Here is a 144179-nt window from a genome sequence, read left to right as displayed (position 1 = left end):
CATTACATCTTCAAGGCTTTCAGGACCTTTTCTTTCTTCACTCAACCACTCTTCATGACTCTCTCCCTTCACAAACCGCCCCAACCAAAACATCCTGCATCTGCCACTTTAACATCAAATACATTTAACAGTCCTTCAAAATACTCACTCCATCTCCTCCTCATTTCATTACCTTTTATCACTTCCCCTTTTTGCCTCCTTCACTGATGTTCCCATTCGTTCTCTTATCTTTCACACATTAGTTACCTCCTTTCAAAACACTTTACTCTCTCCCTACAGTTTACTGATACTTGCTCACCTTAACTCTCATTTGCCCTCTTTTTCAGCCATTGCACCTTCCGCCTGACCTCCTGATGGTTTCTCTTATACATGTTTACTCTTTTCCTGCAAGTACTGCCCAAATGCCTCTTTTCTGTTTCACCAGCAACTTTAGTAGTTCTTCATACCACCACTCGTTATCCTTACTAATCTGCCAATCTCTCACCTTTTGCATGCCACATGCATCTCTTGCACATGCCTTTACTGCTCCTCAAGATACCTCCCATTCCTCATCTACTCCATTTGCTTCATTTACTCTCTCCTCTTGGCATTGTACACTCAGTCTCTCCTGTTATTCTTTCACACAAGTGTCCTTTCCAAGTTCACATACTCTCACCACTCCCTTATCCCTGACATTGTTTCTTCTGTTTCAAAATCCTCTACAAATCTCCACCCTCATCTCTGCAAGACATCCCACCATCTGCCCCTTTCAGCACATTTACACCCAAATGTCTCTCTTTTACATGCCTTTTAGTAAATATATGATCCAGTAATGCCCATTGACCATCTCTCATACTCATATACTTGTATATATCTCTCTTTTTAATCCAAGGAGTCCCAATTACCAGTCTATCTTCAGCACATAACCCTACTAGCTCTTCACCATTTCCATTCATAATACTGAATACCCCATGTGCACCAATTATACCTTCAGCTGCCACATTACATACTTCCGCGTTTAAATCACTTGTCACTAATACCCGGTCTTATGCACCAAAACTCACTCAGCTGCTCTTAGATTCTTTATTTATTTTTTATTTTGCTTTGTCGCTGTCTCCCGCATTTGCGAGGTAGCGCAAGGAAACAGACAAAAGAAATGGCCCAACCCACCCCCATACACATGTATATACATACACGTCCCCACATGCAAATATACATACCCATACATCTTAATGTACACATATATATACACACACAGACATATACATATATACTCATGCACACAATTCACACTGTCTGCCTTTATTCATTCCCATCGCCACCTCGCCACACATGGAATAACATCCCCCTCCCCCCTCATGTGTGCGAGGTAGCGCTAGGAAAAGACAACAAAGGCCCCATTCGTTCACACTCAGTCTCCAGTTGCCATGCAATAATGCCCGAAACCACAGCTCCCTTTCCACATCCAGGCCCCACAGAACTTTCCATGGTTTGCCCCAGACGCTTCACATGCCCTGATTCAATCCATTGACAGCACGTCGACCCCGGTACCACATCGATCCAATTCACTCTATTCCTTGCCCGCCTTTCACCCTCCTGCATGTTCAGGCCCCGATCACTCAAAATCTTTTTCACTCCATCTTTCCACCTCCAATTTGGTCTCCCTCTTCTCCTCGTTCCCTCCACCTCCGACACATATATCCTCTTGGTCAATCTTTCCTCACTCATTCTCTCCATGTGCCCAAACCATTTCAAAACACCCTCTTCTGCTCTCTCAACCACGTTCTTTTTATTTCCACACATCTCTCTTACCCTTACGTTACTTACTTGATCAAACCACCTCACACCACACATTGTTCTCAAACATCTCATTTCCAGCACATCCATCCTCCTGCGCACAACTCTATCCATAGCCCACGCCTCGCAACCATACAACATTGTTGGAACCACTATTCCTTCAAACATACCCATTTTTGCTTTCCGAGATAATGTTCTTGACTTCCACACATTCTTCAAGGCTCCCAGGATTTTCGCCCCCTCCCCCACCCTATGATTCACTTCCACTTCCATGGTTCCATCCGCTGCCAGATACACTCCCAGATATCTAAAGCACTTTACTTCCACCAGTTTTTCTCCATTCAAACTTACCTCCCAGTTGACTTGACCCTCAACCCTACTGTACCTAATAACCTTGCTCTTATTCACATTTACTCTTAACTTTCTTCTTTCACACACTTTACCAAACTCAGTCACCAGCTTCTGCAGTTTCTCACATGAATCAGCCACCAGCGCTGTATCATCAGTGAACAACAACTGACTCACTTCCCAAGCTCTCTCATCCCCAACAGACTGCATACTTGCCCCTTTTTCCAAAACTCTTGCATTCACCTCCCTAACAACCCCATCCATAAACAAATTAAACAACCATGGAGACATCACACACCCCTGCCGCAAACCTACATTCACTGAGAACCAATCACTTTCCTCTCTTCCTACTCGTACACATGCCTTACATCCTCGATAAAAACTTTTCACTGCTTCTAACAACTTGCCTCTCACACCATATATTCTTAGTACCTTCCACAGAGCATCTCTATCAACTCTATCATATGCCTTCTCCAGATCCATAAATGCTACATACAAATCCATTTGCTTTTCTAAGTATTTCTCACATACATTCTTCAAAGCAAACACCTGATCCACACATCCTCTACCACTTCTGAAACCACACTGCTCTTCCCCAATCTGATGCTCTGTACATGCCTTCACCCTCTCAATCAATACCCTCCCGTATAATTTCCCAGGAATACTCAACAAACTTATACCTCTGTAATTTGAGCACTCACTCTTATCCCCTTTGCCTTTGTACAATGGCTTTATGCACGCATTCTGCCAATCCTCAGGCACCTCACCATGGATCATACATACATTAAATAACCTTACCAACCAGTCAACAATACAGTCACCCCCTTTTTTAATAAATTCCAATGCAATACCATCCAATACCATCCAAACCTGCTTAGATTCTTGCCTCTTATAATCTTTCTTCTCATGGTTAGATGCATAAGCACACATCTCTCACCATCCACTTTTGGTTTTATCCACATCAAACAAACTTATACTTCCTTACACTCAATCATATACTTCCACAACTCTTGATTCATGAGTAGTGCTACTACATCCTTATCTCTTGTCCTCTCACCAACCCCTTACTTTACTCCCAAGACATTTGCAAACCATTCTTCCCCTTTACCCTTGAGCTCCGTTTCAGTCAGAGCCAGAGCATCCAGGTTTTTTCCTCAAACATACTACCTTTCTTTCCTCTCTTCTCATCTAGGTTACATCCACACACATTCAGATGCCCCAGTTTGAGCTTTTGAGGAGGATGAGCACTCCCCACCTGGCTTCTATTTTCTCTTTAGAAATTGAAATGCAAAAAGGCAATAGTTACAAGCCCCCGCTCCTGCCTTCTTTGACATGCAAGGAATATGGAGGTAGAATTTTAACTAGTTTTTCATAAGTGAGCTCAGAATATTTAGTATTGTTCAGTGATATATAGTGCTCTGAATCTTGCTTTGTTATTGTATTCTCAAGACATGCCACTAGTACTACCAGGGTAACAAAAAAAATGGAATATATGGTGACTTTTGCAATGTTTTGCAGGAAGGTGTTTGTTTGTTGACTGTGTTTGCTATATTTGCTGAGTATGTTTAACTGTCTTGCTGTATGCAACCAATACAGTGGAATGAGGATGAGATGAATGTTGTTGATAAACTTTAATACTTAAGAATGAGATACTTCTTGGCCTCTTAGTGAAGATACTTAAGATTTTCAAAGGTTTTCTTGATTTCATGTAGTGTTTTAATTACATATGCCCTCAGTTTCCTAGAACTTAGCAGTCCTCACACATACCTGTTATTTATTAAAATAGAAATAATGCTTTACATGTGGCAGTATCGTAACCAGTGAGGTTGGGAAGTGCTGCTACAATGATAGGTTTGAAATTAGGAAAAGTTTTAAATTTCGGTTCTTCAAGGGGACATTCTAGTTTTCTACAGTATCTAAGTCTCACCCCGTCTTCTCATGGTGACCATGTTATTACACTCTTAGGGTTGGAAATGAAGGGTGAGGCATGCCGAACTCCATCAGGGCAATAGTAGTTGTAGTAGTAGTAGTAATTTTCAATTTTAGATAAAGACAAGCACATGAGGTGTGCCAAGGATTTTAGTGTTTTGGACTATTTGGGAGCCCCTTTTGCTTCTGGGAAACGTTGCGCAGGAGTTGTCCTCTGCCAGTGGCCTATCAAGGGTGAGGCACAAAAGGCCAAGAAGCAACGTTAAAGTCTACCAGTTGTGCCGAGGAGTTAAAGGGACAAGCGATTGAGGATGATGGCACTAAATGTAAACAGGATGACTGATGAGAGTCATAGGAGAGAGCTTATGGAGAATTTTAGAAATTATAATTTGGATGTGTTGGGAGTGGGAAAACCCATATTCTTAGGCAGGGTGTATGGAGTGAAAATAGAAGTAATGAATACAAGTTATGGGAGGGCATAGGAGTGTAATGGACTGTAATGAATGAAAATTATCAGGGACAAAGGAAAGAAGGATGTGCAATTCTGCTATCACTGAGAGTGTGGGAGGGTGCTTCAGAGCATGGATAGAATGGGTCAAGAATGGTGTGTGTGAAAGGAAAGATTGGTATCGTGAAGTATCCATGGGTATGCATCAGGGAATATGAAGACTGTGAAATAAGGATGAAAAGCACTTTTGGAGAAATTTGAGAATGAGATAAAGATGGTTGTAATGAGTGATATGAGTGTGATGGTAGGATGAGATGAATTTGGCAAGATGGTAGGTAAATGGGGAGTGAATGAGAATGGAAGTTATCTTATTCATGTCTGTGCTGAGGGGGTTTATTTCATGCAAACATTTTTTTCAAGATGATCCATAGGTATATGTGGATGAGAAATGATGGAAGAGAAGAGCAAAAGGATCAGATTGACTATGTTGCAGTGGATGAAAGATCTAGATGTGAGAGGATTCAATGGAGACTGACCATTTCACTGTTCTTGTGGGTGAGGATTAGGGAAAAGTGGAGGTATAGGGTATGGAAGAATTGCAGACAAGACGAATCGGAAAGAATGCAAGGAGGAGTATCGAAGGAGGATGACCGAAAGTTTAGATGGAAGTTTGATGAATTGAGGGATGCAGTCATGTGTAAATAAAATGTTTGTGATGTTTAGGGAAAGACTATTGAAGGATGTAGAATTAGTAAGTGGATACAAGGTCATGAGATATAGGAATAGAAAGTGAAACTCATAGTGGATGAAAGAGATTAGAAATGCTATGGAAGGGAAAAGAGGCATGTGGTAAATTGCTTGAAAGGGATTTAACAGTAGAAGTTCAGTACAGGAGGAAGGAAGAATATAAAATTTGTAGGCAGAATGTTAAGAATCTGGTAGAGGAAAGGAAGGAAAGAGCAGATGAAGATTTCAGAAGAAAGTTGAGTGTAAAGTGTAGGGAAAATAAGATATTGCACTGGAAGGAGGTGGAAAAGGAAAGAGGTGGATTTAAGAGTGTAAATAATGTGAGAAGTAAGGAAGAGGAGTTGCTGAATCAAAAGGAGGAAGTGAAAGGAAGATAGAAAGAGTATTTTCAAGAACTGATGAATGTGGGAAAAGGCGAGGCAGCAATTGTTACATGCATGGGTATGGAGAATGGAAGGAAAGGTATAAAGTGCAATGGCCTGTAGCAAAAGGGAGGTAAAATGGGCAAAAATGAGGCTATGTAATTAGTATGGAAACAGAAAGTTGTGCCTAGGGACTAGATGAAAGCTATTATTGTTTCACTATTCAAAGGAAAAAGTGCTAAGGATGTATGTAGCAATTATAGGGGAATAAGTCTATTATTGCGTGGCAGCTGGAGACTGAGTGTGAACGAATGGGGCCTTTGTTGTCTTTTCCTAGTGCTACCTCGCACACATGAGGGGGGAGGGGGATGGTATTCCATGTGTGGCGAGGTGGCGATGGGAATGAATAGGGGCAGACAGTGTGAATTGTGTGCATGGGTATATATGTATGTGTCTGTGTGTGTATATATATGTGTACATTGAGATGTATAGGTATGTATATTTGCATGTGTGGGCGTGTGTGTGTGTGTGTACATTGTGTATGGGGGTGGGTTGGGCCATTTCTTTCATCTGTTTCCTTGCGCTACCTCACAAACGCGGGAGACAGCGACAAAGCAAAATAAATAAAATAAAAAAAGTCTCTTAAGTATACCAGGAAAAGTGTATGCAAGAGTGTTGATAGAAAGAGTGATGGAATGTAGAATAAGTGAAGAGTAAGGGGATTTTTGAAGAGGTAGGGGATGTGTGAATCAGATTTTTGTGGTGGAGATGACTGTGGAAAAATGTTTAGTGAAAGGAGAGAAGTTGTATGCAGCTCTTATGGATCTGGAGAAAGCATATGACAAGAGTCCAGTGGAATGCTCAATGGGATGTGTTAAGGTTATAGGGTAGGAGGTGTTGTATGGTGTGAAAGCCTTCTGTGGAGTAGCAAATGCGTGTTTAAGAGTGGATGAAGAGTTGAGTGAAAGTTTTGGTATACAAGTGGGTGGGAGGCAGGGCTGTATGATGTCACCATGGCTTTTTGATATATATTTGGATGGAGGGATAAAAGGGATGAAAGAAAAGTAGGAAAAGGGGGTGCAGAGATGGATTGTGGCAGTGGGATATAGTAGCAAGCTTGTTCGCGGATGTTATGGTGTTTGCTAGGAGTGAAGAGGCATTGCAGAAGATTGTAAGTGTGTTTTATTATGTGTGTGTGTAACCATAAGCGATTAAAAGTAAATGCAAGTATCTGTTTATCTATCTATATCACTGATGCCCTTTCCCTCTGGGAATTCGTATCAAGGGGTGGCCACGGCAAAAGAGTCGTCGCTTATCACTGTCCTTTTATGCCTCCCTTGCATACACCATTCTTCCACCGCTTCTCTCTCTCCAGTATTCCTCCACCCTATTTGCCCATGTCAGGTGGTCTTTCTCTCATGCCAACCCACTTAATTGTGCTATCATACACTCCTTGTAAACTCCCAGTTATACATTCTTTCCACATGCCTAAGCCATCCCAGAGTATTACGTTTCACCTATTCTACAACTCCACAATTCATTTCCCAGCTCCACAATTCATTTCCTTTGCATTCCTTGCCATACCACATCTTTCATGCACCCCTTCATTTCTTTCTTCATTTCATCTAGTCACCACATGCTCTTTTCAAATATCTCATTTCCACAGCCTGGATTCTTGACCTCTGTGACTTATTGCACGTTCATGTTTTGGTTGCATAGGCTAGGGTTAGGAGGATCCTCTCTTCTCTTCTATATTTATGCCTCTACCCTTAATTATTCTATTAAGGGACCAAGTGACTCTTCTGCTCTGTACTGCTCTCCCTTATCTCTCCTTCCATATTACCACACTTGCCCAAGACAGCTCCTAGATATGTAAATTCTCTCACTTCCTCCAGTTTTTTCCCCTCATATTCAAAGCACAATTTAGTACACTTTCTTCTTTCACTCTGTATGGCTTTACAAAATCTATACTTTCACTGTTTCCTTTCAAACATCATTACTTTATTTTACTTGCATTTACCTTCAATTGCCTATGCTTGCACACATCATAAAACACACTTAAACCTTCTGCAACTCTTCACTCTCAGCAAACAATGTAGTATCATCCACAAACAGGCTTGCCACTAGCCACCATATCTCATTGCCACACTTCATCTCTGCACCCGTTTTCCCTAGTTTTGCTTTCACCCCTCTAATCATTCCATCCAAATATATTAAAAAGCCATACCTCACACCTACATGCATCACAAAACTTTTGCTCAACTCTCCATCCACTCTTACACATGCATTTGCTCATCTACAGAAGGCTTTCACACCATCTAACAGTTGTTTCCCTTTACCATATATCCTTAGCACATCCCATAAGCATTCCACACGCCTCTGTCATACACTTTCTCCAGATCCATGCTAAATTATATGTAAGATGCATCCACTCTATCTGGGGATAGGGGTGAAAGAATACTTCCCACGCATTCCTCACGTGTCGTAGAAGGCAACTAGAGGGGACGGGAGCGGGGGGCCAGAAATCCTCCCCTCCTTGTATTTTAACTTTCTAAAAAATGGGAAACAGAAGGAGTCACGCGGGGAGTGCTCATCCTCCTCGTAGACTCAGATTGGGGTGTCTAGATGTGTGTGGATGTAACCAAGATGTGAAAAAAGGAGAGATAGGTAGTATGTTTGAGGAAAGGAACCTGGATGTTTTGGCTCTGAGTGAAACGAAGCTTAAGGGTAAAGGGGAAGAGTTGTTTGGGAATGTCTTGGGAGTAAAGTCAGGGGTTAGTGAGAGGACAAGAGCAAGGGAAGGAGTAGCAGTACTCCTGAACAGGAGTTGTGGGAGTATGTGATAGAATGTAAGAAAGTAAATTCTCGATTAATATGGGTAAAACTGAAAGTTGATGGAGAGAGATGGGTGATTATTGGTGCATATGCACCTGGGCATGAGAAGAAAGATCATGAGAGGCAAGTGTTTTGGGAGCAGCTGAATGAGTGTGTTAGTGGTTTTGATGCACAAGACCGGGTTATAGTGATGGGTGATTTGAATGCAAAGGTGAGTAATGTTTCAGTTGAGGGAATAATTGGTATACATGGGGTGTTCAGTGTTGTAAATGGAAATGGTGAAGAGCTTGTAGATTCATGTGCTTTAAAAGGACTGGTGATTGGGAATACCTGGTTTAAAAAGCGAGATATACATAAGTATACATATGTAAGTAGGAGAGATGGCCAGAGAGCCTTATTAGATTACGTGTTAATTGACAGGCACGCGAAAGAGAGACTTTTGGATGTAAATGTGCTGAGAGGTGCAACTGGAGGGATGTCTGATCATTATCTTGTGGAGGCTAAGGTGAAGATTTGTATGAGTTTTCAGAAAAGAAGAGTCAATGTTGGGGTGAAGAGGGTGGTGAGAGTAAGTGAGCTTGGGAAGGAGACTTGTGTGAGGAAGTACCAGGAGAGACTGAGTACAGAATGGAAAAAGGTGAGAACAATGGAAGTAAGGGGAGTGGGGGAGGAATGGGATGTATTTAGGGAATCAGTGATGGATTGCGCAAAAGATGCTTGTGGCATGAGAAGCGTGGGAGGTGGGTTGATTAGAAAGGGTAGTGAGTGGTGGGATGAAGAAGTAAGATTATTAATGAAAGAGAAGAGAGAGGCATTTGGATGATTTTTGCAGGGAAAAAATGCAATTGAGTGGGAGATGTATAAAAGAAAGAGACAGGAGGTCAAGAGAAAGGTGCAAGAGGTGAAAAAGAGGGCAAATGAGAGTTGGGGTGAGAGAGTATCATTAAATTTTAGGGAGAATAAAAAGATGTTCTGGAAGGAGGTAAATAAAGTGCGTAAGACAAGGGAGGAAATGGGAACTTCAGTGAAGGGCGCTAATGGGGAGGTGATAACAAGTAGTGGTGATGCGAGAAGGAAATGGAGTGAATATTTTGAAGGTTTGTTGAATGTGTTTGATGATAGAGTGGCAGATATACGGTGTTTTGGTCGAGGTGGTGTGCAAAGTGAGAGGGTTAGGTAAAATGATTTGGTAAACAGAGAAGAGGTAGTAAAAGCTTTGCGGAAGATGAAAGCCGGCAAGGCAGCAGGTTTAGATGGTATTGCAGTGGAATCTAATAAAAAAGGGGGTGACTGTATTGTTGACTGGTTGGTAAGGTTATTTAATGTATGTATGACTCACGGTGAGGTGCCTGAGGATTGGCGGAATGCGTGCATAGTGCCATTGTACAAAGGCAAAGGGGATAAGAGTGAGTGCTCAAATTACAGAGGTATAAGTTTGTTGAGTATTCCTGGTCAATTATATGGGAGGGTATTGATTGAGAGGGTGAAGGCATGTACAGAGCATCAGATTGGGGAAGAGCAGTGTGGTTTCCGAAGTGGTAGAGGATGTGTGGATCAGGTGTTTGCTTTGAAGAATGTATGTGAGAAATACTTAGAAAAGCAAATGGATTTGTATGTAGCATTTATGGATCTGGAGAAGGCATCTGATAGAGTTGACAGAGATGCTCTGTGGAAGGTATTAAGAATGTATGGTGTGGGAGGCAAGTTGTTAGAAGCAGTGAAAAGTTTTTATCGAGGATGTAAGGCATGTGTACGTGTAGGAAGAGAGGAAACTGATTGGTTCTCAGTGAATGTAGGTTTGTGGCAGGGGCGTGTGATGTCTCCATGGTTGTTTAATTTGTTTATGGATGGGGTTGTTAGGGAGGTGAATGCAAGAGTTTTGGTAAGAGGGGCAAGTATGAAGTCAGTTGTGGATGAGAGAGCTTGGGAAGTGAGTCAGTTGTTGTTCGCTGATGATACAGCGCTGGTGGCTGATTCATGTGAGAAACTGCAGAAGCTGGTGACTGAGTTTGGTAAAGTGTGTGAAAGAAGAAAGTTAAGAGTAAATGTGAATAAGAGCAAGGTTATTAGGTACAGTAGGGTTGAGGGTCAAGTCAATTGGGAGGTAAGTTTGAATGGAGAAAAACTGGAGGAAGTAAAGTGCTTTAGATATCTGGGAGTGGATCTGGCAGTGGATGGAACCATGGAAGTGGAAGTGAATCATAGGGTGGGGGAGGGGGCGAAAATCCTGGGAGCCTTGAAGAATGTATGGAAGTCGAGAACATTATCTCGGAAAGCAAAAATGTGTATGTTTGAAGGAATAGTGGCTCCAACAATGTTGTATGGTTGCGAGGCGTGGGCTATGGATAGAGTTGTGCGCAGGAGGGTGGATGTGCTGGAAATGAGGACAATGTGTGGTGTGAGGTGGTTTGATCGAGTAAGTAATGTAAGGGTAAGAGAGATGTGTGGCAATAAAAAGAGCGTGGTTGAGAGAGCAGAAGAGGGTGTTTTGAAATGGTTTGGGCACATGGAGAGAATGAGTGAGGAAAGATTGACCAAGAGGATATATGTGTCGGAGGTGGGGGGAACGACGAGAAGTGGGAGACCAATTTGGAGGTGGAAAGATGGAGTGAAAAAGATTTTGAGTGATCGGGGCCTGAACATGCAGGAGGGTGAAAGGCGGGCAAGGAATAGAGTGAATTGGATCAATGTGGTGTACCGGGGTTGACGTGCTGTCAGTGGATTGAATCAGGGCATGTGAAGCGTCTGGGGCAAACCATGGAAAGTTCTGTGGGGCCTGGATGTGGAAAGGGAGCTGTGGTTTCAGGCATTATTGCATGACAGCTAGAGACTGAGTGTGAACGAATGGGGCCTTTGTTGTCTTTTCCTAGTGCTACCTCACACACACATGAGGGGGGAGGGGGATGGTATTCCATGTGTGGCGAGGTGGCAATGGGAATGAATAAAGGGAGACAGTGTGAATTGTGTGCATGGGTATCTATGTATGTGTCTGTGTGTGTATATATATGTGTACATTGAGATGTATAGGTATGTATATTTGCATGTGTGGATGTGTATGTATATACATGTGTATGGGGGTGGGTTGGGCCATTTCTTTCGTCTGTTTCCTTGCGCTACCTCGCAAACGCGGGAGACAGCGACAAAGCAAAATAAAAAAAAGAAAATAAAAAGCATCCACTCTATCACACTTTCTCTATACTTCAGCATTTCAGCTGTAATCCATCCACTTCAGGTGCCTTTCCTACCTTTAGCCTCATTATCGCCCTTCTTACCTCCCATTTTGCTATAGGCCCTTTGCACTTGTATCCTCTTCCTTCCATCTTCCCTTCTCCCACATTCATCAGTTCTTCAAAATACTCTCCATCATCCTCTCACTTCCTCCTTTTGATTCAGCATCTCCCCTTCCTTACTTCTCACATTAACATTTCCATTCTTACATCCACCTCCTTCCTTTTTCACCTCCTTCCAGTATGGTTTCTTATTATCCCAAAACTTTTCACTTAACTTCCAAAATCTTCATCTACTCTTTCCTGGCTTTCATCTATCAGCTTCTTGACATTCTGCTTACATATTTTGTGAAAGTAAAGTAATTGTTTTTTATGGGAGACAGAGTGAGAGTATAGATTTTGCAGAACAATATAGATTGACAAGAAAGTGAACAAAACTTTGTTTTGGATATGGGGGAGAAAGCCTAGAACAGGAGAGAGAATTTAGATATTCAGGAGCTGTGTTTGGTAAGTCTGATGATATGGAAGGAGAGGTAAGGAGGGAGCAGTATAGGGTAGATGAGTCACTGGGTCCCTTTATAGAATAATGAAGGGTAGGGCTGCAAGTATGGAAGTACGGAGAGGATTAAGGGACAGCAAAGTCCTCCCAACCCTGACTTGTGCATCCAAAACATGGACATGGAATGAATCACAGAAGTCAAGAATCCAGGCTCTTGAAATGAGGAGCTATTTGAAAGTAGCATCTAGTAAGACTAAATAGCTTGAAGAAGGAAATGGGATATGTGGGAGATTTGTAATGGCAGAGGATGCAAAGTGAATGAATTGTAGAGCAATAGAGTGGGTGATGCATAATTTTTTGAGATGGTTTGGACATATGGAAAGAGTGCAAGATGGGGAGTTCACAAGGAGATTATATGATGGTACAATTAAAGGGGCTGGTGTTAGGGAATTCCACCTTTGACATGGGAAAGTAGAGTAGAGGAATACTGGAGGGAGAGAAATGGTCGAAGAATGTATGGAATGATGTAAGCAAGGGAGGCATGTAAGGACAGGGATAAGCGAAGGCTACTTTACTGCTGCCACCCTCTTGGTGGAAGTTCTCAGAGAAACAGGCTTCAGAGATAAAGGTGGATAGATAGAAGTAATGCTCCAAATCATGCTTTCCCACCAGGGATAAGCGAAGGCTCCTTTACCGCTGCCACCCTCTTGGTGGAAGTTCTCAGAGAAACGGGCTTCAGAGATAAAGATGGATAGATAGAAGTAATGCCCCAAATCATGCTTTCCCACTCTAAATCACTTTTAGGAAGAGTGGAGCCCCTTGATTTATTTTTTCTCAAAGCTATGAGTTAATGCTGTGGTACTCCTAAAATGTAATTTTTTAAGTTACAAGTTTAATTACACAACAGAGCTAGCCTTTAATACTGAGTGGCATTGTTTTTCAAAGGTTATGTAGCTTTTAAAGAATAGAATATAAGTTTCATAGCAAGATTTAGTATGCTATACCCTATTGATTGGTACTAGATATGATGAGAGACCTATGCATATCCAGAAAAATGTAGGGATTATTAACACAAATATAGATAAAGCACATCAAGACTTACCAGAAATTTATGAGAGCCTTACCAAAATTCATCTTGCAGCTGATTTTTACCTGTGCCTTATTCTTGTTATTATTTAAAAAGAAAGTTAAGTCATTGCTATGGTTGCCACATTGTTTATGTTCTTGAAGACAAGAATTTTCCTTCTTACCTAACTGGGTGGTGTCACATATGATGCTGGTGTATTTGACTATGATATTGAACTTTAAGGTATACTTTGTCTGCTGGGGTAATTTAGGTGAATTATCACAGATTCTGATGAAATATACAATTTTGTATTTTAAAGATTGAAATATTCTAATTTCAGCAGAGTGACTCTCATGATTTAATATGTAGTGGAATCTGTTTATGTCTTCATAAACATAAGCCAGTCCTGGTAATTTGTGTGTTTAGCTATGCACTGGAAGTGATTTTACGGTAGCTGTATAATGTTAGAGAACAGAATAAATATTGAACATGATGTGGAGCATTAGAACAAAAAAAATATATTGTATAATATTAGATGAGGCAAAAGCAATAGTGGTTTTTATTATCTGAGGAAGTTTGGGGCTATTTGATGTAGAAATAGGAAAAATAGAGTTCTAAAAGAAGAGCAGACCATATGGAAGCCTTAGTAATTCAAGTTTATCAACATTTTTGATATCTGGTCAAAATACACCTGACAAACCAAAATTGAGCATTGCACCATTTGCTGATGAATTTCAGCCAACAGACAACAGCTAAGTGGCTATTTGTGTCATCTTAACCTCAGCACAGGATGTCATTTCCTGCCAGCTCCATTAGTACATATTTGGACGATTTTTGCAGGGGAATAGTGCAAATGACTGGGAGATGTACAAAAGAAAGAGGCAGGTGGTCAAGAGAAAGGTGCAAGAGGTGAAAATGAGGGCAAACGAGAGTTGGGAAGAGAGAGTATTGTTAGATTTTAGGAAGAATGAAAAGATGTTTTGGAAGGAGGTAAACATAGCCATGAATACTGAGTGGCATTGATTTGCAAAGGTAATGTAGCTTTTAAAGAATAGAACGTAAGTTGCTTAGCAGGATTTAATATGCTATACCTTATTCTTTGGTACTATATATGATGACAGACCTCTGCATATCCAGGAAAATGTAGGGGTTATTAACAAATATAGATAGAGCACATCAAGACTTACCAAAAATTTATGAGAACCTTACCAAATTTCACCTTGCAGCTAATTTTTACCATTGCCTTATTCCTGTTATTATTTGAAAAGAAAGTTAAGTCATTGCTATGGTTGCCACATTATGTTCATGAAGACAAGAATTTTCCTTCTTACCTAACTGGGTGGTATCACATATAATGCTGGTGTATTTGATTATGATATTGAACTTTAAGATATATATTGGCTGCTGGGGTAATTTAGGTGAATTATCACAGATTCTGATGAAATATACGATTTTGTATTTTAAAGTTTGGAATATTCTAATTTCAGCAGAGTGACTCACATGGTTTAATATGTAGTGAAATTCGTTTATTTTCTTTTTATTTTGCTTTGTCGCTGTCTCCTGCGTTAGCGAGGTAGTGCAAGGAAACAGATGAAAGAATGACCCAACCCACCCACATAAACATTTATATACATACACGTCCACACACGCAAATATACACATCTATACATCTCAATGTCCACATATATATACACACACAGACATATACATATATACACATGCACATAATTCATACTGTCTGCCTTTATTTATTCCCATTGCCACCTCAGCCACACATGGAGTAACAACCCCCTCTCCCCTCATGTGTGCGAGGTAGCGCTAGGAAAAGACAACAAAGGCTCCATTCTTTCACACTCAGTCTCTAGCTGTCATGTAATAATGCACCGAAAACACAGCTCCCTTTCCACATCCAGGCCCCACAGAACTTTCCATTGTTTACCCCAGACGCTTCACATGCCCTGGTTCAATCCATTGACAGCACGTCGACCCCGGTATACCACATCGTTCCTACGTGTTCAGGCCCCAATCAATCAAAATCTTTTTCACTCCATCTTTCCACCTCCAATTTGGTCTCCCATTTCTCGTTCCCTCCACCTCTGACACATATATCCTCTTTGTCAACCTTTCCTCACTCATTCTCTCCATGTGACCAAACCATTTCAAAGCACCCTCTTCTGCTCTTTCAACCACACTCTTTTTATTTCCACACATCTCTCTTACCCTTACGTTACTTACTCGATCAAACCACCTCACACCACATATTGTTCTCAAACATCTCATTTCCAGCACATCCATCCTCCTGCGCACAACTCTATCCATAGCCCACGCCTCGCAACCATACAACATTGTTGGAACCACTGTTCCTTCAAACATACCCATTTTTGCTTTCCGAGATGATGTTCTTGACTTCCAAACATTCTTCAAGGCTCCCAGAATTTTCACCCCCTCCCCCACCCTATGACTCCCTTCTGCTTCCATGATTCCATCCGCTGCCAGATCCACTCCCAGGTATCTAAAACACTTTACTTCCTCCAGTTTTTCTCCATTCAAACTTACCTCCCAATTGACTTGACCCTCAACCCTATTGTACCTAATAACCTTGCTCTTATTCACATTTACTCTTAACTTTCTTCTTTCACACACTTTACCAAACTCAGTCACCAGCTTCTGCAGTTTCTCACATGAATCAGCCACCAGCGCTGTATCATCAGCGAACAACAACTGACTCGCTTCCCAAGCTCTCTCATCCCCAACAGACTGCATACTTGCCTCTCTTTCCAAAACTCTTGCATTCACCTCCCTAACAACCCCATCCATAAACAAATTGAACAACCATAGAGACATCACACACCCCTGCCACAAACCTACATTCACTGAGAACCAATCACTTTCCTCTCTTCCTACACGTACGCATGCCTTACATCCTCGATAAAAACTTTTCACTGCTTCTAACAACTGCTTCTTAAAACCTTCCACAGAGCATCTCTATCAACTCTATCATATGCCTTCTCCAGATCTGTAAATGCTACATCCAAACCATTTGCTTTTCTAAGTATTTCTCACATACATTCTTCAAAGCAAACACCTGATCCACACATTCTCTACCACGTCTGAAACCACACTGCTCTTCCCCAATCTGATGCTCTATACATGCCTTCACCCTCTCAATCAATAACCTCTCATATAATTTCCCAGGAATACTCAACAAACTTATACCTCTATAATTTGAGCACTCTTTCTTATCCTCTTTGCCTTTGTACAATGGCACTATGCAAGCATTCCACCAATCCTCAGGCACCTCACCATGAATCATACATACATTAAATAACCTTACCAACCAGTCAACAATACAGTCACCCCCTTTTTTAATATATTCCACTGCAATACCATCCAAACCTGCTGCCTTGCTGGCTTTCGTCTTCTGCAAAGCTTTTACTACCTTTTCTCTGTTTACCAAATCATTTTCCCTAACCCTCTCACTTTGCACACCACCTCGACCAAAGCACGCTATATCTGTCACTCTATCATCAAACACATTCAACAAACCTCAAAATACTCACTCCATCTCCTTCTCACATCACCACTACTTGTTACCACCTCCCCATTAGCCCCCTTCACTGAAGTTCCCATTTGCTCCCTTGTGTTACGCACTTTATTTACCTCCTTCCAAAACATCTTTTTATTCTTCTTAAAATTTAATGATACTCTCTCACCCCAACTCTCATTTGCCCTCTTTTTCACCTCTTGCACCTTTCTCTTGACCTGCTGCCTCTTTCTTTATACATCTCCCACTCATTTGCATTTTTTCTCTGCAAAAATTGTCCAAATACCTCTCTCTTCTCTTTGACTAATAATCTTACTTCTTCATCCCACCCTCCCACATAATTTACTAGGAATACTCAACAAACTTATACCTCTATAATTTGAGCACTCACTCTTATCCCCTTTGCCTTTGTACAATGGCACTATGCAAGCATTCCGCCAATCCTCAGGCACCTCACCATGAATCATACATACATTAAATAACCTTACCAACCAGTCAACAATACAGTCACCCCCTTTTTTAGTAAATTCCACTGCAATACCATCCAAACCTGCTGCCTTGCCGGCTTTCATCTTCCGCAAAGCTTTTACTACCTCTTCTCTGTTTACCAAATCATTTTCCCTAACCCTCTCACTCTGCACACCACCTCGACCAAAACACCGTATATCTGCCACTCTATCATCAAACACATTCAACAAACCTTCAAAATACTCACTCCATCTCCTTCTCACATCACCACTACTTGTTATCACCTCCCCATTATCCCCCCCTCACTGAAGTTCCCATTTGCTCCCTTGTCTTACACACTTTATTTACCTCCTTCCAGAACATCTTTTTATTCTCCCTAAAATTTAATGATACTCTCTCACCCCAACTCTCATTTGCCCTCTTTTTCACCTCTTGCACCTTTCTCTTGACCTCCTGCCTCTTTCTTATATACATCTCCCACTCAATTGCATTTTTTCCCTGCAAAAATCGTCCAAATGCCTCTCTTTTCTCTTTGACTAATAATCTTACTTCATCCCACCACTCACTACCCTTTCTAATCAACCCACCTCTCATACTTCTCATGCCACAAGCATCTTTTGCACAAGCCATCACTGCTTCCCTAAATACATCCCATTCCTCCCCCCACTCCCCTCCCCCACTCCCCTTACCTCCTTTGTTCTCACCTTTTTCCAATCTGTACTCAGTCTCTCCTGGTACTTCCTCAGACAAGTCTCCTTCCCAAGCTCACTTACTCTCACCACTCTCTTCACCCCAACATTTTCTCTTCTTTTCTGAAAACCCCTACAAATCTTCACCTTTGCCTCCACAAGATAATGATCAGACATCCCTCCAGTTGCACCTCTCAGCACATTAACGTCCAAAAGTCTCTCTTTCGCGCGCCTATCAATTAACACGTAATCCAGTAACGCTCTCTGGCCATCTCTCCTACTTACATACGTATACTTATGTATATCTCACTTTTTAAACCAGGTATTCTCAATCACCAGTCCTTTTTCAGCACATAAATGTACAAGCTCTTTACCGTTTCCATTTACAACACTGAACACCCCATGTATACCAATTATTCCCTCAACTGCCACATTACTCACCTTTGCATTCAAATCACCCATCATTATAACCCAGTCTTGTGCATCAAAACCACTAACACACTCATTCAGCTGCTCCCAAAACACTTGCCTCCCATGATCTTTCTTTTCATGCCCAGGTGCATATGCACCAGTAATCACCCATCTCTCTCCATCAACTTTCAGTTTTGCCCATATTAATCTGAATTTACTCCCTTACACTCTATCACATACTCCCACAACTCCTGTTTTAGGAGTAGTGGCTACTCCTTCCCTTGCTCTTGTCCTCTCACTAACCCCTGACTTTACTCCCAAGACATTCCCAAAGCACTCTTCCCCTTTACCCTTGAGCTTCGTTTCACTCAGAGCCAAAACATCCAGGCTCCTTTCCTCAAACATACTACCTATCTCTCCTTATTTCTCACCTTGGTTACATCCACACACATTTAGACACCCCAATCTGAGCCTTCGAGGAGGATGAGCACTCCCCGCGAGACTCCTTCTTCTGTTTCCCCTTTTAGAAAGTTAAAATACAAGGAGGGGAGGGTTTCTGGCCCCCCCGCTCCCCTCCCCTTTAGTCGCCTTCTACGACACGTGAGGAATGCATGGGAAGTATTCTTTCTCCCCTCAACATGAGCTAGTCCTGGTAATTTATGTGTTTTGGTATGCTGTGGAAGTGTTTTGGATAAGGATTACTGTACAGTATTGCAATATTTGATTTTATGGTAGCAGTATAATGTTATATTTATTATTCACTATTTTACTTTGTCGCTGTCTCCCTCATTAGCGAGGTAGTGCAAGGAAACAGACGAAAGAATGGCCCATCCCACCCACATACACATGTATATACATACACGTCCACACATGCAAATACACATACCTATACATCTCAGCATATACATATATATAGACACACAGACTTATACATATATACACATGTACATAATTCATACTGCCTGCCTTTATTCATTCCCATCGCCACCCCGCCACACATGAAATAAAAACACCCTTCCCATTTGCTCCCTTGTCTTACGCACTTTATTTACCTCCTTCCAGAACATCTTTTTATTCTCCCTAAAATTCAATGATACTCTCTCACCCCAACTCTCATTTGCCCTCTTTTTCACCTCTTGCACCTTTCTCTTGACCTCTTGCCTCTTTCTTTTATACATCTCCCACTCATTTGCATTATTTCCCTGCAAAAATCATCCAAATGCCTCTCTTTTCTCTTTCACTAATAATCTTACTTCTTCATCCTACCACTCACTACCCTTTCTGATCTGCCCACCTCCCACGCTTCTCATGCCACAAGCATCTTTTGCGCAAGCCATCACTGCTTCCCTAAATACATCCCATTCCTCCCCCACTCCCCTTACCTCTTATGCTCTCACCTTTTTCCATTCTGTACTTATATCTCCTGGTACTTCCTCAGACAAGTCTCCTTCCTGAGCTCACTTACTCTCATGACTCTCTTCACCCCAACATTCTCTCTTCTTTTCTGAAAACCTCTAGAAATCTTCACCTTTACCCCCACAAGATAATGATCAGACATCCCTCCAGTTGCACCTCTCAGCACATTAACATCCAAAAGTCTCTCTTTCGCGCGCCTGTCGATTAACACGTAATCCAATAACGCTCTCTGGCCATCTCTCCTATTTACATATGTATACTTATGTATATCACTCTTTTTAAACAAGTATTCCCAATCACCAGTCCTTTTTCAGCACATAAATCTACAAGCTCTTCACCATTTCCATTTACAACACTGAACACCCCATGTATACCAATTATTCCCTGAACTGCCACAGTAGTCACCTTTACATTCAAATCACCCATCACATTAACCCGGTCTCGTGCATCTAAATCACTAACACACTCATTCAGCTGCTCCCAAAACACTTGTCTCTCATGATCTTTCTTCTCTTGCCCAGGTGCACATGCACAATAATCACCAATAATTGCAGTGGAATTTATTAAAAAAGGGGGTGACTGTATTGTGGACTGGTTGGTAAGGTTATTTAATGTATGTATGACTCATGGTGAGGTGCCTGAGGATTGGCGGAATGCGTGCATAGTGCCATTGTACAAAGGCAAAGGGGATAAGAGTGAGTGCTCAAATTACAGAGGTATAAGTTTGTTGAGTATTCCTGGTAAATTATATGGGAGGGTATTGATTGAGAGGGTGAAGGCATGTACAGAGCATCAGATTGGGGAAGAGCAGTGTGGTTTCAGAAGTGGTAGAGGATGTGTGGATCAGGTGTTTGCTTTGAAGAATGTATGTGAGAAATACTTAGAAAAGCAAATGGATTTGTATGTAGCATTTATGGATCTGGAGAAGGCATATGATAGAGTTGATAGAGATGCTCTGTGGAAGGTATTAAGAATATATGGTGTGGGAGGAAAGTTGTTAGAAGCAGTGAAAAGTTTTTATCGAGGATGTAAGGCATGTGTACGTGTAGGAAGAGAGGAAAGTGATTGGTTCTCAGTGAATGTAGGTTTGCGGCAGGGGTGTGTGATGTCTCCATGGTTGTTTAATTTGTTTATGGATGGGGTTGTTAGGGAGGTAAATGCAAGAGTTTTGGAAAGAGGGGCAAGTATGAAGTCTGTTGGGGATGAGAGAGCTTGGGAAGTGAGTCAGTTGATGTTCGCTGATGATACAGCGCTGGTGGCTGATTCATGTGAGAAACTGCAGAAGCTGGTGACTGAGTTTGGTAAAGTGTGTGGAAGAAGAAAGTTAAGAGTAAATGTGAATAAGAGCAAGGTTATTAGGTACAGTAGGGTTGAGGGTCAAGTCAATTGGGAGGTGAGTTTGAATGGAGAAAAACTGGAGGAAGTGAAGTGTTTTAGATATCTGGGAGTGGATCTGGCAGCGGATGGAACCATGGAAGCGGAAGTGGATCATAGGGTGGGGGAGGGGGCGAAAATTCTGGGGGCCTTGAAGAATGTGTGGAAGTCGAGAACATTATCTCGGAAAGCAAAAATGGGTATGTTTGAAGGAATAGTGGTTCCAACAATGTTGTATGGTTGCGAGGCGTGGGCTATGGATAGAGTTGTGCGCAGGAGGATGGATGTGCTGGAAATGAGATGTTTGAGGACAATGTGTGGTGTGAGGTGGTTTGATCGAGTGAGTAACGTAAGGGTAAGAGAGATGTGTGGACATAAAAAGAGCGTGGTTGAGAGAGCAGAAGAGGGTGTTTTGAAGTGGTTTGGGCACATGGAGAGAATGAGTGAGGAAAGATTGACCAAGAGGATATATGTGTCGGAGGTGGAGGGAACGAGGAGAAGAGGGAGACCAAGTTGGAGGTGGAAAGATGGAGTGAAAAAGATTTTGTGTGCTCGGGGCCTGAACATGCAGGGGGGTGAAAGGAGGGCAAGGAATAGAGTGAATTGGAGCGATGTGGTATACCGGGGTTGACGTGCTGTCAGTGGATTGAATCAAGGCATGTGAAGCGTCTGGGGTAAACCATGGAAAGCTGTGTAGGTATGTATATTTGCGTGTGTGGACGTATGTATATACATGTGTATGGGGGGGGGGTTGGGCCATTTCTTTCGTCTGTTTCCTTGCGCTACCTCGCAAACGCGGGAGACAGCGACAAAGTATAATAAAAAAAAATAATATAATATAATATGATATAATAATAATATAATAGTAAGGTTATAATATGATATAATGATATATAATATAATATAATAATAGTATAATGTTAGAGAACAGAATAAATATTGAACATGATGGAGCATTAGAACAAAACAAAATATATTGTATCATATTAGATGAGGCAAACGCAATAGTGGTTTTATTTATCAGGGGAAGTTTGGGGCTATTTAATGTAGTAATAGGAAAAATAGAGTTCTAAAAGAACAGCAGACCATATGGAAGCCTTAGTAATACAAGTACATCAACATTTTTGATATCTGGTCAGAATACACCAGACAAACCAATATTGAGCATTGCACCAACTGCTGATAAATTTCGGTCAACAGACAACAGCTAAGTGGCTATTTGTGTCTTCTTAACCTCAGCACAGGATGTTATTTCCTGCCAGCCCCATTAGTACATATTTGGACGATTTTTGCAGGGGAATAGTGCAAATGACTGGGAGATGTATAAAAGAAAGAGGCAGGTGGTTAAGAGAAAGGTGCAAGAGGTGAAAATGAGGGCAAATGAGAGTTGGGAAAAGAGAGTATCGTTGGATTTTAGGAAGAATGAAAAGATGTTTTGGAAGGAGATAAACATAGCCATGAATACTGAGTGGCATTGATTTGCAAAGGTAATGTAGCTCTTAAAGAATGGAATATTAAGTAGCCTAGCAATATTTAGTATGCTATACCTTATTCTTTGGTACTAGATATGATGACAGACCTCTGCATATCCAGGAAAATGTAGGGGGTTATTAACACAAATATAGATAGAGCACATTAAGACTTACCAGAAATTTATGAGAACCTTACCAAACTTCACCTTGCAGCTAAATTTTACCATTGCCTTATTCTTGTTATTATTTGAAAAGAAAGTTAAGTCATTGCTATGGTTGTCACATTGTTTATGTTCATGAAGACAAGAATTTTCCTTCTTACCTGACTGGGTGGTGTCACATATAATGCTGGTGTATTTTATTATGATATCAAACTTTAAGGTATATATATATTGGCTGCTGGAGTAATTTAGGTGAATTATCACAGATTCTGATAAAATATACAATTTTGTATTTTAAAGATTGAAATATTCTAATTTCAGCAGAGTGACTCATATAGTTTAATATGCAGTGGAATCCATTTATGTCTTCATAAACATGAGCCAGTCCTGGTAATTTATGTGTTTAGGTATGCACTGGAAGTGTCTTGGATAAAGATTACAGTACAGTATTGCAATATTTGATTTTACGGTAGCAGTATAATGTTAGAGAACAGAATAGGATATTGAACATGATGTGGAGCATTAGAAGAAAATATATTGTGTCATATTAGATGAGGCAAAAGCAATAGTGGTTTTCATTAGCAGGGGAAGCTTAGGGCTATTTGATGTAGAAATAGGAAAAATAGAGTTCTAAAAGAACAGCAGACCATATGGAAGCCTTAGTAATCCAAGTTTATCAACAATTTTGATATCTGGTCAAAATACACCTGACAAACCAAAATTGATCATTGCACTGCTGATGAATTTCAGTCAACAGACAACAGCTAAGTGGCTATTTGTGTCATCCCAACCTCACCACAGGATGTTGTTTTCTGCCAGCCCCATCAGTACATATTTGGACAATTTTTGCAGGGGAATAGTGCAAATGACTGGGAGATGTATAAAAGAAAGAGGCAGGAGGTCAAGAGAAAGGTGCAAGAGGTGAAAAAGATGGCAAATGAGAGCTGGGAAGAGAGAGCATCGTTAAATTTTAGGGAGAATGAAAAGATGTTTTGGAAGGAGGTAAATAAAGTGTGTAAAACAAGAGAGGAAATGGAAACATCGGCGAAGGGGGTTAAAGGGGAGGTAATAACGAGTAATGGTGAAGTGAGAAGGAAGTGGAGTGAGTATTTTGAAGGTTTGTTGAATGTGTGTTTGATGATAGAGTGACATATATAGGGTGTTTTGGTCGCAGTGATGTGTGAAGAGAGAGGGTCAGGGAAAATGGTTTGGTAAACAGAGAAGAGATAGTAAAAGCTTTAAGGAAGATGAAAGCCGGCAAAACGGCGGGTTTGGGTGGTATTGCAGTGGAATATATTTAAAAATGGGGGTGACTGTGTTGTTGATTGGTTGGTGAGGATATTCTTTGTATGTATGGTTCATGGTGAAGTGCCTGAGGATTGGCAGAATGCATGCGTAGTGCCATTTTACAAAGGCAAAGGAGTATGCCTGGGAAATTATATGGAAGGGTATTGATTGAGAGGGTGAAGGCATGTACAGAGCATCAGATTGGGGAAGAGCAGTGTGGTTTCAGAAGTGGTAGAGGATGTGTGGATCAGGTATTTGCTTTGAAGAATGTATGTGAGAAATACTTAGAAAAACAGATGGCTTTGTATGTAGCATTTATGGATCTGGAGAAGGCATATGATAAGAGTTGATAGAGATGCTCTGTGGAAGGTATTAAGAGTATATGGGGTGGGAGGTAAGTTGCTAGAAGCATTTAAAGTTTTTATCAAGGATGTAAGGCATGTGTACGTGTAGGAATAGAGGAAAGTGATTGATTTCCGGTGAATGTCGGTTTGCGGCAGAGGTGCGTGATGTCTCCATGGTTGATTAATTTGTTTATGGATGCGGTTGTGAATGCAAGAATTTTGGGGAGAGGGGCAAGTATACTGTCTGTTGTGGATGAGAGGGCTTGGAAAGTGAGTCAGTAGTTATTCGCAGATGATACAGCGCTGGTGGCTGATTCATGTGAGAAACTGCAGAGGCTGGTGACCGAGTTTGGTAAAGTGTGTGAAAGAAGAAAGCTGAGAATAAATGTGAATAAGAGCAAGGTTATTAGGTACAGTAGGGTTAAGTGACAGGTCAGTTGTGAGGTAAGTTTGAATGGACAAAAACTGGAGGAAGTGAAGTGTTTTAGATATCTGGGAATGGACTTAGCAGTGGATGGAACTAGGGAAGCGGAAGTGAGTCACAGGGTGGGTGGGTGGGGGGGGGTTAAGGCTCAGGGAGTGTTGAAGAATTTGTGGAATGCGAAAACGTTATCTCGGAGAGCAAAATTGGGTATGTTTGAAGGAATAGTGGTTTCAACATTGCTGTATGGTTGCGAGGCATATTTTAAAGACAGGGCTGTGCAGAGGAGGGTGGATGTGTTGGAAATGAGACATTTGAGGACAATATGTAGTGTGAGTTGGTTTGATTGAGTAAGTAATGAAAGGTTAAGAGAGATGTGTGGTAGTAAAAAGAGTGTAGTTGAGAGAGCAGAAGAATGTGTATTGAAATGATTTGGTGACATGGAGAGAATGAGTGAGGAAAGATTGACAAAGAGGGTACATGTGTCAGAGGTGGAGGGAAGGAGGAGAAGTTGGAGACCAAATTGGAGGTGGAAGAATGGAGTGAAAAAGATTTTGAATGATAGGGTCCTGAACATACAGGAGAGTGAAAGGTGTGCAAGGAATAGAGTGAATTGGAACAATGTGGTATACCAGGGTTGACGTGGTGTCAATTGATTGAACCAGGGCATGTGAAGCGTCTGGGATAAGCCATGGAAAGTTTTGCGGGGCCTGGCTGTGGAGAGGGAGCTGTGGTTTTCGGTGCATTACACATGACAGCTAGAGACTGTGTGAATGAATGTGGCCTTTGCTGTCTTTTCCTAGCACCGTCTCGCAGGGTGGTGGGGTGGCGACGGAAATGGATGAAGGCAGCAGGTACGAATAAGTACATGTGTATATATTTATATGTCTTTGTGTCTATATGTATGTATACGTTGAAATGTATAGGTATGTATATGTGCGTGTGTAGGTGTTTATGAGTATACGTGTGTGTGGGTGGGTTGTGCCATTCTTTTGTCTGTTATCTTGCGCTACCTCACTAATGTGGGAGACACCGACAAAGTATAACATAATACCATATATGTTTGGCTGCTAAATAAGGTTAGGTGAGGTTTTATAGCTTATCTCAATTTTTTTTTTTACAGGTATGTAATCTTCTTTACTTAGCTTATTATTTTTACTAATATTTCAGCAGTGAAAAGTTTTTATCGAGGATGTAAGGCATGTGTATGTGTAGGGAGAGAGGAAAGTGATTGGTTCTCAGTGAATGTAGGTTTGCGGCAGTGGTGTGTGATGTCTCCATGGCTGTTTAATTTGTTTATGGATGGGGTTGTTAGGGAGGTGAATGCAAGAGTTTTGGAAAGAGGGGCAAGTATGCAGTCTGTTGTGGATGAGAGAGCTTGGGAAGTGAGTCAGTTGTTGTTCGCTGATGATACAGTGCTGTTGGCTGATTCGTATGAGAAAATGCAGAAGCTGGTGACTGAGTTTGGTAAAGTGTGTGAAAGAAGAAAGCTGAGAGTAAATGTGAATAAGAGCAAGGTTATTAGGTACAGTTGGGTTGAGGGTCAAGTCAATTGGGAGGTAAGTTTGAATGGAGAAAAACTGGAGGAAGTAAAGTGTTTTAGGTATCTGGGAGTGGATCTGGCAGCGGATGGAACTATGGTAGCGAAGTGAATCTTAGGGTGGGGGAGGGGGCGAAAATTCTTGGAGCGTTGAAGAATGTGTGGAAGTCGAGAACTTTATCTCGGAAAGCAAAAATGGGTATGTTTGAAGGAATAGTGTTTCCAACAATGTTGTATGATTGCGAGGCGTGGGCTATGGATAGAGTTGTGCGCAGGAGGGTGGATGTGCTGGAAATGAGGTGTTTGAGGACAATATGTGGTGTGAGGTGGTTTGATCGAGTAAGTAAGGTAAAGGTAAGAGAGACGTGTGGAAATAAAAAGAGTGTGGTTGAGAGAGCAGAAGAGGGTGTTTTGAAATGGTTTGGTCACATGGAGAGAATGAGTGAGGAAAGATTGACCAAGAGGATATATGTGTCGGAGGTGGAGGGAATGAGGAGAAGTGGGAGACCAAATTTTAGGTGGAAAGATGGAGTGAAAAAGATTTTGAGTGATCGGGGCCTGAACATGCAGGAGAGTGAAAGGCGTGCAAGGAATAGAGTGAATTGGAACGATGTAGTATACTGGGGTCGACGTTCTGTCAGTGGATTGAACCAGGGCATGTGAAGCGTCTGGGGTAAACCATGGAAAGTTCTGTGGGTCCTGGATGTGGAAAGGGAGCTGTGGTTTCGGTGCATTATTACATGACAGCTAGAGACTGAGTGTGAACGAATGGGGCCTTTGTTGTCTTTTCCTAGCGCTACCTCGCACACATGAGGGGGGAGGGGGTTGTTATTTCATGTATGGCGAGGTGGCGATGGGAATGAATAAAGGCAGAAAGTATGAATTGTGTACATTTGTATATATGTATATGTCTGTGTGTGTATATATATGTATACATTGAGATGTATAGGTATGTATATTTGTGTGTGTGGACGTGTATGTATATACATGTGTATGTGGGTGGGTTGGGCCATTCTTTCGTCTGTTTCCTTGCGCTACCTCACTAACGTGGGAGACAGCGACAAAGCAAAATAGATAAATAAAATAAATATTTCATAACCCTCACCATTATCATCTTCTTTGATACTTGTGAATGAATTATGATACTCCAAATCATGCACTGCAATTTTTACTTCACTCTCTAAATGTATCTCTAGTCCTGTAGTGCAAAAGTGTTGCTTACTTTCCATAGGTTTTTTAACGTGTAACTTAACTGATTATTGTACTAGTTTGTAAAACCATGTTGCAAATGACCTTAATAATCTCATATTATGTAGATACTGTAATTGTAGGAGTGAGGTAGATTCCAGCTGCTAATCAAGTTTTGGTAAGGTTTTCATAGCATGTGTTTCACTGGTATTTACATTAGTCAGAACCATGTTTTCCCTTTTGTTATTTATTATCATACGTGTATATGTATATAATTATAGAATTAAACATAATGCTTCACACATACACTGGACCTTCTGATTATTCTCAAAACATTGCACTGAATTGAAGGTCACTCAATACCCAAACTTACTTTGATGTGTATCTCATCTGATGATATACTTTTTTCTCAGATGAATAAATCAGTAGCAGGGAGGGCTTAAAGAGCATGGAAAATATGAGGTTAAAAAACAAAGCTTTGGTGCATTACACACTGCTAGAGAATGGATGCTAGTGGATGAGGCCTTTCTTTCTTTGTTACTGGCACTATCTTGCTGATGTGGGAAACAGCGATCAAGTTTGAATAAAATAAGTTTGTGAAATATATTTAGGTATCCACTGAACCATTGAAACTTTCTCTCAACTACTACTGTCATCCTTAACTTGCCTTACAGCTTAACTCCATATATGTGAAATATGTGAACCCACAATATCAAACATTTGAAGACACTAATGTTTTCTGTTCAGAAATATACACAGGGCTGTGAAGATCAGACAAAATGTGGAATTATTAAAGTAACTGAAACAGTTCTGTAAATCAGCTGAACATAGTAAAACCTCACCAGACTTCCCATAGCTGCCATCCATATTGGAGAGATGAGATATTTGATTTTTTGCCCAGGCACTATCTAGTAATCAAATAACATTCATTAGGTTGTATTCCTTTCTAAATGGTGCAACTGATATCCCTGTTTTAACTAGAGTTTGATATTGCTCCCTTGAATCTGATTGTAATTTGTACTTGAACAATTGTATGATACTTTAACCTTGTGGTTGAATGACAGTTACAGATAGGTTGTAAGTAGAGTCCAATCACATTTTCCTTCATCAGGTATGATTTAGTGTGGCCAGAACACTTGTTAAGAATTATCAAGATTTTTACCTTTTGGGTCCAGTCCTACAAACTTGAAATGAGCTCTACCTTCAGACACAAAATCATTCTTGAACCAGTGTAGGGTAAGTTTTTATCCATCCTTTTTTTTTTTGCTTGGTAGATTATTAAAAGTTTTGACACTGGATTATTATATAAGTTATATAAGTTTGGAACAGCTAAGGACAGTCAACTTGTTTTTCATTCCAATAGGAACCCTTCCTCAGTTGTTAGGGTTTCCTGTTCGTAAAGTGCCAATATAGGTTTCATTAGCATCATAAACCAGCCCCAAACTTTAATTTCATTTATCTGGTAACTTGGCAAACTTGTCAAGGTTCTTGATAGACACTGCTTTATTTGCAGTGTGGCTCTGCATTTTCCACCACACAAAGCATGCACCTTGGGCAAGATGTATGAAGTGGAAATGAAAATGATGAATGCAATTTGTGGGAGAGTATGGAAGGTGTGATATGGATGGGAATTAGTGAAACTTTTTAAAGGAATGAAAATTATCAGGGAAGAGGTAAAGAAGGATGAATAATTGTGCAATCATTGAGTACATGAGGGTGTTACAGAGCATGGATGGAATGGATCTTTACCATTGTGGGTGAAAGACAAAAGTGGAATTGCAAAGTATGCCAGCGAGTGTATGTGACTGTGGATGTGAAGACTGCGTAAGGTAAGGATGAAATGGAGCATTTTTGGAGAAATTTGAATGACTGTATAAGTGGATTTGAGAAAGAGAGAAAGGTGGTTGCAATGGGTAATATGAATGTGAAGATGGAATTTGATGAAACTGATGAGATAGATGGTAAATAAGGAGTGCCTGGAGTAGATGAGAATGGCAGTTATCTTGTAGATGTCAGTGCTGAGAGGTGTTTATCCCCTACAGAAACTTTTTTTCTGCACAAGATTATCCATAGATATATATGGATGAGAGATGATCTAAGAAAAGAACAGAAGGATTTGATTGGCTGTGTTGCAGTGGATGAAAGGTTGTGCTGGAGACTAGAGTTTTGAGGACACTTTGGAGATTCAGATCATTTTGCAGTTCTTGTGGGGATTAGAATCAGGGAGAGATGGAGTTATGGTGCAAGGAAGAATACAGAAGTAAAAGTGTTGGCATGTAAGAAGACAGAAGTAAAAGTGTTGGCATGTGAGAAGACGAATCAAAAAGATTGCAAGGAAATGTATGAAAGAAGGGTGACAGAAATTTTAGATGAAGGCGCAATAGATTTAGGGATGCAATCATGTTTGAATGAGGTATTTAAGATGTTTAGAGAAAAACTGATAAAGGCATACAAGGTTGTGAGACATAAGAATAAACACAGAACTGCATGGTGGCCAGATGAGGTTATAAATGCTGTGGAAGAGAAAATAAGAACATATAGTACATTGCTTGAAAGGAATGTATCAATTGAAGTTCAGCAAAGGAGGAGGGACGAATATAATCTAATATACTATGATATGATATAATATGTGGACTCCTGTGGTGTAGTGGGTAGCATTCCTGACCGTGACACATTCATGGGCTGCCCAGGGTCAAGTGCATAAGTTCAAATCCTGGTTACGGTAGTTGGGCCACAGTCAACCCTGCTGTTCATTCACCCCGAGGGGCTGGTCAGTAAAATGGGTACCTGGCTCAGGCTAGGGTATATATGTATATAGTGTTAATGGGATGGCCTTGATTAGGGCCTCAGCTGCCTGTGCCATCTCAACTAACATAAAAAAAGATAGTAGAATGTTAAGAAGCTGATAGAGGAGAGCAAAGGAAGAGTAGATGAAGATTTTTGAAGAAAGTTGAGTAAAATGTTTTGGGAGAATAAGAAATTGCACTGGAAGAAAAAGGAAAGAGGTGGATATAAAAATGGATATGGAAATGTGAGAAGTAAGGAAGGGCAGTTGCTGGATCAAAGGAATTGAAGGGATGAAGGAAAACAGTTTTGAAGACCTGATTAATGTGGGAGAAGGTGAGGCATCCGTTGATACATACACACATGGGTATGGAGGATGGAAGGAAAAGAATACAAGTGCTGGGGCCTGTAGCAAGATGGAAAGTAAAAAATACAATGATGACTTTGAAGTAGGAAAGGCACCAGGAGTAGATGGAATTACAGTTGAAATGTTGAAGTATGGAAGAGAAAGTGTGATTGAGCAGAAGGTTGTGCCTGAGGATTGAGTGAAAGTTATTATTGATCCTTTATTCAAAGGAAAAGATGCCAAGGGTGTTATATGTATTGATTTATTATATTTGATCACCATCTCCCATGTCACCGAAGTAGTGCAAGGAAACAGACGAGGAATAACTCATCCCTCCCACATACACCCTTTATAAACATAAATGCCCATTCGTGCACACATATAAACATAAATGCCCATGCATGCACACATACATACATATACATTTCAACACATACATGTATATACACAGACCTATACATATATAAACATGTACATATTCATACTTGCTGCCTTTATCCATTCCTGTTGCCCCCCCACCACACATGAAATAGCACACACACACACACACACACACACACACACACACACACACACACACACACACCACCAGCAAGGTAGTGCCAGGAAAAGACAAAAAAGGCCACATTTTTTCACGTACAGTCTCTAGCTGTCATGTGTAATGCGCTGAAACCATAGCTCCCTTTCCACATCCAGGCCCCACAGATCTTTCCATGGTTTCCCAAGAAGCTTCACATGCCCTGGTTCAATCCATTGACAGCACGTTGACCCTGGTATACCATATTGTTCCAGTTCACTCTATTCCTTGCATACCTTTAACCCTCCTGTATGTTCAGGCCCCTATTGCTCAAATCTTGTTCACTCCATCCTTCCACCTCCAATTTGGCCTCCTGCTTCTTGTTCCCTCCACCTCTGATACATATATCCTCTTTGTCACTCCACACCTCACTCCACATATTGTCCTCAAACATTTCATTTCCAACACATCCACCCTCCTCCACACAACCCTATCTATAGCCCATGCTTCACAACCATATGGTATTGTTGGAGCCACTATTCCTTCAAACATACCCATTTTTCCTCTCTGAGATAAAGTTCTCACCTTCCACACATTCTTCAACGCTCCCAAACCTTCGCCCCCTCCTCCACCCTGTGACTCACTTCCGCTTCCATGGTTTCATCCGCTGCTGAAGTCCACACCCTGATATCTGAAATACTTCACTTCCTCCGTTTTTTCTCCATTCAAACATACCTCCCAGTTAACTTGTCCATCAACCCTACTAAACCTAATAACCTTGCTCTTATTCACATTTACTCACAGCTTTTTTCTTTCTTTACACTTTACCAAACTCAGTCACCAGCTTCTGCAGTTTCTCACATGAATCTTCCGCTGGCACTGTATCATCAGCGAACAACAACTAACTCACTTTCCAAGCCCTCTCATCCATAACAGACTGCATACTTGCCTCTCTCTCCAAAACTCTTGCATTCACCTCCCTAACCACCCCTTCCATAAACAAATTAAACAACCTTTGAGACATCGTGCACCCCTGCCTCAAACCGACATTCACTAGAAACCAATCACTTTCCTTTCTTCCTACTCGTATACATACCTTACATCCTTGGTAAAAACTTTTCACTGCTTGTAACTTACCTCCCACACCATATACTCCTAAAACCTTCCACAAAGCATCTCTATCAATCCTATCAAATGCATTCTCCAGATCTATAAATGCTACATACCATTCCATCTGTTTTTCTAAGTATTTCTCGCATACATTCTTCAAAGCAAACACCTGATCCACACATCCTCTACCTCTTCTGAATCCACACTGCACTTCCCCAGTCTGATGCTTTGTACATGCCTCCTGCATGTTCAGGCCCTGATCGCTCAAAATATTTTTCACTCCATCCTTCCACCTCCAATTTGGTGTCCCACTTCTCCTCGTTTCGTCCACCTCAGACACATATATACTCTTTGTCAATCTTTTCTCACTCATTCTCTCCATGTGACCTAATCATTTCAATGCACCCTCTTCTATTCTCTTAAGACACACAATTTTTATTACCACACATCTCTCTTACCCTTTCATTACCTACTCGATCAAACCACCTCACACCACATATCGTCCTCAAACATCTCGTTTTCAACACATCCAGCCTCCTACGCAGAACTCTATTTATAGCCTACGCCTTGCAACCATAAAACATTGTTGGAACCACTATTCCTTCTAACATACCCATTTTTGCTTTCCGATATAATGTTCTCATCTTCCACACATTTATCAATGCTCCTGCTCCCAGAACTTTCACTCCCTCCCCCACCCTGTGACTCAGTTCCGCTTCCATGGTTCCATTTGCTGCCAAATCCACTCCCAGATATCTAAAACTCTTCACTTCCCCCACTATTTCTCCATTCAAACTCACCTCCCAATTGACTTGTCCCTCAACCCTACTGAACCTAATACCCTTGCTGTTATTCACATTTACTCTCAGCTTTCTTCTTTCACACACTTTACCAAACTCAGTCACCAGCTTCTGCAGTTTCTCACACGAATCAGCCACCAGCGCTGTATCATCAGCAAAGAACAACTGACTTTCCAAGCCCCTCTCATAATTTGTTTATGGATGGGGTTGTTAAGGAGGTCAATGCAAGAGTTTTTGGAGAGAGGGGCAAGTATGCCGTCTGTTGTGGATGAGAGGGCTTAGGAAGTGAGTCAGTTGTTGTTCGTTGATGATACAGCGCTGGTGGCTGATTCGGGTGAGAAACTGCAGGAGCTGGTGACTGAGTTTCGTAAACTATGTGAGAGAAGAAAGCTGGGAATAAATGTGAATAAGAGAAAGGTTATTAGGTACATGAGGACTGAGGGACAAGTCAATTGGGAGGTAAGTTTGAATGGAGAAAAGCTGGAGAAAGTGAAGTGTTTTAGATATCTGGGAGTGGATTTAGCAGTGGATGGAACCATGAAAGCAGAAGTGAGTCACAAGGGTGGGGGAAGGGGGCGAAAGTTCTGGGAGCGTTAAAGAATGCGTGGAAGGCGAGAACGTTTTCTCAGAAAGCAAAAATGGGTATGTTTGAAGGAATAGTGGTTCCAACAATGTTATATGGTTGTGAGGCTTGGGCTATAGATAGGGTTATGCCGAGGAGGAGGGATGTGTTGGAAATGAGATGTTTGAGGACAATATTTGGTGTGTGGTGGTTTGATCGAGTAAGTAATGTAAGGGTAAGAGAAATGTGTGGTAATAAAAGGAGTGTGGTGGAGAGAGCAGAAGAGGGTGTATTAAAATAGTTTGGTCACATCGAGAGAATGAGTGAGGGAAGATTGACAAAGAGGATATATGTGTCAGAGGTGGAGGGAATGAGGAGAAGTGGGAGACCAAATTGGAGGTGGAAGGATGGAGTGAAAAAGATTCTGAGCGATCGGGGCCTGAACATGCAGGAGGGTGAAAGGCGTGCAAGGAATAGAGTTAATTGGAACGATGTGGTATACCGGGGTCGATGTACTGTCGGTGGATTGAACCGGGGCATATGAAGCGTCTGGGATAAACCATGGAAATGCAAATGGATTTGTATGTAGCATTTATGGATCTGGAGAAGGCATATGATAGAGTTGATAGAGATGCTCTGTGGAAAGTATTAAGAATATATGGTGTGGGAGGCAAGTTGTTAGAAGAAGTGAAAAGGTTTTATCAAGGATGTAAGACATGTGTACGTGTAGTAAGAGAGGAAGTGATTGGTTCACAGTGAATTTTGGTTTGCGGCAGGGGTGCATGATGTCTCCATGGTTGTTTAATTTGTTTATGGATTGGGTTGTAAGGGAGGTGAATGCAAGAGTGTTGGAAAGAGGGGCAAATATGCAGTCTGTTGTGGATGAGAGAGCTTGGGAAGTGAGTCAGTTGTTGTTCGCTGATGATACAGTGCTGCTGGCTGTTTCGGGTGAGAAACTGCAGAAGCTGGTGACTGACAACAAAGGACCCATTCGTTCACACTCAGTCTCTAGCTGTCACGCAATAATGCCCGAAACCACAGCTCCCTTTCCACATCCAGGCCCCACACAACTTTCCATGGTTTACCCCAGATGCTTCACATGCCCTGATTCAATCCACTGACAGCACGTCAATCCCGGTATACCACATCGATCCAATTCGCTCTATTCCTTGCCCTCCTTTCACCCTCCTGCATGTTCAGGCCCCGATCACACAAAATCTTTTTCACTCCATCTTTCCACCTCCAATTTGGTCTCCCACTTCTCCTCGTTCCCTCCACCTCCAACACATATATCCTCTTGGTCAATCTTTCCTCACTCATTCTCTCCATGTGCCCAAACCATTTCAAAACACCCTCTTCTGCTCTCTCAACCACGCTCTTTTTGTTTCCACACATCTCTCTTACCCTTATATTACTTACTCGATCAAACCACCTCACACCACTCATTGTCCTCAAACATCTCATTTCCAGCACATCCACCCTCCTGCGCACAACTCTATCTATAGCCCATGCCTAGCAACCATACAACATTGTTGGAACCACTATTCCTTCAAACATACCCATTTTTGCTTTCCAAGATAATGTTCTCGACTTCCACACATTCTTCAAGGCTTCCAGGATTTTCGCCCCCTCCCCCACCCTATGATCCACTTCCGCTTCCATGATTCCATCCGCTGCCAGATCCACTCCCAGATATCTAAAACACTTTACTTCCTCCAGTTTTTCTCCATTCAAACTTACCTCCCAATTGACTTGACCCTCAACCCTACTGTACCTAATAACCTTGCTCTTATTCACATTTACGCTTAACTTTCTTGTTTCACACACTTTACCAAACTCAGTCACCAGCTTCTGCAGTTTCTCACATGAATCAGCCACCAGCGCTATATCATCAGCGAACAACAACTGACTCACTTCCCAAGCTCTCTCATCCCCAACAGACTTCATATTTGCCCCTCTTTCGAAAACTCTTGCATTCACCTCCCTAACAACCCCATCCATAAACAAATTAAACAACCATGGAGACATCACACACCCCTGCCGCAAACCTACATTCACTGAGAACCAATCACTTTCCTCTCTTCCTACACGCACACATGCCTTACAATCTCGATAAAAACTTTTTACTGCTTCTAACAACTTGCCTCCCACACCATATATTCTTAATACCTTCCGCAGAGCATCTCTATCAACTCTATCATATGCCTTCTCCAGATCCATAAATGCTACATATAAATCCATTTGCTTTTCTAAGTATTTCTCACATACATTCTTCAAAGCAAACACCTGATCCACACATCCTCTACCACTTCTGAAACCACACTGCTCTTCCCCAATCTGATGCTCTGTACATTCCTTCACCCTCTCAATCAATACCCTCCCATATGATTTACCAGGAATGCTCAACAAACTTGTACCTCTGTAATTTGAGCACTCACTCTTATCCCCTTTGCCTTTGTACAGTGGCACTATGCACGCATTCCGCCAATCCTCAGGCACCTCACCATGAGTCATACATACATTAAATAACCTTACCAACCAGTCAGCAATACAGTCACCTCCTTTTTTAATAAATTCCACTGCAATACCATCCAAACCTGCTGCCTTGCCGGCTTTCATCTTCCGCAAAGCTTTTACTACCTCTTCTCTGTTTACCAAATCATTTTCCGTAACCCTCTCACTTTGCACACCACCTCGATCAAAACACCCTATATCTGCCACTCCTCTATCATCAAAGACATTCAACAAACATTCAAAATACTCACTCCATTCATGTGAGAAACTGCAGAAGCTGATGACTGAGTTTGGTAAAGTGTGTGAAAGAAGAAAGTTAAGAGTAAATGTGAATAAGAGCAAGGTTATTAGGTACAGTAGGGTTGAGGGTGAAGTCAATTGGGAGGTAAGTTTGAATGGAGAAAAACTGGAGGAAGTAAAGTGTTTTAGATATCTGGCAGTGGATCTGGCAGCGGATGGAACCATGGAAGCAGAAGTGGATCAATGGGTGGGGGAGGGGGCGAAAATTCTGGGAGCCTTGAAGAATGTTTGGAAGTCGAGAACATTATCTCGGAAAGCAAAACTGGGTATGTTTGAAGGAATAGTGGTTCCAACAATGTTGTATGGTTGCGAGGCGTGGGCTATGGATAGAGTTGTGCGCAGGAGGATGGATGTGCTGGAAATGAGATGTTTGAGGGCAATGTGTGGTGTGAGGTGGTTTGATCGAGTGAGTAACGTAAAGGTAAGAGAGATGTGTGGAAATAAAAAGAGCGTGGTTGAGAGAGCAGAAGAGGGTGTTTTGAAATGGTTTTGGGCACATGGAGAGAATGAGTGAGGAAAGGTTGACCAAGAGGATATATGTGTCGGAGGTGGAGGGAACGAGGAGAAGTGGGAGACCAAATTGGAGGTGGAAAGATGGAGTGAAAAAGATTTTGTATGATCGGGGCCTCAACATGCAGGAGGGTGAAAGGAGGGCAAGGAATAGAGTGAATTGGATCGATGTGGTATACCGGGGTTGACCGGCTGTCAGTGGGTTGAATCAGGGTATGTGAAGCGTCTGGGGTAAACCATGGAAATCTGTGTAGGTATGTATATTTGCGTGTGTGGACGTATGTATATACATGTGTATGGGGGTAGGTTGGGCCATTTCTTTCGTCTGTTTCCTTGCGCTACCTCGCAAACGCGGGAGACAGCGACAAAGGAAAAATATGTATATATATATTATACTTTTTTTATTATACACATTCAACAAACCTTCAAAATACTCACTCCATCTCCTTCTCACATCACCACTACTTGTTATCACCTCCCCATTTGCGCCCTTCACTGAAGTTCCCATTTGCTCCCTTGTCTTACGCACTTTATTTACCTCCTTCCAGAACATCTTTTTATTCTCCCTAAAATTTAATGATACTCTCTCACCCCAACTCTCATTTGCCCTTTTTTTCACCTCTTGCACCTTTCTCTTGACCTCCTGTCTCTTTCTTTTATACATCTCCCACTCAATTGCAATTTTTCCCTGCAAAAATCGTCCAAATGCCTCTCTCTTCTCTCTCTCTCTCTCTCTCTCTCTCTCTCTCTCTCTCTCTCTCTCTCTCTCTCTCTCTCTCTCTCTCTCTCTCTCTCTCTCTCTATATATATATATATATATATATATATATATATATATGTATATATATATATTATACCTCTGTAATTTGAGCACTCACTCTTATCCCCTTTGCCTTTGTACAATGGCACTATGCACGCATTCCGCCAATCCTCAGGCACCTCACCATTAGTCATACATACATTAAATAACTTTACCAACCAGTCAACAATATAGTCACCCCCTTTTTTAATAAATTCCACTGCAATACCATCCAAACCTGCTGCCTTGCCGGCTTTCATCTTCCGCAAAGCTTTTACTACCTCTTCTCTGTTTACCAAATCATTTTCCCTAACCCTCTCACTTTGCACACCACCTCGCCCAAAACATCCTATATCTGCCACTCTATCATCAAACACATTCAACAAACCTTCAAAATACTCACTCCATCTCCTTCTTACATCACCACTACTTGTTATCACCTCCCCATTAGCCCCCTTCACTGAAGTTCCCATTTGCTCCCTTGTCTTACACACTTTATTTACCTCCTTCCAGAACATCTTTTTATTCTCCCTAAAATTTAATGATACTCTCTCACCCCAACTCTCATTTGCCCTTTTTTTCACCTCTTGCACCTTTCTCTTGACCTCCTGTCTCTTTCTTTTATACATCTCCCACTCAATTGCATTTTTTCCCTGCAAAAATCGTCCAAATACCTCTCCCTTCTCTTTCACTAATACTCTTACTTCTTCATCCCACCACTCACTACCCTTTCTAATCAACCCATCTCTCACTCTTCTCATGCCACAAGCATCTTTTGCGCAATCCATCACTGAATCCCTAAATACATCCCATTCCTCCCCCACTCCCCTTACTTCCATTGTTCTCACCTTTTTCCATTCTGTACTCAGTCTCTCCTGGTACTTCCTCACACAAGTCTCCTTCCCAGCGCTGGTGGCTGATTCATGTGAGAAACTGCAGAAGCTGGTGACTGAGTTTGGTAAAGTGTGTGAAAGAAGAAAGTTAAGAGTAAATGTGAATATGAGCAAGGTTATTAGGTACAGTAGGGTTGAGGGTCAAGTCAATTGGGAGGTGAGTTTGAATGGAGAAAAACTGGAGGAAGTGAAGTGTTTTAGATATCTGGGAGTGGATCTGGCAGCGGATGGAACCATGGAAGCGGAAGTGGATCATAGGGTGGGGGAGGGGGCGAAAATTCTGGGAGCCTTGAAGAATGTGTGGAAGTCGAGAACATTATCTCGGAAAGCAAAAATGGGTATGTTTGAAGGAATAGTGGTTCCAACAATGTTGTATGGTTGCGAGGCGTGGGCTATGGATAGAGTTGTGCGCAGGAGGATGGATGTGCTGGAAATGAGATGTTTGAGGACAATGTGTGGTGTGAGGTGGTTTGATCGAGTAAGTAACGTAAGGGTAAGAGAGATGTGTGGAAATAAAAAGAGCGTGGTTGAGAGAGCAGAAGAGGGTGTTTTGAAATGGTTTGGCCACATGGAGAGAATGAGTGAGGAAAGATTGACCAAGAGGATATATGTGTCGGAGGTGGAGGGAACGAGGAGAAGAGGGAGACCAAATTGGAGGTGGAAAGATGGAGTGAAGAAGATTTTGTGTGATCGGGGCCTGAACATGCAGGAGGGTGAAAGGAGGGCAAGGAATAGAGTGAATTGGAGCGATGTGGTATACCGGGGTTGACGTGCTGTCAGTGGATTGAATCAGGGCATGTGAAGCGTCTGGGGTAAACCATGGAAAGCTGTGTAGGTATGTATATTTGCGTGTGTGGACGTATGTATATACATGTGTATGGGGGTGGGTTGGGCCATTTCTTTCGTCTGTTTCCTTGCGCTACCTCGCAAACGCGGGAGACAGCGACAGAGCAAAAAAAAAAAAAATATATATATATATATATATATATATGAGAAACTGCAGAAGCTGGTGACTGAGTTTGGTAAAGTGTGTGGAAGAAGAAAGTTAAGAGTAAATGTGAATAAGAGCAAGGTCATTAGGTACAGTAGGGTTGAGGGTCAAGTCAATTGGGAGGTGAGTTTGAATGGAGAAAAACTGGAGTGTTTTAGATATCTGGGAGTGGATCTGGCAGCGGATGGAACCATGGAAGCGGAAGTGGATCATAGGGTGGGGGAGGGGGCGAAAATTCTGGGGGCCTTGAAAAATGTGTGGAAGTCGAGAACATTATCTCGGAAAGCAAAAATGGGTATGTTTGAAGGAATAGTGGTTCCAACAATGTTGTATGGTTGCGAGGCGTGGGCTATGGATAGAGTTGTGCGCAGGAGGATGGGTGTGCTGGAAATGAGATGTTTGAGGACAATGTGTGGTGTGAGGTGGTTTGATCGAGTGAGTAACCTAAGGGTAAGAGAGATGTGTGGAAATAAAAAGAGCGTGGTTGAGAGAGCAGAAGAGGGTGTTTTGAAGTGGTTTGGGCACATGGAGAGAATGAGTGAGGAAAGACTGACCAAGAGGATATATGTGTCGGAGGTGGAGGGAACGAGGAGAAGAGGGAGACCAAATTGGAGGTGGAAAGATGGAGTGAAAAAGATTTTGTGTGATCGGGGCCTGAACATGCAGGAGGGTGAAAGGAGGGCAAGGAATAGAGTGAATTGGAGCGATGTGGTATACCGGGGTTGACGTGCTGTCAGTGGATTAAATCAAGGCATGTGAAGCGTCTGGGGTAAACCATGGAAAGCTGTGTAGGTATGTATATTTGCGTGTGTGGACGTATGTATATACATGTGTATGGGGGGAGGTTGGGCCATTTCTTTCGTCTGTTTCCTTGCGCTACCTCGCAAACGCGGGAGACAGCGACAAAGTATAATAAAAAATAAAAATAATATATATATATATATATATATATATATATATATATATATATATATATATATATATATATATATATGGGGATTATCCCTGGGGATAGGGGAGAAAGAATACTTCCCACGTATTCCCTGCGTGTCGTAGAAGGCGACTAAAAGGGGAGGGAGCGGGGGGCTGGAAATCCTCCCCTCTCGTTTTTTTTTTTTTTTAATTTTCCAAAATAAGAACAGAGTATTAGGCCAGTTGAGGGTATTCCCTCAAAGGCCCAGTCCTCTGTTCTTAACGCTACCTCGCTAATGCAGGAAATGGCGAATAGTTTGAAAGAAAGAAAAGAAATATATGGGGATAGGGGAGAGAGAATGTTTCCCACGCATTCCTCACGTGTCGTAGAAGGCGACTATAGGGGATGTGAGCTTGGGGCCTAGAAACCCTCCCCTCCTTGTATTTTAACTTTCTAAAATGGGAAACAGGAGAAGGAGTCACGCGGGGAGTGCTCATCCTCCTCGATGGCTCAGATTGGGGTGTCTAAATGATGAGCTGAGAAAAAAAGATGAGATAGGTAGTATGTTTTAGGAAAGGAACCTAGATGCTTTGGCTCTGAGTGAAACGAAGCTCAAGGGTAAAGGGGAAGAGTGGTTTCGGAATATCTTGGGAGTAAAGTCAGGGGTTAGTGAGAGGACAAGAGCAAGGGAAGGAGAAGCACTACTCCTGAAACTGTAGTTGTGGGAGTATGTGATAGAGTGTAAGAAAGTAAATTCTAGATTGATATGGGTAAAACTGAAAGTTGATGGAGAGAGATGGATGATTATTGGTGCATATGCACCTGGGCATGAGAAGAAAGATCATGAGAGGCAAGTGTTTTGGGAGCAGCTGAATGAGTAAGTGGTTTTGATGCACAAGACCGGGTTATAGTGATGGGTGATTTGAATTCAAAGGTGAATGATGTGGCAGTTGAGGGAATAATTGGTATACATGGGGTGTTCAGTGTTGTAAATGGAAATGGTGAAGAGCTTGTAGATTTATGTGCTGAAAAAGGACTGGTGATTGGGAATACCTGGTTTAAAAAGCGAGATATACCTAAGTATATACAGAAGCTGGTGACTGAGTTTGGTAAAGTGTGTGAAAGAAGAAAGTTAAGAGTAAATGTTAATAAGAGCAAGGTTATTAGGTACAGTAGGGTTGAGGGTCAAGTCAATTGGGAGGTGAGTTTGAATGGAGAAAAACTGGAGGAAGTAAAGTGTTTTAGATACCTGGAAGTGGATCTGGCAGCGGATGGTACCATGAAAGCGGAAGTGAATCATAGGGTGGGGGAGGGGGCGAAAATCCTGGGAGCATTGAAGAATGTGTGGAAGTCGAGAACATTGTCTCGGAAAGCAAAAATGGGTATGTTTGAAGGAAGTGGTTCCAACAATGTTGTATGGTTGCGAGGCGTGGGCTATAGATAGAGTTGTGCGCAGGAGGTTGGATGTGCTGGAAATGAGATGTTTGAGGACAATGTGTGGTGTGAGGTGGTTTGATCGAGTAAGTAATGTAAGGGTAAGAGAGATGTGTGGAAATAAGAGCGTGGTTGAGAGAGCAGAAGAGGGTGTTTTGAAATGGTTTGGGCACATGGAGAGAATGAGTGAGGAAAGATTGACCAAGAGGATATATGTGTCGGAGGTGGAGGGAACGAGGAGAAGTGGGAGACCAAATTGGAGGTGGATAGATGGAGTGAAAAAGATTTTGTGTGATCGGGGCCTGAACATGCAGGAGGGTGAAAGGCGGGCAAGGAATAGAGTGAATTGGATCGATGTGGTATACCGGGGTTGACGTGCTGTCAGTGGATTGAATCAGGGCATGTGAAGCGTCTGGGGTAAACCTTGGAAAGTTGTGTGGGGCCTGGATGTGGAAAGGGAGCTGTGGTTTCGGGCATTATTGCATGACAGCTAGGAGACTGAGTGTGAACGAATGGGGCCTTTGTTATCTTTTCCTAGCGCTACCTCGCACTTATGAGGTGGGAGGGGGATGGTATTCCATGTGTGGCGAGGTGACGATGGGAATGAATAAAGGCAGGCAGTGTGAATTGTGTGCATGGGTATATATGTATGTGTCTGTGTGTGTATATATATGTGTATATTGAGATGTATGGGTGTATATGTTTGCGTGTGTGGACGTGTGTGTATATACATGTGTATGGGGGTGGGTTGGGCCATTTCTTTCTTCTGTTTCCTTGCGCTACCTCGCAAATGCGGAAGACAGCGACAAAGGAAAATAAATAAATACCTAAGTATACGTATGTAAGTAGGAGAGATGGCCAGGGAGCGTTATTGGATTACGTGTTAATTGATAGGCGCGCGAAAGAGAGACTTTTGGATGTTAATGTGCTGAGAGGTGCAACTGGAGGGATGTCTGATTATTATCTTGTGGAGGCGAAGGTGAAGATTTGTTGGGGTTTTCAGAAAAGAAGAGAGAACGTTGGGGTGAAGAGAGTGGTGAGAGTAAGTGAGCTTGGGAAGGAGACTTGTGTGAGGAAGTACTAGGAGAGACTGAGTACAGAATGGAAAAAGGTGAGAACAAAGGAGGTAAGAGGAGTGGGGGAGGAATGGGATGTATTTAGGGAAGCAGTGATGGCTTGCCCAAAAGATGCTTGTCGCATGAGAAGCGTGGGAGGTGAGTTGATTAGAAATGGTAATGAGTGGTGGGATGAAGAAGTAAGATTATTAGTGAAAGAGAAGAGAGAGGCATTTGGACGATTTTTGCAGGGAAAAAATGCAGATGAGTGGGAGATGTATAAAAGAAAGAGGCAGGAGGTCAAGAGAAAGATGCAACAGGTGAAAAAGAAGGCAAATGAGAGTTGGATTGGGAGAGTATCATTAAATTTTAGGGAGAATAAAAAGGTGTTTTGGAAGGAGGAAAATAAAGTGCGTAAGACAAGGCAGCAAATGGGAACTTCAGTGAAGGGGGCTAATGGTGAGGTGGTAACAAGTAGTGGTGATGTCAGAGGTGGAGGGAACGAGGAGAATTGGGAGACGAAATTGGAGGTGGAAAGATGGAGTGAAAAAGATTTTGAGTGATCTGGGCCTGAACATGTAGGAGGGTGAAAGGCGTGCAAGGAATAGAGTGAATTGGAACGATGTGTTATACCGGGGTCAACGTGCTGTCAGTTGATTGAACCTGGGTATGTGAAGCATCTGGGGTAAACCTTGGAAAGTTCTGTGACGCTTAGAAATTTGGTATAGCAATGGATAACCGTCTTTCACCCTCCAGTGCTAAGTAATCTTTATAAGGAATTCTTTGTAACAAAATTACTCAGGCATATCTTACCCTCTAATGCAATTTGGTTTAGGTATGTAGATGATGTTCTTTGTGTTTGGCCAACAAATGAAAATTTGCACATTTCTTCCTTTACTTAACAATTTAGTACCTTCCATCATCTTTACTGTAGAAGTGAAAATAATGGTATGTTACCATTTTCAGATTGCATGATCCATAGGGATAGAAACATGTTTAAGTTTAGCATATACATACAGTAAACCTACCTATGTTTGTTCATATTATCATTATTGCTCAGCTCAACATGACAGAGTTAGATTATTAATCATCACTCCCGTCTATGTTCCTTAAGACAGTGCGAATATACAGTCCGGAATTTATTGATAATGAAATCGAGAAGATATATTATTCTAAGGGATCATTGATAAGTTCCTTAAGGTGGAAAGAATTCATTTTCTAGAGTTAAACCTAAACCTCCCCTTGATACCAAGAATCTTTTATTTATCCTTTTTAATGATAATTTTACTTTACTTCCCATGTTGCTTAAATCCTTTGATGTAAATGTAGCCTTCAGCAATGACAATACTATGAAGAATATCTTAATCGGGAAACTCACCAGAAAGTTATGCTGACTGCGTTTGTAAACTGTAGAAATTGTAATATGTTTTATGTTGGGCAGAATGGTAAGGAGCTTAATGTTAGACTTAAGCAACATGAAAATAGTATAAGAACAGGACAAGGATCAAATACCCTGTCTAATCATGTTAAAATTTATGATCATTTTACCAACTGGCGCAATGCCAATTCAATTATTAACTCTAACCGCTTTACCATGAGAAACATCATTTGAATCTTCTGTTACTGAATACGCGAAGAATTGTAACATTGATATTAGTGAAGGTCTATACAAATTGGATACTTTTATTGTAGACAAAATTTTAAACAGGTCCCTTTCCTGTCCACATGATAAAATTTTATGACAGGCATGTTGCCAGACTTGAACGCACCAACCTGAACACCGCCATCCTGTTATGCTTGTATACCAATGGTGTCCTAGCTACGTCCCTTCCTTGTATATCAACTGGTGTCAGTCTACATCTCAGTCTTGTATCTCCCATGATGATGTGCATAGTGCCATTGTACAAAGGCAAAGGGGATAATAAAGATGAGTGTTTAAACTACAGAGGGATAAATTTGTTGAGTATTCCTGGGAAATTATATGGGAGGGTATTGATTGAGAGGGTGAAGGCATGTACAGAGCATCAGATTGGGGGAGAGCAGTGTGGATTCAGAAGTGGGAGAGGATGTGTGGATTAGATGTTTGTTTTGAAGAATGTGTGTGAGAAATACTTAGAAAAACAGATGGATTTGTTTATAGCATTTATGGATCTGGAGAAGGCATGTGATAGGTTTAATATATATGCTTTGTGGAAGGTCCTAAGAATACATGGTGTGGGAGGTAAGTTGTTAGAAACATTGAAAAGTTTTTACCAAGGTTATAAGTCATTTGTAGGAGTAGGAAGAGAGTGGAGTCATTGGTTCCCAGTGAATGTCGGTCTGCGACTAGGATGTGTAATGCCCCCGTGGTTGTTTAATTTGTTTATGGATGAGGTGGTTAGGGATGTAAATGTGAGAGTTATGGCGATTGGGGAGAGTATGCAGTCTTTTGGGAATGAGAGGGCTTGGGAAGTGCGTCAGTTGGTGTTCGCCGATGATACAGCTCTGGTGGCTGATTCCAGTGTGAAAGTGCAGTTGATGAATGAGTTTTGAAAAGTATGTGATAGGAGAAAGTTGAGAGTAAATGTGAATAAGAGCAAGGTTATTAGGTTCATTAAGGTTGAGGGACAAGTTAATTGGGATGTAAGTTTGAATGGAGAAAAACTGGAGGAAGTGAGGTGTTTTAGATATCTGGAAGCGGAAGTGAGTCACAAAGTGGGGGAAGGGTTAAAGGTTTTGGGAGATGAAGAATGTGTGGAAGGAGAAAACGTTATTTCGGAGAGCGAAAATGGGTATGTTTAAGGGAACAGTAGTTCCAACAATATGATTTGGTTGCAAGACATGGGCTATGGATAGGGTTTTACGGAGAAGGGTGGATGTATTGGAAATGATATGTTTGAGGACATTATGTTGTATGAGGTGGTTTGATTAAGTAATGAAAGGGTTGGAGAGTGTGGTTGAGAGAGCAGAAGAGGGTGTGTTGAAATTGTTTGGACATATGGAGCGAATAAGGTGGAAGGATGGTGTGAAAAACATTTTGAGTGATTGGTGCCTGAACATACATGAGGATGAGAAGTGTGCAATGAATAGTGAATTGGAGCGATGTGGTACACCGGGGTTGCCGTGCTGTTAATGGAGCCAGGGCATGTGAAACGTCTGGAGTGTTTAAACTATGGAAAGGTCTGTGGGGCCTGAATGTGGATAGGGAGCTGTGGTTTCGGTGTGTAACATGACAGCTAGAGACTGAGTGAGAACAAATGTGGCCTTTTTTGTCTGCTTTTCCTGGCACAACCTCGCTGAAGCAGGGGGGTAGCGATGCTGTTTCCTGTGGGGTAGGGTAGCACCAGGAATGGATAAAGGCAAGCATTCCTCACGTGTCTTAGAAGGCGATTAAAGGGGACGGCAGCAAGGGGCTAGAAACCCTCCCCTCGTTGTATTTTAACTTTCTAAAAGGGGAAACAGGAGTCATGCGGGGAGTGCTCATCGTCCTCGAAGGCTCAAACTGGGGTGTCTAAATGTGTATGTATGTAACCAAGATGAGAATAAACGAGAGATAGGTAATATGTTTGAGGAAAGGAACCTGGATGTTTTGGCTCTGAGTGAAACGAAGCTCAAGAGTAAAGGGGAAGAATGGTTTCGGAATGTCTTGGGAGTAAACCCAGGGGTTGGAGAGAATACAAGAGCAAAGGAAGGAATAGCACTACTGAAGCAGGAGTTGTTGGAGTATGTGATAGAGTGTAAGAAAGTAAACTCTAGATTGATATGGGTAAAACTGAAAGTGGATGGTGAAAGTACAAGAGCAAAGGAAGGAGTAGCACTACTCAAGCAGGAGTTGTTGGAGTATGTGATAGAGTGTAAGAGAGTAAGCTCTAAATTGATATGGGTAGAACTGAAAGTGGATGGAAAGAGATGGGTGATTGTTGGTGCCTATGCACCTGGTCATGAGAAGAAAGATCATGAGAGGCAAGTATTTTGAGAGCAGCTGAGTGACTGTGATGCATGAGACCGGGTTATATTGATGGGTGATTTGAATGCAAAGGTGAGTAATGTGGCAGTTGAGGGTATAATTGGTGTACATGGGGTGTTCAGTGTTATGGTGAAGAGCATGTAGATTTGTGTGCTTAAAAAGGACTGGTAATTGGGAATACTTGGTTTAAAAAGAGAGATATACATAAGTATACGTATGTAAGTAGGAGACATAGCCAGAAAGCGTTATTGGACTAATTGTTAATTGATATGTGCATGAAAGAGAGAGTTTTGGATGTAAGTGTGCTGAGAGGGGCAACTGGAGGGATGCATGATCATTATCTTGTGGAGGCGGAGTTGAAAATTTGTAGAGGTTTTCAGAAAAGAAGAGGGAATGTTGGGATGAAGAGAGTGGTGAGAGTAGGTGAGCTTAGAAAGGAGACTTGTGTGAGGAAGTACCAGGAGAGATTGAGTACAGAATGGAAAAAGGTGAGAGCAAATGACATAAGGGGAGTGGGGGAGGAATGGGATGTAGTTAGGGAAGCAGTGATTCCTAGCGTAAAAGATGCTTGTGGCATAAGAAATGTGGGAGGTGGACAGATTAGAAAGGGTAGTAAGTGGTTGGATGAAGAAGTAAGATTGTTAGTGAAAGAGAAGAGAGAGGTGTTTGGACGATTTTTGCTGGGAAGTAGTGCGAGTGACTGGGAGATGTATAAAAGAAAGAGGCAGGAGGTCAAGAGAAAGATACAAGAGATGAAAAAGAGGGCAAATGAGAGTTGAGGTGAGAGAGTATCATTAGATTTTAGGGAAAATAAAAAGATGTTTTGGAATGAGGTAAAAAAGGGCATAAGACACGAGAACAAATGGAAAAATCGGTGAAGGGGGCTAATGGGAAGCTAATAACAAGTAGTGGTGAAGTGATAAGTAGATGGAGTGAGTATTTTGAAGGTTTGTTGAATGTGTTTGGTGATAGAGTGGCAGATAAAGGGGTTTTGGTCTAGATGGTGTGCGAAGTGAGAGGGTGTGTGAGAATGGTTTGGTAAACTGAGAAGAGGTAGTGAAAGTTTTGCGGAAGATGAAAGCCGGCAAGGCGGCGGGTTCGGATGGTATTGCAGTGGAATTTGTTAAAAGAGGGAGTGATTGTGTTGTTGATTGGCTAGTAAGGATATTCAGTGTATGTATGGTTCATAGTGAACTGCCTGAGGATTGGCGGAATGCATGCATGGTGCCATTGTACAAAGGTAAAGGGGATAAGGTGAGTTTTCAAATTACAGAGGTATAAGTTTGATGAGTATTCCTGGGAAATTATATTAGATGGTATTGATTGAGAGGGTGAAGGCATGTACAGAGCATCAGATTGGGGAAGAGCAGTGTGGTTTCAGAAATGGTAGAGGATGTGTGGATCAGGTGTTTGCTTTGAAGGATGTATGTGAGAAATGCTTGGAAAAGCAAATTGATTTGTCTGTAGCATTTATGGATCTGGAGATGGCACATGAGAGAGTTGATAGAGATGCTCTGTGGAAGGTATTAAGAATATATGGTGTGGGAGGCAAGTTGTTAGAAGCAGTAAAATTTTTTTTTATCCAGGATATAAGGCATGTGTACGTGTAGGAGGAGAGGAAAGTGATTGGTTCTCAGCGAATGCTGGTTTGCGGCAGGGGTGCGTGATGTCTCCATAGTTGTTTGATTTGTTTATGGATGGGGTTGTTATGGAGGTGAATTCAAGAATTTTGGGAAGAGGGGCAAGTATGCAGTCTGTTGTGGATGAGAGAGCTTGGGAAGTGAGTAAGTTGTTGTTCGCTGATTATACAGTGCTGGTGGCTGATTCGAGTGAGAAACTGCAGAAGCTGGTGACTGAGTTTGATAAAGTGTGTGAAAGAAGAAAGCTGAGAGTAAATGTGAATAAGAGCAAAGTTATTAGGTACAGTAGGGTTGAGGGACAAATCAGTTGGAAGGTAAGTTTGAATGGAGAAAAACTGGAGGAAATGAAGTGTTTTAGATATCTGGGAGTGGATCTGGCAGCGGATCGAACTATGGAAGCGGAAATGAATCATAGGGTGGGGAGGGGGCTAAAGTTCTGGGATTGTTGAAAAATGTGTGGAAGTCGAGAACGTTATCTTGGAAAGCAAGAATGGGTATGTTTGAAGGAATAGTGGTTCCAACAATGTTATGTGGTTGCAAGGCACGGGCTATGGATAGAGTTGTGCCGAGGAGGGTGGATGTGCTGGAAATGAGATTTTTTTGGACAAATATGTGGTGTGAGATGGTTTGATCGAGTAAGTAATAATAGGGTAAGAGAGATGTTTGGTAATAAAAAGAGTGTGGTTGGCAGAGCAGAAGAGGGTGTTTTAAAATGGTTTGGTCACATGGAGAGAATGAGTAAGGAAAGATTGACCAAGGGGATATATATGTTAGAGGTGGAGGGAACGAGGAGAAGTGGGAGACCAAATTGGAGGTGGAAAGATGGAGTGAAAAAGACTTTAAGTGGTCGGGGCCTGAGCATGCAGGAGGGTGAAAGGCGTGCAAGGAATAGAGTGAACTGGAACGATGTGGTGTACCGGGGTCGACGTGCTGTCAATGGATTGAACCAGGGCATATGAAGCGTCTGGGGTAAACCATGGAAAGTTCTGTGGGCCTGGATATGGAAAGGTAGCTGTGGTTCCTGTGCATTTATATGACAGCTAGAGACTGAGCGTGAACGAATGTGGCCTTTGTTGTCTTTTCCTAGCGCTACTTCGCGCCCATGTGGGGGTAGTGGGTTTTCATTTCATATGTGGCGGGGTGGCGACGGGAATGAATAAGGGCAGACAGTATGAATTATGTATATATGTAGATGTTGAGATGTATAGATATGTATATGTGCCTTGTGTGGACATGTATGTATATATATGTGTATGTGGGTGGGTTCCTCATCGCTACCTTGGTAACGCGGGAGACAGCGAGAAAGTATGATATAAAAGAAATAATATATATATATATATATATATATATATATATATATATATATATATATATATATATATATATATATATATATATATATATAATGTCCACATACACAATATACATATCAATATACATACACATGCGCAGACATTACATACATACACATGTGCATAATTATATTCGCTAGTCTTCATCCAATCTTTTCGCCACCTCACCCCACAGGACAACAACATCGCCATCCCGTGTTTCAGCGAGGTAGCGCCAGGAATACAGACACATTCGTTCATGCTTAGTCTCTATCTGTCATGCGCCGTAACCACGGCTCCCTATCCACATCCAGGCCCTACAGACCTTTCTATGGTTTACCCAGAAGCTTCACATGCCCTGTTTCAGTCCATTGGCAGCACGTTGACCCCGATGTACCAAATCGTTCCAATTTACTCTATTCCGTGCACGCCTTTCACCCTCCTGTATATTCAGACCCCGATCGCTCAAAATACTTTTCACTCCATCCTCTACCTCAAATTTCGTCTCCCGCTTCTCCTTGTTCCCTCCACCTTTGGCTCATATATCCTCTTTGTCAATTTTTCCTCTCTCATTTTCTCCATGTGTCAAATCAGTTAAACACACCCTCTTCTGATCTCTCCACCACACTTTATTACCACATATCTCTCTTACTTTACTTATTCGATCAAACCACCTCTCACCACATATCGTCAAACATTTCATTTCCAATACACCCACCCTCCTCCGTACAACCCTATCTATAGCTCATGACTTGCAACCATATAACATTGTTTGAACCACTATTCCTTCAAATAAACACATTTTTGCTCTCCGAAATAACGTTCTCTACTCCCACAAATCCTTCATAGCTCCCAGAACCATCGCTTTTTTGTCTTGTGATTCACTTCCGCTTCCATGGTTCCATCCGCTGCTAAGTCTACTCTCAGATACCTAAAACACTTCACTTCCTCTAATTTTTCTCCATTCAAACTTACATCCCAATTTACTTGTCCCACAACCCTACTGAACATTGTTCTTATTCACATTTACTCTCAACTTTCTTCTTTCATACACTTTTCCAAACTGAGCCACCAACATCTGCATTTTCTCACACGAATTAGCCACTAGAGCTGTATCATCGGCGAACAACAAATGAGTCACTTCCCAGGCCCTCTCATCTACAACAGAATGCATACTCGCCCCTCTCTCCACAACTTGCATTTACCTCCCTAACCACCCCATCCTCCAAGAAATTAAACAGCTATGGAGACACCACGCACCTCTGCCTCAAATCGACATTTTGTGGGAACCAGTCACTCTCCTCTCTTCATGTTCGTACACATGCCTTACATCCTTGGTAAAATCTTTTCATTTCTTCTAGAAATTTACCTCACACACCATATACTCTTAAAACCTTCCACAAAACATCCCTGTCAACTTTATCATATATCATATGACTTCTCCAGATCTGAAAATGCCATATACAAATTCTCCCGTTTTTCTCCTTATTTCTCTCATACATTCTTCAAAGCAAACACCTGATCCACACATCCTCTATCACTTCTGAAACCGCACTGCTCTTCCCCATTCTGATGCTCTGTACATACCTTCACCCTCTCAATCAATACCCTCCCATATAAATTCCCAGGAATACCTAACAAACGTATGCCTCTTTGGTTTGAACACTCACCTTCATCCCTTTGCCTTTGTACAATGGCACTATGCATGCATTAGGCTAATCCTCAGGCACTTCACCATGATCCACCCATACCTTGAATATCCTTACCATCCAATCAACAACACAGTCATCCCCTCTTTTTTAGGATAAATTCCACTGCGATAACATCCAACCCACTGCCTTGCTTGATTTCATCTTCCGCAAGACCTTCTACCTCTTCTCTCTTTACCAAACCATTCTCCCTGACCCTCTCACTTCGCACACCGCCCCGTCCAAAACACCCTATATCTGCCACTCTATCATCAGACACATTCAACAAACCTTCAAAATACTCACTTCATCACTACCTGTTATTATCTCCTCACTTGCCCCCCTTCACCGATGCTCCCATTTGTTCTCTTGACTTACGCACGTTAATTACCTCCTTTCTCCTGACCTCTTACCGCTTTCTTTTATACATCTCCCAGTCATTTGCACTATTTCCCCGCACGTCCAAACGCTTCTCTTCTCTTTCACTAACAACCTTACTTTTTCATCTCACCACTCACTACCCTTTCTAATCTGCCCACTTCCCACCTTTCTCATCCTAAATGCAACTTTTACGCAAGCCATCACTGCTTCCCTAAATACATTCCATTCCTCACCCATTCCCCTCACGTCATTTGCTCTCACCTTTTGTCATTCTACAATCAATTTCTCCTGGTACTTCCTCACAGAAGTCTCCTTTTCAAGCTCACTTACACTCACTACTGTCTACTATATATATATATATATATATATATATATATATATATATATATATATATATATATATATATATATATATATATTTCTTCTTTTTCTTTTTCTTTTAAACTATTCACCATTTCCCACATTAGCGAGGTAGCGTTAGGAACAGAGGACTGGGCCTTTTTTGGAATATCCTCACCTGGCCCCCTCTGTTCCTTCTTTTTGAAAAAAAAAAAAAAAAAGAACTATTTGCCATTTCCCGCGTTAGCGAGGTAGCATTAAGAACAGAGGACTGGGCCTTTGAGGGAATATCCTCACCTGGCCCCCTTCTCTGTTCCTTCTTTTGGAGAAAAAAAAAGAAAAAAAAGCGAGAGGAGAGGATTTCCAGCCTCACGCTCCCTCCCCTTTTAGTCGCCTTCTACGACACGCAGGGAATACGTGGGAAGTATTCTTTCTCCCCTATCCCCAGGGATAATATATATATATATATATATATATATATATATATATATATATATATATATATATATATATATATATACATGGGATAGGGGAGAAAGAATACTTCCCACGTATTCCCTGCGTGTCGTAGAAGGCGACTAAAAGGGGAGGGAGCGGATGGCTGGAAATCCTCCCCTCTCGTTTTTTTTTTTAATTTTCCAAAAGAAGGAACAGAGAAGGGGGCCAGGTGAGGATATTCCCTCTAAGGCCCAGTCCTCTTTTCTTAACGCTACCTCGCTAATGCGGGAAATGGCGAATAGTATGAAAGAAAGAAAGATATATACATGGTATACATGGGGTGTTCAGTGTTGTAAATGGAAATGGTGAAGAGCTTGTAGATTTATGTGCTGAAAAAGGACTGGTGATCGGGAATACCTGGTTTAAAAAGAGAGATATACATAAATATACGTATGTAAGCAGGAGAGATGGCCAGAGAGCGTTATTGGATTACTTGTTAATTGATAGGCGTGCGAAAGAGAGACTTTTGGATGTTAATGTGCTGAGAGGTGCATCTGGAGGGATGTCTGATCATTATCTCGTGGAGGCGAAGGTGAAGATTTGTAGAGGTTTTTAGAAAAGAATGGAGAATGTTGGGGTGAAGAGAGTGGTGAGAGTAAGTGAGCTTGGGAAGGAGACTTGTGTGAGGAAGTACCAGGAGAGACTGAGTACAGAATGGAAAAAGGTGAGAACAAAGGAGGTAAGGGGAGTGGGGGAGGAATGGGATGTATTTGGGGCAACAGTGATGGCTTGCGCAAAAGATGCTTGTGCCATGAGAAGTGTGGGAGGTGGGCAGATTAGATAGGGTAGTGAATGGTGGGATAAAGAAGTAAGATTATTAGTGAAAGAGAAGAGAGAGGCATTTGGACGATTTTTGCAGGGAAATAATGCAAATGAGTGGGAGATGTATAAAAGAAAGAGGCAGGAGGTCAAGAGAAAGGTGCAAGAGGTGAAAAAGAGGGCAAATGAGAGTTGGGGTGAGAGAGTATCATTGAATTTTAGGGGGAATAAAAAGATGTTTTGGAAGGAGGTAAATAAAGTGCGTAAGACAAGGGAACAAATGGAAATATCAGTGAAGGGGGCTAATGGGGAGATGATAAGTAGTGGTGATGTGAGAAGGAGATGGAATGAGTATTTTGAAGGTTTGTTGAAAGTGTTTGATGAAAGGGTGGCAGATATAGGGTGTTTTGGTCGAGGTGGTGTGCAAAGTGAGAGTGTTAGGGAAAATGATTTGGTAAACAGAGAAGAAGTAGTAAAAGCTTTGCGGAAGAAGAAAGCCGGCAAGGCAGCGGGGTTGGATGGTATTGCTGTGGAATTTATTAAAAAAAGGGGATGACTGTATTGTTGACTGGTTGGTAATGTTATTTAATGTATGTATGGCTCATGGTGAGGTGCCTGAGGATTGGCGGAATGCCTGTTGAGAGTAAGTGAGCTTGGGAAGGAGACTTGTGTGAGGAAGTACCAGGAGAGACTGAGTACAGAATGGGAAAAGGTGAGAACAAAGGAGGTAAGGGGAGTGGGGGAGGAATGGGATGTATTTGGGGCAACAGTGATAGCTTGCGCAAAAGATGCTTGTGCCATGAGAAGTGTGGGAGGTGGGCAGATTAGATAGGGTAGTGAATGGTGGGATAAAGAAGTAAGATTATTAGTGAAAGAGAAGAGAGAGGCATTTGGACGATTTTTGCAGGGAAATAATGCAAATGAGTGGGAGATGTATAAAAGAAAGAGGCAGGAGGTCAAGAGAAAGGTGCAAGAGGTGAAAAAGAGGGCAAATGAGAGTTGGGGTGAGAGAGTATCATTGAATTTTAGGGGGAATAAAAAGATGTTTTGGAAGGAGGTAAATAAAGTGCGTAAGACAAGGGAACAAATGGAAATATCAGTGAAGGGGGCTAATGGGGAGATGATAAGTAGTGGTGATGTGAGAAGGAGATGGAATGAGTATTTTGAAGGTTTGTTGAAAGTGTTTGATGAAAGGGTGGCAGATATAGGGTGTTTTGGTCGAGGTGGTGTGCAAAGTGAGAGTGTTAGGGAAAATGATTTGGTAAACAGAGAAGAAGTAGTAAAAGCTTTGCGGAAGAAGAAAGCCGGCAAGGCAGCGGGGTTGGATGGTATTGCTGTGGAATTTATTAAAAAAAGGGGATGACTGTATTGTTGACTGGTTGGTAATGTTATTTAATGTATGTATGGCTCATGGTGAGGTGCCTGAGGATTGGCGGAATGCCTGCATAGTGCCATTGTACAAAGGCAAAGGTGAATGCTCAAATTACAGAGGTATAAGTTGAGTATTCTTGGTAAATTATATGGGAGGGTATTGATTGAGAGGGTGAAGGCCTGTACAGAGCATCAGATAGGGGAAGAGCAGTGCGGTTTCAGAAGTGGTTGAGGATGTGTGGATCAGGTGTTTGCTTTGAAGAATGTATGTGAGAAATACTTAGAAAAGCAAATGGATTTGTATGTAGCATTTATGGATCTGGAGAAGGCATATGATAGAGTGGATAGAGATGCTCTGTGGAAGGTATTAAGAATATATGGTGTGGGAGGCAAGTTGTTAGAAGCAGTGAAAAGTTTTTATCGAGGATGTAAGGCATGTGTACGTGTAGGAAGAGAGGAAAGTGATTGGTTCTCAGTGAATGTATGTTTGCGGCAGGGGTGTGTGATGTCTCCATGGTTGTTTAATTTGTTTATGGATGGGGTTGTTAGGGAGGTGAATGCAAGAGTTTTGGAAAGAGGGGCAAGTATGCAGTCTGTTGTGGATGAGAGAGCGTGGGAAGGGGCAAGTGTGCAGTCTGTTGTGGATGAGAGAGCGTGGGAAGTGAGTCAGTTGTTGTTCGCTGATAATACAGCGCTGGTGGCTGATTCATGTGAGAAACTGCAAAGCTGGTAAAGTGTGTGAGAGAAGAAAGTTGAGAGTAAATGTGAATAAGAGCAAGGTTATTAGGTACAGTAGGGTTGAGGGTCAGGTCAGTTGGGAGGCAAGTTTGAACGGAGAAAAACTAGAGGAAGTGAAGTGTTTTAGATATCTGGGAATGGATTTGGCAGCGGATGGAACCATGGAAGCGGAAGTGAATCATAGGGTGGGGGAGGGGGCGAAAATTCTCGGAGCCTTGAAGAATGTGTGGAAGTCGAGAACATTATCTCGGAAAGCAAAAATGGGTATGTTTGAAGGAATAGTGGTTCCAACAATGTTGTATGGTTGCGAGACGTGGGCTATGGATAGAGTTGTGCGCAGGAGAGTGGATGTGCTGGAAATGAGATGTTTGAGGACAATATGTGCTGTGAGGTGGTTTGATCGAGTAAGTAATGTAAGGGTAAGAGAGATGTGTGGTGATAAAAAGAGTTTGGTTGAGAGAGCAGAAGAGGGTGTTTTGAAATGGTTTGGTCACATGGAGAGAATGAGTGAGGAAAGATTGACCAAGAGGATGATATATGTGTCAGAGGTGGAGGGAACGAGAAGTGGGAGACCAAATTGGAGGTGGAAAGATGGAGTGAAAAAGATTTTGAGTGATCGGGGCCTGAACATGCAGGAGGGTGAAAGGCGTGCAAGGAATAGAGTGAATTGGAACGATGTGGTATACCGGGGCCAACGTGCTGTCGATGGATTGAATCAGGGCATGTGAAGCGTCTGGATTAAACCATGGAAAGTTCTGTGGGACCTGGATGTGGAAAGGGAGCTGTGGTTTCGGTGCATTATTTCATGACAGCTAGAGACTGAGTGTGAACGAATGTGGCCTTTGTTGTCTTTTCCTAGCACTACCTCGCACACATGAGGGGGGAGGGGGTTGTTATTACATGTGTGGCGGGGTGGCGATGGGAATGAATAAAGGCAGACAGTATGAATTATGTACACGTGTATATATGTATATGTCTGTGTGTGTATATGCATGTATACGTTGAGATGTATAGGTATGTATATTTGCGTGTGTGAACGTGTATGTATATACATCTGTATGTGGGTGGGTTGGGCCATTCTTTCGTCTGTTTCCTTGCGCTACCTCGCTAACGCGGGAGACAGCGACAAAGCAATATATATATATATATATATATATATATATATATATATATATATATATATATATATATATATATATATATATATATATATATATTTATATATATATATATATATATATATATATATATATATATATATATATATATATATATATATACACACATATATATTTTACTTTGTCGCTGTCTCCCGCGTTAGCGAGGCAGCGCAAGGAAGCAGACGAAAGAATAGCCCAACTCACCCACATACAAATGTTTATACATACACTCCCACACACGCACATATGCATACCTATACATTTCAATGTATACATATGCAGACAAATACATGTATACACATGTATATATTAATGTTTGCTACCTTCATCCATTTCCGTCGCCATTCCGCCACACATGAAATGGCACCCCCTTCCTCCCGCGTGCGCGCGACGTAGCGGTAGGAAAAGACAACAAAGGCCATATTTGTTTACACTCAGTCTCTAGCTGTTATGTGTAATGCACCGAAACCACAGCTCCCTTTCCACATCCAGGCCCTACAAAACTTTCCATGGTTTACCCCAGACACTTCACATTCCCTGGTTCAATCCATTGACAGCACCTTGACCCCGGTATACCACATCGTTCCAGTTCACTCTATTCCTTGCATGCCTGTCACCCTCGTGCATATTCAGGCCCCGATCGCTCAAAATCTTTTTCACTCCACCGTTCCACCTCAAATCCGGTCTCCCGCTTTTCCTTGTTCACTCCACCTCTGATACATATATCTATGTCAATATTTCCTCACTCATTCTCTCCATATGTCTAAACCATTTCAATACACCCTCTTCTGCTCTCTCAACCACACTCTTTATTTCCACACATTTCTCTTACCCTTGCATTACTTACTGGATTAAACCACCTCACACCACATATTGTCGTTAACCATTATAATTCCCGCATATCCACCCTCCTCCGTACAACCCTATCTATAGCCCATGCCTCGCAACCATATAGAATTGTTGGAACTACTAGTCCTTCAAACATACCCATTTTCTCTCCGAGATAACGTTCTCTCCCACACATTCTTCATCGCTCTAGAACCTTCGCCTCTTCCCACATCCTGTAATTCAATTCCGCTTCCATGGTTCTATCCCCTGCTAAGTCCACTTGCAGATACCTAAAACACTTCACCTCCTCCAATTTTACTCTATTCAAACTTACATCTCAATATACTTGCCCCACAACCCTACTTAACCTAATAACTTTTTATTCACATTTGCTGTCCAACTTTCTCCTTTCACCCGCTTTTTCAAACTCAGTCACCAACTTCTGCTGTTTCTTAAATGAATCAGCCACTAGAGTTGTATCATCGGCTAACAACAACTGATTCACTTCCCAGGCCCTTGCATCTACAACAAACTGCATACTCGCCCCTCTTTCCTTTACTTTGCATTTATCTCTCTAAATACCCCATCCGTAAACAAATTTGACAAACATGGGGACATCACACACCCTTGCCGCAAACCGACATTCACTGGGAACCAGTAAGATTCCTCTCTTCCTACTCGTACACATACCTTACATTCTTGGTAAAAACTTTTCACTGCTTCTAGCAACTTACCTCTCATACCACATACTCTTAATAACTTTCAAAACATCTCTGTCAACTCAATCATATGCCTTCTCCAGATCCATAAATGCTATATACAAATCCATTTGTTTTCATAAGTACTTCTCACATACATTTCTTCAAAGCAAACACCTGATCCACACATTCTCTACCACTTCTGAAACCACACTGCTCTTCCCCAATCTGATGCTCTGTACATGCCTTCACCCTCTCAATCAATACCCTCCCATATAATTTTCCAGGAATACTCAACAAACTTATGCCTCTGTAGTTTGAGCACTCACCTTTATCCACTTTGCTTTAGTGCAATGTCACTATGCATGCTTTCCGCCAATCCTTAGGCACTTCACCATGGTCCATACCTACACTGAATATTCTTAACAACCAATCAACAACACAGTCACTCCCTTTTTAATAAATTCCACTGCAATACCATCCAAACCGGCTCCATTTCCGGATTTCATCTTCCGCAAAGCTTTCACTCCCTCTTCTCTCTTCACACAATCATTCTCCCTGACCCTCTCACTTCATACACCACCCCTACCAGAACATCCTATATCTGCCACTCTATCATCAAACACATTTAACAACCCTTCAAAATACTCACTCCATCTCCTCAATCCATAACAGTCTGTTATCCCTTTCCCACTTGCTCCCTTTACCAATGTTTCCATTTGTTCTCTTTTCGTACACACGTTATGTACCTCCCTCCAAAGCATCTTTTTATTCTCCCCAAAATTTAATGATACTTTCTCACCCCAACTCTCATTTGCCCTCTTTTTCAACTCTTGCACCTTTGTCTTGCCGCTTTATTTCGTACATCTCCAAGTCATTTGCACTACTTCCCTGCAAATATCTCTTTCACTAACAATCTTACTTCTTCATTCCACCACTCAATACCCTTACTAATCTGCCCACCTCCCACCTTTGTCATACCACAAACATCTTTTGGACAAGCCATCACTGCTTCCCTAAATACATCCCATTACTCACCCACTCCCCTCTCGTCCTTTGCTCTCACCTTTTGCCATTCTACACTCAATTTCTTCTGATACTTCCTCCTAGAAGTCTCCTTTCCAAGCTCATTTACTCTTACCACTTTCTTCTCCCCAACATTCTCTCTTCTTTTCTGAAAGCCTCTACAAATCTTCACCTTCGCCTCCACAAGATAATGATCGGACATTCCTCCAGCTGCCCCTCTCAGCACATTAACATCCAAAAGAGTCTCTTTTACACGCTTATCTATTAACACTTACTGCAGTAGTGCCCTTTGACCATCTCTTTTACTCACAGACATATACTTATGTATATCTCTCTGTTTAATCCAGGTATTCCCAATCACTAGTCTTTTTTCAGTACACAAATCCACAAGCTCTTCACTATTTCTATTTACAACACTGAACACTCCCAAGACTTTCCCAAATTACTCTTCCTCTTTACCCTTGAGCTTCGTTTCAGTCAGAGCCAAAACATCCAGGTTCCTTTCCTCAAACATATTACCTATCTCTCCTTTCTTCTCATCCTTTTTACATCCACGCACACTCAGACACCTCAATGTGAGCCTTCGAGGAGGATGAGCACTTCCCGCTTGACTCCTTCATCTGTTCCCCCTTTTTGAAATTTGAATACAAGAAGGGCTTCCCCCGCCGCCGCCGCAGCCCAATTTAGTCGCCTCCTGCGACATGCGGGGAATAGTCTCGCCTATCCCCGGTGATATGTATGTATGACTATACATCTCAATGTACACATATATATATATATATACACACACAGACATATACATATATACACATGTACATAATTCATACTGTCTGCCTTTATTTATTCCCATCGCCACCTCGCCACACATGGAATAACACTCCCTCCCCCCTCATGTGTACGAGGTAGCGCTAGGAAAAGACAACAAAGGCTCCATTCGTTCACACTCAGTCTCTAGCTGATATGTAATAATGCACCGAAACCACAGCTCCCTTTCCACATCCAGGCCCCACAGAACTTTCCATGGTTTACCCCAGACGCTTCACATGCCCTGGTTCAATCCATTGACAGCATGTCGACCCCGGTATACCACATCGTTCCAATTCACTCTATTCCTTGCACTCTTTTCACCCTCCTGCATATTCAGGCCCCAATCGCTCAAAATCTTTTTCACTCCATCCTTCCACCTGCAATTTGGTCTCCCACTTTTCCTTGTTCCCTCCACCTCTGATACATATATCCTCTTTGTCAGTCTTTCCTCACTCATGTTCTCCATGTGACCAAACCATTTCAATACAACCTCTTCTGCTCTTTCAGCCACACATTTTATTACCTCACATCTCTCTTACCCTTTCATTAACTACTCGATCAAACCACCGCACACCACATATTGTCCTCAAACATCTCATTTCCAACACATCCACCCTCCTTCGCACAACTCTATCTATATTCCTCGCCTCGCAACCATATAACATTGTTGGAACCATACCTATTTCTGCTTTCCGAGATAATGTCCTCGCCTTCCACACATTTTTTAAGGCTCCCAGAACCTTCGCCTTCTCCCCCACCCTGTGACTCACTTCCGCTTCCATGGCTCCATCCGCTGTTAAATCCACTCCCAGATATCTAAAACACTTCACTTTCTCCAATTTTCCTCCATTCATACTTACATCCCATTTAACATGTCCCTCAACCCTACTAAATATAGTGACATTGCTCTTATTCACATTTGCTCTCAACTTTTTCCTTTCTTACACTTTTTCAAACTCAGCCACCAACTTCTGAAGTTCCTCTCTCAAATCAGCCACCAGTGCTGATTCATCGGCGAACAACATCTGACTCACTTCCCAAGCGCTCTCATCCCCAACAGACTGCATACTCGCCCCTCTCTCCAAAACTCTTATATTTACCTACCTAACCACCCCATCGATAAACTAATCAAACAACCATGGTGACGTCACACTATTACCGCAGACCGACATTCACTGGTAACCAATCACTCTCGTCTCTTACTACTCATACACATGCCTTACATCCTTGGTAAAAACTTTTCTCTGCCTCTAGCAGCTTACCTCCCACACCATATACTTTTAAAACCTTCCACAAAGCATCTCTGTGAACCCTATCATGTGCCTTCTCCAGCTCTCTAAATGCTACGTACAAATGCCTGTTTTTCTAAGTATTTCTAACTCATTCTTCAAAGCAAACACCTGATCCACATATCGTCTTCCGTTGTACAATACCCTCCCATTTAATTTCTCAGGAATACCCAACAAACTTATTCCTCTGTAGTTTGAACATTCACCTTTATCCCCTTTGCCTTTGAACAATGGCCCTATGCATGTATTCCGCCAATCTTCAGGCACTTAACCATGATCCATGCTTACACTGAATATTCTTACCAACCAGTCACCAACACAGTCACCCGCTTGCTAGATAAATTTTACTACAATACCATCCAAACCCGCTGCCTTGCCGGCTTTCATCTTCCACAAATCTTTCAATACCTCTTCTCTGTTTACCAAATCATTCTCTCTGACCTCACTTCGCATATCATCCCGGCCAAAACACCCTATATCTGTCACTCTATCATCAAACACATTCAGCAAACCTTTGATATAAATGTGTATATATATATATATATATATATATATATATATATATATATATATATATATATATATATATATATATATGTATATATATATATGTATATATATTTTTATTATACTTAGTCGCTGTCTCCCGCGTTAGCGAGGTAGCACAAGGAAGCAGACGAAAGAACTACCCCCCACATACACTTGTATATACATAAACTCCCACACACACTCATATACATACCTATACATTTCAAAGTATACATACATATACACATATATATAAATATACATATCCATACTTGCTGCCTTCATCCATTCCCGTCAACACCCCGCCACACATGAAATGGCACCCCGCTCCCCCCTCGCGCGCGCGAGGTAGCGCAAGGAAAAGATATCTTAGGCCACATTCGTTGACACTCAGTCTCTAGCTGTCATGTGTAATGCACCGAAACCACAGCTCCCTTTCCACATCCAGGTTCCACAACACTTTCCATGGTTTACCCCAGACCCTCCACATCCCTTGGTTTAATCCATTGACAGCACGTCGACCCCAGTATACCACATCATGCCAATTTACTCTATTCCTTGCACGCCTTTCAACTTCCTGTGTATGTTCAGGCCCCATTCGCTCAAAATCTTTTTCACTCCATCTTTCCACCTCCAATTTGGTCTCCCACTTCTCGTTCCCTCCACATCTGACTCATATACCTTCTTGGTCAATCTTTCCTCACTCATTCTCTCCATGTGACCAAACCATTTCAAAACACCCTCTTCTTCTCTCTCAACCACACTCTTTTTATTACCACACATCTCTCTTACCCTATTATTACTTACTCGATCAAACCACCTCACATTACATAGTGTCCTCAAACATTACATTTCCAACACATCCAACCTTTTCCGCACAACCCTATATATCTATCTGTCTGTCTATCTATCTATATGTGTGTATATATATATATATATATATATATATATATATATATATATATGGGGCCTTTGTTGTCTTTTCCTAGCGCTACCTCGCACATATGAGGTGGGAGGGGGTTGTTATTCCATGTGTGGTGAGGTAGCGATGGGAATCAATAAAGGCAGACAGTATGAATTATGTACATGTGTATATATGTATATGTCTGTGTGTGTATATATATGTATACATTGAGATGTTTAGTTATGTATATATGCGTGTGTGGACGTGTATGTATATACATGTGTATGTGGGTGGGTTGGGCCATTCTTTCGTCTGTTTCCTTTTGCTACCTCCCTAACGCAGGAGACAGCGACAAAGCAAAATAGATAGGGGAGAAAGAATACCTCCCAAGTATTCCCTTCGTGTCGTAGAAGGCGACTAAAAGGGAAGGGAGCGGGGGGCTGGAAATCCTCCCCTCTCAGTTTTTTTTTTTGATTTTCCAAAAGAAGGAACAGAGAAGGGGGCCAGGTGAGGATATTCCCTCAAAGGTCCAATCCTCTGTTCTTAACGCTACCTTGCTAACGCGGGAAATGGCGAATAGTATGAATGAAAAAAAAAAAATATATATATATATATATATATATATATATATATATATATATATATATATATATATATATATATATATATATTATTTTAATACTTTGTCGCAGTCTCCCGCGTTAGCAAGGTAGCGCAAGGAAACAGACGAAAGAATGGCCCAACCCACTCACATACACATGTATATACATACACGTCCACACACGTACATATGCATACCTATAAATCTCAACGTATTCATATATATACACACAGACATATACATATATACACATGTACGTAATTCATAATGTCTGCCCTTATTACTTCCCGTCGCCACCCCGCCACAAATGAAATGACTACCCCCTCCCCTCGCATGTGCATGAGGTAGCACTAGAAGAAGACAAAAAAGCCACATACCTTCACACTCACTCTCTAGTTGTCATGTATAATGCACTGATACCACAGCTCCCATTCCACCTCGAGGCCCCACAAAACTTTCCATGGTTTTCCCCAGACGCTTCACATGCCCTGGTTCGATCCATTGACAGCTAATGTACCCCGGTATACCACATCGTTCCAATTCACTTTATTCATTGCACGCCTTTCACCCTCCTGCATGTTCAGGCCTCGATCACTCAAAATCTTTTTCACTCCATCTTTCCACCTCCAATTTGGTCTCCCACTTCTCGTCCCCTCCACCTCTGACACATATATATCATCGTTCTCAGTCTTTCCTCGTTCATTCTCTCAACGTGACCAAACCATTTCAAAGTACCCTCTTCTGCTCTCTCAACCACACTATTTTTATTACCACACATCTCTCTTACCCTTTCATTTCTTTCTCGATCAAACTACCTCACACCACATATTGTCCTCAAACATCTCATTTTCTGTACATCCACTATCCTTCGCACAACACTATCTATAGCCCATGCTTCGCAACCATATAACATTGTCGGAACCACTATTCCTTCAAACAAACCCATTTTTGCTTTCTGCGGTAACGTTCTCGAGTTCCACACATTTTTCAACACTCCCAGAGCTTTCGCCCCCTCCCCCACCATATGACTCACTTCCGCCTCCATGGTTCCATCCGCGGCCAAATCCACTCGCAGATATCTACAACAATCTAAAACACTTCACTTCCTCCAGTTTTTCTCCATATATATATATATATATATATATATATATATATATATATATATATATATATATATATATATATATATATATATATATATATATTATTATATTATTATTATACTTTGTCGCTGTCTCCCGCGTTTGCGAGGTAGCGCAAGGAAACAGACGAAAGAAATGGCCCAACCCCCCCCCCCCCCATACACATGTATATACATACGTCCACACACGCAAATATACATACCCACACAGCTTTCCATGGTTTACCCCAGACGCTTCACATGCCTTGATTCAATCCACTGACAGCACGTCAACCCCGGTATACCACATCGCTCCAATTCACTCTATTCCTTGCCCTCCTTTCACCCTCCTGCATGTTCAGGCCCCGATCACACAAAATCTTTTTCACTCCATCTTTCCACCTCCAATTTGGTCTCCCTCTTCTCCTTGTTCCCTCCACCTCCGACACATATATCCTCTTGGTCAATCTTTCCTCACTCATCCTCTCCATGTGCCCAAACCACTTCAAAACACCCTCTTCTGCCCTCTCAACCACACTCTTTTTATTTCCACACATCTCTCTTACCCTTACGTTACTCACTCGATCAAACCACCTCACACCACACATTGTCCTCAAACATCTCATTTCCAGCACATCCATCCTCCTGCGCACAACTCTATCCATAGCCCACGCCTCGCAACCATACAACATTGTTGGAACCACTATTCCTTCAAACATACCCATTTTTGCTTTCCGAGATAATGTTCTCGACTTCCACACATTCTTCAAGGCCCCCAGAATTTTCGCCCCCTCCACCACCCTATGATCCACTTCCGATTCCATGGTTCCATCCGCTGCAAGATCCACTCCCAGATATCGAAAACACTTCACTTCCTCCAGTTTTTCTCCATTCAAACTCACCTCCCAATTGAGTTGACCCTCAACCCTACTGTACCTGATAACCTTGCTCTTACTCACATTTACTCTTAACTTTCTTCTTCCACACACTTTACCAAACTCAGTCACCAGCTTCTGCAGTTTCTCACATGAATCAGCCACCAGCGCTGTATCATCAGCGAACAACAACTGACTCACTTCCCAAGCTCTCTCATCCCCAACAGACTTCATACTTGCCCCTCTTTCCAAAACTCTTGCATTTACCTCCCTAACAACCCCATCCATAACCAGATTAAACAACCATGGAGACATCACACACCCCTGCCGCAAACCTACATTCACTGAGAACCAATCACTTTCCTCTCTTCCTACACGCACACATGCCTTACATCCTCGATAAAAACTTTTCACTGCTTCTAACAACTTTCCTCCCACACCATATATTCTTAATACCTTCCACAGAGCATCTCTATCAACTCTATCATATGCCTTCTCCAGATCCATAAATGCTACATACAAATCCATTTGCTTTTCTAAGTATTTCTCACATACATTCTTCAAAGCAAACACCTGATCCACACATCCTCTACCACTTCTGAAACCGCACTGCTCTTCCCCAATCTGATGCTCTGTACATGCCTTCACCCTCTCAATCAATACCCTCCCATATAATTTACCAGGAATACTCAACAAACTTATACCTCTGTAATTTGAGCACTCACTCTTATCCCCTTTGCCTTTGTACAATGGCACTATGCACGCATTCCGCCAATCCTCAGGCACCTCACCATGAGTCATACATACATTAAATAACCTTACCAACCAGTCAACAATACAGTTACCCCCTTTTTTAATAAATTCCACTGCAATACCATCCAAACCTGCTGCCTTGCCGGCTTTCATCTTCCGGAAAGCTTTCACTACCTCTTCTCTGTTTACCAAATCATTTTCCCTAACCCTCTCACTTTGCACACCACCTCGACCAAAACACCCTATATCTGCCACTCTATCATCAAACACATTCATACATATATATATATATATATATATATATATATATATATATATATATATATATATATATATATATATATATATATATATATATATATTTTATTTATTTATTATTATATTTTGGTTTGTCGCTCTCTCCCGCGTGTGCGAGGTAGCGCAAGGAAACAGACGAAAGAAATGGCCCAACCCACCCCTATACCCATGTATATACATACACGTCCACACACGCAAATATACATACCTATACATCTCAATGTACACATATATATACACACACAGACATATACATATATACACATGTACATAATTCATACTGTCTGCCTTTATTTATTCCCATCGCCACCTCGCCACACATGGAATAACATCCCCCTCCTCCCTCGTGTGTGCGAGGTAGCGCTAGGAAAAGACAACAAAGGCCCCATTCGTTCACACTCAGTCTCTAGCTGTCATGTAATAGTGCCCGAAACCACAGCTCCCTTTCCACATCCAGGCCCCACAGAACTTTCCATTGTTTACCCTAGACGCTTCACATGCCCTGATTCAATCCATTGACAGCACGTCAACCCCGGTACACCACATCGATCCAATTCACTCTATTCCTTGCCCGCCTGTCACCCTCCTGCCTGTTCAGGCCCCGATCACTCAAAATCTTTTTCACTCCATCTTTCCACCTCCAATTTGGTCTCCCACTTCTCCTCGTTCCCTCCACCTCCGACACACATATCCTCTTGGTCAATCTTTCCTCACTCATTCTCTCCATGTGCCCAAACCATTTCAAAACACCCTCTTCTGCTCTCTCAACCACACTCTTTATTTCCACACATCTCTCTTACCCTTACATTACTTACTCGATCAAACCACGTCACACCACATATTGTCCTCAAACTCATTTCCAGCACATCCACCCTCCAGCGCACAACTCTATCCATACCCCACGCCTGGCAACCATACAACATTGTTGGAACCACTATTCCTTCAAACATACCCATTTTTGCTTTCCGAGATAATCTTCTCGACTTCCAAACATTCTTCAAGGCTCCCAGGATTTTCGCCTTCTCCCCCACCCTATTATTCACTTCCGCTTCCATTGTTCAATTCGCTGCCAGATCCACTCCCAGATATCTAAAACACTTTACTTCCTCCAGTTTATCTCCATTCAAACTTACCTCCCAATTGACTTGACCCTCAACCCTACTGTACCTAATAACCTTGCTCTTATTCACATTTACTCTTAACTTTCTTCTTTCACACACTTTACCAAACTCAGTCACCAGCTTCTGCAGTTTCTCACATGAATCAGCCACTAGCGCTGTATCATCAGCGAACAACAACTGACTCACTTCCCAAGCTCTCATCCCCAACAGACTGCATACTTGCCCCTCTTTCCAAAACTCTTGCATTCACCTCCCTAACAACCCCATCCATAAACAAATTTAACAACCATGGAGACATCACACACCCCTGCCGCAAACCTACATTCACTGAGAACCAATCACTTTCCTCTCTTCCTACACGTACGCATGTCTTACATCCTCGATAAAAACTTTTCACTCCTTCTAATAACTTGCCTCCCACACCACATATTCTTGATACCTTCCACAGAGCATCTCTATCAGCTCTTAACATATGGCTTCTCCAGATCCATAAATGCTACATACAAATCCATTTGTTTTTCTAAGTATTTCTCACATACATTCTTCAAAGCAAACACGTGATCCACACATCCTCTACCACTTCTGAAACCACACTGCTCTTCCCCAATCTGATGCTCTGTACATGCCTTCACCCTCTCAGTCAATACCCTCCCATATAATTTCCCAGGAATGCTCAACAAACTTATACCTCTGTAATTTGAGCACTCACTGTTATCCCGTTTGCCTTTGTACAATGGCACTATGCACGCATTCCGCCAATCCTCAGGCACCTCACCTGAATCATACATACATTAAATAACCTTACCAACCAGTCAAAAATACAGTCACCCCCTTTTTTAATAGATTCCACTGCAATACCATCCAAACCTGCTGCCTTGCCGGCTTTCATCTTCCGCAAAGCTTTTACTACCTCTTTTCTGTTTACCAAATCATTTTCCCTAACCCTCTCACTTTGCACACCACCTCGACTAAAACTCCCTATATCTGCCACTCTATCATCAAACACATTCAACAAACCTTCAAAATACTCACTCCATCTCCTTCTCACATCACCACTACTTGTTATCACCTCCCCATTAGCCCCCTTCACTGAAGTTCCCATTTGCTCCCTTGTCTTACGCACTTTATTTACCTCCTTCTAGAACATCTTTTCATTCTCCCTAAAATATATATATATATATATATATATATATATATATATATATATATATATATATATATATATATATATATATATATATATATATATCGCTACCTCGGAAACGCGGGAGACAGCGACAAAGCAAAATATATATATATATATATATATATATATATATATATATATATATATATATATATATATATATAGATATATATATTTTTTTTATTATTATTTTGCTTTGTCGCTGTCTCCCGCGTTTACGAGGTAGCGCAAGGAAACGGACGAAAGAAATGGCCCAACCCACCCCAATACACATGTATATACACACACGTCCACACACGCAAATATACATACCTATACATCTCAGTGTACACACATATATATACACACACAGACACATACATATATACCCATGCACACAATTCACACTGTCTGCCTTTATTCATTCCCATCATCACCTCGCCACACATGGAATACCATCCCCCTCCCCCCTCATGTGTGCGAGGTAGCGCTAGGAAAAGACAACAAAGGCCTCATTCGTTCGCACTCAGTCTCTAGCTGTCATGCAATAATGCCCGAAACCACAGCTCCCTTTCCACATCCAAGCCCCACACAGCTATCCATGGTTTACCCCAGACGCTTCACATGCCCTGATTCAATCCACTGACAGCACGTCAACCCCGGTATACCACATCGATCCAATTCACTCTATTCCTTGCCCGCCTTTCACCCTCCTGCATGTTCAGGCCCCGATCACTCAAAATCTTTTTCACTCCATCTTTCCCCCTCCAATTTGGTCTCCCACTTGTCCTCGTTCCCTCCACCTCCGACACATATATCCTCTTGGTCAATCTTTCCTCACTCATTCTCTCCATGTGCCCAAACCATTTCAAAACACCATCTTCTGCTCTCTCAAGTACACTCTTTTTATTTCCACACATCTCTCTTACCCTTACATTACTTACTAGATCAAAGCACCTCACACCACATATTGTCCTCAAACATCTCATTTCCAGCACATCCACCCTATCCACCAAGTCTATCCATAGCCCACTCCTCGCAACCATACAACATTGTTGGAACCACTATTCCTTCAAACATAGCCATTTTTGCTTTCCGAGATAATGTTCTTGACTTCGCTTGACCACGCTCGTTTTATTTCCACACATCTCTCTATCCCTTACATTACTTACTCGATCAAACCACCTCACACCACACATTGTCCTCAAACATCTCATTTCCAGCACATCCACCCTCCTGCGCACAACTGTATCCATAGCCCACGCTTCGCAAACATACAACATTGTTGAACCACTATTTCTTCAAACATAGCCATTTTTGCTTTCAGAGATAATGTTCTCGACTTCCACACATTCTTCAAGGCTCCCAGGATTTTCGCCCCCCTCCCCCACCCTATGATTTACTTCCGCTTCCATGGTTCCATCCGCTGCCAGATCCACTCCCAGATATCTAAAACACTTTGCTTCCTCCTGTTTTTCTCCATTCAAACTTACCTCCCAATTACTTGACCCTCAACCCTACTGGACCTAATAACCTTGCTCTTATTCACATTTACTCCTAACTTTCTTCTTTCACACACTTTACCAAATATAAATATATATATATATATATAGATATATATATATATATATATATATATATATATATATATATATATATATATATATATATATATATAAATATATATATAAATATATATATAAATATATATATAAATATATATATAAATATATATATAAATATATATATAAATATATATATATAAATATATATATAAATATATATATATATATATATATATATATATATATATATATATATATATATATATATATATATATATATATATATATATATATATATATATATATATATATATATATATCCCTATATCCCCTATCCCTGGGGATAGGGGATTAAGAATACATCCTACGTATTCCCTGCGTGTCGTAGAAGGCGACTAAAAGGGAAGGGAGCGGGGGGCTGGAAATTCTCCCCTCTCGGTTTTTTTTTTCTTTTTTTAATTTTCCAAAAGGAGGAACAGAGAATTAGGCCAGGTGAGGGTATTCCCTCAAAGGCCCAGTCGTCTGTTCTTAACGCTTCCTCGCTAATGCGGGAAATGGCGAATAGTTTGAAAGAAAGAAAAAAAAAATATATATAAAGTGGTAGAGGATGTGTGGATCAGGTGTTTGCTTTGAAGAATGTATGTGAGAAATACTTAGAAAAGCAAATGGATTTGTATGTAGCATTTATGGATCTGGAGAAGGCATATGATAGAGTTGATAGAGATGCTCTGTGGAAGGTATTAAGAATATATGGTGTGGGAGGCAAGTTGTTAGAAGCAGTGAAAAGTTTTTATCGAGGATGTAAGGCATGTGTACGTGTAGGAAGAGAGGAAAGTGATTGGTTCTCAGTGAATGTAGGTTTGCGGCAGGGGTGTGTGATGTCTCCATGGTTGTTTAATTTGTTTATGGATGGGGTTGTTAGGGAGGTAAATGCAAGAGTCTTGGAAAGAGGGGCAAGTATGAAGTCTGTTGGGGATGAGAGAGCTTGGGAAGTGAGTCAGTTGTTGTTCGCTGATGATACAGCGCTGGTGGCGGATTCATGTGAGAAACTGCAGAAGCTGGTGACGGAGTTTGGTAAAGTGTGTGGCAGAAGAAAGTTAAGAGTAAATGTGAATAAGAGCAAGGTTATTAGGTACAGTAGGGTTGAGGGTCAAGTCAATTGGGAGGTGAGTTTGAATGGTGAAAAACTGGAGGAAGTGAAGTGTTTTAGATATCTGGGAGTGGATCTGTCAGCGGATGGAACCATGGAAGCGGAAGTGGATCATAGGGTGGGGGAGGGGGCAAAAATTTTGGGAGCCTTGAAAAATGTGTGGATGTCGAGAACATTATCCCGGAAAGCAAAAATGGGTATGTTTGAAGGAATAGTAGTTCCAACAATGTTGTATGGTTGCGAGGCGTGGGCTATGGATAGAGTTGTGCGCAGGAGGATGGATGTGCTGGAAATGAGATGTTTGAGGACAATGTGTGGTGTGAGGTGGTTTGATCGAGTAAGTAACGTAAGGGTAAGAGAGATGTGTGGAAATAAAAAGAGCGTGGTTGAGAGAGCAGAAGAGGGTGTTTTAAAATGGTTTGGGCACATGGAGAGAATGAGTGAGGAAAGATTGACCAAGAGGATATATGTGTCGGAGGTGGAGGGAACGAGGAGAAGAGGGAGACCAAATTGGAGGTGGAAAGATGGAGTGAAAAAGATTTTGTGTGATCGGGGCCTGAACATGCAGGAGGGTGAAAGGAGGGCAAGGAATAGAGTGAATTGGAGCGATGTGGTATACCGGGGTTGACGTGCTGTCAGTGGATTGAATCAAGGCATGTGAAGCGTCCGGGGTAAACCATGGAAAGCTGTGTAGGTATGTATATTTGTGTGTGTGGACGTGTGTATGTACATGTGTATGGGGGGGGGGTTGGGCCATTTCTTTCGTCTGTTTCCTTGCGCTACCTCGCAAACGCGGGAGACAGCGACAAAGTATAAAAAAGAAAAAAAAAAAAATATATATATATATATATATATATATATATATATATATATATATATATATATATATATATATATATATATATATATATATTTGTTTTGAGCCACAAGTGTTAAGAACACAGCCACAAACCATGGAGGAGCTTGTTGCACAGGCCATGCCAGGAACCTCTGGCATACAGGGAGACTCCATTGTTGGATGGGGTGCAGGGTAAACAGGTGGTGGAGGAGCAGGGGCTGAACTAACCAGGTTCTCCCTGGAAGCTTTTCAGCTGGAAGATTCACAGAGTGGATCTCAAGGCTCAACTCAGCAACAGCTGATAGAAACAGTAAAAGAAACAGTGAAAGAATACTTCCCACGCATTTCTCGCGTGTCGTAGAAGGCGACTAGAGGGGACGGGAGCGGGGTGCCAGAAATCCTCCCAGCCTTGTATTTTTTTTAACTTTCTAAAATGGGAAACAGAAGAAGGAGTCACGCGGGGAGTGCTCATCCTCCTCGAAGGCTCAGACTGGGGTGTCTAAATGTGTGTGGATGTAACCAAGATGTGAAAAAAGGAGAGATAGTTAGTGTGTTTGAGGAAAGGAACCTGGATGTTTTGGCTCTGAGTGAAACGAAGCTCAAGGGTAAAGGGGAAGAGTGGTTTGGGAATGTCTTGGGAGTAAAGTCAGGGGTTAGTGAGAGGACAAGAGCAAGGGAAGGAGTAGCAGTACTCCTGAAACAGGAGTTGTGGGAGTATGTGATAGAATGTAAGAAAGTAAATTCTCGATTGATATGGGTAAAACTGAAAGCTGATGGAGAGAGATGGGTGATTGTTGGTGCATATGCACCTGGGCATGAGAAGAAATATCATGAGAGGCAAGTGTTTTGGGAGCAGCTGAATGAGTGTGTTAGTGGTTTTGATGCACGAGACCGGGTTATAGTGATGGGTGATTTGAATGCAAAGGTGAGTAATGTGGCAGTTGAGGGAATAATTGGTATACATGGGGTGTTCAGTGTTGTAAATGGAAATGGTAAAGAGCTTGTAGATTTATGTGCTGAAAAAGGACTGGTGATTGGGAATACATGGTTTAAAAAGCGAGATATACATAAGTATACGTATATAAGTAGGAGAGATGGCCAGAGAGCGTTATTGGATTACGTGTTAATTGACAGGCGCGCGAAAGAGAGACTTTTGGATGTTAATGTGCTGAGAGGTGCAACTGGAGGGATGTCTGATCATTATCTTGTGGAGGCTAAGGTGAAGATTTGTATGGGTTTTCAGAAAAGAAGAGTGAATGTTGGGGTGAAGAGGGTGGTGAGAGTAAGTGAGCTTGGGAAGGAGACTTGTGTGAGGAAGTACCAGGAGAGACTGAGTACAGAATGGAAAAAGGTGAGAACAATGGAAGTAAGGGGAGTGGGGGAGGAATGGGATGTATTTAGGGAATCAGTGATGGATTTCGCAAAAGATGCTTGTGGCATGAGAAGAGTGGGAGGTGGGTTGATTAGAAAGGGTAGTGAGTGGTGGGATGAAGAAGTAAGAGTATTAGTGAAAGAGAAGAGAGAGGCATTTGGACGATTTTTGCAGGGAAAAAATGCAGTTGAGTGGGAGACGTATAAAAGAAAGAGACAGGAGGTCAAGAGAAAGGTGCAAGAGGTGAAAAATAGGGCAAATGAGAGTTGGGGTGAGAGAGTATCATTAAATTTTAGGGAGAATAAAAAGATGTTCTGGAAGGAGGTAAATAAAGTGCGTAAGACAAGGGAGCAAATGGGAACTTCAGTGAAGGGCGCAAATGGGAAGGTGATAACAAGTAGTGGTGATGTGAGAAGGAGATGGAGTGAGTATTTTGAAGGTTTGTTGAATGTGTTTGATGATAGAGTGGCAGATATAGGGTGTTTTGGTCGAGGTGGTGTGCAAAGTGAGAGGGTTAGGGAAAATGATTTGGTAAACAGAGAAGAGGTAGTAAAAGCTTTGCGGAAGATGAAAGCCGGCAAGGCAGCAGGTTTGGATGGTATTGCAGTGGAATTTATTAAAAAAGGGGGTGACTGTATTATTGACTGGTTGGTAAGGTTATTTAATGTATATATGACTCATGGTGAGGTGCCTGAGGATTGGCGGAATGCGTGCATAGTGCCATTGTCCAAAGGCAAAGGGGATAAGAGTGAGTGCTCAAATTACAGGGGTATAAGTTTGTTGAGTATTCCTGGTAAATTATATGGGAGGGTATTGATTGAGAGGGTGAAGGCATGTACAGAGCATCAGATTGGGGAAGAGCAGTGTGGTTTCAGAAGTGGTAGAGGATGTGTGGATCAGGTGTTTGCTTTGAAGAATGTATGTGAGAAATACTTAGAAAAGCAAATGGATTTGTATGTAGCATTTATGGATCTGGAGAAGGCATATGATAGAGTTGATAGAGATGCTCTTTGGAAGGTATTAAGAATATATCGTGTGGGAGGCAAGTTGTTAGAAGCAGTGAAAAGTTTTTATCGAGGATGTAAGGCATGTGTACGTGTAGGAAGAGAGGAAAGTGATTGGTTCTCAGTGAATGTAGGTTTGCGGCAGGGGTGTGTGATGTCTCCATGGTTGTTTAATTTGTTTACGGATGGGGTTGTTAGGGAGGTGAATGCAAGAGTTTTGGAAAGAGGGGCATGTATGAAGTCTGTTGGGGATGAGAGAGCTTGGGAAGTGAGTCAGTTGTTGTTCGCTGATGACACAGCGCTGGTGGCTGATTCATGTGAGAAACTGCAGAAGCTGGTGACTGAGTTTGGTAAAGTGTGTGAAAGAAGAAAGTTAAGAGTAAATGTGAATAAGAGCAAGGTTATTAGGTACAGTAGGGTTGAGGGTCAAGTCAATTGGGAGGTGAGTTTGAATGGAGAAAAACTGGAGGAAGTGAAGTGTTTTAGATATCTGGGAGTGGATCTGGCAGCGGATGGAACCATGGAAGCGGAAGTGGATCATAGGGTGGGGGAGGGGGCGAAAATTCTGGGAGCCTTGAAGAATGTTTGGAAGTCGAGAACATTATCTCGGAAAGCAAAAATGGGAATGTTTGAAGGAATAGTGGTTCCAACAATGTTGTATGGTTGCGAGGCGTGGGCTATGGATAGAGTTGTGCGCAGGAGGATGGATGTGCTGGAAATGAGATGTTTGAGGACATTGTGTGGTGTGAGGTGGTTTGATCGAGTAAGTAACGTAAGGGTAAGAGAGATGTGTGGAAATAAAAAGAGCGTGGTTGAGAGAGCAGAAGAGGGTGTTTTGAAATGGTTTGGGCACATGGAGAGAATGAGTGAGGAAAGATTGACCAAGAGGATATATGTGTCGGAGGTGGAGGGAACGAGGAGAAGAGGGAGACCAAATTGGAGGTGGAAAGATGGAGTGAAAAAGATTTTGTGTGATCGGGGCCTGAACATGCAGGAGGGTGAAAGGAGGGCAAGGAATAGAGTGAATTGGAGCGATGTGGTATACCGGCGTTGACGTGCTGTCAGTGGATTGAATCGGGGTATGTGAAGCGTCTGGGGTAAACCATGGAAAGCTGTGTAGGTATGTATATTTGCGTGTGTGGACGTATGTATATACATGTGTATGGGGGTGGGTTGGGCCATTTCTTTCGTCTGTTTCCTTGCGCTACCTCGCAAACGCGGGAGACAGCGACAAAGCAAAAAAAAAATATATATATATATATATATATATATATATATATATATATATATATATATATATATATATATATATCAAATTACAGAGGTATAAGTTTGTTGAGTATTCCTGGTAAATTATATGGGAGGGTATTGATTGAGAGGGTGAAGGCATGTACAGAGCATCAGATTGGGGAAGAGCAGTGTGGTTTCAGAAGTGGTAGAGGATGTGTGGATCAGGTGTTTGCTTTGAAGAATGTATGTGAGAAATACTTAGAAAAGCAAATGGATTTGTATGTAGCATTTATGGATCTGGAGAAGGCATATGATAGAGTTGATAGAGATGCTCTGTGGAAGGTATTAAGAATATATGGTGTGGGAGGCAAGTTGTTAGAAGCAGTGAAAAGTTTTTATCGAGGATGTAAGGCATGTGTACGTGTAGGAAGAGAGGAAAGTGATTGGTTCTCAGTGAATGTAGGTTTGCGGCAGGGGTGTGTGATGTCTCCATGGTTGTTTAATTTGTTTATGGATGGGGTTGTAAGGGAGGTAAATGCAAGAGTCCTGGAAAGAGGGGCAAGTATGAAGTCTGTTGGGGATGAGAGAGCTTGGGAAGTGAGTCAGTTGTTGTTCGCTGATGATACAGCGCTGGTGGCTGATTCATGTGAGAAACTGCAGAAGCTGGTGACTGAGTTTGGTAAAGTGTGTGGAAGAAGAAAGTTGAGAGTAAATGTGAATAAGAGCAAGGTTATTAGGTACAGTAGGGGTGAGGGTCAAGTCAATTGGGAGGTGAGTTTGTATGGAGAAAAACTGGAGGAAGTGAAGTGTTTTAGATATCTGGGAGTGGATCTGTCAGCGGATGGAACCATGGAAGCGGAAGTGGATCATAGGGTGGGGGAGGGGGCGAAAATTTTGGGAGCCTTGAAAAATGTGTGGAAGTCGAGAACATTATCTCGGAAAGCGAAAATGGGTATGTTTGAGGGAATAGTGGTTCCAACAATGTTGTATGGTTGCGAGGCGTGGGCTATGGATAGAGATGTGCGCAGGAGGATGGATGTGCTGGAAATGAGATGTTTGAGGACAATGTGTGGTGTGAGGTGGTTTGATCGAGTAAGTAACGTAAGGGTAAGAGAGATGTGTGGAAATAAAAAGAGCGTGGTTGAGAGAGCAGAAGAGGGTGTTTTGAAATGGTTTGGGCACATGGAGAGAATGAGTGAGGAGAGATTGACCAAGAGGATATATGTGTCGGAGGTGGAGGGAACGAGGAGAAGAGGGAGACCAAATTGGAGGTGGAAAGATGGAGTGAAAAAGATTTTGTGTGATCGGGGCCTGAACATGCAGGAGGGTGAAAGGAGGGCAAGGAATAGAGTGAATGGGAGTCATGTGGTATACAGGGGTTGACGTGCTGTCAGTGGATTGAATCAAGGCATGTGAAGCGTCTGGGGTAAACCATGGAAAGCTGTGTAGGTATGTATATTTGCGTGTGTGGACGTGTGTATGTACATGTGTATGGGGGGGGGGGTTGGGCCATTTCTTTCGTCTGTTTCCTTGCGCTACCTCGCAAACGCGGGAGACAGCGACAAAGTATAAAAAAAAAAAAAAAAAAAATATATATATATATATATATATACATACACACAGCTATATACTTATATACACATGTATATTGTTCATACTCTCTGCCTTTTATTCATTCCTATCGCCCCCCGGCCACACATGAAATAACAACCCCCTCCCCACTCACGTGTACGAGGTAGCGCTAGGAAAAGACAAAAAAGGCCACATTCGTTCACACTCAATCTCTAGCTGTCATGTATAATGCACCGAAATCACAGCTCCCTTTCCACATCCAGGCCCCACAGAACTTTCCATGGTTTACCCCAGACTCTTCACATGCCCTCGTTTAATTCATTGACAGCACGTTGACCCCGGGATACCACATCGTTCCAATTCACTCTATTCCTTGCACGCCTTTTACCCTCCTGCATGTTAAGGCCCCGATCACTCAAAGTCTTTTTCACTCTATCTTACCACCTCCAATTTGGTCTCCCACTTCTCGTTCCCTCCACCTCTGACACATATACCCTCTTGGTTAATCTTTCCTCTCTCATTCTCTCCTTGCGACCAAACCATTTCAAAACATCCTCTTCTGATCTCTCAACCACACTCTTTTTATTACCACACATCTCTCTTACCCTATTATTTCTTACTCGATCAAACCACCTCACAGCACATACTGTCCTCAAACATCTCATTTCCAGCACGTTCACCCTCCTCCGCTCAACTCTATCTATAGCCCACGTCTCGCAACCATATAACATTGTTGGAACCACTTTTCCTTCAAACAAACCCCTTTTTCCTTTCCGAGATAATGTTCTCGACTTCCACACCTGATTCAACGCTCCCAGAACTTTCGCCACCCTCCCCTACCCTATGATTCATTCCGCTTCCATGGTTCCATCCGCTGCGAAGTCCACTCCCAGATATCTAAAACACTCCACTTCCTCCAGTTTTTCTCCATTCAAACTTACCTCCCAATTGACTTGTCCCTCAACACTACTGTACCTAATAACCTTGCTCTTATTCACTTTTACTCTCAGCTTTCTTCTTTCACACACTTTACCAAACTCAGTCACCAGGTTCTGCAGTTTGTCACCCGAATCAGCGACCAGCTGTGTCTCATCAGCGAACAACATCTGACTCACTTCCCAAGCTCTCTCATCCCCAACAGACTTCATACTTGCCCCTCTTTCCAAAACTCTTGCATTCACCTCCCCAACAACCCATCCATAAACAAATTACACAACCATGGAGACATCACACATCCCTGCCGCAAACCAACATTCACTGAGAACGAATCACTTTCCTCTCTTCCTACACGTACACTTGCCTTACATCCTCGATATAAACTTTTCACTGCTTCTAACGTTTACCTCCCACACCATATACTCTTGATAATTTCCACAGACCATCTCTATCAACTCTATCATATGCCTTCTCCAGATCCATAAATGCTACATACAAATCCATTTGTTTTTCTAAGTATTTCTCACATACATTCTTCAAAGCAAACACCTGATACACACATCATCTACCATTTCTGAAACCACACTGCTCTTCCCCAATCTGATGCTCTGTACTTGCCTTCACCCTCTCAATCAATGCCTTCCCATATGATTTCCCAGGAATGCTCAACAAACTTATACCTCTGTAATTTGAGCACTCACACATACGTTTTTGCCTTTGTACAATGGCACTATGCAAGCATTACGCCTATCCTCAGGCACCTCACCATGAGTCATACATGCATTAGATAACCTTACCAACCAGTCAACAATAGTCACCCTCTTTTTTAAATAATTCCACTGCAATACCGCTGCCTTGCCGGCTTTCATCTTCCGCAGATCTTTTACTACCTCTTCTCTGTTCACCAAATCATTCTCCCTAACCCTCTCACTTTGCACACCACCTCGACCAAAACACTCAATATCTGCCACTCTATCATCAAACACATTCACACAAACCTTCAAAATCCTGACTCCATTTCCTTTTCACATCACCACTACTTGATATCACCTCCCCATTAGCCCTCTTCACTTGTGTTCCCATTTGTTCCCTTGTCTTATGCACTTTATTTACTTCCTTCCAAAACATCTTTTTATCCTCCGTAAAATTTAATGATACTCTCTCACCCCAACTCTCATTTGCCCTCTTTTTCACCTCTTGCACCTTTCTCTTGACCTCCTGCCTCTTTCTTTTATACATCTTCCAGTCACTGTCACTTTTCCCCTGCAAAAATCGTCCAAATTCCTCTCTCTTATCTTTGACTAGTAATCTTACTTCTTCATCCCACCACTCACTACCCTTTTTAATCTGCCCACCTCCCACGCTTCTCATTCCACAAGCATCTTTTGCACAAGGCATCACTGCTTCCCTGAATACATCCCATTCCTCCCCCACTCCCCTTACGTCCTTTGTTCTCACCTTTTTCCATTCTGTACTCAGTCTCTCCTGGTACTTCCTTCGTACAAGTCTCCTTCCCAAGCTCACTTACTCTCTGCACTCTCTTCACCACAACATTCTCTCTTCTTTTCTGAAAACCTCTACAAATCTTCACCTTCGCCTCCATAAGATAATGATCAGACATCCCTACAGTTGCACCTATATATTTGCGTGTGTGGACGTGTATGTATATACATGCGTGTGTGGGTGGGTTGGGCCATTCTTTCGTCTGTTTCCTTGCGCTACCTCGCTAACGCGGGAGACAGCGAGAAAGCAAATATATATATATATATATATATATATATATATATATATATATATATATATATATATATATATATATATATATATATATATATATTTTTTTGTTTTTTTTTTTTGTTTTGTCGCTGTCTCCCGCGTTAACCAGGTAGCGCAAGGAAACAGACGAAAGAATGGCCCAACCCACCGACATACACATGTATATACATACACGTCCACACACGCAAATATACATACCTATACATCTCAACGTATACATATATATATATACACACATACATATACATATAAACACATGTACATAAATCATACTGTCTGCCTTTACTGATTCCCATCGCCACCCCGCCACACATGAAATAACAACCCCCTCCCCCCTCATGTGCGCGATTAGAGCTAGGAAAAGACAACAAAAGCCCCATTCGTTCACACTCAGTCTCTAGCTGTCATGTAATAATGCACCGAAACCACAGCTCCCTTTCCACATCTAGGCCCCACAAAACTTTCCATGGTTTACCCCAGACGCTTCATATGCTCTTGTTCAATCCACTGACAGCACGTCGACCCCGGTATACCACATCGTTCCAATTCACTCTATTCCTTGCTCGCCTTTCACCCACCTGAATGTTCAGGCCCAGATCACTCAAAATCTTTTTCACTCTTATCTTTCCACCTCCAATTTCGTTTCCCAATTCTCCTCGTTCCCTCCACCTCTGACACATATATCCTCTTTGTCAACCTTTCCTCACTCATTTTCTCCATGTGACCAAACCATTTCAAAACACCCTCTTCTGCTCTCTCAACCACACTATTTTTATTACCACACATCTCTCTTACCCTATTATTACTTACACCTCACACCACATGTGTCCTCAAAAATCTCATTTCCAGCACATCCACTCATTTACATTATTTCCCTGCAAAAGTCGTCCAAATGCCTCTCTCTTCTCTTTCACTAATAATCTTACTTCTTCATCCCACCACTCACTACCCTTTCTAATCTGCCCACCTCCCACGCTTCTCATGCCACAAGCATCTTTTGCGCAAGCCATCACTACTTCCGTAAATACATCCCATTCCTCCCCCACTCCCCTTACCCCCTTTGTTTTCACATTTTTCCATTCTGTATTCAGTCTCTACTGGTACTTCCTCACACAAGTCTCCTTCCCAAGCTCACTTACTCTCACCACTCTCTTAACCCCAACATTCTCTCTTCTTTTCTGAAAACCTCTACAAATCTTCACCTTCGCCTCAACAAGATAATGATCAGACATCCCTCCAGTTTCACCTCTCAGCACATTAACATCCAAAAGTCTCTCTTTCGCGAGCCTATCAATTAACACGTAATCCAATAACGCTCTCTGGCCATCTCTCCTACTTACATACGTATACTTATGTATATCTCTTTTTTTTTCAAACCAGGTATTCCCAACCACCAGTCCTTTTCCAGCACATGAATCTACAAGCTTTTCACCATTTCCATTTACAATACTGAACACCCCATGTATACCAATTATTCCCTGAACTGCCACATTACTCACCTTTACATTCACATCACCCAACACTATAACCCGGTCTCGTGCATCAAAACCACCAACACACTCGTTCAGCTGCTCCCAAATCACTTGCCTCTTATCATCTCTCTTCTCATGCCCAGGTGCATATGCACCAATAATCACCCATCTCTCTCCATCAACTTTCAGTTTTACCCATATCAATCTAAAGTTTACTTTCTTACACTCTATCACATACTCTCACCACTCCTGTTTCAGGAGTAGTGCTACTCCTTCCCTTGCTCTTGTCCTCTCACCAACCCATTCCCAAACCACTCTTCCCCTTTACCCTTGAGCTTCGTTTCACTCAGAGCCAAAACATCCAGGTTCCTTTCCTCAAACATACTACCTATCACTCCTTTTTTCTCATCTTGGTTACATCCACACACATTTAGACACCCCAATCTGAGCCTTCGAGTAGGATGAGCACTCCCCGCGTGATTCGTTCTTCTGTTTCCCCTTTGAGAATGTTAAAATACAATGAGGGGAGAGTTTCTAGCCCCCCGATCCTGTCCCCTTTAGTCGCCCTTTACGAGACGTGAGGAATGCGTGGGCAGTATTCTTTCTCCCTATCCCCATGGATATATATATATATATATATATATATATATATATATATATATATATATATATATATATATATATATATATATATATATATACTTTGAGAACAATGGAAGTAAGGGGAGTGGGGGAGGAATGGGATGTATTTAGGGAATCAGTGATGGATTGCGCAAAAGATGCTTGTGGCATGAGAAGAGTGGGAGGTGGGCTGCTTAGAAAGGGTAGTGAGTGGTGGGATGAAGAAGTAAGAGTATTAGTGAAAGAGAAGAGAGAGGCATTTGGACGATTTTTGCAGGGAAAAAATGCAATTGAGTGGGAGAAGTATAAAAGAAAGAGACAGGAGGTCAAGAGAAAGGTGCGAGAGGTGAAAAAAAGGGCAAATGAGAGTTGGGGTGAGAGAGTATCATTAAATTTTAGGGAGAATAAAAAGATGTTCTGGAGGGAGGTAAATAGGGTGCGTAAGACAAGGGAGCAAATGGGAACTTCAGTGAAGGGCGTAAATGGGGAGGTGATAACAAGTAGTGGTGATGTGAGAAGGAGATGGAATGAGTATTTTGAAGGTTTGTTGAATGTGTCTGATGACAGAGTGGCAGATATAGGGTGTTTGGGTCGAGGTGGTGTGCAAAGTGAGAGGGTTAGGGAAAATGATTTGGTAAACAGAGAAGAGGTAGTAAAAGCTTTGCGGAAGATGAAAGCCGGCAAGGCAGCAGGTTTGGATGGTATTGCAGTGGAATTTATTAAAAAAGGGGGTGACTGTGTTGTTGACTGGTTGGTAAGGTTATTTAATGTGTGTATGACTCATGGTGAGGTGCCTGAGGATTAGCGGAATGCGTGCATAGTGCCAATGTACAAAGGCAAAGGGGATGAGAGTGAGTGCTCAAATTACAGAGGTATAAGTTTGTTGAGTATTCCTGGTAAATTATATGGGAGGGTATTGATTGAGAGGGTGAAGGCATGTACAGAGCATCAGATTGGGGAAGAGCAGTGTGGTTTCAGAAGTGGTAGAGGATGTGTGGATCAGGTGTTTGCTTTGAAGAATGTATGTGAGAAATACTTAGAAAAGCAAATGGATTTGTATGTAGCATTTATGGATCTGGAGAAGGCATATGATAGAGTTGATAGAGATGCTCTGTGGAAGGTATTAAGAATATATGGTGTGGGAGGCAAGTTGTTAGAAGCAGTGAAAGGTTTTTATCGAGGATGTAAGGCATGTGTACGTGTAGGAAGAGAGGAAAGTGATTGGTTCTCAGTGAATGTAGGTTTGCGGCAGGGGTGTGTGATGTCTCCATGGTTGTTTAATTTGTTTATGGATGGGGTTGTTAGGGAGGTAAATGCAAGAGTCTTGGAAAGAGGGGCAAGTATGAAGTCTGTTGGGGATGAGAGAGCTTGGGAAGTGAGTCAGTTGTTGTTCGCTGATGATACAGCGCTGGTGGCGGATTCATGTGAGAAACTGCAGAAGCTGGTGACGGAGTTTGGTAAAGTGTGTGGAAGAAGAAAGTTAAGAGTAAATGTGAATAAGAGCAAGGTTATTAGGTACAGTAGGGTTGAGGGTCAAGTCAATTGGGAGGTGAGTTTGAATGGAGAAAAACTGGAGGAAGTGAAGTGTTTTAGATATCTGGGAGTGGATCTGTCAGCGGATGGAACCATGGAAGCGGAAGTGGATCATAGGGTGGGGGAGGGGGCGAAAATTTTGGGAGCCTTGAAAAATGTGTGGAAGTCGAGAACATTATCCCGGAAAGCAAAAATGGGTATGTTTGAAGGAATAGTGGTTCCAACAATGTTGTATGGTTGCGAGGCGTGGGCTATGGATAGAGTTGTTCGCAGGAAGATGGATGTGCTGGAAATGAGATGTTTGAGGACAATGTGTGGTGTGAGGTGGTTTGATCGAGTAAGTAACGTAAGGGTAAGAGAGATGTGTGGAAATAAAAAGAGCTTGGTTGAGAGAGCAGAAGAGGGTGTTTTGAAATGGTTTGGGCACATGGAGAGAATGAGTGAGGAAAGATTGACCAAGAGGATATATGTGTCGGAGGTGGAGGGAACGAGGAGAAGAGGGAGACCAAATTGGAGGTGGAAAGATGGAGTGAAAAGGATTTTTTGTGATCGGGGCCTGAACATGCAGGAGGGTGAAAGGAGGGCAAGGAATAGACTGAATTGGAGCGATGTGGTATACAGGGGTTGACGTGCTGTCAGTGGATTGAATCAAGGCATGTGAAGCGTCTGGGGTAAACCATGGAAAGCTGTGTAGGTATGTATATTTGCGTGTGTGGACGTGTGTATGTACATGTGTATGGGGGGGGGGGGGGTTGGGCCATTTCTTTCGTCTGTTTCCTTGCGCTACCTCGCAAACGCGGGAGACAGCGACGAGGTATAAAAAAAAAAAATATATATATATATATATATATATATATATATATATATATATATATATATATATATATATATATATATATATATATTTATATATATATATATTTATATATATATATATATATATATATATATATATATATATATATATATATATATATATATATATATATATATATTTATATATATATATATATATATATATATATATATATATATATATATATATATATATATTTTTTTTTTTTTTTCTTACTTTGTCGCTGTCTCCCGCGTTTGCGAGGTAGCGCAAGGAAACAGACGAAAGAAATGGCCCAACCCCCCCCCATACACATGTATATACATACGTCCACACACGCAAATATACATACCTACACAGCTTTCCATGGTTTACCCCAGACGCTTCACATGCCTTGATTCAATCCACTGATAGCACGTCAGCCCCGGTATACCACATCGCTCCAATTCACTCTATTCCTTGCCCTCCTTTCACCCTCCTGCATGTTCAGGCCCCGATCACACAAAATCTTTTTCACTCCATCTTTCCACCTCCAATTTGGTCTCCCTCTTCTCCTTGTTCCCTCCACCTCCGACACATATATCCTCTTGGTCAATCTTTCCTCACTCATCCTCTCCATGTGCCCAAACCACTTCAAAACACCCTCTTCTGCTCTCTCAACCACGCTCTTTTTATTTCCACACATCTCTCTTACCCTTACGTTACTTACCCTTACGTTACTCACTCGATCAAACCACCTCACACCACACATTGTCCTCAAACATCTCATTTCCAGCACATCCATCCTCCTGCGCACAACTCTATCCATAGCCCACGCCTCGCAACCATAAAACACTGTTGGAACCACTATTCCTTCAAACATACCCATTTTTGCTTTCCGAGATAATGTTCTCGACTTCCACACATTCTTCAAGGCTCCCAGAATTTTCGCCCCCTCCCCCACCCTATGATCCACTTCCGCTTCCATGGTTCCATCCGCTGCCAGATCCACTCCCAGATATATAAAACACTTCACTTCCTCCAGTTTTTTTCCATTCAAACTCACCTCCCAATTGACTTGACCCTCAACCCTACTGTACCTAATAACCTTGCTCTTATTCACATTTACTCTTAACTTTCTTCTTCCACACACTTTACCAAACTCAGTCACCAGCTTCTGCAGTTTCACACATGAATCAGCCACCAGCGCTGTGTCATCAGCGAACAACAACTGACTCACTTCCCAAGCTCTCTCATCCCCAACAGACTTCATACTTGCCCCTCTTTCCAAAACTCTTGCATTTACCTCCCTAACAACCCCATCCATAAACAAATTAAACAACCATGGAGACATCACACATCCCTGCCGCAAACCTACATTCACTGAGAACCAATCACTTTCCTCTCTTCCTACACGTACACATGCCTTACATCCTCGATAAAAACTTTTCACTGCTTCTAACAACTTTCCTCCCACACCATATATTCTTAATACCTTCCACAGAGCATCTCTATCATATGCCTTCTCCAGATCCATAAATGCTACATACAAATCCATTTGCTTTTCAAAGTATTTCTCACATACATTCTTCAAAGCAAACACCTGATCCACACATCCTCTACCACTTCTGAAACTGGAGGAAGTAAAGTGTTTTAGATATCTGGGAGTGGATCTGGCAGCGGATGGAACCATGGAAGCGGAAGTGGATCATAGGGTGGGGGAGGGGGCGAAAATTCTGGGAGCCTTGAAGAATGTGTGGAAGTCGAGAACATTATCTCGGAAAGCAAAAATGGGTATGTTTGAAGGAATAGTGGTTCCAACAATGTTGTATGGTTGTGAGGCGTGGGCTATGGATAGAGTTGCGCGCAGGAGGATGGATGTGCTGGAAATGAGATGTTTGAGGACAATGTGTGGTGTGAGGTGGTTTGATCGAGTAAGTAACGTAAGAGATGTGTGGAAATGAAAAGAGCGTGGTTGAGAGAGCAGAAGAGGGTGTTTTGAAATGGTTTGGGCACATGGAGAGAATGAGTGAGGAAAGGTTGACCAAGAGGATATATGTGTCGGAGGTGGAGGGAACGAGGAGAAGTGGGAGACCAAATTTTAGGTGGAAAGATGGAGTGAAAAGATTTTGTGTGATCGGGGCCTGAACATGCAGGAGGGTGAAAGGAGGGCAAGGAATAGAGTGAATTGGATCGATGTGGTATACCGGGGTTGAGGTGCTGTCAGTGGATTGAATCAGGGCATGTGAAGCGTCTGGGGTAAACCATGGAAAGCTATGTAGGTATGTATATTTGCGTGTGTGGACGTATGTATATACATGTGTATGGGGTGGGTTGGGCCATTTCTTTCGTCTGTTTCCTTGCGCTACCTGGCAAACGCGGGAGACAGCGATAAAGCAAAATATATACATTTTTTTTTTTTTTTTTTTTGCTTTGTCGCTGTCTCCCGCGTTTGCGAGGTAGCGCTAGGAAACAGACGAAAGAAATGGCCCAACCCACCCCCATACACATGCCTTGATTCAATCCACTGACAGCACGTCAACCCCGGTATACCACATCGCTCCAATTCACTCTATTCCTTGCCCTCCTTTCACCCTCCTGCATGTTCAGGCCCGTCACACAAAATCTTTTTCACTCCATCTTTCCAACTCCAATTTGGTCTCCCTCTTCTCCTCGTTCCCTCCACCTCCGACACATATATCCTCTTGGTCAATCTTTCCTCACTCATTCTCTCCATGTGACCAAACCATTTCAAAACACCCTCTTCTGCTCTCTCAACCACGCTCTTTTTATTTCCACACATCTCTTTTACCCTTACGTTACTTACTCGATCAAACCACCTCACACCACACATTGTCCTCAAACATCTCATTTCCAGCACATCCATCCTCCTGCGCACAAATCTATCCATAGTCCACGCCTCGCAACCATACAACATTGTTGGAACCACTATTCCTTCAAACATACCCATTTTTGCTTTCCGAGATAATGTTCTCGACTTCCACACATTCTTCAAGGCTCCCAGAATTTTCGCCCCCCCCCCCCACCCTATGATCCACTTCCGCTTCCATGGTTCCATCCGCTGCCAGATCCACTCCCAGATATCTAAAACACTTCACTTCCTCCAGTTTTTCTCCATTCAAACTCACCTCCCAATTGACTTGACCCTCAACCCTACTGTACCTAATAACCTTGCTCTTATTCACATTTACTCTTAACTTTCTTCTTTCACACACTTTACCAAACTCAGTCAACAGCTTCTGCAGTTTCTCACATGAATCAGCCACCAGCGCTGTATCATCAGCGAACAACAACTGACTCACTTCCCAAGCTCTCTCATCCCCGACAGACTTCATACTTGCCCCTCTTTCCAAAACTCTTGCATTCACCTCCCTAACAACCCATCCATAAACAAATTAAACAACCATGGAGACATCACACACCCCTGCCGCAAACCTATATATATATATATATATATATATATATATATATATATATATATATGGGAAATGGCGAATAGTTTAAAAGAAAGAAGATATGTGTATATATATATATATATATATATATATATATATATATATATATATATATATATATATATATATACATTTTTTTTTTTTTTTTTTGCTTTGTCGCTGTCTCCCGCGTTTGCGAGGTAGCGCAAGGAAACAGACGAAAGAAATGGCCCAACCCACCCCCATACACATGTATATACATACGTCCACACACGCAAATATACATACCTACACAGCTTTCCATGGTTTACCCCAGACGCTTCACATGCCTTGATTCAATCCACTGACAGCACGTCAACCCCGGTATACCACATCGCTCCAATTCACTCTATTCCTTGCCCTCCTTTCACCCTCCTGCATGTTCAGGCCCCGATCACACAAAATCTTTTTCACTCCATCTTTCCACCTCCAATTTGGTCTCCCTCTTCTCCTCGTTCCCTCCACCTCCGACACATATATCCTCTTGGTCAATCTTTCCTCACTCATTCTCTCCATGTGACCAAACCATTTCAAAACACCCTCTTCTGCTCTCTCAACCACGCTCTTTTTATTTCCACACATCTCTCTTACCCTTACGTTACTTACTCGATCAAACCACCTCTCACCACACATTGTCATCAAACATCTCATTTCCAGCACATCCATCCTCATGCGCACAACTCTATCCATAGTCCACGCCTCGCAACCATACAACATTGTTGGAACCACTATTCCTTCAAACATCCCCATTTTTGCTTTCCGATATAATGTTCTCGACTTCCACACATTCTTCAAGGCTCCCAGAATTTTCGCTCCCTCCCCCACCCTATGATCCACTTCCGCTTCCATGGTTCCATCCGCTGCCAGATCCACCCCCAGATATCTAAAACACTTCACTTCCTCCAGTTTTTCTCCATTCAAACTCACCTCCCAATTGACTTGACGCTCAACCCTACTGTACCTAATAACCTTGCTCTTATTCACATTTACTCTTAACTTTCTTCTTTCACACACTTTACCAAACTCAGTCACCAGCTTCTGCAGTTTCTCACATGAATCAGCCACCAGCGCTGTATCATCAGCGAACAACAACTGACTCACTTCCCAAGCTCTCTCATCCCCAACAGACTTCATACTTGCCCCTCTTTCCAAAACTCTTGCATTCACCTCCCTAACAACCCCATCCATAAACAAATTAAACAACCATGGAGACATCACACACCCCTGCCGCAAACCTACATTCACTGAGAACCAATCACTTTCCTCTCTTCCTACACGTACACATGCCTTACATCCTCGATAAAAACTTTACACTGCCTCTAACAACTTGCCTCCCACACCATATATTCTTAATACCTTCCACAGAGCATCTCTATCAACTCTATCATATGCCTTCTCCAGATCCATAAATGCTACATACAAATCCATTTGCTTTTCTAAGTATTTCTCACATACATTCTTCAAAGCAAACACCTGATCCACACATCCTCTACCACTTCTGAAACCACACTGCTCTTCCCCAATCTAATGCTCTGTACATGCCTTCACCCTCTCAATCAATACCCTCCCATATAATTTGCCAGGAATACTCAACAAACTTATACCTCTGTAATTTGAGCACTCACTCTTATCCCCTTTGCCTTTGTACAATGGCACTATGCACGCATTCCGCCAGTCCTCAGGCACCTCACCATGAGTCATACATACATTAAATAACCTTACCAACCAGTCAACAATACAGTCACCCCCTTTTTTAATATATTCCACTGCAATACCATCCAAACCTGCTGCCTTGCCGGCTTTCATCTTCCGCAAAGCTTTTACTACCTCTTCTCTGTTTACCAAATCATTTTCCCTAACCCTCGCACTTTGCACACCACCTCGACCAAAACACCCTATATCTGCCACTGTATCATCAAACACATTCAACAAACCTTTAAAATACTCACTCCATCTCCTTCTCACATCACCACTACTTGTTATCACCTCCCCATTTGCGCCCTTCACTGAAGTTCCCATTTGCTCCCTTGTCGTACGCACTTTATTTACCTCCTTGCAGAACATCTTTTAATTCTCCCTAAAATTTAATGATACTCTCTCACCCCAACTCTCATTTGCCCTTTTTTTTTCACCTCTTGCACCTTTCTCTTGACCTCCTGCCTCTTTCTTTTATACGTCTCCCACTCAATTGCATTTTTTCCCTGCAAAAATCGTCCAAATGCCCCTCTCTTCTCTTTCAATAATACTCTTACTTCTTCATCTCACCACTCACTACCCTTTCTAATCAACCCACCGCCCACTCTTCTCATGCCACAAGCATCTTTTGCGCAATCCATCACTGATTCCCTAAATACATCCCATTCCTCCCCCACTCCCCTTACTTCCATTGTTCTCACCTTTTTCCAATCTGTACTCAGTCTCTCCTGGTACTTCCTCAGACAAGTCTCCTTCCCAAGGTCACTTACTCTCACCACCCTCTTCACCCCAACATTCACTCTTCTTCTCTGAAAACCCATACAAATCTTCACCTTAGCCTCCACAAGATAATGATCAGACATCCCTCCAGTTGCACCTCTCAGCACATTAACATCCAAAAGTCTCTCTTTCGCGCGCCTGTCAATTAACACGTAATCCAATAACGCTCTCTAGCCATCTCTCCTACTTACATAAGTATACTTATGTATATCTCGCTTTTTAAACCAGGTATTCCCAATCATCAGTCCTTTTTCAGCACATAAATCTACAAGCTCTTTACCATTTCCATTTACAACACTTAACACCCCATGTATACCAATTATTCCCTCAACTGCCACATTACTCAATTTTGCATTCAAATCACCCAACACTATAACCCGGTCTCGTGCATCAAAACCACTAACACACTCATTCAGCTGCTCCCAAAACACTTGCCTCTCATGATCTTTCTTCTCATGCCCAGGTGCATATGCACCAATAATCACCCATCTCTCTCCATCAACTTTCAGTTTTACCCATATTAATCGAGAATTTACTTTCTTACATTCTATCACATACTTCCACAACTCCTGTTTCAGGAGTACTGCTACTCCTTCCCTTGCTCTTGTCCTCTCACTAACCCCTGACTTTACTCCCAAGACATTTCCAAACCACTCTTCCCCTTTACCCTTGAGCTTCGTTTCACTCAGAACCAAAACATCCAGGTTCCTTTCCTCAAACATACTACCTGTCTCTCCTTTTTTCACATCTTGGTTACATCCACACACATTTAGGCACCCCAATCTGAGCATTCGAGGAGGATGAGCACTCCCCGCGTGACTCCTTCTTCTGTTTCCCATTTTAGAAAGTTAAAAAATACAAGGATGGGAGGATTTCTGGCCCCCGCTCCCGTCCCCTCTCTCTCTCTCTCTCTCTCTCTCTCTCTCTCTCTATATATATATATATATATATATATATATATATATATATATTTCTTTCTTTCTTTCAAACTATTCGCCATTTCCCTTGTTAGTTAGGTAGGGTTAAGAACAGAGGACTGGGCCTTTGAGGGAATATCCTCACCTGGTCCCCTTCTCCGTTCCTTCTTTTCGAAAATTAAAAAAAAAAAAAAAACGAGAGGGGAGGATTTCCTGCCCCCCGCTCCCTCCCCTTTTAGTCGCCTTCTACGACACGCAGGGAATACGTGGGAAGTACTTTATCCCCTATCCCCAAGGATAATATATATATATATATATATATATATATATATATATATATATATATATATATATATATATATATATGTATATATATATATATATATATATATATATATATATATATATATATATATATATATATATATATATATATGTGTGTGTGTGTGTATATCATTAAATTTTATGGAGCATAAAAAGATGTTTTATAAGGAGGTAAATAAAGAGCGTAAGACAAGAAAACAAATGGGATCTTCAGTGAAGGGGGCTAATGGGGAGGTGATAACAAGTAGTGGTGATGTGAGAAGGAGATGGAGTGAGTATTTTGAAGGTTTGTTGAATGCGTTTGATGATAAAGTGGCAGATATAGGTGTTTTGGTCGAGGTGGTGTGCAAAGTGAGAGGGTTAGGGAAAATGATTTGGTAGACAGAGAAGAGGTAGCAAAAGCTTTGCGAAAGGTGAAAGCCGGCAAGGCAGCGGGTTTGGATGGTATTGCATTGGATTTTATTAAAAAAGGGGGGGTGACTATTGCTGACTTGTTGGTTAGGTTATTTAATGTATGTATGACTCACGTTGAGGTGCCTGAGGTTTGGCGAAAATGCTTTCATAGTGCCATTGTACAAAGGCAAAGGGGATAAAAGTGAGTGCTCAAATCACAGAGGTATCAGTTTGTTGAGTATTCTTGGGGATTATATGTGAGGGTATTGATTGAGAGGGTGAAGGCATGTACAGAGCATCAGATTGGGGAAGAGCAGTGTAATTTCAAAAGTGGTAGAGGATGTGTGGATCAGGTGTTTGCTTTGAAGAATGTATGTGAGAAATACTTAGAAAAGCAAATGGATTTGTCTGTAGCGTTAATGGATCTGGAGAAGGCATACGATAGAGTTGATAGAGATGCTTTGTGGAAGGTATTGAGAATATAAGGTGTGGGAGGCAAGTAGTTAGAAGTAGTGAAAAGTTTTTTATCGAGGATGTAAGGCATGTGTACGTGTAGGAAGAAAGGAAAGTGACTGGTTCTCAGTGAATGTAGGTTTGCGGCAGGGGTGTATGATGTTTCCATGGTTTAATTTGTTTATGGATGGGATTGTTACGGAAGTGAATACAAGAGTTTTGGAAAGAGGGGCAAGTATTCAGTCTGTTTTGGATGAAAGAGCTTGGGAAGTGAGTCAGTTGTTGTTCGCTGATGATACATGGCTGGTGGCTGATTCATGTGAGAAACTGCAAATGCTGGTGACTGGGTTTGGTAAAGTGTGTGAAAGAAGAAAGCTGAAAGTAAATGTGAATAAGAGCAAGGTTATTAGGTACAGTAAGGTTGAGGTTCAAGTCAACTGGGAGGTAAGTTTGAGTGGAGAAAAACTGTAGTAAGTGCAGTGTTTTAGATATCTGGGAGAGGATTTGGCAGCGGATGGAACCATGGAAGCGGAAGTGAATCATAGGGTGGGGGAGGGGGCGAAATGTCTGGAAGCGTTGAATCGTGTGTGGAAGTCGAGAACGTTATCTTGGAAAGCAAAAATGGGTATGTTTGAAGCAATAGTGTTTCCAACAATGTCGTACGGTTGCGAGGCGTGGGCTATGGATAGAGTTGTGCGGAGGAGGGTGGATGTGCTGGAAATGAGATGTTTGAGGACAGTATGTGGTGGGAGGTGGTTTGATCTTGTAAGTAATAATAGGGTAAGAGAGATGTGTGGTAATAAAAAGAGTGTGGTTGAGAGAGCAGAAGAGGGTGTTTTGAAATGGTTTGGTCACATGGAGGGAATGAGTGAGGAAAGATTGACCAAGATAATATATATATGTGTTAGAGGTGGAGGGAACGAGGAGAAGTGGGAGACCAAATATGAGGTGTAAAGATGGAGTGAAAAATATTTTGAGTGATCGGGGCCTGAACATGCAGGAGGGTGAAATTTGTGGAAGGAAGAGCATGAATTGGAACGATGTGGTATACCGGTGTCGACGTGCTGTCAGTGGATTGAACCAGGGGTGTGAAGCGTCTGGTGTAAACCATGGAAAGTTGTGTGGGGTCTGTATGTGGAAAGGGAGCTGTGTTTTCGGTGCATTATTACATGACAGCTAGAGACTGAGTGTGAGCGAATGTGGCTTTTGTTGTCTTTTCCTAGCGCTACCTTCCGCACATGATGGGGGAGGGGTTCTTTCATGTGTGGCGGGGTGACGATGGGAATGAATAAAGGCAGACAGTATGAATTATGTACATGTGTATATATGTATATGTTTATGTGTGTATATATATGTATACGTTGAGATGTATAGGTATGTGTATGTGCGTATGTTTACGTGTACACCCACATACACATACATGTGTATGTTGGTGGGTTGGGCCAATCTTTCGTCTGTTTTCTTGCGCTACCTCGCCAACTTGGGAGACAGCTACAAAGCAAAATAATAATGATAATAATAATAATAATAATAATAATAATAATAATAATAATAATGATAATATATATATATATATATATATATATATATATATATATATATATATATATATATATATATATATATATATATATATTTTTTTTTTTTTTTTTTTTTGCTTTGTCGCTGTCTCCCGCGTTTGCGAGGTAGCGCAAGGAAACAGACGAAAGAAATGGCCCAACCCACCCCCATACACATGTATATACATACGCCCCCACACGCAAATATACACACCTACACAGCTTTCCATGGTTTACCCCAGACGCTTCACATGCCCTGATTCAATCCACTGACAGCACGTCAACCCCGGTATACCACATCGCTCCAATTCACTCTATTCCTTGCCCTCCTTTCACCCTCCTGCATGTTCAGGCCCCGATCACACAAAATCTTTTTCACTCCATCTTTCCACCTCCAATTTGGTCTCCCTCTTCTCCTCGTTCCCTCCACCACCGACACATATATTCTCTTGGTCAATCTTTCCTCACTCATTCTCTCCATGTGCCCGAACCATTTCAAAACACCCTCTTCTGCTCTCTCAACCACGCTCTTTTTATTTCCACACATCTCTCTTACCCTTACGTTACTTACTCGATCAAACCACCTCACACCACACATTGTCCTCAAACATCTCATTTCCAGCACATCCACCCTCCTGCGCACAACTCTATCCATAGCCCACGCCTCGCAACCATACAACATTGTTGGAACCACTATTCCTTCAAACATACCCATTTTTGCTTTCCGAGATAATGTTCTCGACTTCCACACATTCTTCAAGGCTCCCAGAATTTTCGCCCCCTCCCCCACCCTATGATCCACTTCCGCTTCCATGGTTCCATCCGCTGCCAGATCCACTCCCAGATATCTAAAACACTTTACTTCCTCCAGTTTTTCTCCATTCAAACTCACCTCCCAATTGACTTGACCCTCAACCCTACTGTACCTAATAACCTTGCTCTTATTCACATTTACTCTTAACTTTCTTCTTCCACACACTTTACCAAACTCAGTCACCAGCTTCTGCAGTTTCTCACATGAATCAGCCACCCTGGCATTGTGTTACTTGTTTGATGTTTATGGAGTAGAAATAACATATTTAGTTGTATAGAATGTTTTGATGTCAGGAATATGATATGATTAACTGATAATGTTATGTTTACAGATGTGAAACGTCAACACGTAAACTGAAGGTCCTCATCTCTGTGTGTAGCTAACATTAAAGTTAAGAGGTCTTGCATCTTGATTTGTATTTGATGTTAGGATGTTATCATTAATGAAAAGATATTTCTTATGTAAAGGATGTCATCCTTATGTCTTCTTACATGAAAGATTCGGGGGTCTTTACAGTGTTAATACTTAATATTATAAGCATAACGATCTACCACATTTTTATTTACCTGCTTTGATGATACTAATGTTCATCTGGAGTAACTTCAGTTTATAATGTAAATGTTAATTTTCTGTCTTTCGCAGTTTTCTGTGGTCATCGGAAGAGCCTGATATGAGTGTCCAAGTTTTCCTGAATGACAGGCTGCCACAAGAACGAAATGTATGATTTGTAGCAAATACGAAAAACAGAGGTAGCGTCGGTGGATACAGAAACAGCAGCATTAAAAATAAGAATTGCATCAGTAATAAGGGAAGCAGCTTTGGTGAATACAGACAAGCAGCATTAATAAAAACAGACAGCATCAGTAAAAGCAAAAGCAGCATTAAAGACAGAAGCAGCATCAGTAAAAGCAAAAGCAGCAATAAGAAAGATAGAAGCAGCTTCAGTAAAAGCTAAAGCAGCATCAGTGATAACAGAAGCAGCATCGATAAAAACAAGCAGCATTAATAAAGACAAGCAGCATTATTAAAAACAGAAGCAGCGTTGATAAAGACAAGCAGCATTGATATAAATAAGCAGCATTAATAAAAATAAGCAGCATTAATAAAGACAAGTAGCATTAGTAAAAACAGAAGCAGCATTGATAAAGACAAGCAGCATTGATAGAAACAAGCAGCATTAAAAACAAACAGCATTAATATAAACAAGCAGCATTATTTGTATACAAACAGCATTGATATAAACAAGCAGCATTAATATATACAAGCAGCATTAATATAAACAAGAAGTATTAATAAGAACAAGCAGCATTATAAACAAGCAACATCAGTATAAACAAGCAGCATTAATATATACAAGCAGCATTAATATAAACAAGAAGTATTAATAAGAAGAAGCAGCATTATAAACAAGCAACATCAGTATAAACAAGCAGCATTAACATAAACAAGCAGTATTAATAAGAACAAGCAGCATTAATATAATTAAGCAGTGTTAGTAAAAACAGAAGCAGCATTAATATAAACAAGCAGCATCAGTGATAACAGAAGCAGCATCATTAAAGAAGATTGTAAAGTTTTAGAGCAGCAGCAGCAGCATCAACAATAACAAGGACAGCAGCAGCAGCATCAACAATAACAAGGACAGCAGCAGCAGCATCAACAATAACAAGGACAGCAGCAGCAGCATCAACAATAATAAGGACAGCAGCAGCAGCATCAACAATAACAAGGACAGCGGCAGCAGCAGCAACAACAACAAGAACAGTAGTTGCAACAACAATAACAAAAAGAACAGCAGCAGCGGCAACAACAACAACAACTACTACTACTACTACTACTACAGGAGCAGTAGATACAGCGTGTGAAGATCAATAACAATGTAGCAACAGATGCAGGAGGAACAACAATATAGTGACGCTAGCTGAAGAATGAAACATAAACAAAGTACAGAAAAATAACAAGGGAAACATTGGTTTGTTACAATAAGAAGGAACGTAGTTCATGTTTAGTGCCGTCAAACATGTTTAGTTTATTAATTTGATTTATTTTTTGATACATTGTGACAAGAATCGTTAACAATATTAGTAAACTGAATCTCTCCATAATTATATGGAAGTTAGACATATTTCGCAGTTAATTTATTCCCTCAAAAGTCGTCTTATTACCCGGCAAAATCAAGATATTATAGTTACGTGATGTAGGTGATTATTAGTTATCATTGCAGATTATTAGTACATTTATTGTTGTAGATTATTAATACAATAGTCAGGTTTAGTTGAATTACAAATTTCTCCCGTTATTTTTTTTGAGAAAATTCTTAGTATGATTTTAGATAAGATGAAGTCAAAGCCCGAAGATGTAGACAGGTATTCGTATCTGTAATAGTTGATTTTAGGATTGTCTTTGTAAAGGTAACGTTCAAATGATGATTGGTGGTAGAGCTAAACTTAGACTGTCTGTATTTCTCAAACGTCCTATGTGAAAGAGCACGTAATTAAGTGGGATGTGCATTCAGGGAGACTGCTGGACTTTTAGTAAAGGAAGCATGAAATAAATTGACAATAATGTAGACTGTTACATACGATAACTGGCATATCTTGATGGTAATGCTTGGTTGGAGGGTATAACGTCTGACCTCACTTTATTACAGTTTCGACCAGAGGCTTCACCACACACAGGTTTTGAGCAGGTCATCTCTTACAGTTGACTCTGGTTGACCTGGAGTAGGTTGGGATGAGACTGATGCTCCATTTTGTGCAAATTCCACTCATCATACCAGCTGGGTTCATGTACACCAGCTCACTGAACATCTGTATTGGGCAGTAGCTGTGTCTGGTGTGTTGCTATTTTGCAAGATTACATTATGGAGGGCAACGGAGTGGAATGTTCACAATGCAACAGAACATTTTTAAAGAATTTTATCATGAAAAGGCATAGCTTTGATAATTACATGGATGAGATATCCTTCAGATGTTCACAGTGCCAAATAAGTCCTATCCGTCATTATGAACCTGGAAGGGACATGAAAGTTCCTGCGGATGAGAAGCAGTTTAAATGTTCGCTGTGCCAAAAGACCTTTTCTGGGAGATTTAGCTTAGTGCAGCATATGACAATGCATACTGGTGAAAAGCCTTATGGATGTTCACATTGCCAAGATACTTTCTCCAAGCGGAGTGAGTTAGTGCGGCACATGTTTGTTCATACGGGAGAGAAGCCATATGAGTGTTCACAGTGCCAAAAGACATTCTCCTCTCGTGTTAATTTAGAAAGGCACACGATTGTTCATACAGGAGAGAAGCCATACGAATGTTCACAATGCCAAAAGGCCTTCTCCCGGAAGAGTAACTTGGTAGATCATATGATTGTTCATACAGGAGAGAAGCCATATGAATGTTTACATTGCCAAAAGACATTCTCTCGGAAGGGTGATTTATTGCAGCATATGGCTGTACATACAAGAGAAAAGCCATATGAGTGTTCACATTGCCAGAAGACATTCTCCCGGAAGGGCTATTTAGTGAAGCACATGACTGTTCATACAGTAGAGAAGCAAAATAAGTGTTCACATTGCCTGAAAACTTTCTCCAGGAAGGAGACTTTAATGCAGCACATGATTCTTCATATGGGAGAGAAGCCTTATGAGTGTTCACATTGCCAAAAGACCTTCTCCCAGAAGGGAACTCTTGTGCAGCACATGATTGTTCATACGGGAGAGAAGCCATACGAGTGTAAACATTGCCAAAAGGCCTTCTCCAGGAAAGGGACTTTAATGCAGCACATGATTGTTCATACTGGAGAGAAGCCATATGAATGTTCACATTGCCAAAAGGCCTTTTCCCAGAAGAGGACTTTAGTGCAGCACATGACTATTCATACTGGAGAGAAGCCATATGGATGTTCACATTGCCAACAGACATTTTCCCAGAAGGAAACTTTAGCGCAGCACATGATTGTTCATACGGGAGAGAAACCAAATGAATGTTCACATTGCCAAAGAACTTTCTCCCAGAAGATAAATTTAGCACAGCACATGATTGTACATACTGGAAAGAGGCCATATGTATGTTCACATTGCCAAAAGACCTTCTCCGGGAAAGGGAATTTAGATCAGCACATGATTGTTCATACGGAAGAGAGGCCATATGAGTGTTCATATTGCCAAAAGACCTTCTGCCGGAAGAGTATTTTGAATCAGCACATGATTGTTCATTCGGGAGAGAAGCCATATGAGTGTTTATATTGCCAAAAGAACTTCGCCCATAAAAGGGCTTTAGTGCAGCACAGGATTGTTCATACAGGAGAGAAGCCACATGAGTGTTCACTTTGCCAAAAGAAATTCTCCCGGAAGAATAATTTAGTGAAGCACATGATTATTCATAGAAAAGAGAAGCCATAAGAATGTTCACATTGCCAAAAGACCTCTTCCCAGTAGGGGACTAAATGCAGCACATGATTGTTCATACGGGTGAAAAGCCATACGAATATTAATATAACCAGAAGACCTTCTCCAGGAAGGGGACATTACACCATACAAGTATTCATACAGGGGAGAAGCCGTCTGAATGTTCACGTTGCCAAAAGACCTTCCGGAAGAGAAATTTAATGCAGCACATGAATGTTCACATTGCCAGATATTCTTACGGAAAGGGATTTTATTGCAGCTTGTGGATGTTCACAGCAAGAGGACATGCATATGTTTACGGTGTCACTCTAGAGTTCTGTATTAGTGCAAATCATGATTCTTCACAAAAAGAAGCCTTCCCTTAATGTCCTTTCTCGTCAAGGCTTTTGCTACTAGGACGGAGAATACCCTCCCCATCTGGGCTATACAGTATACACTTTACTAAATGATGATTTCTATATTTATACAATTATGCTAACTTTTTTATTCCCGTTATAGTAAAAGTATATGTATTTGTATGTAATTCAACTGTTTCAGTTATTTACGCCAGAAACCAATGGAACACCTATTTCAGTTTCACCTTCTTCCTAGTAATCATTGACACATCTGATGTCCGTTTTACGCTTTCCGAAAAAGCTCCAGTCACGGACAAAAGTATTTACGAATTTCGGAGGACGTGAAAGACCTGTTTTTTGAAATGTGCCTTGTCAGAAGCCTTAGATATGTCAAGGGCAACTGCACATGACCCCCAAATTTTTCAGGGATGATGACCAGACATTAGTAAGATAGGAAAGAATATCACCAGTGGATCTCGCCTTACGGAATCCATGCTGGTGGTCAGAGAGAAGACTGTGAATTAGAGGTGTTTAAGGATATAGGAGTTGAGGAGGGATTCAAAGGCTTTGGAAATGGTAGATGTCAAAGCAACAAGACAATGTTTAGAGGGGTCAGAACGGTCACCCTTCTTAGGGATGGGATGTATCAATGCATGTTTCCAAGGAGAAGGAAAAGTTTTCGTTTTTAAGCAGAAATGGAACAGACGAGCAAGCACAGGCGCTTTTTGGACAGCCCGAAAAGAGATTACAGGAAGAGGCATAGGATTAGTAAGAGGAGCACCAGGGGGTGAAGAAATGTTAGTCATCCAAGGTGGAGTTAGAGGAAAAACGGGAACCAAAGAAAGTTACTTTGTCAAACGGAGAGACAGATATAGTACCGTTGGAACGGAAAATCGAAGGAAAGGTAGAGGGACAAATTGTGAGAGATGCCCTTAGCCAAAGATCAGAAAGACCTATCAGTAGATGACAAGGAGAGGTTATCGCACTTCGTTTGACTAAAGGAACGCTTTGCCTCACGGAAAACGTAGTTGTGGTAATTACAGGCGGTAATAAAAGCTAAATGGAAGTCGGAGGAAGGGGTTTTTCCAAGTTCGGTATGCCTGATCCCTTGCCTGAACTGCCTCAGAACAGGAACGGTTGATCCATGGATTGGATGATGTTGTCCTGGAGGAAGAGGGGATAAATGCTCCCATTCCTGCATGAATAACCTCGGCTATGCGTTTGGCTGAGACAGAAGCATCACCACATAAAGAGAGAATGATTTACACAAAGGAGGTCAGAATAGAAGTTGCGTAAGTTATTCCAGTCAGCTTTGTTCAGACGCCAGTATTTACGATTTAGCGGGGTAGGTGTTGTTAGATAGGTACATATATGAAAGTATGATCAGATGAACCAATAGGGGGCGAGATTGTGTATTTACAGTTAGTTGGACTTGAGGTGCAAAACGTTGGTCAGGTATATGGGTAGGGCGGAAGATAATTTGCTGTAAAGCATTGGGAATGGAGAACGTGAGGGGGTTCAGTACCTCCATCATCCGTATGAAAGGAATGCAACATTTCCCTATGATGAATGTTGAATTCCTCCGTGGTAGAGGATCTCGGCTTGCGGGTGAGAGGATGTCACAGTCTCATGGCATGGGTTTAGATAGTCGAAGGAGATAAATTTTGTAGACTTAGGAGAGCAATCGACGAAACATGAAAAGTATGGCTATGGGGAGACAGACTTTGAGCCGCATAACATCAAAGTTTGGAGAGAAGGTCCTTGAGACGTGCAACTGGTGTTTTGATGATGGAATAAGTACAAACACCAACTTTGAACTAGAATCTTGAACGGAGTTTATAATTAGATGTGGAGAAGGAACTAGTAAGAACATCATTAGATAACTGTTTCTCAGAAACATGTTAGGAGAAGTACTAGACAGATGGTGTTCAACTGAGATGAGGTTACTAGAGAGACCAAAAATCTTGGTAGAATGAATAGAAGGTCGTGGGAGGGGCCGGTACTACTGCTGCCATAGTCCTCCTCCCTCTTACTGGCAGTCGAGTCCGGCACATACCCGGACATTCTTAACACTCCATGATGATACTTATAAGTATTTGACATGATACTTATAAGTATTTGACATGATACTTATAAGTATTTGACATGATGATACATAAAAGTATTTGTCATGATGATACTTATAAGTAAAAAAAGTGGACTGAAATTGGCAAGAGCGCTTATGTGAAAAAAGTCATAATAAGGCAGGTTTGATTAGGTGTGTGGTGCTTGTAAGGAGATAGCCCGGTAGTTGCGTTTTGATGAGACATAAAGTAAGAGCAACAATTCTAACATTGAGGGAGTAAGATGGTCTCTGCGGCCACCACTGTAACGCTCCTCAGTCACCACGGTAACACCAGCCGGGCTGGATGCTGTTAACAACCTACTACATAATTTGGCTCTCACCTATTACACTTGACCAAGTATAAATCTAATATCCAAAATTAATGACTGCTCTCATAATAATGTTGTGTACAATCACTATGTTCATTTCATGAGGATTTGAATGATAATGATGATAATAGTGATGTAATTGAACACCCAAATAACTCAAAAATCGTTGAATTGTGTAAAGACATAATGGAGTGTTACATACCGTTCTTGGCCTAGGCTCCCATGGTAATGGTCAATATGACGAGAGAATGTCTTGCCAGTATACATATGGTCAGTATGACGAGAGAATGTCTTGCCAGTATACATATGGTCAGTATGACGAGAGAATGTCTTGCCAGTATACATATGGTCAGTATGACGAGAGAATGTCTTGCCAGTATACATATGGTCAGTATGACGAGAGAATGTCTTGCCAGTATACATATGGTCAGTATGACGAGAGAATGTCCTGCCAGTATACATATGGTCAGTATGATGAGAGAATGTCCTGCCAGTATACATATGGTCAGTATGACGAGAGAATGTCTTGCCAGTATACATATGGTCAGTATGACGAGAGAATGTCTTGCCAGTATACATATGGTCAGTATGACGAGAGAATGTCCTGCCAGTATACATATGGTCAGTATGATGAGAGAATGTCCTGCCAGTATACATATGGTCAGTATGATGAGAGAATGTCCTGCCAGTATACATATGGTCATTATGACGAGAGAATGTCCTGCCAGTATTCATGTGGTCAGTGTGATGAGAGAATGTCTTGCCACTATACATATGGTCAGTATGATGAGAGAATGTCTTGTCAATATACGTATGGTCAGTATAATGAGAAAATGTCCTGCCAATTTACATATTGTCAGTATGATGAGAATTTCCTGCCAGCATACATGTGGTCAGTATGATAAGAAAATGTCTTGCCTGTATACATATGGTCAGTATGACGAGAGAATGTCTTGTCCAGTATGCATATGGGCAGTATCATGAGAGAATGTCCTGCGAGTATACATATGGCTAGTATCATGAGAAAATGTCCCGCCAGTATACATATGGTTAGTATGATGAATGTCCTGCTAATACACATATGGTCAGTATGATGAGAGAGTGTCTTGCCAGTATACATGTGTTCAGTATGACCAGAGACTGCCTACCAATATACATATGGTCAGTATGATGAGAATTTCCTGCTAGCATACATATGGTTAGTATGATGCGAGAATGTCCTGCCAGTATATATATGGTCAGTATGATGAGAGAATGTCCTGCTAATATATATGTGGTCAGTATGATGAGAGAATGTCCTGCCAGTATACATGTGATCAATATGATGAGAGAATGTCCTGCTAATATATATGTGGTCAGTATTATGAGAATTTCCTGCCAGTATACATATGGTCAGTATGATGAGAGAATATCTCGCCAGTATACATGTGATCAGTATGATGAGAGAATGTTGTGCCAGTATATACACATGTGGTCAGGATGATGAGAGGATGTCCTGCCAGTATACATATGGTCAGTATGATGAGAGAATGTCCTGCAAGTATACATATGGTCAGTAAGACAAGAATGTCCTGTCAGTATACATATGGTAAGTATGATGAGAAGGTCTTGTCGGTATACATGTGATCAGTATGATGAGAGAATGTCTTGCCAGTATACATGTGGTCAGTATGATGAGAGAATGTCCGGCCAGTATACATGTGGTCAGTATGATGAGAGAATGTCCGGCCAGTATACATATGGTCAGTATGATGAGAAAATTTCATGCCATTATACATATGGTCAGTATGATAAGAGAATGTCCTGCTAATACACATATGGTCAGTATGATGATAATTTCTTGCCATTATACATATGGTCAGTATGATGAGAGAATGTCTTGCCAGTGTACATGTGATAAGTATAAGAAAATGTCTTACCAGTATATACACATGTGGTCAGTATGATGAAAGAATTTCTTGCCAGTATATACACGTGTGGTCTGTATGATGAATGTCCTGCCAGTATACATATGGTCAGTATGATGAGAGAATGTCCTGCCATTATACATATGGCCAGTATGATGAGAGAATATCCTGCTAATATACATATGGTCAGTATGATGAGAATTTTCTGCCAGTATACATAGGGTCAGTATGATGAGAGAATGTCTTGCAAGTATGCATGTGATCAGTATGATGTGAGAATGTCTTGCCAGTATATACAGATGGTCAGTATGATGAGAAAATATCCTGTCAGTATACGTATGGTCAGTATGATGAGAAAATGTCCTGCCAGTATACATATGGTCAGTACCATGAGAATGTCCTGCCAGTATACATATGGCCAGTATGATGAGAGAATGTCATGTTAGTATACATATGGTCTGTATGATTAGAGAATGTCCTGCCAGTATAGATATGGTCATTATGATGAGAAAGCTCTTGCCAGTATATACAGATGGTCAGTATGATGAGAGAATGTCCTGCCAGTATACATATGGTCAGTATGATGAGAGAATGTCCTGCCAGTATACATATGGTCAGTATGATGAGAGAATGTCGTGCCAGTATACATGTGGTCAGTATGATGAGAGAATGTCCTGCCAGTTTACATATGGTCAGTATGATGAGAGAATGTCCTGTCAGTATACATATGGTCAGTATGTTGAATGTCCCGCCAGTATACATATGGCCAGTATGATGAGAGAATGTCCTGCCAATATACATATGGTCAGTATGATGAGAATTTCCTGCCGGTATACCTATGGTCAGTATGATGAGTGAATGTCCTGCCAGTATATATATATGGTCAGTATGATGAGAATGTCCTGCCAGTATACATATGGTCAGTATAATGAATGTCCTGCCAGTGTACATATTGTGTCTTGTAAATATGCTTATGATCAATATGATGAGAGAATGTCCTGACGATATATACACATGTCAATATGATGAGAGAATGTCCTGCCAGTATACATATGGTCAGTATGATGAGAGAATGTCCTGCCAGTATATACACATGTGGTCAGTATGATGAGAGAATGTCCTGCCAGTATGGTGAGAGAATGTCTTGCTAGTATATACAGGTGGTCAGTATGATGAGAGAATGTCCTGACAGGGTACATATGGTCAGTATGATGAGAGAATATTCTCTCAGTATACATATAGTCAGTATGATGAGAGAATGTCCTGCCAGTATACATATGGTCAGTATGATGAGAGAATGTCCTGCCAGTATACATATGGCCGGTATGAAGAGAGTGTATTGCCAGTACACATATGGTCAGTTTGATGAAAGAATTTCTTGCCGGGATAGATATGGTCATTATGATGGGAAAGCTCATGCCAGTATACATATGGTCGGTATGATGAGAGAATGTCCTGCCAGTATACAGATGACCAGTATGATGAGAGAATGTCCTGCCAATATTCATATGGTCAGTGTGATGAGAATTTCCTGCCAGTATACATATGGCCTGTACAATGAATGTCCTGCCAGTATACAGATGGCCAGCATGATAAGAGAATGTCTTGCAAGTATGCATATGATCAATATGATGAGAGAATGTCCTGCCAGTATACATATGGTCAGTATGATGAGAAAGGTTTTGCCAGTATACATATGGTCAGTATGATAGAATGTCCTGCCAGTATACATATGCTCAGTATGATGAGAAAATGTCCTGCCAGTATACATATGGTCAGTATGATGAGAGAATGTCTTGCCAGTATACATATGGTCAGTATGATGAGAAAGTTCTTGCCAGTATACATATGGTCAATATGATGAGAGAATGTCCTGCCAGTATACATGTGGTCAGTATGATGAGAATGTTCTTGCCAGTATACATATGGTCAGTATTATGAGAAAATGTCCTGCCAGTATACATATGCTCAGTATGATGAGAGAATGTCCTGCCACTATACATATGGTCAGTATGATGAGAGAATGTCTTGCCAGTATACATATGGCCAGTATGATGAGAGAATGTCTCGCCAGTATACATATGGTCAGTATGACGAATTTACTGCCAGTATACATATGGTCAGTATGATGAGAGGATGTCCTGCCAATACGCATATGGTCAGTATGATGAGAGTATCCTGCTAGTATACATATAGCCAGTATGATGAGAGAATGTCTTGCAAGTATACATATAATCAATATGATGAGAGAATGGTCAGTATGAGAGAATATCTTGCCAGTATACATATGGCTGGTGTGATGAGAGAATGTCCTGTTAGTATACATATGTTCAGTATGGTGAGAGAATGTCTTGCCAGTATACATATGGCCAGTATGAGGAGAGAATCTCCTGCCAGTTTACAAATGGTCAGTATGACGAGAATTTACTACCAGTATACATATGGTCAGTATGATGAGATGATGTCCTACCAGTATACATATGTTCAGGATGATGAGAGAATGTCCTGCCAGTATACTTATGGTTAGTATGACGCGAGAATGTCCTGCCAGTATGCGTATGGTCAGTATGATGAGAGGATATCCTGCCAGTATACATATGGTCAGTATGATTAATGTCCTGTCAGTATACATATGGTCAGTATGAAGAGAGAATGTCTTGCCAATATACATATGGTCAGTATGATGAGAGAATGTCTTGCAAGTATACATATGGTCAGTATGATGAGAATGTTCTTGCCAGTATACATATGGTCAGTATGATGAGAGAATTCCTTCCAGTATACATATGGTCAGTATGATGAGAGAATATCCTGCCAGTATACATATGGTCAGTATGATGAGAAAGTTCTTGCCAGTATACATATGGTCAGTATGATGAGAGAATATCCTGCTAGTATACATATGGTCAGTATGATTAGAGAATGTCTGCCAGTATAATATGGTCAGTATGATGAGAAAGTCTTGCCAGTATATACATATGGTCAGTATGATGAGAGAATGTCCTGCCAGTATACATATGGTCAGTATGATGAGAGAATGTCCTGCCAGTATACATATGGTCAGTATGATGAGAGAATGTCTGCCAGTATACATGTGGTCAGTATGATGAGAAATGTCTGCCAGTATTACATTATGGTCAGTATGATGAGAGAATGTCCTGCAGTATACATATGGTCAGTATGTGGGAAAGTCCCTGCCAGTATACATATGGCCAGTATGATGAGAGAATGTCCTGCCAATATACATATGGTCAGTATGATAGGAATGTCCTGCCCGTATACATATGGCATTATGATGAGAGAATGTCCTGCCAGTATACATATATGGTCAGTATGATGAGGGAATGTCCTGCCAGTATACATATGGTCAGTATAATGAATGTCCTGCCAGTATACATATGTGTCTTGTAGAATCTGCCATATGATCATATGAGTATGAGAGATGTTTCCCGACGATACATATACCAGTCAATATGATGAGAGAATGTCTTGCAGTATACATATGGCAGTATGATGAGAGAATGTCCTGCCAGTATACATATGGGTCAGTATGATGAGAGAATGTCCTGTATCAAGTAGTGGTGAGAGAATGTCTTGCTAGTATACATAGTGGTCAGTATGATGAGAGAATGTCCTGACAGTTACATATGGTCAGTATGATGAGAGAATATATCCTAGTATACATATAGTCAGTATGATGGAGAATGTCCTGCCAGTATACATATTGGTCAGTATGATGAGAGAATGTCCTGCCAGTATACATATCGGTATGAAGAGAGTGTTGCCAGTACACATATGGTCAGTTGATGAAAGAATTTCTTGCCAGGGATAGATATGGTCATTATGATGGGAAAGTCATGCCAGTATACATATGGTCGTATGATGAGAGAATGTCTTGCCAGTATACATATGGTCAGCATGATGAGAGAATATCCTGCCAGTATACATATGGTCAGTATGATGAGAAAGTTCTTGCCAGTATACATATGGTCATTATCATGGGAGAATGTCCTGACAGTATACATGTCAGTATGATGAGAAAGTTCTTGCCAGTATACATATGGTCAGTATGATGAGAGAAGGTCTTGCCAGTATACATATGGTCAGTATGATGAGAGAATGTCCTGCCAGTATACATATGGTCAGTATATTGAGAAAGTTCTTGCCAGTATACATATGGTCAGTATGATGAGAGAATGTCCTGCTAGTATGCATGTGGTCAGTATGATGAGAGAATGTCGTGCCAGTATACATGTGGTCAGTATGATGAGAGAATGTCCTGCCAGTATACATATGGTCAGTATAATGAGAAAGTTCTTGCCAGTATACATATGGTCAGTATGATGAGAGAATGTCCTGCTAGTATACATGTGGTCAGTATGATGAGAGAATGTCGTGCCAGTATACATATGGTCAGTATGATGAGAGAATGTCCTGCCAGTATACATATGGTCAGTATGATGAGAAAGTTCTTGCCAGTATACATATGGTCAGTATGATGAGAGAATGTCCTGCCAGTATACATATGGTCAGTATGATGAGAGAATGTCCTGCCAGTATACATATGGTCAGTATGATGAGAAAGTTCTTGCCAGTATACATATGGTCAGTATGATGAGAGAATGTCCTGCTAGTATACATGTGGTCAGTATGATGAGAGAATGTCGTGCCAGTATACATATAAGGATGATGTCATGTCTCACTTGATGATAGAGTGGAAAATCTTGAGGGCATGAGACAGGGAACTGGTAATGGTACACTCCATTTTATGCTAAATGGATATTTGTTCTGAAGGTCTTAGATGGACAATACTGTCGCTTAAGATAGAGGTACAAGTGTTGTAATGTTGATATGTGTGTTGGTTAAAAGGTTTCTTGCAACTAGTCAGTATAGATATGGAAACTGTAACAAAACATGCTCATAAATCAGAGAAACATCAACAGATGTTGAACTGTGGATGTATCACAGAGAAAATGTACTACACTTTGTACGATGAGGGAGGACACTGTGCTAGGTAGGTACACCGATCATTACCCACACCAACCCTCGATAGGGTAGGACGTGCCATTGTCTCTCTCTCTCTCTCTCTCTCTCTCTCTCTCTCTTTCTCTTTCTCTTTCTCTTAGTTACCCACCAAGCTGACCACAGGAGCTGTAACACACCCAACTGACCACAAGAATTGCAACCTACCCAGCTGACCACAGGAGTTGTGACCCACCAAGCTGACCACAGAAGTTGTGACCCACCCAACTGATCACAGGAGTTACAACCCACCCAGATGACCACAAGAGTTGTGACCAACTCAACTCATCACAGGAGTTACAACTCACCCAGCTGACCACAGGAGTTGTGACCCACCCAGCTGACCACTGGAGTTGTGACCCACCCAGCTGACCACAGGAGTTGTGACCAACCCAGCTGACCACAGGAGTTGTGACCCACCCAGCTGACCACTGGAGTTGTGACCCACCCAGCTGACCACTGGAGTTGTGACCCACCCAGCTGACCACTGGAGTTGTGACCCACCCAGCTGACCACTGGAGTTGTGACCCACCCAGCTGACCACAGGAGTTGTGACCCACCCAGCTGACCACAGGAGTTGTGACCCACCCAGCTGACCACAGGAGTTGTGACCCACCCAGCTGACCACTGGAGTTGTGACCCACCCAGCTGACCACAGGAGCTGTGACACACCCAACTGACCACAAGAGTTGTGACCAACCCAACTGATCACAGGAGTTACAACCCACCCAGCTGACCACAAGAGTTGTGACCAACCCAACTGATCACAGGAGTTACTACTCACCCAGCTGACCACAGGAGTTGTGACCCACCCAGCTGACCACAGGAGTTGTGACCCACCCAGCTGACCACAGGAGTTGTGACCAACCCAACTGATCACAGGAGTTACAACTCACCAAGCTGACCACAGGAGTTGTGACCCACCCAGCTGACCACTGGAGTTGTGACCCACCCAGCTGACCACAGGAGTTGTGACCCACCCAGCTGACCACTGGAGTTGTGACCCACCCAGCTGACCACAGGAGTTACAACCCACCCAGATGACCACAGGAGTTGTGACCAACCCAACTGATCACAGGAGTTGTGACCCACCCAGCTGACCACAGGAGTTGTGACCAACCCAACTGATCACAGGAGTTACAACTCACCCAGATGACCACAGGAGTTGTGACCCACCAAGCTGACCACAGGAGTTGTGACCCACCCAGCTGACCACAGGAGTTACAACCCACCCAGATGACCACAAGAGTTGTGACCAACCCAACTGATCACAGGAGTTACAACTCACCCAGCTGACCACAGGAGTTGTGACCCACCAAGCTGACCACAGGAGTTGTGACCAACCCAGGTGACCACAGGAGTTGTGACCAACCTAACTGATCACAGGAGTTACAACCCACCCAGCTGACCACAGGAGTTGTGACCAACCCAGATGACCACAAGAGTTGTGACCCACCCAGCTGACCACAGGAGTTGTGACCAACCCAGATGACCACAAGAGTTGTGACCAACCCAACTGATCACAGGAGTTACAACCCACCCAGCTGACCACAAGAGTTGTGACCCACCCAGCTGACCACAGGAGTTGTGACCAACCCAGCTGACCACAGGAGTTGTGACCAACCCTGGTGACCACAAGAGTTGTGACCAACCCAACTGATCACAGGAGTTACAACTCACCCAGCTGACCACAGGAGTTGTGACCCACCCAGCTGACCACAGGAGTTGTGACCAACCCAGGTGACCACAAGAGTTGTGACCAACCCAACTGATCACAGGAGTTACAACTCACCCAGCTGACCACAGGAGTTGTGACCCACCCAGCTGACCACAGGAGTTGTGACCCACCCAGCTGACCACAGGAGTTACAACTCACCCAGCTGACCACAGGAGTTGTGACCCACCCAGCTGACCACAGGAGTTACAACTCACCCAGCTGACCACAGGAGTTGTGACCCACCCAGCTGACCACAGGAGTTGTGACCCACCCAGCTGACCACAGGAGTTACAACTCACCCAGCTGACCACAGGAGTTGTGACCAACCCAGCTGATCACAGGAGTTACAACCCACCCAGATGACCACAGGAGTTGTGACCAACCCAACTGATCACAGGAGTTACAACCCACCCAGCTGACCATAGGAGCTGTAACCCACCCAACTGACTACGGAAGTTGGAACCCACCCAGCTGACCACGAATTGTGACCCACCCTGTTGACCATAGGGGTTGTAATCCACCCAGCTGACCACAGTTTTGACCCACCCAGCTGACCATAGGAGTTATGACCCAACTGACTGCACACAGCTGACCACGAGTTATGACCCACCCAGATGACCACAGGAGTTGTGACCCACCCAGTTAACCACCACAGGAGTTGTGACCCACCCATTTGACCACAGGAGTTTTGACCTACTCAGGTGACCACTGGAGTTGTGACCTTCCCTGCTGATCACAGATGTGACCCACCCAGCCGACCACAGGAGTTTTGACCTACCCAGCTGACCACTGGAGTTATAACCCTCCCGGTTGACCATAAGAGTTGTGACCTACCCAGCTGACCACGAGTTGTGACCCACCCAGTTGACCACAGGAGTTGTGACCCACCCAGCTGACCACTGGAGTTGTGACCTTCCCAGCTGACCACTGGAGTTATAACCCTCCCGGTTGACCATAAGAGTTGTGACGTACCCAGCTGACCACGAGTTGTGACCCACCCAGTTGACCACAGGAGTTGTGACCCACCCAGCTGACCACTGGAGTTGTGACCTTCCCAGCTGACCACTGGAGTTGTGACCTTCCCAGCTGACCATAGGAGTTGTGACCCACCCAGTTGACCATAAGATTTGTAACCCCAGCTTACCACGAGTTGTGACCCACCCAACTTACCACAGGCACAGTTCATAAGTTTTCCTGGAGGGTCATAGGGTTGGTAGCCTGACCGTCCGTCATCATAAATAATCTGCGTGAACCAACCAGGTTTAGTACAGATACAAGTATTGTCTTATATCTTCTACTGTGAGTGTCATAATCCATGAACAAGTGCACAGCTAAGCAAGCAAATAGATTAGTTTTCCCATTGTTATGTGTACGTCAACTAATATATTACTGTAACACAAGTAAAGCGAACGTACTCATCACTTAGTGTTCATTATATATCTGATATATTTCAACCACCATTACTGCAGTTCAATAATTATGTAACTGCATCACTTGATGTTCACCATTAAATGCATAATGTATTTCAACGCCGGACTACTGCAGTTCAACCAATACGTAACTTTACATCAAGTAATGTTCTGTGAATCACCACTAAATAAAAAATTTCAGTAGAACTTCCTGTTGTATGTATATAGACTTCACTCATGTGCTTGTTCAAAGCGTGGAAATATCCAGTCACTACTACTACTGTGATCTCACATTTATGTAATTCTTCGCCTGTATTTTCAGCCGAAAGGCTGCTTGAATTCAATAAACCTTTCTTCATTTATTTGTCTGTTTATTTTACTTTTGTTGTGTTAATGGAGAACACTGTGTTACCCCATCATTATTTTTTTTTTTTTTTTTGAAGGGAGAATACCCTGCTACCTTGGTATGTTCAGGGAAAACATCTTGCCACCTCCATCATTATCTTTGCGTTGAGAAAGAACACTGCTACCTCCACGGTCACAATTGGTACGTACGTTGAGGGAGAACACCCTACCTCATCACTTGTATGTTGAGGGAGAACTCCCTGCTACCTCCATCATTATCTTTGTTGTGTTGAGGGAGAACACCGTTATCTCCAATATCTTTAGTATGTTGAGGGAGAACACCTTCCTACTTCCATCATTATGGTATTTTGAGGAAGAACATGCTACGACGTCAATCATTATCTTTGGTATGTTGATGGAGGACACGCTGCTGTATCCATTATTATCTTTGGTATGTTGATGGAGGACGAGCTGCTGTATCCATTATTATCTTTGGTATGTTGATGGAGGACGAGCTGCTATATCCATTATTATCTTTGATATGCCGAGAGATTACACCATGATGCCTACATCATTATCTTCTGTACGATGTTGGAGAATATTCTGCTACCTCCATCATTATCTTTGGTACGATGAGTGAGAACATTCTACGACCTTCAGTTTATATTGTGTTGTGGGAAAACCCTCTCCTACCTCCATCATTATCTTCTGGAGAACACTGTGCTACCTCCATCATTGTCATCTTTTGTTGAGAACACTCTGCTGCCTTTATCATTATCTTTGATGTGTTGAGGGAGAACACCCCTACATCCATCACTTTCTTTGTTGTGTTGAGGGAGAACACATGTTACCTCTATCGTTATCTTTGTTGAGGGAGAACGATGCTACCTTCATCATTATCTTTGCTGTGTTCAAGGAGAACGCTCTGCTACCTCATGATTATCTATGTTGTGTTGAGGGAGAATACCCTGCTACCTTCATCATTATATTTGTAGTGTTGAGGAGAACACTCTGCTACCTCCATCATTATCTTTGTTGCTTTAAGGAATAACACTCTGCTACCTCCAACATTATCTTTGGTTTGTCGAAGGAAAATACCCTGCTACCATATTATCTTTGGTGTGTTAAGGGAGAACACTCTGCTGTCTCCTTCAGTTTCTCTGATGTTTTGAAATAGAGCACTCTGTTATCTACTTCATTATCTCTCCTTTGTTGAGAGAGAACACTCTGCTACCTCCATCATTATATTTGTAGTGTTGAGAGAGAACACTCTGCTACCTCCATCATTATATTTGTAGTGTTGAGAGAGAACACTCTGCCACCTCCATCATTATATTTGTGGTGTTGAGAACACACTGCTACCTCCATCATTATATTTGGTACTTTGAGGGGGAACAATTTATACCTCCGTTATTGTCTTCATTGTGCTGAAGGAGATCACTCTGCTACCTCCATCATTATCTTTGATGTGTTGAGGGAGAACTCTATCACCATCATCATTACTATCATTACTACCCCTATCATTATCTTTAGTATGTTGAGGGAGAACATTCTACTATCTCTATCATTACCTTTGATATGTTGAGGAAGAACGTTCTGCTACCTCCATCGTCTTTTTTGTGTTGAAGGAAAATACTCTGCTACCTCCATCATTATATATGTTATGTTGTGTGAGAGCACTCAGGTACCCCCATTCTTATCTTTGTGTTGAGGGAAAATATATCTCCATCATTATCTTTAGCGTGAACAGGGAGAACACTAAGCTATCTCCAGCATTATCTGATGTGTTGAGGGAGAACACTATGCTACCTCCAGCATTATCTAATGTGTCGAGGGAGAAGCCTGTTACTTCCATTATAATTTGCTATGTTAAGGGAGAATATCGTCCTACTTGTTCAATATCTTTGTTGTACTGTGGAAAAACACTCTCCTACCTCCATCATTATCTTTGGTGAGTTGAGGGAGAACACTGCTACTTCCATCACTATCTTTGTTGAGAGAAAACAGTTTGCTTCGTCCATCATTATCTTTATCTTTGTTGTGTTGTGGAAGAACACGCTGGTATCTCCATCATTATAATTGTTTTGTTAAGGAAGGACACTTTGCTATACCCGTTTTTATCTTAGTTGTGTTGAGGGAGAACACTGCTCCTTCCATCGGTATATTTGGTATGTTGAGGGAGATCGCTCCTACACACATCATTATCTTTGTTGTGTTGAAACAGAAGTCTCTGCTACCCCATCATTATCTTAGTACTGATGGAGAATAATCTGGTACCCCCACCATCATCTTTAATGTGTTGAGGAAGAACACTCTGCTACCTTTATCGTTTTTTTTTTTTTTTGGTGTGTTGAGAAAATTCTCTGCTACCTCCATTATTATCTTGTGTGTGTTGAGCAAGAACACCCTTGTACCTCCATCATTATCTTTGTTTTGAAGAATACTACCCCCATCATTGTCCATGGTATGATCAGAGAGAACACTCTCCTATGTCCATCATTTTCTTTAGTATATTAGAGGAAAACATTCTACTACATCCATCGTTATCTTTGTTGTGTTGAGGGAAAACATTCTACTACATCCATCGTTATCTTTGTTGTGTTGAGGGAAAACAGTCTGCTACTTTCATCATTATCTTTGGTGTGTTGAGGAATAACGCTCTGTGCCATTCCTTCATTATCTTAGTTGTTTTGAGGGAGAAACTCTGCTACCTCTTTCATTATCATTGGTATGTTAAGATAGAACACTCTGCTATCTCTATCATTATATCTGTGCTGTTGAAGGAGAATGCCTTGCTACCTCTACCATTATTTTTGTTGTGTTGATGGAGAACATACTGCAACCTCCATCATTATTTTTGTTACATTGAGGGAGAGCACTCTGATCCCTCCATCATTATCTTTAATATGTTCTAGGAGAAAACTAAACCCCCAAGATTTTGTTATATTGAAGAAAGGCACCCTGCTACCTCCATCACCATATTTTGGATATTGAGGGAGAACACGCTACTACATCATCATCTTTGATGTATTGTAGAAGAACACTCTGCTATCTCCATCATTTTCTTTGTTGTGTTGAGGGAGAACTCTCTGCTGTGTCCATCATTATCTTTAGTGTTTCAGAGGAGAACACTCTGCTACCTCCATAGCCATTTTTGATTTTTTGAGAGCACTCTACTACCACAATCATCATGTGTGTTGTGTTAAGGAAGAATATTGCCTCATCCATAATTATCTTGGGTCCGTCGAGGGAGAATAATCTGCTGCTTCCTTAATTATCCTTATGTACAGGGAGAACAACTGCTCCTCCATCATTATGATATATCTGATGTGTTTAGGGAGAACTTTGTTATTTTCGTCACTTGTGTTGAGAGATAATACTCTTCTACCTTCAACATTATCTCTGCTTTATTGAGGGAGAATGCTCTCTTGTGTCCATTATCTTTAGTATGTAAAGGGAGAGTGCATTGCCTCCTTCTTATCTTTAATGTGTTGAGGGAGACCGCTCTGTTACCTCCATGATTATCTAGGTTGTGTTGAGGGAGAACATTCTGCTACGTCCATCATTATCTTTGTTGCGTTAAGGAAGAACACTCTGATACCTCCATCATTATCTTTGGTTTGTCGAAGGAAGACACCCTAATACCACATTATCTATGGTGTGTTGAGGGAGAACACTGCTATCTCCCTCATTTTGACTAATGTTTTGAGGGAGAGCACGCCTATCTCCATCATCATCTTTTGTTGAGAGAGAACACTCTGCTACCTCCATCATTATCTTTATAGTGTTGAGAACACTCGGCTATCTCCACCATTATCTTTGGTACTTTGAGGGAGAACAAACTATACCTCCGTCATTATCTTTATTGTGCTAAAGGAGATCACTCTGTTACCTTCATCATTATCTTTGATGTGTTGAGGGAGAACGCTTTACTGTCATCATCTTTGGTACGTTGAGGGAGAATACCGTACTGTCTCCATCATTATCCTTAGTATATTCAGGGAGAACATTCTGCTACCTCCATCATTACCTTTGGTATGATGAGGGAGAACATTCTGCTACCTCCATCGTCTTTTCTGTGTTGAAGGAAAATACTCTGCTACCTCCAACATTATATATGTTGTGTTGAGTGAGAAAACTCAGGTACCCCTATTGTTATCTATGTTGTTTTGAGGGAAAATACTATCTCCATCGTTATCTTTAGTTTGACCAGAGAGAACATTATGCTACCTCCAGCAACATCTGGTTTGTTGAATAAGAAGACTGTTACTTCCATTGTACTTTGCTATGTTTAGGGAGAATATCGCCTTCCTTGCTCAATACCTTTGTTCTGTTGAAGAAAACACTTCTACATCCATCATTATCTTTGGTACGTTGAGGGAGAACACTGTGCTACCTTCATCTCTATCTTTGTTGTGTTGAGAGAAAACTGTCAGCTACCTCCGTCATTATCTTTGGTGTGTTAAGGGAGAACACTCTGCTGTCTCCCTCATTTTCTCTGATGTTTTGAGATAGAGCACTCTACTATCTCCATCATTACGTTTCATTTGTTGAGAGAGAATACTCCGCTACCTCCATCATTATATTTGTAGTGTTCAGAACACTTGGCTACCTCCGCCGATATCTTTATTACTTTGAGGGAGAACAATATATACCTCCGTCATTGTCTTTATTGTGCTGAAGGAGATCACACTGTTACCTCCATCGTTGTCTGATATGTTGAGGGAGAACACTCTACTACCATGAACATCTTTTGTATGTTGAGGGAGAACACCTTATTAGGTTCATCATTATCTTTAGTATGTTGAGAGAGAACATTCTGCTACCTCCATCATTATCTTCGATATGATGAGGGAGAACATTTTACTACCTCCATCGTCTTTTTTATGTTGAAGGAAACACTGTGCTTCCTCCATCATTATATAGTTTGTGTTCTGTGAGAACATTCAGTTACCTCTATTGTTATCTTTGTTGTTTTAAGGGAAGGTAATATCTCCATCATTATCTTTAATGTGACCATGGTGAACACCATGCTCCATCTAGCATTATCTGAAGTGTTGAGGGAGAAGACAGTTACTTCCATTATTTTCTTTCTTATGTTAAGGGAGTATTTCGTCCTACTTGTTCAGTATCTTTGTTGTGTTGAGGTAGAACTCTCTGCTACCTTCATCATTATCTTTGGTGTGTTGAGGGGGAAATCTCCGCTACCTCCATCACTATCTTTTTTTGCGTTAAGAGAAAACAGTCTGCGTCCTCCATCATTATCTTTCATATGTTGTGGAAGAACACTCTGGTATATCCATCATCATCATTGTTTTGTTGAGAAAGGACACTTTGAAGGAGAACACCCTACTACCTCCATCATTATCTTTGTTTTCCAGAACACTTTGCTACCTTCCTTATTGTCTTTGGTAAGTTCAGAGAGAACACTCTAGTACGTCCATCATTATCTTTAGTATGTTAAGGGAAAACATTCTGCCACCTCCTTCATTATCTTTGATGTGTTGAGGGAAAACTGTCTGCTATTTCCAACATTATCTTTGATGTGTTGAATAACGCACTGTGCTACTTCCTTCATTATCTTTGTTATTTTGAGGGAGAACACTTTGCTATCGCCATCATTATGTGTGTGGTGTTGAGGGAGAATGCTCCGCTACCTCCACCATTATTTTTGTTGTGTTGATGGAGAACACATTGGAGCCTCCATCATTATTTTTGTTACATTTAGGGAGAGAACTCTGTCCCCTCCATCATTATCTTTGGTATGTTCAAGGAGAAAGCTCTACCTCCATTATTTTGTTATGTTGAGGGAAGGCACCCTGCTACCTCCATCTCCATATTTTGGATAGTGAGGGAAAACATACTAATACCTCCAATACCTCCATTTGTTGAGTATTCCTGGTAAATTATATGGGAGGGTATTGATTGAGAGGGTGAAGGCATGTACAGAGCATCAGATTGGGGAAGAGCAGTGTGGTTTCAGAAGTGGTAGAGGATGTGTGGATCAGGTGTTTGCTTTGAAGAATGTATGTGAGAAATACTTAGAAAAGCAAATGGATTTGTATGTAGCGTTTATGGATCTGGAGAAGGCATATGATAGAGTTGATAGAGATGCTCTGTGGAAGGTATTAAGAATATATGGTGTGGGAGGAAAGTTGTTAGAAGCAGTGAAAAGTTTTTATCGAGGATGTAAGGCATGTGTACGTGTAGGAAGAGAGGAAAGTGATTGGTTCTCAGTGAATGTAGGTTTGCGGCAGGGGTGTGTGATGTCTCCATGGTTGTTTAATTTGTTTATGGATGGGGTTGTTAGGGAGGTAAATGCAAGAGTTTGGAAAGAGGGGCAAGTATGAAGTCTGTTGGGGATGAGAGAGCTTGGGAAGTGAGTCAGTTGTTGTTCGCTGATGATACAGCGCTGGTGGCTGATTCATGTGAGAAACTGCAGAAGCTGGTGACTGAGTTTGGTAAAGTGTGTGGAAGAAGAAAGTTAAGAGTAAATGTGAATAAGAGCAAGGTTATTAGGTACAGTAGGGTTGAGGGTCAAGTCAATTGGGAGGTGAGTTTGAATGGAGAAAAACTGGAGGAAGTGAAGTGTTTTAGATATCTGGGAGTGGATCTGGCAGCGGATGGAACCATGGAAGCGGAAGTGGATCATAGGGTGGGGGAGGGGGCGAAAATTCTGGGGGCCTTGAAGAATGTGTGGAAGTCGAGAACATTATCTCGGAAAGCAAAAATGGGTATGTTTGAAGGAATAGTGGTTCCAACAATGTTGTATGGTTGCGAGGCGTGGGCTATGGATAGAGTTGTGCGCAGGAGGATGGATGTGCTGGAAATGAGATGTTTGAGGACAATGTGAGGTGGTTTGATCGAGTGAGTAACGTAAGGGTAAGAGAGATGTGTGGAAATAAAAAGAGCGTGCTTGAGAGAGCAGAAGAGGGTGTTTTGAAGTGGTTTGGGCACATGGAGAGAATGAGTGAGGAAAGATTGACCAAGAGGATATATGTGTCGGAGGTGGAGGGAACGAGGAGAAGAGGGAGACCAAATTGGAGGTGTAAAGATGGAGTGAAAAAGATTTTGTGTGATCGGGGCCTGAACATGCAGGAGGGTGAAAGGAGGGCAAGGAATAGAGTGAATTGGAGCGATGTGGTATACCGGGTTTGACGTGCTGTCAGTGGATTGAATGAGGGCATGTGAAGCGTCTGGGGTAAACCATGGAAAGTTGTGTAGGTATGTATATTTGCGTGTGTGGACGTATGTATATACATGTGTATGGGGGGGGGGGGTTAGGCCATTTCTTTCGTCTGTTTCCTTGCGCTACCTCGCAAACGAGGGAGACAGCGACAAAGTATAAAAAAAAAAAACCATCATTATTGTTTTGAGGGAGAACACTCTGCCACTTCCATCACTCTTGTTTTTCGAGATAATGTTCTACTATCTCCATCATTATCGTTGTTGTGTTGAGAGAGAACTCTACTGTGTCCATCATTGTCTTTGGTGTTTCACAGAACATTCTACTACCTCCGTATTTATTTCTGTATTTTGAGAACAATTTACTACCACAATCGTCATGTTTGTTGTGTTCAGGGAGAACTCTCTGCTGTGTCCATCATTGTCTTTGGTGTTTCACAGAACATTCTACTACCTCCGTATTTATTTCTGTATTTTGAGAACAATGTACTACCACAATCGTCATGTTTGTTGTATTAAGGGAGACCATTCCTTCGTCCATCATTATTTTTGGTCTGTTTAGGGAGAGCAATCTGCTGCTTCCTTAATTATCCTTGTTTTATATTTTCCGAACAGTCTGCTCCTCCATCATTATATCTATGTTCAGGGAGAACAATGCTACTTTCGTCACTCTTTGTTGTATTGAGGGAGAATACGTTTCTACCTTCAACGTTATATCTGATATATTGAAGGAGAACGCTCTGTTGTGTCCATTATCTTGAGTGTATCAAGGGAGAGCGCATTGCTTCTTTCATTATCGCTGGTGTGTTGAGGGAGAACGCTCTGCTACCCCCATGATTATCTATGTTGTGTTGAGGGAGAACACTCTGCTACCTCCATCATTATCCTTCTTGCGTTAAGGAAGAAGACGCTGCTACTTCATTATCTTTGGTTTCTCGAAGGAAAACTCCCCGATACCATATTATCTATGGCGTGTTGAGGGAGAACACCCTGCTATCTCTCTCATTTTCTCTAATGTTTTGAGGGAGAACACCATTATCTCCATCATTATCTTTGATGTATTGAGGGAGAACACCGTACTACCTCCATCATTATATATATATATATATATATATATATATATATATATATATATATATATATATATATATATATATATATATATATATATATATATATATATATATATTGGTGTGTGAGAACACTCAGGTACCCCCATTGTTATCTTTGTTGTTGTGAGAGAAAATATTATCTCCATCATTATCTTTAGTGTGACCAGGGAGAACACTCTGCTACCTCCAGCATTATCTGGTGTGTTGAGGGAGAACACTTTTACTCGCATTATACTTTGCTATGTTAAGGGAGAATATTGCCTTACTAGTTCAATATCTTTGTTGTGTTGAAGGAGAAAACTCTGCTACCCCCATCATTACATTTGGTGTGTTGAGGAAGAACACTGCTACCTCCATCACTATCTTTGAGAGAAAAAGTTTGCTTGCTCCGTCATTATCTTTGGTGTGTTAAGGGAGAACACTTAGTTATATCCCTCATTATCTTTGGTGTGTTAAGGGAGAACACTTAGTTATATCCCTCATTATCTTTGGTGTGTTAAGGGAGAACACTTAGTTATATCCCTCATTTTCTCTGCTACCTCCATGGTTACGTTTCATTTGTTGAGAGAGAACACTGCTACCTCCATCATTATATTTGTAGTGTTCAAGAGAACACTCGGCTACCTCCATCGATACCTTTATTACTTTGAGGAAGAACATTCTATACCTCCATAATTGTCTTTATTATGCTGAAGGAGATCACTCTGCTACCTCCATCATTATCTTTGATGTGTTGAGGGAGAACATTCTACCACCATGAACAACTATAGTATGTTGAGGGAGAACACTTTACTACCTCCATCAATATCTTCAGTATGTTGAGGGAGAACATTCTGCTACCTCCATCATTACCTTTGATATGATGAGGGAGAACATTCTGCTATCTCCATCGCCTTTTTCATTTTGAAGGATAATACTCTGCTACTTCCTTCATTATATATTTTGTGTCCATTGAGAACACTCAGGTACTTTTATTCTTTCTTTGTTGTTTTGGGAGAAAATGATAACTCCATCATTATCTTTAGTGTGAGCAGGGAGAACACCATGCTTCCTCCAGCATTATCTGGTGTGTTAAGGGAGAATTTCGTCCTACTTGTCCAGGATCTTTGATGTGTTGAGGAAGAACACTCTGCTACCTTCATCATTTTCTTTGGTATGTTGAAGGAGGAATCTCTGCTACTTCCATCACCATCTTTGTTGCGTTAATAGAAAACAGTCTGCTTCCTCCATCATTATCTTTGTTGTGTTGTGGAAGAACACTGGTATCTCCATCATTATCATCGTTTTCTTGAGGAAGGACACTTTGCTACCTCCATGTTTATCTTGTTGTGTTGAGGGAAAACACTCAGCTACTTCCTTTAGTATCTATGGTATGTTGAGAAAGATCGCTCCTACATATATCATTATCTTTGTTGTGTTGATGGGGATGTCGCTGTTACCTCCATCATTATCTTAGTACTGACGGAGAATAATTTGCTACCTCCACCATTGTCTAACGTGTTGAGAGAGAAAGCCCTGCTACTTTTATCTTTATTTTTGTTGTCTTAAGGAAAAAACTCTCTACCTTCATCATTATCGTAGGTGTGTTGAGGGAGAACACCCTACTACCTCATCATTATCTTTGTTTTCAAGAACACTTTGTTACCTCTATCACTGTCTTTTGTATGTTAAGAGAGAACACTCTGCTACCTACATCACTATCCGTGTTGTGTTGAGGGAAAACATTCTACTACATCCATCGTTATCTTGGTCGATGTTAAGGGAAAATTGTCTGCCATTTCTATCATTATCTTTTGTGTGTTGAGGAATAACGCACTGTGCTACTTCATTATTTTTGTTGCTTTTAGGGAGAACACTCCCCTACCTCCATCATTATCATTGATATATTTAGGGAGAGCACTCAATTATCTCCATCATTATGTCTGTGGTGTTGAAAGAGAATGATCCGCTACCTCCAGCATTGTTTTTGTTGTGTTGATGGAGAACACAATGCAACCTCCATCATTATTTTTGTTAAATTGAGGGAGAGCATTCTATTCCCTCCATCATTATCTTTGGTATGTTCCAGGAGAAAACTGTACCTTCATTATTTTGTTATGTTGAGGGAAGGCACCCTGCTACCTCCATCACCATATTTTGATATTGAGGGAGAACACGCTACTACCTCCATCATTATGTTTCATGTATTGAAGAAAAACACTCTGCTATCTCCATCACTATATATGTTGTATTGAGGTAGAATACTCGGGTAACCCCATTGTTATCCTTATTGTTTTGAATGAAAATACTATCTCCATCATTATCTTTAGCGTGACCAGGGAGAACACTATGCTACCTCCAGCATTATCTTTAGTGTGACCAGGGAGAACACTATGCTACCTCCATCATTATCTTTAGCGTGACCAGGGAGAACATTATGCTACCTCCAGCATTATCTTTAGCGTGACCAGGGAGAACACTATGCTACCTCCAGCATTATCTTTAGTGTGACCAGGGAGAACACATTGTCTAGTGTGTTGAGGGAGAACACTATGCTACCTCCAGCATTATCTAGTGTGACCAGGGAGAACACTATGCTACCTCCAGCATTATCTTTAGCGTGACCAGGGAGAACACTATGCTACCTCCAGCATTATCTAGTGTGTTGAGGGAGAACACTATGCTACCTCCAGCATTATCTAGTGTGTTGAGGGAGAACACTATGCTACCTCCAGCATTATCTAGTGTGTTGAGGGAGAACACTATGCTACCTCCAGCATTATCTAGTGTGTTGAGGGAGAACACTATGCTACCTCCAGCATTATCTAGTGTGTTGAGGGAGAACACTATGCTACCTCCAGCATTATCTAGTGTGTTGAGGGAGAACACTATGCTACCTCCAGCATTATCTAGTGTGTTGAGGGAGAACACTATGCTACCTCCAGCATTATCTTTAGTGTGACCAGGGAGAACACTATGCTACCTCCAGCATTATCTAGTGTGTTGAGGGAGAAGAGTGTTACTTCCAGTATTTTCTTTGCTATGTTAAGGGAAAATATCGTCTTACTTGTTTAGTATCTTTGTCGTATTACCATCATTATCTTTGGTGTGTTGAGGGAGAACACTGTGCTACCTCCATCATTGGTGTGTTGTGGAAGAACACTGTGGCTTCTCCATCATTGTCATTTTTTTTTTTTTTTTTTGTGGAAGGACACTTTGCTACCTCCATCTTTATCTTTGTTGTGTTGAGGGAAAAGACTCAACTACTTCCATCGGTATATTTGGTATGTTGAGGGACATCGCTCCTACATACATCATTATCTTTGTTGTGTTGATGGTGAGGTCTCTGTTACCTCCATCGTTATCTTAGTACTGAGGGAGAATAATCTGCTACCTTCACCATTTTCTTTAATGTGTTGAGGGAGAACACCCTGCTACCTTTATCTTTATTTATGTTTTGTTGAGGAAGAATCTCCACTATCTCCATCATTATCTTTGGTGTGTTTGGAAGAACACCTTATTACCTCCATAATTTTCTTTGTTTTGAATAACACTTTGTTACCTCCATCATTGTGTTTGGTGTATGTTCGGAGAGAATACTCTGCTATGTCCAACGTTTTGTTTAATTTGTTCAGGGAAAACAATCATGCTACCTACATCACTATCCGTGTTGTGTTGTGGGAAACAATATTTTACTTCCATCATTATCTTTGGTGTGTTAAGGAATAACGCACTGTGCTGCTTCCTTCAATATCCTTGTTGTTCTGAGGGAGAATACTCTGCTACCTCCATCATCAACATTGAGGGAGAACACTCTGCCCTCTCCATTATTGTGTCTGTAGTGTTCAAGGAGATGCCTCCGCTATCTCCACCATTATTTTGGTTGTGTTGATGGAGAACACACTGCAACCTTCATTTTTATTTTCATTACATTGAGGGAGAGCGTTCTGATCCCTCCATCATTATCTTTGGTATGTTCCAGGAGAAAGCTCTACCTCCATTATTTTGTTATGTTGAGGGAAGGCACCCTGCTACCTCCATCATCATATTTTGGATAGTGAGGGAGAACACGCTACTACCTCCATCATTATCTTTGATGTATTGAAGACAAACACTCTGCTACCTCCATCATTACTTTGTTGCGTTGAGGGGGAACTCTCTGCCACTTCCACCACTCTTGTTTTTCGAGAAAACGTTCTGCTATCTCCACCATTATCTTGTTTTGTTAAGGGAGAACTCTCTTCTGTGACCAGCATTAAATTTAGTGTTTCAAAGGAACACACTCTGCTACCTCCATATTTATTCTTGTATTTTGAGAACACTCAACTACCACCACAATCATCATGTTGTTGTGTTAAGGGAGAACATTGCTTCATCCATCATTATCTTTGGTCTGTCAAGGGAGAACTATCTGCTGCTTCCTTAATTATCCTTGTTGTGTATAGGGAGAACAGTGTGCTCTTCCATCATTATATCTGATATGTCCATGGAGAACACTGCTACTTTCGTCACTCTCTTTGTTGTGATGAGGGAGAATACTCTCCTACCTTCCATATTATCTGTTTTATTGAGAGAAAATGCTCTATTGTGTCCATTATCTTTAGTTTGTCTAGGGAGAGCGCATTGCTTCCTTCATCATTATCTTTGGTGGTTTAAACGAGAACCGTCTCCTACCTCTATCATTGTTTGTTGTGTTCAGGGAGAACACTCTGCTAGTTTCATTATTATCTTTAGTTTATCAAGGGAGAAAAATATGCTGCTTCATTATCTTTGAGTTTTGGGAAAACACTCTGTTAACTTTAACATTATCTTTGATATAGTCAAGAACACTCTCCTACCTCCATTATTATTTTCGTATGTTGAGGGAGACCACTGTGCTACCTCCAGTATTATCTTTGGTGTATTAAGGGAGAACGCCTTGCTACCTCCATTATTATTTTGGTGTGTTGAGGGAAAACTCTTTGTTACCTCCAGCATCATCTTTGGTGCTTTAAGGGAGAACGAACTGCTCCCTCCATCATCATATTTTCTGTGTTGAATGAGAATTATCTGCTATCTTCATCTTTATCTTTGTTTTGTTGTGGGTGAACTCTCTGCTACCTATATCATTGTCTTTGATATTTTGAGGGAGAACACTCTGCTACCTTCTTCATTTTCTTTGTTGTGTTGAGGGAAATAACTCTGCAGTTCCATCATTATCTTTGTTGTTTTAAGGGAGAAGATTGTCTTACCCCCACCAGTGTCTTTCGTGTTTCGAGGGAAATCACCCTTCCATCTCTATCATTATCTTTGGTATGTCGAGGGGGAACACTGCTGTCTCCATGATTATCTTTCTTATGTTGAGGGAGAACACTCTGTTACGTCCATCATTATATTTAGTATGTTGAGAGAAACACTGTGCTACCTCCTTCATTATGCTTATCATGTTGAGGGAAAACACTCAGATACATTCATCATTATCTTTGGAGTTTCAAGAGAGAACACTGCTAACTCCATTATTATTTTTGTTGTGTTGAGGGAGAACACTCTGCTTCCTCCACGATGATCTTTCATGTGTTGAGAGAGAACACTTGAACACTTCCATGTTATTTTGTGCGTTGAGGGAGAACACTCCGCTACATCCATTATTATCTTTGGTGTTTCCAGGGAGAACACGCTGCTAGCTCCATCGTTATCTTTGTTGTGTTGAGTGAGAACACTGCATTACCTCCAACATTATGGTTATTGTGTTGAGTGAGAGAGAGAGAGAGAGAGAGAGAGAGAGAGAGAGAGAGAGAGAGAGAGAGAGAGAGAGAGAGAGAGATAGAGAGAGAGAGAGAGAGAGAGAGAGAGAGAGAGAGAGAGAGAGAGAGAGAGAGAGAGAGAGAGCAATCCTGTCTTCATCTTTATCTTTAATGAGTTGAGAGAGATCACTCTGCTTCCTCCATCATTATCTTTATTGTGCTGAGGGAGAGCCCTCTGCTACCTACATCACTATATTTGATTTGATGAGCAACAACACTAATACCTCCATCATTATCTTTGTTGCGTTGAGGGAGAACACTCTGCCTACCGCTATCATCATCTTTGATTGTCGAGAAAGAACACTGCTACCTCCGTCATTACATTTGTTGTGTTGAGGGAGAAAACTCTTCTATCTCCATTTTTTACTTTTAATGTGCTAAGGGAGAACATTCTGCTACCTCCATATTTTTTCTTTGTTGAAGAAGAACACTCTGCTACCTCCTTCATTATGTTTGTGTTTAAGGGAGAACACTTTACTGCCCCCATCATTATCATTGGTGTGTAGAGGGAAAACACCCTACTATCTCCATCATTAATTTTGGTATTTTGAGGGAGAACACTCTGCAACGTCTATCATTATCTTTTTTTAGTTGAGAGAGAACACTCTTTTACCTCTATCATTATCTTTGTTGTGTTGAGGGAGAAAGCTCTTCTTCCTTTATCATTATGTTTGATATACTGACGGAGAACAGTCTGCTGCCTCCATCATTATGTCTGATATACTGACGGAGAACACTCTTCTGCCTCCATCATTATGTTTGATATACTGACGGAGAACACTCTGCTGCCTCCATCATTATGTTTGATATACTGACGGAGAACACTCTGCTGCCTCCATCATTATGTTTTTACGCTGAGGGAAAACGCTCTGTCACCTCCGACATTATATTTGGTATGCTTATGGAGAAAACTTTGCCAACATTACTATCATCTGCGATATGTTGAGGGAGAAAACTCTGCTACTTCTATCATTATCTTTGTTTTGTTTAGGGGGAACACCCTGATACCTCCGTCATTATCTTTGGAAAGTTGAGGGAGAATACTCTGTTACCCCATCATCATATTTGGTATGTTCAAGGGGACAACTCTGTCAACTCTATTATTAACTTTGGTATGTTGAGGGAGAACACTCTTCTAACTCCACCATTAACACTTTACTATCTCCATCATTATATTTGTTTACTCGAGGGAGAACACTCTGCTACGTCCATTATTACCTTTTGTGTCTCAAATGAAAACAGTCTGCTACCTTTATCATCTTTGTTATATCGAGGGAAAATAATCTAGAAAGTAAACTCTAGATTGATATAGGTAAAACTGAAAGTGCATGGAGTGAGATGGGTGATTATTGGTGCATATGCCCCTGGGCATGAGAAGAAAGATCATGAGAAGCAAGTGTTTTGGGAGCAGCTGAGTGAGTGTGTTAGTAGTTTTGATGCACGAGACCGGCTTATAGTGATGGGTGATTTGAATGCAAAGGTGAGTAATGTGGCAGTTGAGGGAATAATTGGTGTACATGGGGTGTTCAGTGTTGTAAATGGAAATGGTGAAGAGCTTGTAGATTTATGTGCTGAAAAAGGACTGGTGATTGGGAATACCTGGTTTAAAAAGAGAGATATACATAAGTATATATATGTAAGTAGGAGAAGTGGCAGGAGAGCGTTATTGGATTACGTGTTAACTGATAGGCGCGCGATAGAGAGACTTTTAGATGTTGATGTGCTGAGAGGTGCAACTGGAGGGATGTCTGATCATTATTTTGTGGAGGCGAAAGTGAAGATTTGTAGAGGTTTTCAGAAAAGAAGAGAGAAAGTTGGGATGAAGGGAGTGGTGAGAGTAAGTGAGCTTGGGAAGGAGACGTGTGTGAGGAAGTACCAGGAGAGACTGAGTACAGAATGGAAAAAGGTGAGAACAAAGGACGTAAGGGGAGTGGGGGAGGAATTGGATGTATTTAGGGAAGCACTGATGGCTTGTGCACAAGATGCTTGTGGCATGAGACGTGTTGGAGGTGGGCAGATTAGAAAAGGTAGTGAGTGGTGGGATGAAGAAGTAAGATTATTAGTGAAAGAGAAGAGAGAGGCATTTGGACGATATATCCAGGAAAATAATGCAAATGACTGGGGGATGTATAAAAGAAAGAGGCAGAAGGTCAAGAGAAAAGTGCAAGAGGTGAAAAAGAAGCCAAATGAGAGTTGGGATGAAAGAGTATCATTAAATTTTTGGGAGAATAAAAAGATGTTTTGGAAGGAGGTAAATAAAGTGCGTAAGACAAGGAAACAAATGGAAACATCAATGAACGGGGTTAACAGGGAGGTGATAACAAGTAGTGGTGATGTGAGAAGGAGATGGGGTGAGTATTTTGAAGGTTTGTTGAATGTGGCAGATATAGCGTGTTTTGGTCAAGGTGGTGTGCAAAGTGAGAGGGTTTGGGAGAATGAGTTGGTAAACAGAGAAGAGGTGGTAAAAGCTTTGCGGAAGATGAAAGCCGGCAAGGCAGCGGGTTTGGATGGTATTGCAGTGAAATTTATTGAAAAAGGGGGTGACTGTATTGTTGACTGGTTGGTAAGATTATTTAATGTATGTATGACTCATGGTGAGGTGCCTGAGGATTGGCGGAATGCTTGCATAGTGCCATTATAGAAAGGCAAAGGGGATAAAAGTGAGTGCTCAAATTACAGAGGTATAAGTTTGTTGAGTATTCCTGGTAAATTATATGGGAGGGTATTGATTGAGAGGGTGAAGGCATGTACAGAGCATCAGAATAGGGAAAAGCAGTGTGGTTTCAGAAGTGGTAGAGGATGTGTGGATCAGGTGTTTGCTTTGAAGAATGTATGTGAGAAATATTTAGAAAAGCAAATGGATTTGTATGTAGCATTTATGGATCTGGAGAAGGGATATGAGAGAGTTGACGGAGATGCTCTGTGGAAGGTATTAAGAATCTATGGTGTGCGGGGCAAGTTGTTAGAAGCAGTGAAAAGTTTTTATCGAGGATGTAAGGCATGTGTACGTGTAGGAAGAGAGGAAAGTGATTGGTTCTCAGTGAATGTTGATTTGCGACAGGGGTGCGTGATGTCCCTATGGTTGGTTGATTTGTTTATGGATGGGGTTGTTAGGAAAGTGAATGCAAGAGTTTTGGAAAGAGGGCCAAGTTTGCAGTCCGTTGTGGATGAGAGAGCTTGGGAAGTGAGTCAGTTGTTGTTCGCTGATGATACATCGCTGGTGGCTGATTCATGTGAGAAACTGCAAAAGCTGGTGACTGATTTTGGTAAAGTGTGTGAAGGAAGAAATCTGAGAGTAAATGTGAATAAGAGCAAGGTTATTAGGTACAGTAGGGTTGAGGGTCAAGACAACTGGGAGGTAAGTTTGAATGGTGAAAAACTTGAGAAAGTAAAGTGTTTTAGATATCTGAGAGTGGATTTGGCAGCGGATGGAACCATGGAAGCAGAAGTGAATCATAGGGTGGGGGAGGGGGCGAAAGTTCTGAAGAATGTGTGGAAGTCGAGAACATTATCTCGGAAAGCAAAAATGAGTATGTTTGAAGGAATAGTGGTTCCAACAATTTATATGGTTGCGAGGCGTGGGCTATAGATAGAGTTGTGCAGAGGAGGGTGGATGTGCTGGAAATGAGATGTTTGAGGACAATATGTGGTGTGAGGTGGTTTGATCGAGTAAGTAATCATAGGGTAAGAGAGATGTGTGGTAACAAAAAGAGTGTGGTTGAGAGAGCATAAGAGGGTGTTTTGAAATGGTTTGGTCACATGGAGAGAATGAGTGAGGAAAGATTGACTAAGAGGATATATGTGTCAGAGGTGGAGGGAACGAGGAGAAGTGGGAGACCAAATTGGAGGTGGAAAGATGGAGTGAAAAAGATTTTGAGTGACCGGGGCCTGAACATGCAGGAGAGTGAAAGGCGTGCAAGGAATAGAGTGAATTGGAACGATGTGGTAAACAGGGGTCGACGTGCTGTCAATGGATTGAACCAGGGCATGTGAAGCGTCTGAGGTAAACCATGGAAAGTTCTGTGGGGCCTGGATGTGGAAAGGGAGCTGTTGTTTCAGTGCATTATTACATGACAGCTAGAGACTGAGTGTGAGCGAATGGGGGCTTTTTTGTCTTTTGCTAGCACTACCTGGCACACATAAGGGGGGAGGAGGTTGTTATATCATGTGTGGCAGGGTGGCGATGGGAATGAATAAAGGCACAGTATGAATTATGTGCATGTGTATATATGTAGATGTCTGTGTGTGTATATATATGTATACGTTGAGATGTATAGGTATGTATATTTGCTTGTGTGGACGTTGTATGTATATAAATGTGTAAGTGGGTGGGTTGGGCCATTCTTTCGTCTGTTTCCTTGCGCTACCTCGCTAACGCGGGAGACAGCGAAAAAGCAAAATAAATGAAATAAATAAATAAATAAATGAATAAACAAATATATATATATATATATATATATATATATATATATATATATATATATATATATATATATATATATATATATATATATATATCCCTAGGGATAGGGGATTAAGAATACTTCCCACGTATTTCCTGCGTGTCGTAGAAGGCGTCTAAAAGGGGAGGGAGCGGGGGGACTGGAAATCCTCCCCTCTCGTTTTTTTTTTTTTTTAAATCTTCCAAAAGAAGGAAGAGAGGGGGCCAGGTGAGGATATTCCAAAAAAGGCCCAGTCCTCTGTTCTTAACGCTACCTCGCTAACGCGGGAAATGGCGAATAGTTTAAAAGAAAGAAAAGATATATATATATATATATATATATATATATATATATATATATATATATATATATATATATATATATATTTTTTTTTTTTTATACCTCGTCGCTGTCTCCCGCGGTTGCGAGGTAGCGCAAGGAAACAGACGAAAGAAATGGCCCAACCCCCCCATACACATGTACATACACACGTCCACACACGCAAATATACATACCTACACAGCTTTCCATGGTTTACCCCGGACGCTTCACATGCCTTGATTCAATCCACTGACAGCACGTCAACCCCTGTATACCACATCGCTCCAATTCACTCTATTCCTTGCCCTCCTTTCACCCTCCTGCATGTTCAGGCCCCGATCACACAAAATCCTTTTCACTCCATCTTTCCACCTCCAATTTGGTCTCCCTCTTCTCCTCGTTCCCTCCACCTCCGACACATATATCCTCTTGGTCAATCTTTCCTCACTCATTCTCTCCATGTGCCCAAACCATTTCAAAACACCCTCTTCTGCTCTCTCAACCACGCTCTTTTTATTTCCACACATCTCTCTTACCCTTACGTTACTTACTCGATCAAACCACCTCACACCACACATTGTCCTCAAACATCTCATTTCCAGCACATCCATCCTCCTGCGCACAACTCTATCCATAGCCCACGCCTCGCAACCATACAACATTGTTGGAACCACTATTCCTTCAAACATACCCATTTTTGCTTTCCGAGATAATGTTATCGACTTCCACACATTTTTCAAGGCTCCCAAAATTTTCGCCCCCTCCCCCACCCTATGATCCACTTCCGCTTCCATGGTTCCATCCGCTGACAGATCCACTCCCAGATATCTAAAACACTTCACTTCCTCCAGTTTTTCTCCATGCAAACTCACCTCCCAATTGACTTGACCCTCAACCCTACTGTACCTAATAACCTTGCTCTTATTCACATTTACTCTTAACTTTCTTCTTCCACACACTTTACCAAACTCCGTCACCAGCTTCTGCAGTTTCTCACATGAATCCGCCACCAGCGCTGTATCGTCAGCGAACAACAACTGACTCACTTCCCAAGCTCTCTCATCCCCAACAGACTTCATACTTGCCCCTCTTTCCAAGACTCTTGCATTTACCTCCCTAACAACCCCATCCATAAACAAATTAAACAACCATGGAGACATCACACACCCCTGCCGCAAACCTACATTCACTGAGAACCAATCACTTTCCTCTCTTCCTACACGAACACATGCCTTACATCCTCGATAAAAACTTTTCACTGCTTCTAACAACTTGCCTCCCACACCATATATTCTTAATACCTTCCACAGAGCATCTCTATCAACTCTATCATATGCCTTCTCCAGATCCATAAATGCTACATACAAATCCATTTGCTTTTCTAAGTATTTCTCACATACATTCTTCAAAGCAAACACCTGATCCACACATCCTCTACCACTTCTGAAACCACACTGCTCTTCCCCAATCTGATGCTCTGTACCTGCCTTCACCCTCTCAATCAATACCCTCCCATATAATTTACCAGGAATACTCAACAAACTTATACCTCTGTAATTTGAGCACTCACTCTTATCCCCTTTGCCTTTGTACAATGGCACTATGCACGCATTCCGCCAATCCTCAGGCACCTCACCATGAGTCATACATACATTAAATAACCTTACCAACCAGTCAACAATACAGTCACCCCCTTTTTTAATAAATTCCACTGCAATACCATCCAAACCTGCTGCCTTGCCGGCTTTCATCTTCCGCAAAGCTTTTACTACCTCTTCTCTGTTTACCAAATCATTTTCCCTAACCCTCTCACTTTGCACACCACCTCGACCCAAACACCCTATATCTGCCACTCTGTCATTAGACACATTCAACAAACCTTCAAAATACTCATTCCATCTCCTTCTCACATCACCACTACTTGTTATCACCTCCCCATTTACGCTCTTCACTGAAGTTCCCATTTGCTCCCTTGTCTTACGCACCCTATTTACCTCCTTCCAGAACATCTTTTTATTCTCCCTAAAATTTACTGATAGTCTCTCACCCCAACTCTCATTTGCCCTTTTTTTCACCTCTTGCACCTTTCTCTTGACCTCCTGTCTCTTTCTTTTATACTTCTCCCACTCAATTGCATTTTTTCCCTGCAAAAATCGTCCAAATGCCTCTCTCTTCTCTTTCACTAATACTCTTACTTCTTCATCCCACCACTCACTACCCTTTCTAAACAGCCCACCTCCCACTCTTCTCATGCCACAAGCATCTTTTGCGCAATCCATCACTGATTCCCTAAATACATCCCATTCCTCCCCCACTCCCCTTACTTCCATTGTTCTCACCTTTTTCCATTCTGTACACAGTCTCTCCTGATACTTCCTCACACAGGTCTCCTTCCCAAGCTCACTTACTCTCACCACCTTCTTCACCCCAATATTCACTCTTCTTTTCTGAAAACCCATACTAATCTTCACCTTAGCCTCCACAAGATAATGATCAGACATCCCTCCAGTTGCACCTCTCAGCACATTGACATCCAAAAGTCTCTCTTTCGCACGCCTGTCAATTAACACGTAATCCAATAACGCTCTCTGGCCATCTCTCCTACTTACATAAGTATACTTATGTATATCTCGCTTTTTATACCAGGTATTCCCAATCATCAGTCCTTTTTCAGCACATAAATCTACAAGCTCCTCACCATTTCCATTTACAACACTGAACACCCCATGCACACCAATTATTCCCTCAACTGCCACATTACTCACCTTTGCATTCAAATCACCCATCACTATAACCCGGTCTCGTGCATCAAAACCGCTAACACACTCATTTAGCTGCTCCCAAAACACTTGCCTCTCATGATCTTTCTTCTCATGCCCAGGTGCATATGCACCAATAATCACCCACCTCTCTCCATCAACATTCAATTTTACCCATATTAATCGAGAATTTACTTTCTTACATTCTATCACATACTCCCACAACTCCTGTTTCAGGAGTATTGCTACTCCTTCCCTTGCTCTTGTCCTCTCACTAACCCCTGACTTCACTCCCCAGACATTTCCAAACCACTCTTCCCCTTTACCCTTGAGCTTCGTTTCACTCAGAGCCAAAACATCCAGGTTCCTTTCCTCAAACATACTACCTATCTCTCCTTTTTTCACATCTTGGTTACATCCACACACATTTAGGCACCCCACTCTGAGCCTTCGAGGAGGATGAGCACTCCCCGCGTGACTCCTTCTTCTGTTTCCCATTTTATATATATATATATACATATATATATATATATATATATATATATATATATATATATATATATATATATATATATATATATATATATATATATAGAGAGAGAGAGAGAGAGAGAGAGAGAGAGAGATGTGTGATTATTGGTGCATATGCACCTGGTCATGAGAAGAAGTATTATGAGAGGCAAGTGTTTTGGGAGCAGCTGAGTGAGTGTGTTAGTAGTTTTGATGCTCGAGACCGGGTTATAGTGATAGGGGATTTGAATGCAAAGGTGAGTAATGTGGCAGTTGAGGGAATAGTTGATGTACATGGCGTGTTCAGTGTTGTTAATGGAAATGGTGAAGAGCTTGTAGATTTTATGCTGAAAGAGGACTGGTGATTGGGAATACCTGGATTAAAAAGAGATATACATAAGTATACGTGTGTAAGTAGGAGAGATGGCCAGAGAGCATTATTGGATTTCGTGTTAATTTATAGGCGCGTCAAACAGGTGCTTTTGGAGGTTAATATTCTGATAGGGGCAACTGGAGGGACGTCTGATCATTATCTTGTCGAGACGAAGGTGAAGATTTGTGGGGGTTTTCAGAAAAGAAGAGAGAATGAGGGGGTAAAGAGAGTGGTGAAAGTAAGAGAGATTGGAAAGGAAACTTGTATTAGGAAGAACCAGGAGAGATTGAGTGCAGAATGGAAAAAGGTGAGAGTAAATGACGTATGGGGAGTGGTGGAGGAATGGGATGTATTAAGCGAAGTAGTGATGGCTTGCGCAAAAGAGTCTTGTGGCATGAGAAGCGTGGGAGGTAGGCAGATTAGAAAGGGTAAGGAGTGGTTGGATGAAAAAGTGAGATTGTTAGGGAAAGAGAACAGGGGCATTTGGACGATTTTTTGAAGGTAAACAGTGCAACTGACTGGGAGACGCACAAAAGAAACAGGCAGGAGGTGAAGAGAAAGGTACAAGAGGTAAAAAAGAGGGCAAGTGAGAGTTGGGGTTAGAGAGTATCGTTAAATTTTAGGGAGAATGAAAAGATGTTTTGAAAGGAGGAAAACAAAGTGCGTACGACAAGAGAACAAATGGGAACATCGTTGAAGCAGGCTAATGGGGAGGTAATAACAAGTAGTGATAGAGCGAGAAGGAGATGGAGTGAGGATTTTGAAGGTTTGTTGAATGTGTTTGATGATAGAGTGGCAGATATAGGGCATTTAGGTCGAGGTGGTGTGTGAAGTGAAAGGGTCAGGGAGAATGGTTTGGTAAACAGTAAAGAGGTAATGAAAGCTTTGCGGAAGACGAGAGCCGGCAAGGCGGCGGATTTGGATGGTATTGCAGTGGAATTTATCAAAAAAAGGGGGTGACTGTGTTGTTGACTGATTGGTGAGGATATTCATTGTATGTATGGTTCATGGTGAAGTGCCTGAGGATTGGCGGAATGCATGCATAGTGCCATTGTACAAAGGCAAAGGGAATAAAGGTGAGTGCTCAAATTACAGAGGTTTAATTTTGCCGAGTCTTCCTGGGAAATCATATTGGAGGGTATTGATTGAGAGGGTCAAGGCATGCATAGAGCATCAGACTGGGGAAGAGCAGTGTGGTTTCAGAAGTGGTAGAGGATGTGTGGATCAGGTGTTTGCATTTAAGAATGCATGTGATAAATACTTAGAAAAGCAAATGGATTTGTATGTAGCATTTATGGATATGGAGAATGCATATGATAGAGTTCATAGAGCTGCTCTGTGGAGGGTATTAAGAGTACATGGTGTGGGAAGTAAGTTGCGAGAAGCAGTGAAAAGTTTCTATCAAGGATGTAAAGCAAGTGTACGAGTAGGAAGAGAGGAAAGTGATTGGTTCTCAGTGAATGTCGGTTTGCGGTAGGGGTGCGTGTGTCTCCATGGATGTTTGATTTGTTTATGGATGGAGTTGTTAGGGAGGCAAATGCAAGAGTTTTGGAGAAAGGGGCAAGTATGCAGTCTGTAGTCGATGAGAGGGCTTGGAAAGTGAGTCAGTTGCTGTTCGCTGATGATACATCGCTGGTGGCTGATTCGGGTGAGAAACTGCAAAAGTTGGTGACTGAGTCTGGTAAAGTGTGTGCAAGAAGAGAGCTTAGAGTAAATGTAAATAAGAGCAAGGTTATTAGGTTCAGTAGGGTTGAGGGACAAGTTGATTGGGAGGTAAGTTTGAATGGAGAAAAACTGGAGGAAGTGAAGTGTTTTAGATATCTGCGAGTGGATTTGGCAGCGGATGGAAGCGGAAGTGAGGCACAGGGTGGGGCACGGGGTGAAGGTTATGGGAGCGTTGAAGAATGTGTGGAAGGCGAGAAAGTTATCTCGAAGAGCAAAAATGGGTATGTTTGAAGGAATAGTGGTTCCAACAATTTTATATGGTTGCGAGGCATGGCCTATAGATAGGGTTGTGCAGAGGAGGGTGGATGCGTTGGAAATGAGATGCATGAGGACAGTATGTGGTATGAGGTGGTTTGATCGAGTAAGTAATGAAAGGGTAAGAGAGATGTGTGGTAATAAAAAGAGTGTGGTTGAGAGAGCAGAAGAGGGTGTTTTGAAATGGTTTGGGCACATGGAGAGAATGAGTGAGTAAAGATTGACAAAGAAGATATATGTGTCAGAGGTGGAGGGAACGAGGAAAAGTGGGAGATCTAATTGGAGGTGGAAGAATGGAGTGAAAAAGATTTTCAACAATCGGGACCTGAACACGCAGGAGGGTGAAAGGCGTGCAAGGAATAGTGTGGAATTGGAACGATGCGTTATACCTGGGTCGACGTGCTGTCAGTGGATTGAACCAGGGCATGTGAAGCGTCTGGGGTAAACCATGGAAAGCTTTGTGGTGCCTGGATGCGGAAAGGTAGCCGTGGTTTCAGAGCATTGCACATGACAACTAGAAACAGTGTGAACGAATGTGGCCTTTGTTGTCTTTACCTGGCGCTTCCTCGCGCGTGCGAGGGGAGGTGGGGAAGGGGGGGAGGGCATGTTTGGCGGGGTGGCGACAGGAATGGATGATGGCAGCAAGTATGAATATGTACTTGTGTATATATGTATGTGTCTGTGTAGGCATATGTATGTATACCTTGAAATGTATAGGTATATATATGTGCGTGTGTGGGCATATATGTATATACATGTGTATGTGGGTCGGTTGGACCATTCTTTCGTTTGTTTCCTTGCGCTACTACGCTAACGTGGGAGACAGCGACTAAGTATAATAAATGAAATACAAAATATACATATCATTATATATATATATATATATATATATATATATATATATATATATATATATATATATCATAGAACATACAAACCTCCAACAGCCAGGATCGAACCCGGGACCCGTGTGTGAGAGGCAGGCATTCTAACCGCTAGGCTATGGCATTGTATAATTGGAAACAACTATTCGAAGTACGAAGTACTCGAATACCCTTCGTCTCACAATGGTGAGCAACGGGGTCTATATGCATGCCTCTCACACAGGGGTCCCGGGTTCGATCCTGGCTGTTGGAGGTTTGTATGTTCTATGAAGGTGCGCGTTCATATGCACTTTATTCGTATTCATATACCTCCGCGTTGTACAGTTAGGTTCGGTAAAACGCTATCAGCTGGCTATGTGCGTCTGTTCGGAAATAACCGATATAGACCCCGTTGCTCACCATTGTGAGACGAATGGTATTCGAGTGCTTAGTATTTCGAATACTTGTTTCTTATTATACAGTCCCATAGCCTAGCGGTTACATGCCTGCCTCTCACACAGGGGTCCCGGGTTCGATCCTGGCTGTTGGAGGTTTGTATGTTCTATGAAGGTGCGCGTTCATATGCACTTTATTCGTGTATATATATATATATATATATATATATATATATATATATATATATATATATATGTATATATATATATATATATATATATATATATATATATATATATATATATATATATATATATATATATATATATATATATATTTATCCCTGGGGATAGGGGAGGAAGAATACTTCCCACTCATTCCTCACGTGTCGTAGAAAGCGACTAAAGGGGACGGGAGCGGCGGGGAAGAAACCCTCCCCTCCTTGTACTTTGACTTTCTAAAAAGGGAAACAGAAGAAGGAGTCACGCGGGGAGTGCTCATCCTCCTCGAAGGCTCAGATTGGGGTGTCTAAATGTGTGTGGATGTAACCAAGATGAGAAAAAAGGAGAGATAGGTTGTATGTTTGAGGAAAGGAACCTGGATGTTTTGGCTCTGAGTGAAACGAAGCTCAAGGGTAAAGGGGGAAGAGTGGTTTGGGAATGTCATGGGAGTAAAGTCAGGTGTTAGTGAGAGGACAAGAGCAAGGGAAGGAGTAGCACTACTCCTGAAACAGGAGTTGTGGGAGTATGTGATAGAGTGTAAGAAAGTAAACTCTAGATTGAGATGGGTAAAACTGAAAGTTGATGGAGAGAGATGAGTGATTATTGGTGCATATGCACCTGGGCATGAGAAGAGAGATGATAAGAGGCAAGTCTTTTGGGAGCAGCTGAATGAGTGTGTTAGTGGTTTTGATGCACAAGACCGGGTTATAGTGATGGGTGATTTGAATGCAAATGTGAGTAATGTGGCAGTTGAGAGAATGATTGGTATACATGGGGTGTTCAGTGTTGTAAATGGAAATGGTGAAGAGCTTGTAGATTTATGTGCTGAAAATAGGACTGGTGATTGGAAATACCTGCTTGAAAAAGCGAGATATACATAAGTATACGTATGTAAGTAGGAGAGATGGCCAGAGCGCGTTATTGGATTACGTGTTAATTGATAGGCGCGCGAAAGAGAGACTTTTGGATGTTAATGTGCTGAGAGGTGCAACTGGAGGGATGTCTGATCATTATCTTGTGGAGGCGAAGGTGAAGATTTGTATGGGTTTTCAGAAAAGAAGAGAGAATGTTGGGGTGAAGAGAGTGGTGAGAGTGAGCTTGGGAAGGAGACTTGTGTGAGGAAGTACTAGGAGAGATTGAGTACAGAATGGAAAAAGGTGAGAACAAAGGAGGTAAGGGGAGTGGGGGAGGAATGGGATGTATTTGGGGAAGCAGTGATGGCTTGCGGAAAAGACGCTTGTGGCATGAGAAGCGTGGGAGGTGGGTTGATTAGAAAGGGTAGTGAGTGGTGGGATGAAGAAGTAAGAGTATTAGTGAAAGAGAAGAGAGAGGCATTTGGGCGATTTTTACAGGGAAAAACTGCAAATGACTTGGAGATGTATAAAAGAAAGAGGCAGGAGGTCAAGAGAAAGGTGCAAGAGGTGATAAAGAGGGCAAATGAGAGATGGGGTGAGAGATTATCAATAGGTTTTAGGGAGAATAAAAAGGTGTTCTAGAAGGAGGTAAATGATGTGCGTAATACGAGAGAACAAATGGGGACATCAGTGAAGGGGGCAAATGGGGAGGTGATAACGAGTAGTGGTGATGTGAGAAGGAGATGGAGTGAGTATTTTGAAGGTTTGTTGAATGTGTTTGATGATAGAGTGCCAGATATAGGGTGTTTTGGTCGAGGTGGTGTGCAAAGTGAGAGGGTTAGGGAAAACGATTTGGTAAACAGAGAAGAGGTGGTAAAAGCTTTGCGGAAGATGAAAGCCGACAAGGCAGCAGGTTTGGATGGTATTGCAGTGGAATTTATTAAGAAAAGGGGGTGACTGTATTGATGACTGGTTGGTAAGGTTATTTAATGTATGTATGACTCATGGTGAGGTGCCTGAGGATTGGCGGAACGCTTGCATAGTGCCATTGTACAAAGGCAAAGGGGATAAAAGTGAGCGCTCAGGTTACAGAGGTATAAGTTTGTTGAGTATTCCTGGCAAATTATATGGGAGGGTATTGATTGAGAGGGTGAAGGCATGTACAGAGCATCAGATTGGGGAAGAGCAGTGTGGTTTCAGCAGTGGTAAAGGATGTGTGGATCAGGTTTTTGCTTTGAAGAATGTATGTGAGAAATACTTAGAAAAGCAAATGGATTTGTATGTAGCATTTATGGATCTGGAGAAGGCATGTGATAGAGTTGATAGAGATGCTCTGTGGAAGGTATTTAGAATATATGGTGCGGGAGGCAAGTTGTTAAAAGCAGTGAAAAGTTTTTATCGAGGATGTGAGGTATATGTACGTGTAGGAAGAGAGGAAAGTGATTGGTTCTCAGTGAATGTAGGCTCTCGGCAGGGGTGTGTGATGTCTCCATGTTTTTTTAATTTGTCTATGGATGGGGTTGTTAAGGAGGTGAATGCAAGAGTTTTGGAAAGAGGGGCAAGTATGAAGTCTGTTGTGGACGAGAGAGCTTGGGAAATGAGTCAGTTGTTGTTCGCTGATGATACAGCGCTGGTGGCTGATTCATGTGAGAAACTGCAGAAGCTGGTGACTGAGTTTGGTAAAGTGTGCGAAAGAAGAAAGTTAAGAGTAAATGTGAATAAGAGCAAGGTTATTAGGTACAGTAGGGTTGAGGGTCAAGTCATTTGGGAGGTAAGTTTGAATGGAGAAAAACTGGGGGAAGTAAAGTGTTTTAGATATCTGGGAGTGGATCTGTCAGCGGATGGAACAATGGAAGCGAAAGTGGATCATAGGGTGGGGGAGGGGCGAAAATTCTGGGAACCTTGAAGAATGTTTGGAAGTCGAGAACATTATCTCGGAAAGCAAAAATGGGTATGTTTGAAGGAATAGTGGTTCCAACAATGTTGTATGGTTGCGAGGCGTGGGCTATGGATAGAGTTGTGCGCAGGAGGGTGGTTGTGCTGGAAATGAGATGTTTGAGGACAATATGTGGTGTGAGGTGATTTAATCGAGTAAGTAATGTAAGTGTAAGAGAGATGTGTGGAAATAAAAAGAGCGTGGTTGAGAGAGCAGAAGAGGTTGTTTTGAAATGGTTTGGTCACATGGAGAGAATGAGTGAGGAAAGATTGACCAAGAGGATATATGTGTCGGAGGTGGAGGGAACGAGAAGTGGGAGACCAAATTGGAGGCGGAAAGATGGAGTGAAAAAGTTTTTGAGTGATAGGGGCCTGAAAATGCTTGAGGGTGAAAGGCGTGCAAGGAATTGGGTAAATTGGAACGATGTGGTATACCGGGGTCGACGTGCTGTCAATGGACTGAACCAGGGCATTTGAAGCGTCTGGGGTAAACCATGGAAAGTTGTGTGGGGCCTGGATGTGGAAAGGGAGCTGTTGTTTCGGTGCATTATTACATGACAACTAGAGACTGAGTGCGAACGAATGGGGCCTTTGTTGTCTTTTCCTAGCGCTACCTCGCACACATGAGGTGGGAAGGGGCTGTTATTCTATATGTCGCGAGGTGGCGATGGGAATAAATAAAGGCAGAAAGTATGAATTATGTACATATGTATATATGTATATGTCTGTGTGTGTGTATATATATGTGTACATTGAGATGTATATGTATGTGTATTTGCGTGTGTGGACGTGTATGTTTATACATGTGTATGTGGGTGGGTTGGGCCATTCTTTCGTCTGTTTCCTTGCGCTACCTCGCTAACGCGGAAGACAGCGACAAAGCAAAATAAAAATAATAATAAAATACATAAATATATGTATATATATATATATATATATATATATATATATATATATATATATAAATATATATATATATTTATTTATTTATTTATTTATTTATTTATTTATTTTGTTTTGTCGCTGTCTCCCGCGTTTGCGAGGTAGCACAAGGAAACACACGAAAGAAATGGCCCAACCCACCCCCATACACAATGTATATACATACACGTCCACACACGCAAATATACATACCTATACATCTCATTGTACTCATATATATACACACACAGACACATACATATATACCCATGCACACAATTCACACTGTCTGCCTTTATTCATTCACATCGCCACCTCGCCACACATGGAATACCAACCCCCTCCCCCCTCCTGTGTGCGAGGTAGCACTAGGAAAAGACAACAAAGGCCCCATTTGTTCACACTCAGTCTCTAGCTGTCATGCAATAATGCCCGAAACCACAACTCCCTTTCCACATCCAGGCCCCACACAACTTTCTATGGTTTACCCCAGACGCTTCACATGCCCTGATTCAATCCACTGACAGCACGTCAACTCCGGTATACCACATCGATCCAATTCACTCCATTCCTTGCCCGCCTTTCACCCTCCTGCATATTCAGGCCCCGATCACACAAAATCTTTTTCACTCCATCTTTCCACCTCCAATTTGGTCTCCCACTTCTCCTCGTTCCCTCAACCTCCGACACATATATCCTCTTGGTCAATCTTTCCTCACTCATTCTCTCCATGTGCCCAAAACATTTCAAAACACCCTCTTCTGCTCTCTCAACCACGCTCTTTTTATTTCCACACATCTCTCTTACCCTTACATTACTTACTCGATCAAACCACCTCACACCACACATTGTCCTCAAACATCTCATTTCCAGCACATCCACCCTCCTGCGCACAACTCTATCCATAGCCCACGCCTCGCAACCATACAACATTGTTGGAACCACTATTCCTTCAAACATACCCATTTTTGCTTTCCGCGATAATGTTCTCGACTTCCTCACATTCTTCAAGGCTCCCAGGATTTTCGCCTCCTCCCCCACCCTATGATTCACTTCCGCTTCCATGGTTCCATCCGCTGACAGATCCACTCCCAGATATCTAAAACACTTTACTTCCTCCAGTTTTTCTCCATTCAAACTTACCTCCCAATTGACTTGACCCTCAACCCTGCTGTACCTAATAACCTTGCTCTTATTCACATTTACTCTTAACTTTCTTCTTTCACACACTTTACCAAACTCAGTCACCAGCTTCTGCAGTTTCTCACATGAATCAGCCACCAGCGCTGTATCATCAGCGAACAACAACTGACTCATTTCCCAAGCTCTCTCATCCACAGCAGACTTCATACTTGCCCCACTTTCCAAAACTCTTGCATTCACCTCCCTAACAACCCCATCCATAAACAAATTAAACAACCATGGAGACATCACACACCCCTGCCGCAAACCTACATTCACTGAGAACCAATCACTTTCCTCTCTTCCTACACGTACACATGCCTTACATCCTCGATAAAAACTTTTCACTGTTTCTAACGACTTGCCTCCCACACCATATATTCTTAATACCTTCCACAGAGCATCTCTATCAACTCTATCATATGCCTTCTCCAGATCCATAAATGCTACATACAAATCCATTTGCTTTTCTAAGTATTTCTCACATACATTCTTCAAAGCAAACACCTGATCCACACATCCTCTACCACTTCTGAAA

General features: G+C 41.8%; 2 protein-coding genes across 2 annotated transcripts in view; one reads left to right on the top strand and one right to left on the bottom strand.

Annotated features, from left to right (window-relative positions):
- Window positions 1–28651: 28651 nt before the first annotated feature.
- On the top strand, window positions 28652–100010 carry LOC139753340 (uncharacterized). Its single transcript, XM_071669696.1, has 2 exons — window positions 28652–28788; window positions 95898–100010. The coding sequence occupies exon 2, from the start codon at window positions 98119–98121 to the stop codon at window positions 99649–99651; it is 1533 nt and encodes a 510-aa protein (XP_071525797.1). The 5' UTR covers window positions 28652–28788; window positions 95898–98118; the 3' UTR covers window positions 99652–100010.
- Window positions 100011–123693: 23683 nt separating this feature from the next.
- Window positions 123694–144179, bottom strand: part of LOC139753527 (glutamate receptor ionotropic, delta-1-like) — a 175725-nt gene continuing 155239 nt past the window's right edge. Inside the window, exon 11 of the mRNA XM_071670174.1 lies at window positions 123694–124052. Within this exon, the coding sequence (XP_071526275.1) occupies window positions 123694–124052 (359 nt within the window). The remainder of the gene's footprint in view (window positions 124053–144179) is intronic.

The sequence above is a fragment of the Panulirus ornatus genome, chromosome 14 (genome assembly GCF_036320965.1).
Source record: "Panulirus ornatus isolate Po-2019 chromosome 14, ASM3632096v1, whole genome shotgun sequence".
NCBI lineage: Eukaryota > Metazoa > Arthropoda > Malacostraca > Decapoda > Palinuridae > Panulirus > Panulirus ornatus.
This window is presented reverse-complemented; position numbering and strand designations above follow the sequence as displayed.

Excerpts from the sequence above, each read along its gene's own strand:
- LOC139753340 (XM_071669696.1), top strand. The coding sequence starts at position 98,119 with ATGGAGGGCAACGGAGTGGAATGTTCACAATGCAACAGAACATTTTTA.